The 134,045-nt window shown below is 47.4% G+C and overlaps 1 protein-coding gene across 6 annotated transcripts; it reads left to right on the plus strand.

Moving 5' to 3' along the window:
* Nucleotides 1–27,983: 27,983 nt before the first annotated feature.
* FAM110B (family with sequence similarity 110 member B) lies at nt 27,984–118,240 on the plus strand. Of its 6 annotated transcripts, none has more exons than XM_064170606.1 (5): nt 27,984–28,108; nt 43,135–43,268; nt 98,131–98,197; nt 99,844–100,029; nt 115,246–118,240. In XM_064170606.1, the coding sequence occupies exon 5, from the start codon at nt 115,551–115,553 to the stop codon at nt 116,661–116,663; it is 1,113 nt and encodes a 370-aa protein (XP_064026676.1). In that variant the 5' UTR covers nt 27,984–28,108; nt 43,135–43,268; nt 98,131–98,197; nt 99,844–100,029; nt 115,246–115,550; the 3' UTR covers nt 116,664–118,240. The 6 variants fall into 6 exon arrangements, with proteins under 6 accessions (XP_064026676.1, XP_064026674.1, XP_064026678.1 ...); XM_064170605.1 differs by lacking the exons at nt 27,984–28,108; nt 43,135–43,268 and adding exons at nt 60,352–60,556; nt 111,667–111,871; XM_064170604.1 differs by lacking the exon at nt 43,135–43,268.
* The last annotated feature ends 15,805 nt before the right edge of the window (nt 118,241–134,045 follow it).

Genomic DNA, 134,045 nt, shown 5'->3' on the forward strand with positions numbered 1-134,045 from the left:
AGGGGGGATAGAAAAGCAGAAGGATTAGTGATGCAGAAGCAGCCCAGGAAGACATCAACACACACAGTGTAACGCCGACTCTCCCCTTTGTCTTAGCAGTGCTTGTGTTCTTGGTTTTACGCATCTCAGCAAACCTGTGTGTGCAGCAGACATCACCATTGTTTCCTTTTCACAGCTTATCACTTAATTTCTCTCATTAAAATATTCCACTTAGCCTCAAATGAGCACAATCATAGACTGGTCTGGTTTGGGAAGAACCTCCAGAGGTCATCTAGTCCAAGCCCCTCTGCAGTAAGCAAAGGCATCCTCAACTAGATCAGGTTGCTCGGGGCCCTGTTGAGCTTCAGACTTGATTTGATTGTTGCTATAGCATCGAGGTCTGTCCACTTATGAGCTCTCCTGTAACTGGGCTTTGTGTGCCCACTCAAACTTCTGGAAGTGTTGAGCTGACTCTTCAAAAGGGAGAAGATTGGGTGTCATCTGTGTGAAGGGATCACTGGAAAAATAAGGTGCTTTGACAGTTCATCAAAGCAAGATCACTGTTGACATATTGCTCAGTGTCTGTTTTGACTTTATCAGGCAGATATCTTTCTTCCCTAGAAGTAACTCAGTTGCAAACTCCTTTCCAACGTAGTTTATTGAAAATCTGGAGTATTAAATTGTAGGTGTTTACTTTAAATGTATGTTTTTTCCTTTTAGAGAGGAGCTGTGTAATCAGCTCAGTGTCTCAGCATCCCCCATAGGAAATAGACTGGAAAAGATTGTGTTGAGCCATCAAAAGAATAATTTAACAATCCCAGGGAAAATTGAATTTATTGCCTTGGTAGCTTTTAGTATGTATTATTAGGCTGGTAGCTTATTGTGAGTTCTTATTTGCTCCTTTATATGATTGTTGGGTGTATCATTAAAAAAGATGAGGCTAAGGCTGTGCTTTGCATTTGTATAAGCAGCTTTCACTGGACAGCCTTCAAGTTCCAAATATTAATGGATCAGGTGGAAAAGTTTATTTCAGACTTACAACAGAGAGATTCAACCTAAATTCAAACAAGTATCTAGCAAATCAGGGAGCAGAACATTTGTTCTCCTGATGCTTTGCTGTGTTCTTCAGAAAGAAAATTGCTCAAATAATTTCCTGTTATGATTTGAGGTCTTGGAAAAGTCTGCATTAAGAAATGGGAGGAAATGTTTTAAGACTTTATTGGGCAGGGAAGATAACAGCAGCAGCCAGAATTGTCTGCAGCTGAAGCAAATGGAAAGGAACAGCCTTCTTGTTAATAAGGCAAGGAACTGTCTGTCTGTGGTGAGCATGGTCGGGCTGGGAAGCAGAGAAATGGACTGGAGCAAGGAGCTGGTGGTTAAAGAAATGGAGGCAGAACTTGAAACATGCACACCTAAAAGAGAAAATGTGACTGAGACAGTGAGAATTGTGCAGAGCCTGAATGAACAAACTGCTGAATGGGGAAATGAGGGAGAAATACTTGCATATTACACATGAACTCGGTGTGCACATTAACTGGTGCCCAAATTGGATTGGAAAGCTCATGTTTTATTCATGGCTGTGATGTAACTGTGGGATATCTATTAGCTCCTTGGGGTTGAACTGTTTAGAAAAGCACATTTTGCACAAAGAGAGGTTACAGCGGGGAAGGAACAAAGCAGAACCTCGCAGTAAACTGCAGGAGAACCTTTTAGATGTGAGCCTCTGTAAATTGCTTGGTGTCTTGGATAATTTCAAAACAAAGCAACAAGAAAAGAACTGTGCACAGGAGGAGGAAGAAAGAAAGGATGTTCTGTGCCTTTCCAGTGGTTTAACTTTCAGATTTGTGTGTTGTGCTAATGGGAGCTGAAGGAGTGTCCTTGTAGTGTGTAAGGACCTTTGGGAACAGTCTTCCTCTTTGTCCAGTACCTCTGCACAGTGTTAGGTCTGTTCTAAATAACTACCCAACTTCATGAGTGGACCCAGACCTTTGGATTTGTGATGACCTTTGTATGTTGTCTTTCTCTATTTGACAAGTTAATCTGTGCACGTTACCATTTGGGGGAGGTTTGGGAGCCACTAGCAACAGAGCAGTTTCTTGAGTCTATTTATGGGTCTATTAATCTTAAATGAGGATGGAGGAGAGTCAGCTAACAGTTGGGTGGAGCACCTTAAGAGATGGTGATGATAACATACATTTTATTTGTACCTTCTATATATAAAAAGCAATGTTGCTGTTGTCATCTCTTTGACAGACTTATTTCTCCTGTCCACCTCCAGTGTTTTTCTCTTTTAATATCTTAATTAAGAACATCCTGTTCTTTCCCAGGCATACATAGACTTCAAAACTGCAGTTAGAGGAAGTTCAAATCGAGTACTAAGCTTTGTAAATTAGTCATATAAGTAGCTAAAACATGATAGGTTTCACTTGCAGTTTGTTTTTAATTGCAAGATTGTTGTTATCTGGGGTGTTTTGCCTTTCTGAGCTGGGATATTACTGAAGTGTGTCACTGTTGAGTTCTGCCAGTGGGTCTGAGAAAGCTGGGGTTGTCCAGTCTGGAGGAAGCTGAAGGAAGACCTCATTGCTCTCTACAATTACCTGAAGGGAGGCTGCAGGTAGGGTGCAGCCTCTTCTCATTGGTGTCAGGCAACAGGATGAGAGGAAAAGGTTTCCAGCTGCCCCAGGGAAGGTTCCGGTTGGATATTTCTTCACTGAAAGGGTTCTCAAACATTGGAATGATCTGCTCAGGGAAGTGGTAGAGTCACCAGCCCTGGGGATGTTCAAGCAGCATGTGGACCTGGTGCCTAGGGACATGTTTTAGTGCTGATCCTTCAAAGTTTGGACTGGGTGATCTTTGAGGTCTCTTCCAGCCAGGTATATTCTGTGTGGTTCTGTGGGTTTGGATATGAATGAGAATTGCAGTGAGTGACAATCTGGAAAGGGTTTAAATGGTTGGCAGTGCAAGTGGGACTAGGATTGCTTTTGCTGTTTGGATTAGATGATTTGGGGCTATTGGACTTCTTCACATAATAAAAATCAATACAATATGCAGGGTCTTAGTGATAAATCAATTAACTCCATGAATTAATGTTGCTAATCTGACTAGAATCCCAGTTGTGCAACATGGGAGATGTCTGTGATGTTTTGCCAAGCAGTGCTACAGGCTGGGGGCAGAGAGACTGAGGGCAGCCAGGAGGAAAGAGACCTGAGGGTGCTGGTAGAGAGGAGCTGCAGAGGAGGCAGCAGTGTGCCCAGGTGGGCAGCAGAGCCAATGGCATCCTGGCCTGGGACAGAAACAGTGTGGCCAGCAGGACAAGGGCGGTTCTTCTGCCCCTGTACTCAGCACTGCTCAGGCCACACCTTGAGTGCTGTGTCCAGTTCTGGGCTCCTCAATTCAAGAGAGATGCTGAGGTGCTGGAAGGTGTCCAGAGCAGGGTGACAAGGCTGGGGAGGGGCCTGGAGCAGAGCCCTGTGAGGAGAGGCTGAGGGAGCTGGGGGTATGCAGCCTGCAGCAGAGGAGGCTCAGGGCAGAGCTCATTGCTGTCTACAACTACCTGAATGGAGGCTGTAGCCAGGTGAGGTTGGTCTCTCCTGCCAGGCAACCATCAACAGAACAAGGGGACACAGCCTCAAGCTGTGCCAGGGGAGGTCTAGGTTGGATGTTAGGAATAAGTTTTTGTCAGAGAGAGTGATTGGCATTGGAATGGGCTGCTCAGGGATGTGGTGGAGTCACCGTGCCTGGAGGTGTTGAAGCCAAGCCTGACTGGGGCACCTAGTGCCATGGTCTGGTTGATCGGCTAAGGTTGGGTGCTAGGTTGGCCTGGATGATCTTGGATGTCTCTTCCAACCTGGTTGATCCTATGATTCTAAGCTCAACATATGGGAGTGCGCAGTGTAAGCACTTCAGTTTGGAGAGAAAATGTTGCATTCCTCTACTCTTCACTGTAATAGTTTGAGGTGTTCACTTGGGTTTGTAATAAATCTCTTTATTTAGGAAAAGAAAATGTTTGTGGTGGTTTTCCTTTTTTTTTTTTGTTATCTGATGGCCTGCTCATTATAGCCAATTTGTGCTATCACAGTTGCTATTTTAGGAATGAGATCTCTCCTTTTTTCCTGTTTAATTGAAAGATGATCAGTGACATTTCTCTCTTCCTTCCCTCTCCATCCCCCCTTAAAACAAAACAAGACCTTCAGTCTTTAAACAAAGGTGTCTTTGTTTTTACATTTGTTTTATGGAATTGCTCAAATCCTTTGGGAAAAGCTTTCCTCTCACAGGAAGAGGGGGGGAAAAAAAAACCCTGACCAACAAAAAACTCACCCTTCTAAGACCAAAACCAGCAAGTCTGCTACCAGGCATCACAACGTTTTGCTATCTGAATAGTAGCAGATTGCATAAAAGAAGCAATTTCTCATCTTAATGAATGAAAAGTGCAGTTGCAGAAGTGACATATGGGAAATTGGGAAGCATTCAGAGTACAGATTTGCTACCTACCTTTCTTGGAGCTTCTTTGTACTCTTGCTGTTGGAAATGGAATTTTGAATGGGATGTTTCAAGGCTCTGAGAGATGGGAGGAAAACAACTGCTCTCTGCAGTTCTGATTTTTAATTCTGGAAACTTTTAATCCTGACATTCTCTTGGTTTTAAATCTCTGGGCTGTTCTGAGGCTGTGAGTTCAGTTGTGAAGCCTGGTGCACTTGTGAAGCCTGGTGCATTCACTAGGCAGATGTGTGAATTACCCTTTCCTAATCTGAGAACCTTTCTTCTGACAGCAAACATGGCTTAAGTGAGTGAATAAACCATGAAGACCAAGAACTGCTTGAAATACCTCACCCTGTTAATTTGTCTGCATAGGCTTTATGCAGAAAACCTATTAAAGAGCAGGAGTGCTGATGAGGTAGAACAAAATGATTCCAGCAGACCTTTCCCCAAATGTACTAAAGATGCAAAATTGAGTCAGTGACCTACTGTTCTCCATCATTTGTGTTATTATGTGGGCTGGGAGTGGTCAAGGATGAAGGAAAATTTCCCAAGTAAATGCTGAATGTGGATAAAAACACAAAGAGGATTCCCTTAATGCCAGGAGGTTAGGACTCATTTTCTGTAGTGTGGGAAAGCAGACACTGGACTGAAACAGGGGCATAAGACCATCTCAGAGGAAACCTTTTTAGGTGGAGAATTTGGAGCTGTGGCCTCCCTGGGATCCAGCAGTGCCTCACATAGCATCTGCTGACTCTTTGGGCAGCTCTGGGACTTTGCTTGCTCAACAATGCCTCCATCCCTTGCACCACTGCTGTCCCCAGACCCCTGAACATCTACAGCGAGCACTGGGCTTTGGTGTGTTCACAACCTGTGCAGTTGCTGTTACTTTGAACCATGAAACAGCTGTGTCCTCACAGCTGGCTTGTCCATAGCATGAGGGTGAACCCATTTATCTCTTTGTGGCTTTACTTTTATACCCTAACCTTGTAGGTACAGCTGCTTGCCCTTCTGGTGCCCAGGAGGGGAACCGTGTGCTCTGCCATGCCTTCTGGAGCAGTGTCCTTCCCACCCAGAGAGAGGTGTGCACAGAGATGATTACATGGAAGGTACACCTTATAGTTAAAACGTTTTTCAGTGCTCTTCATGAAGACTAGACCAGAGAATTATAGGCTTTGGAGAGATAGAAGCTGAATTAACTTGTGCTTTGCTGGCTAAGCGGTATTAAAGTTTTCATTACTTGGCCTAAAATGGAGTAGACAGAAGCTGTAGGGAGAGGCCCTGTCCTCCAGCTATGTTGGGTTTAATAAAAGAAAGGATTTCTCATTCTAAACTCTCATTATCTAAGAATTACTGTGAAGGTATCAAATGATGCTGTTTAGATTGTTGCAATCAACTAATTTGATTTCCATATTGCTTATGGATGGCTGCTACTGAAGAGATGTTTTTCTAAGGTGCTCTGTCTGCCCTAGTAGGAAATCAGAACCTTGCACTCCTCCTCCTCCAAATGCTTTACTGCATCATGTGGGTTGCATTTCACAGCCAGAGAGTGGAGAGGGATCTTTGCCTCCTGTGCTCTCCTTAGTGCTAATCTAATGCTGCTAATGACTGGGCTTGCTTTACTGCTGAATGATGGCATGATGTGTTTTGGTCAGAGGAGACTGAGCTGTAGAGTAGCAGAGCTGCCACCATACAGACTTATGTTTCCTCTCCCAGTACCTTTGGTTCTGGTTTTGCTGCAGCACCAAAACGTTTTCCTTGAAAACTCAGTCCCACCTCAGCTGTAACACTCGTAGGAAAAAGTGGGGACTGAAAGCACCAAGACCTATCAGAAAAGCCTTGGCAGTATTTGCACCTAATAGTCATGCTGTGGCTTAGGGGTGGACGTGGTTAGTATTGCAGTGCAATGTCACACATTGCTCTGGTTTAAGACTGAGGGAAGAGAGGTAGGTTTAGAAGGCAGAATTTTTTACAGTGAGGGTGGTAAAACCCTTGGCCCAGATTGCCCAGAGAGGTGGTAGATGCCCCATCCCTGGAGACATTCCAGGTCAGATTGGCTGGGGCTCTGAGCAACCTGCTCCAGCTAAAGATGCCTCTGCCTACTGCATGGGGGTTGGACTAGGTGAGATTTAAAGGTTACTTTCAAGCCAAACTATTGTAGGAATTGCAGTGTGAATCAGACAGGAAGGCAAGGAGACACTTTGTGTTCAGGCAGTTGTGATACAGACACTGTCTAATGCAAAGTTGGCTGCTGTGAGGTTCCAGTCTTTCTGCTAGGTCTTTCCCATGCCTAGAACTTCCACTAATTTGGAGCTGAATTTCTAATGAGAAACAAAACCTGTTCCTTAATCAGTGTGATTTGCTTTCATGGAACACTTCATTCAACTTAGTGCAAATTATGAAAGCTGCTTAATATTTGAAAATGAAGTCAGCTGTCCTTAATGCTGAACCAGACAGAAGAGTGCTAGTGATTTCTTTGAAGGAGAACTTCACAGGGGTGTAATTTAGTGCCATAATTTACTGAGCTGAAAGAAGCAATAAAATGGCTCTCCGCTTAGGCCTCTTTGCATTGTAGTCCTGGAGCTGCCACACTGGATTTACTTCTCTTTCCCTAATGCCCTTCTGTCCTTTTAGGCAATATATAGAAGGCTGAACTTTTAAAATCCACTTTAAGTGTCCTTAGAATAATTGATAATGTTGGAGTTGAGGGAAATACAGTTTTCTTCTCCCATGGAACAGTCCTGTGGGTGTAACGTTGTTCTCTATTTGAAGCTGGTTTGCAGAGTTAGAGCTGTGCAGACCTTCCTAAACAGGGATTTCTCTCAAGTCAGTGTCAGAGCTCACTTAAAAAGGTTGTGGTCTCTGACTGAGATATGCCTCACTTCAGTTCTGTTTATCTTGTTCATCAAGTCAAACTACTCTTGCAATTGTTATCTGTGATCAGCTACCTCATTGGCATGACAATTAATAAAAGTATAAGTGAGAGGGTAAGAAACTCTGTGGTTGCCACCCTATAAGCTTCACTGGCACCTCTAGGGAGCGTTCTTCCAAGGATAAGAGGCTGGCAGGATATGGAGAAGGGAATTACAGTGCCAGAGTATCATAGAATCAGCCAGGTTGGAAAAGACCTCCAAGCTCATCCAGTCCAACCTAGCACCCAGTCCTGTCCAGTCAGCTAGACCATGGTTGGGTTAGTCCTGCAGTGCTTTGTACCTCTGAAGGCTCCTGAGAAAGAAGGGAGTGTGCCACTGGGTTGCTGTCCAGTGTCTATGTGGTGTTAATATTGTGTCTTTCATCAGAGCTTCACAGCCTTTGGCAGCTTAAAAGTGTGGGAGAACTTTCCCTTACTGGGAAGCTGCAGAGCATACCTGCTGAATTGACCTCTGGTACATGGAGGCTTTGCTTTTAACCAGTTCTTTTCTGACTTGGGAAGAAAAAGGTTGTGTTCTTCGTGAGAAGGGGTAAATATTTCACGTGATGGAATGTACAATGGAAGTGTAAAATGCATTTTATTTCAGATGCTTTAAAAGCACATTTCAAACCCAATTAAAATTATCTTGGGCTGCATATCATAGGGCTTCAGCCTGAATGCCTGTGAAATGCAAAAGGATGTAAAATGCAGATGTCTGGTTTATTATGTTTGCTTATAAAATACTACCAACTAGTCACAAGGGGGAAAGATTGGCATGAAGTACTGCATTGCTGTATCTGTTCTTACTTTCCTGTTGTTCTAAGTGTTTCTTTTTCATTTAGAATGTCTGTTCCCTTCTAAGACTCTCTAGTACATGTATTTAAACAAGCCATTAAATGCTCCATTTCTGATGGCTGCAGCACTTTCACCTTTATGCTAATGTATGTAGATGAACAGGTCAAGACTTGACCTGTATAATAAAAGTGCCTTCCTTTGCTCCTGTGTATGTGCCAGGGTGTGGGTGTTTAAATAAGAGGGGAATAAAAGAGGTGAGCTAGTGCCTGGTGCAGTAGCTGGAGACTGGTGCCTGTAAAAGGAGTGCAGTTGTCCAGCAGCCACCATCTGATGCTGCTTTTCCTGTCCCTGCTCTAAAAAAAGCTCATGGAGACACATCTACAGCAAGGCAGAGGCAGTGCCCACCCAAGGCAGGCTTTTCATTTGGTCTTGGTAGCAGGACATGCATTGAGCTTGTCCTTGCAGCAATGTGCCCCTGGGATGTGCAGCAGCTCCTTGCTGCACCCCAAGTCCAGACCTCCCATGGTACCCCACAGGACATGGCCTGGCCTGCCTCTGCCCTTGGGCTGGGGCTCCTTTGGCTTGGAGTTAGACTATGGGGTCTGCCTACTCAGCCCTAGGGGAGGGAACAGACTCCGCTCACTTGCTCCCTGGGATAGGACAAGCAGCAGTAGATGGAAGCTGCAGCTCAGGAGGTGGAACCTCAATGCAAGGGGCAACTCCTTTACTGTGAGGGTCCCAGAGCACTGGCACAGGCTGCCCAGAGAGGCTGTGGAGTCTTCTTTGGAGCCATTCAAGGCCTGTCTGGATGTGTTCCTGTGTGACCTGAAGGAGACTCTGCGGTCCTGCCCTGGCAGGGGGATTGGGCTCAATGATCTCTTTGGGGAGCCTGTGCCAGTGCTCTGTGCAACCTGTGGTGTGTCTCACCACCCTCACTGGAAAGAACTTCTTCCCCTCTTCCAGTTGAAACCTATTCCCCCTCATCCTGTCATTACAAGACCCTGTCAATAGTCTCTCCCCAACCTTCCTGTAGCTCCCTTCAGATACTGGAAGGCTGTGTAGATAGAGTCATCCTGGAGATGAAGAACTGAGTCCTCCTCCCTTGACATTTTTGTCATAGCTTGGTGGTGTCCATGTGTACACATGCACAAATAACACTCCTTTAAAAGCCCAAAATACTCTGTGGGGATCTGAGCTAATCTTCTAGCTGAACTTTCCCTTTCTGCAGCTGCTTTGGCATGGGTCCGGGGAAGCAGTTACTGTACATGACCTGAGTCCAAAGGAGAAGTATTGCTCCTCTGAGGACTGTTAGCTATGGTAGGAACGTGGTCCTTAGTGATGGGGCTGGGCTCAAACTCATGTCCTACCCTGGGCTTTGGAGAGGTAATCTGTGAATCCTGAGCTATGGTGTTGCTCCTCTGTATGTTCTTAAAGGTGCTGACCTGACTGGTGACAGGGCAGTGTGGGGTGGGCACTCAGTGAAATGTGATGACAGGATACTAGGGGTTGGAAGGGACCCAAAGAGATCATCCAGTCCAACCCCCCTGTCAGAGCAGCACCACACAATCTAGCTCAGGTCACACAGGAACACATCCAGACAGGCCTTGAAAGGCTTCAGAGAAGAAGACTCCACAACCTCTCTGGGGAGCCTGTGCCAGTGCTCTGGGATCCTTCCAGTCAAGAAGTTCCCCCTTGTGTTGAGCTGGAACCTCCTGTGCTGCAGCTTCCATCCATTGTTCCTTGTGCTATCCCAGGGAGCAGTGAGCAGAGCCTGTCCCCCTGCTCCTTGCCCTTAGATATTTATAGCATTGATTAAATCCCCTCTCAGTCTTCTCTTTTCCAGACTAAAAAGTCCCTGGTTCCTCAGCCTCTCTTCATAAGGCACCTGAATCACATCAAATGCTTTTACTTTTCATTCGCTCTCTGTCCTCCAGGATGCTTTGTCTGGAAGTATTTACTTGTAGAAGTTCTCACTGGTGGTATGAGATAACTTGCCAACATCTATGAGAAACCAGATATATGGGGAAGAGGTTATTTTGAGCTGTTTGTCTTATCTGGAGAACTACCAAAAGCAGGGAAGTGCAAAATACATGTGGGATTTGTTCCCCCCACCCCCCAGATTTCACACCACCGTTCAAAATGAATTCTCCTGCCTTGAAAGTGGGGGAGTCCTTGCTCAAAAGCAGTGATTCCCAAATCAAATGTTCCTATTTGAGCCAAGAATAAAATCTCTCTTGCCTTTTTTTTTCAGTGCAATCACTTCAGAGCCTGCTCTGAGGGGGGAAAAAAAAATTTAGTCTTCTTTTAGAGACTTTATTTTCTTTCTAGACTGTAATGAGTTTGCTTTTCAAAGGCAAAACTGAGGATTGCAAGATGCTCTGTTGTGCTTCTGACTTGATTTTATGCAGGATAAAGCTGTTTAGCATTTAATACATTAAACTGTTTGAAAGGGCAAGTTGTATAATTAACCATGAACTTTTAAATAACCATTACTGTTAGCACTTGATTGTCAGTAACAGCACAGTGTAAGAACATCCAGAAGCTTGCAAGTAACTCTCTGGGCCTTTCCTCTCCCTAAGCTGAAAATCAAAGATGAGGCTTTGCAAGTAGGAAAATGCTTGCAGATGCAGTGAGATCTTTTGAAGATTTTGTTTGCTCTTTTTGTTACCACTATTTCCATATATCTCAGTTATGTAAAAGCCTTCAGTTGAGAAGCTGAAGTGCTGTTTTATATCTCCAAGTGTCTTTTAATATCAACTCAGTGCCAGTTTTTTAGGAGCTTGTCGTCTTGCCTGTGATGTTTCTTTCAGAGCTGAAACGTGGCAGTTGCAGTCTGATGGCTTTAAAATAGTAATGAACACCATAAAATTCTTTGTAGACTTAGTATCCTGTAGCTTCATTTCTAACAAACAAGTATGCGTAGGGTGGATGGAAACAAGTTCTCCCTTGCTCTGTAATACCTGTTGGTGGACTGCAGGTGACTTCAGGCAAGAGAGAAGCACCTAGTGGTAGAATATGCAGTGGTATTAAACAGTCCTGATGGCAATCAGCTTCTCATGTGTGCTTGAGGGGAAAGAAAACAGCCTGCAAACATATACAAATGCCAGGGGGAAATTGGGCTTTAATTATTGCTGTCAGTGGTGGCTACAAGTGGGACAGGAGTTGAACCCAGTTTATGGATAAGTCTTGCCAAGTGAAGTTCTCCACTGGAAGAGAAGCAGCACCGAAAAAAAACAGAAGGGAAATGTCACTTGATGCTTTGGGATTTAAACTTTTATGACAAAAGGACTTAGGACTGGAATTAGCAGCTTCTGTCTCAGTGGAGAATGGAGACTTCTCAAAGCTGCTGCACCAGAAGGTGTCTTAGAATCATAGGATCTAGCAGGTTGGAAGAGACCGTCAAGCTCATCCAGTCCAACCTAGCACTCAGCCCTAGCCAGTCAACCAGACCATGGCACTAAGTGCCCCAGACAGGCCTTGCTTGAACACCTCCAGGGATGGTGACTCCACCACCTCCCTGGGCAGCCCATTCCAATGCCAATCACTCTCTCTGCCAACAATTTCCTCCTAACATCCAGCCTAGACCTGCCCTGGCACAGCTTGAGACTGTATCCCCTTGTTCTGTTGCTGGTTGCCTGGCAGAAGAGGTCAACCCCACCTGGCTACAACCTCCCTTCAGGTAGTTGTAGAGAGCAATGAGCTCTGCCCTGTAGGCTGCACACCCTCAGCCTCTCGTCTTGTTCTTGGTGGTTCTGTTTTATTGCACTCTATTGGAATTAGAGACCTCTTCCCATGCACTTTTTAATAGCAATCCAGGCTTTCTCTGAAACAAAATGAGTCCATGGACTGCTGAATTGGTGATGTGCATTTAGCTCCCAGGTGCAGTGGTAGAGCTCCTGGTTAGATAGCAGGAATTCCTGAGCCCAGCTGACAGTTTCCTGCTGTAGCACCTAATGTGGCATGTTGCAGCGTGGAATTAGCAGAAATGGTATTTCAAAGTGAACTTTTACTACCCATTTAGCAGCAGCAGCTAAGTTGTGCTAGCATTTGAGATGACTTCATTATTAGGGGAATACCACTGCGCTTGAGGGATGTCTCCATGCTTTATGAAGACCTTTTCCAAGTGCACTCATCAGATAACCCAGGAATTTACAGCAAGGTGATGCAGAGTTCATGGAGCAGTGGTGTGCTGTGACTGTGTCAGTTTGAACTGGTTTTTGGATGTTTTCAACAAGAGGCTGGATTTTTTTGTTTTCCTGAGCCTTTTTTTTTCCCACACTGTCAAGTCCATTCCCAGGAATGATAGGTTGAGGGTACACCTGTCACATCCAGGTATCCTTCTGGTGAGTGACTGCTGTTTGTTTTTCAGGAGGGCAGATACTCCACTTCCTAAACCCAAAAGAAACATTGCTCAGCAGAACTTGATCTCTTTGGAAGCATTTTAAAATCCTGCCTGTGTGTTGCAGGTGCATGCCCAGACCTCATGCTGCATGGTTAGCACTGCTGCTGTGGGCAGAGGGATTAGAACAGTGTTTTCAGCCTTAGTGTCATAGAATCAACCAGGTTGGAAGAGATCTCCAAGATCATCCAGCCCAACCTAGCACCCAGCCCTATCCAACCAGACCATGGCACTAAGTGCCCCAGTCAGGCTTTGCTTGAACACCTCCAGGCATGTTGACTCCACCACCTCCCTGGGCAGCCCATTCCAATGTCAATCACTCTCTCTGCCAACAACTTCCTCCTCACATCTAGCCTAGACCTCCCCTTGCACAATTTGACTCTGTGTCCCCTTCTTCTGGTGCTGGGTGCCTGGCTGAAGAGACCAACCGCATCTGGCTACAGCCTCCCTTCAGGTAGTTGTAGAGAGCAATGAGCTCTGCCCTGAGCCTCCTCTGCTGCAGGCTGCACCCCCCCAGCTCCCTCAGCCTCTCCTCACAGGGCTGTGCTCCAGGCCCCTCCCCAGCCTTGCTGCCCTTCTCTCAACACCTTCCAGCACCTCAACATGTCTCTTGAATTGAGGAGCCCAGAACTGGACACAGCACTCAAGGTGTGACCTGAGCAGTACTGAGTACAGGGGCAGAAGAACCACCCTTGTCCTGCTGCCCACACTGCTCCTGAGCCAGCCCAGGATGCCATTGGCTCTGCTGCCCACCTGGGCACACTCCTGCCTCTGCTTCAGCTCCTCTCTGCCAGCACCCCCAGCTCCCTCTCTTCCTGGCTGCTCTTAGCCACTCTGGCCCCAGCCTGTAGCACTGCTTGGGGTTTTTGTGGCCAAAGTGTAGAACCCTGCCCTTGGCCTTGTTCAGTCTCATCCCCTTGGCCTCTGCCCACCCATGCAGCCTGTCCAGGTCCCTCTGCAGGGCTCTGCTACCCTCCAGCATCTCCACACCTGCTCCTAGCTTGGTGTCATCTGCAAACTTACTGATGATCCTTAATCCTGAGTCTTCTGTGCAGATTCACATTGCAGTCTTATTCCTATTTAGTTGCCTGTGTATTAAAGACCATGTTTTTATTTGTATTGTTCTCAAAACCCACAACAACCAACCCCAAACCCACTGACAGCATTTTGTTTTGTTTTTATTTTAATTGTATTGATGAACTATGGAAAAGATTTCTGCTTTTCCCTCCTCCCCTCTGCCTCTTCCCAGATCTGCTGTGCAAATTGTTGCAGTGAAAGCAATTGGTTGCCTGTTAATTAAAACTAAATGATTGAAACAACCTGAATGTAAAATTGCTAAGTATCTAAATTATTTAAGATCTGTAGTGCTTGGGTTTTTTTTTTTCAATGAATGCCTTAGTCTGCTTTGTTTGTTCCCATTAGATGCCACAGTGAATATGTTTGGTTTCTTAGGTGCAGAATGATACCCTACAACAAAAAACCTGCAGGTTTTGGCTGCCTTAGGGCTTGAAATGACCTTCAGAATTTGGTGAATTATGAAAAGCCATTTGCTTACCTTTTCTTTTTGTCTTAATGGCTTCACCTTATGCACTTTATATAATCTCTGCCATTTTAATTGTGGTTTGCACAAATTGAACTGCAGATAAAATTTAATGGTAGCCATAAAAATGAACTGATTTTGGTCAGCAATGTGTTTAGTTGATTTAAAAGTTGGTCAAAGACTGTTTTCTCCTTGCACACTTTCTCTTGTTTGTCCTCAGAACTGTTGTATTTAGGGAAGTATTTAAAATAGTATCATAGAATGGTTTGGGTTGGAAGGGACCAGCAAAGCTCATCCACTCCAACCCTCCTGCAGTCATCAGGGACATCCTCTGCTGGATCAGGTTGCTAAGAGCCTTGTTGAGCCTGACTTTGGATATCTTCAGGGATGGAGATACCTCCCTGGGCAACCTGTTGCAGTGTTCTGCACCCTCGTGGTGCAGAGCTTGTTCCTCACATCCCAGCTGAACCTGCTCTTCTCTAATTTCAAACCATTGCCCCTTATCATCTCTTTGCAAACAGTCCCTCTGTAATCTTCTTGTAGCCCCCTTCTGGTACTGAAAGGCTGCTTTAAGGTTTCCCTGGAGCCTTCTCTCCTCCAGGATGAACAACCCCAGCTTCCTCAGCCTGTCCTTGTGTGATGGTTTGGGAGTTAACCTGCTTAAGAAAGTCACCCAGTGGTGCTGGAAATTAGAATGGAGCTTTATATTTACAGCTTAGCACAAGATACAAGCAGAGATTTACAATGTCTACAGCTCTAGACAGAGATGTAAGAGTTAAAAAGGTAATACAGAAACACAACAGCCCTGCCGGAAACCAGAGTCCCCAGGAGGGGCTCCCAACCACTCTTCCACCTCCTTTCCACCTCTCTACCTTTTCCAAGACTTTGACTTACATTCAGGGTGAGTCTGGTGAATCAGCCAGAGGGGGTTAGAAAGCAAAGAGATTAGTTAGCAAGTTAAGGAGAGAAGGGAGGCAGACAGAGCCAGAGAGCAACTCTGTTGTCTATTGTGCTAGTTTGAGCCTAGCTGGGATATTTTGGTGAGGAGAAAAGAAAACAGTGGTGATGGCTGCTTCACTCATAGGCTTGCTGTGATGTGTCAAAACAAGAACACAAACACAGATAAGGGAGTTGCTCTCTGGCTTTGTCTGTAAGCACTTCTCTCCCTAACCTGCTGTCTGTATAACCAATCTGACTGCTTCCTAATCCCCCTGTCTGATCCTCCAAACTCACCTTGAACCTAAGGCAAAGTCTGGGATAAGGTAGAGGGGTGGAAAGGAGATGGAAGAGTGGTTGGGAGCCTCTCCTGGGGACTCTGGTTTCTGGGAGGGCTGTTGTGTTTCTGTATTACCTTTTTAACTTGTCTATTCCTGTCTATAGCTGTAGATACTGTAAACCTCTGCTTGTATATTGTGCTAAGCTCTAAATATAAAGCTCCATTCTTTAATTTCCTGCTCGGCTGAGTCTAGTCTGGATGATTTTCTTGAGTGTGTGTGTGGGGGTGGGTAACACCCAAACCATCACATCTATATTTATGTTCTTGTTTTTATCCATCTCAGCAAGCCTATGAGTGCAGCAGACATCACCACTGTTTCTTTTTCACAGCCTAGCATCTAATTCTTCTCACCAAAATATTCCAGCTAGCTTCAACCTGGCACAAGGTAGCACACCTGGCACAAGGTAGCACACGTGGCACAAGGTAGCCCACCTAGCACAAACTAGCACACCTTGCAGGAGCTGTGTCCCACACTGAGGCATCTGTGAGCTTCCCCCATACATGGGAGGGAAGGGAATTCTTCCATCTCAGATTGATCTATTTGTAATCTACTACTGCTCTTATTCAGAGGCCTAAAAATACTCTGTTTGAAAAAGAGGATGGAATATATTTTACTGTAGGAACAGCCTTTTGGGTTGTTTAGGCAAGAAAATAGCTGCTGTATAAAAATGCCTACGTAAAGTCTGCCGTCGGCACGCCTTGGAGACAATTCAGTTTGGGTTTCTATACAATTGTGTGTTATCCTTTCTTTTATTCTCATAGAAGCTCAGCAATAAGCCTTGAGCACAGAGTAAATTCTCTATCCTGTGTGTGGTTTGTGTTTGTCTTTTTAAATCTGTTTAACCAAGCAGTGCAACAAATGTGGGATTAGCGTCAGGGTTTGCTGAAGGAGGCTGAGGGAGGGAAAAAGAGGGAGATGCAAAAAAACCTGTATTAGGTATGATTGGGTGGCAGAAAGATTAGCTGCATCATGAGCTTCTCTTCAGTTTCTGACCTCGTGGGTGCTAGGAAGTTGTGATCCAGCTGGAGCAGCATAAATTTGGCGCAGAAAATAAGGACAGGTTTTGTGTATTGGAAGTTAAACAGTCTCAGCTCATGGACTGAGAAGTAAGAGGGAAGAAATGATAGGAATAATGTGGATTTAGTGCCAGGTGTCTGCTGTTACATGTGCCTGTTTGTATTTTAGTGTGGCTTAACTGCTTCTAGTGCCTGGGATATTTAGTCTGAGGAGGAAGAGGCTGAGGAGAGACCTCATTGCTGTCAACAGCTGCGTTGTGGAGAGGCTGCTGCTGGGCTCTTCTCACAGGTCATTGGAGACAGAACAAGGAGGGATGGCCTCAAACTGAGGCTGGGGAGGCTTAGATTGGACATTAGGAAAAAGCTTTTCACACAGAGTGGTGTGATGGTTTGGGTGTTACCTGCCCCCCCACACTTAAGAAAATCACTCAGACTTGACTCAGCTGAGCTGGAAATTAAGGAATGGAGCTTTATATTTACAGCTTAGCACAATATACAAGCAGAGATTTACAATATCTGCAGCTATAGACAGAAATAGACAAGTTAAAAGTGATACACAACAGCCCTCCCAGAAACCAGAGTCCCCAGGAGGGGCTCCCAAACACCTTTCCACCTTCTTCCACCCCTCTGCCTTATCCCAAACTTTGCCTGAGGTGCAAGGTGAGTTTGGAGAATTGGCCAGGGGAGTTAGGAAGCAGACAGATTGGTTACACAGGTGGCAGGTTAGGGAGAGAAGTGCTTGCAGCCAGAGCCAGAGAGCAGCTCCCTTATCTGTGTTTGTGTTCATGTTCTTATCCATCTCAGCAAGCCTATGAGTGCAGCAGACATCACCATTGTTCCCTTTTCACAATCTAGCATCTAATTCTTCTCACCAAAATATTCCAGCCAGCTTCAAACTAGCACAAGTGGTCAGGGACTGGAATGAGCTGCTCAGGGAAATGGTTGAGTTGCCCACCTTGGATGTGTTTAAGAGTCATTTGGCTGTGGTGCTTAGGGCTATGGTTTAAGGTGAACCTTGCAGAGTAGAGTTCTGGATTGGATTTGATAATCCCGAGGGGCTTTGCCAACCTGCATGTTGCTGTGATTCTGTGATGATCTGGATCCACCCTTGCCATGTGCAAGGTTGTTAATACCCCCTTAAATCAGCTGTTGCTCACCAAACTTTCTGATACCTAATGAAATCTGAATTTTCAATATATCAGTAGCATGGTGTCTGGATTATGAAACCCTGCTTTTAATCTTAGCTGATTTGGTTAGGCTGTGTTATGTTAAATCCATGCCTAAAAATGCCTCTTCCTTCTTTTTTTTCCTTGGTGGTGTTTTTTACTATTTTCATGTGGGCTCCAATCTCTTTTGAACCTTGCAGACAAGCACCTGTGCTCATTTTAATCCCTGTGTAGTTTTTTTTTCCATCAATTATCACAGCAGGTAAGAAGAAAATCAACTTGTAAAACGCTTTTGAAAAGTAAAGACATTCAGCCTGGAGTTCAGGTTTCTGTTTTAATCAAACATCATCTGTATTCAGTTGGGGCACAAAGCTGGGGGAAGAGAGGGGAGCAAAAAAAAAGGAGCTGGTTTTGGGGTTTTTTTTGGGGTGTTTTCCTTGTGAAGTACCTGGTTTTGAAGTGCTCTGGTGCAGGATGAGTGTAATATGTTAGTGTTTGTTGAGGAAGGCTGCCTTGTGTGCGTGTGTATGAATTAGGTTGTGTGTTTTGCTTTGGTGTTTGGTTGTTTGTTTTAAGCTGGAGGAAAACTAGGTCAAGAGATTTCATTCTTATTAATAACTTAAGGCTTTATTCCACAAAAAAAAAATATCCTCTATGGTTAGAAAGCTTCCTGATTTGGGAAGAGCTGGGGGGGGGGGAACCTCCTGCCCTCAGACACAGATGGGAGCATTTTTACACACCCTGCTGGAAAAGGGCAGGGAGGCTCAGGGCAGAGCTCATTGCTGACTGCAGCTACCTGAAGGGAGGCTGTAGCCAGATGGGGTTGGGCTCTGCTGCCAGGCACCCAGCACCAGAACAAGGGGACACAGTCTCAAGTTGTGCCAGGAGAGGTCTAGTCTGGATGTTAGGAGGAAGTTGTCAGGGAGAGTGATTGGCATTGGAATGGGCTGCCCAGGGAGGTGGTGGAGTCGCCATCCCTGGAGGTGTTGAAGCAAAGCCTGGATGGGGCACTTAGTGCCACAGTCTTGATTGGCCAGGCCTGGGTGCTAGGTTGGGCTGGATGAGCTTGGAGCTCTCTTCCAACCTGGCTGATTCTGTGATTCCCCCATGTGTTTTTGATGCCACCACATATGCTCAGTGGGGCATGCTTTTTGTGGAGCTATACCTGGCTCCAGGGCCCCTTAGTGTTCTCCATACCATGGCCTCAGCCTTCAGCACTGCCTCAACTACCTGACCATAGGTGATCACAGTGCACCCAGAGAAGGTCTGGGTGCTGTAACAAACTCTGTAGTGAATCTCTTTCTCATGAAAGCATCTCTGTCAGCAAAATGAGTACATATGGAAGGGTCTCAGTTCTTGGTTTAAATCACTGGGAGATACTAAGCATGGATTCTTTATCTCTTAGCCTCCTGTTCTTTTTCCTCCTCAGTCACTGCCCTGTGTTCAGTATGCACCTGATGTTAAATAGGTGAACTGGGAAAAGTGCTGTTCAGTGTGGAAACTGGATAAGTATGAGAAGTTTTGGCTCCTTCAGCTGAAGTAATGTGAGCACAGACTGAAAGAGTTGGGGCTGTGCAGGCTGGAGCAGAGGAGGCTCCCAGGTGACCTTCTTGTGGCCTTCCAGGATCTGAAGAGGACTACAAAAAAGCTGGGGAGGGACTTTTTAGGCTCTCAGGGAGTGCCAGGACAGGGGGGAATGGAGCAAAGCTGGAGGTGGGTAGGTTCAGACTGGCCATGAAGAGGAAGTTGTTGAGCATGAGAGTGGTGAGAGGCTGGAATGGGTTGCTCAGGGAGGTGGTTGAGGCCCCATGGCTGGAGGTGTTTAAGGCCAGGCTGAGGTAGTGTGAGGTGTCCCTGGGCACAGCAGGGGAGTTGGAACTGGCTGATCCTTGTGGTCCCTTCCAACCCTAACTGATTCTATAAATTCACAGTATTAAAGGTGTAAACAAATTTGAGTAAAACAGTTGTTATGATGCCTTTAATTTTCTCATCAGCTTCTGTGTCACCCTAGAACAAAGGCAAAGGTAGTTAAAATAGGGCAGAGTAATCATGGAACAACTTACACAGGGGATGCAATGACTTTTCCATCAATTTACAAGTTCTGTAAATCAGGGTAAGAGGCTTCTCTGAAATATGCTGTTTGTAAGCTATAGCTGCTGTACTTGACAAAAAAAATAGGTTAAGTTAGTTAGCTGCCATCTGTGTTGGCATCTTGAAGTTGTTTCTGAAGCAGCTCCCTCAAATGTGAAGATTTAAGGAATTTCTCTCTATTTCCATGTCTAACACTGTATCAAGGAGTGCAAACTTGAGGGAGAAAAGTTCATTTTAGGTTAAAAAGTTTGTTTTCAAAACTCTTGTATTGACACTTCCCCTTTTCATCTGTTCCTGCCCCTAATCCTATGCATGTAGGAGAGGTCAGGAATGCTGCCTGTCTGCTGCCTGTCTGCTGCTGTGGGACCTGCCCTGCAAGGCTTGGTTTTCATAGAATTATGATGCTGTGATTCTCTGCTGGTAGAATTCAAACTTTTTGTGCTGACAAAAGACAAGAAAATGGCATTTATTGCTTTCAGGGGGTGTCTTCTATTGTACCTCATGACAGTGAGCATGGCCAAATGTAAGGTCCTGCACCTGGGTGGGCACAATCCCAAGCACAACTCCAGGCTGGGTGGGGAATGGCTGAGAGCAGCCCTGAGGAACAGGACTTGGGGGTCTGGGCTGATGAAAAGCTCAACAGGAGCCTGCAGTGTGAGTGCAACCCAGACACAACCCTGTGCTGGGCTGCAGCAAGAGCTGTGTAGGCAGCAGGGCAAGGGAGGGGACTCTGCCCCTTGGCTCTGCTCTCCTCAGAGCCCATCTGCAGTGTTGGATGCAGTTCTGGAGCCCCCAGCACAAGGAGGACATGGAAGTGTTTGAGCCAGTGCAGAGGAGGCCACCAAGATGCTGAGAGGTTTGCAGCAGCTCTGCTCTGAGCACAGGCTGAGAGAGTTGGGGCTGTGCAGCCTGGAGAAGAGAAGGTTTTGAGGAGACCTTGGAGTGGCCTTCCACAATCTGAAGTGGGCTCCAGGAGGGCTGGGGAGGGACTGTTGACAAGGTATTATAATGACAGAACAAGGGATAATGAGTTTGAACTGGCAGAGGGGAGATTCAGACTGGATGTTAGGAGGAAGTTGTTTGCAGTGAGGGTGGTGAGACACTGGCACAGGTTGCCAAGGGAGGTTGTGGAGCACAAAATCACTGAAGATCACATTGGCTGATTCTGTGTTCCACAACCTTCCTGGAGGTGTTCAAGGCCAGATTGGATTAGTCCTTGAGCGACCTGTTCTAATGGGAGGTGTCCCTGCCTATGGCAGGGGTTGGAAGTGGCTGAGCTTTGAGGTCCCTTCCAACCTAAACCATTCTATAAAACTGCAGGTCCTAACATCCCAAGTTGAGATGTGGAGAAGCCTCAGACACTGCAGTCAGCCTCTGTGACTAATGTAATTGCATCTTCTTTTTGAGTAACGACTGTAGATGTGAAGCAGACTTTGAAGCAAGTTGACACCCACACAGGACTGAATTCTAGCATCCTGAATAAATTGCTTTGCAGAGCAAGTGCTGAAATGTTGTCAATACAAAAAAAGTTTGCTCCCAACAATTCTCCCCATGTTGAAAATCAACTTGAAGTGTGCTGGATTAAAAAGTTAACTGGTGGAGTTAGGCTATTTGCATGTGAAATATGCAAGGATTATCAAGAGCATTAAAAACCCTAAAGCTTGAGAGAGAAATGTCAAGTGTATTTGAAGTAGAGCCCCTAAATTCTCTTCACATCTCACATATTTTATTGTAACTTCTCTTGTTAGTGACCAAATGGTGACTTCCACTGTGTTGCTTTCTCTTTGAGTGCTAATGAAATAATCACTGCCTGGTTTGTGACGTGCAAAGGAACCTGTTCTGCTTAAACTGCCTTGCGTGGAGCCGTTCAGTAGGGTTTGAGGAGTGAGGAATGCTCCTGACAACTTGTTGCTGTCCCTGGAGGTGTTTAAGACTAGATGAGGCACTTAGTGCCATGGTCTGGTTGATTGGCCAGGGCTGGGTGCTAGGTTGGACTGGCTGAGCTTGGAGGTCTCTTCCAGCCTGGTTGATTCTGTGATTCAATTAGCACACGGAGTACCTGGAAGCTTTAATGTATTAGAATCATAGAATCAGTCAGAGGTTGGAAAGGACCACAAGGATCATCTAGTTCCAACCCCCTTGTTGTTTGCACAGTATGAAGATGCAGCAGCAGCAATGATAGCATTGCAGTAAAGATTAAGGTAAAAACCTCTTTAGATGTTTGGCTTCATTTTAAAGTTGGCTCCTTTCATCTGTAGTGCTTTTGATACTGATTTTCTATGTTACAAAGCACCTTCTCAGATGCCTCATACGTTTGAGCTTTCAATTCAGGGTGTTCACATTCCACGTCTGAGTTTTAATGCTTGTTTGGGTGCTTGTCTTTGTAGATAACTTGCAGAGCATTTTCTGGCAGGGGCATCAGCATATCCAAAGCAGCAAATGTTAGCAGCCTTTCCAAGGGAGAATGCTATATTGAGGGTGGTATTGGTCTGGTGGGATCATCAAAATGCACATCATGAGGGATATGTGAGTGCCTCCAGTGAAGGTTTTGTTGCATCTGGGTTTGGAGATCTTTTTACAAGCTAAATGACCAACCTGACTTTCTTAGCTTGTGGGATCATTTGAAATTCCAAGGGTTAACCAGTGCAAGTGTGAGTGGTCCATCCCTATGATTTGAATAAGAATTGCCAGGTAATTTCACAACGAGTGACAGGGTAGGATGAGCTCTCAATTACTCTTTGGCTCTTTGGCTTCAGGGTGGAAGAGAGACCTTGCTTTATGGTCTAATGGTGTGCAACTGACAAGCTGAAACCTCCATGCATCCCTTCTCTTCCTTTCTGACTGTTATTTCTCAACAGCAATCTACTTTATGAGTTCTGTTCATATTTTAAAAGCTTTTTAAAAAGTACTCTCTGCTTTCTCCTCCTTCCCTGACCTCACTGCTGTTAAATGAAGATAAGAGTTGTCAAAGTAAGATTTTTGCAGGTGGCAACCCACAGAAAAGCCCAGTTAGCTGTCTGGCTTTCTTCTCCTACATCTGGTGACACGATGCAGCTGCTTGATGTCCTGCTTGATGTTTTTACTTAAAAGCTGTAAGAAAAGTGTCAGAAACTTATGTTTGAGTTGTTAGTACAGTGTGAGAATGCAGTCTTGTAAGCTTCACTCCTAGTTTGACATCTGACAAAAAAAAGTGGCCCAAATCAAGGTCATACTGATGGAGGTGTTCTGCAACTGCTGCCACTTCCATGCCTTTCCATAGCAACTTGAGCCGAGGTTGATAAGTGTTTATTAAAGCAGCAGTAAGTGGTTAAGACCTCAGAAAGGAAGTGTAAAACCTTCTGGTTCAGGCTGTTGATTTATACTGCTCTTAGCCTTAGTAGTTGCTTTGGCTGCTTGCCCCTTGCCAGTGTTTGCCAGCTTCCCACTACTTGGAGCAGAGCAGCTGCCTGGATTCACTTCCTCTGGGGTATGGAAGTGCTGTAGCACTGCACTGAAATTCTGGGTAGTAACAATTTGTCTTTGCATTATCATCTTTTAACCAATAACCAGATGTCATAGTTAGCTTTAAACCAAGAAAAGGAAACAGTCACAAGACCTTAGTTTTTTTTCCTCCAAGTGGCCCAATTCTAAGCTACAGTTACATCACCACGTGAAGCTGTTTCCTTCTCTGCTTCTCAAACTTGTGATGTGCAGTGTGAGAATGTTGTTAATGCCTCTGATGAATCTACCTTCTCTTCAGAGCTGAAATCTTGTGTTTAATACCTGCTTTTGTTGACCTCTTCTGAGCTGTCCTAAGCATTGAGCCCATGTCCTAGCTGTGGGCTCTGCTTCTGGTGGTCCAGGGAGGAAGGAGTTTGGTGTGTCGCTGGGCATGATGCAAGGACTTCTCCTGCAGCCTCATTAAAAGTGAAGACATTTATGTCCTGTTCACAGAGTGCCAGGTTGGAAGGGGACCTCAAGGATCATCTGGTCCAGCCTTTCTAGGTGATAGTGTAGCTTGAATTCCCTTTCCTGCAAGTGTAATACTGTGTTACTGTTCCTATCAATGATAGTGAAGAGGCATTAAGCTGCTTGTAGTTTCTTGTAGTGCAAGTAGCTATCCTCAAGTGAATACAGATTAAATTCTTGCCACTTTGGGGTTTAAATAACTTGCTTATGGAAAAAAAGTTTTTAACCTGGAAACTTGCATGTAGAAGTGTGGGCTTGGAGGGTCTTTCAGGCCAGAGGAAAATTTGCCTGTACAGGCTGTAAGGTCCATCTGGGTTTCAGCCGTGCCTAATGAAACGATAAATTGGTGACTGTTTCCCTCAGCTGACTCCTCCTGCCACTTGTTTCTTATTTCTTCTGAAGTGCATTAACTCTTTTGTCCTCTGCATTTGCAAATGTCTTATTAATAATTCCTGTTTAATTTATCTCAAGCTTATATTGTAAATGGGGTTCTTATACCTTTTGGTGAGTGAGCAAGTGGAGGTCACCTGAAACTCTCCAAAACTCTTGGCTCAGTATTCTGTAACCATCTGGCCACTTCCATACTTCCCAGCCTTCTGTCTGATGAAAATGCTGTGCTACCTCAAATCATTCAGGTACTTTGGAGAGCCACTCTTGCAGTTCCTTGGCATTGTTCCCTGGCAAAATTGCTTGGGCAGGTTTTACCTCAGCATCTAACTGTGTCCTGCAAACCCAAGAGCTGTCTTCATCTGGCCATGTAATGGGGTTGGATGGCACTTTGATTGGTTTGAATGTGGGTCATTGTCCTGAGGGAGAACTAACACACCTCAGGTGGTGGTTTGGTACCAGGATAGAAGGCTTAGGACTCTCCTGGCTCTTGCACAGCTTGTTTTACCTGACCATGACAAGATTAGAGGCTACAGCAAATTTGTTTTATGATTTGAATAAAAATTCAACTTCTCTAACTGTGTGGCTGGATTTGCAATGAAAACAATCACAAATCCAAATCTCTTGGAGGCATTAAGTAACATTTGTCTAGCTTTGATGTTGCAAAGACTTTTGAGAGTGTCTATGCATTCCAGAGTATCTTTCTTAAAGTGATAATGATGTCATTACTAAGACCAGAGAGAGGCGTTCACTCTTGTCAGGTCTAAAATCTCTTTCATGCATAGTCCATGCTTTTAGGTCCATGCTTTGCTTAGTAGAGTTCCAGCTCTGCCCAGTCAGTGCTGCTGGCTTTTGGGAAGTTTATTGTGGGAGCACTGTGCTAGTTTGAGCCTAGCTGGGATATTCTGGTGAGAAGAATGAGATGCTAGGCTGTGAAAAGGAAACAATGGTGATGTCTACTGCACTCACAGGCTTGCTTAGGTGTGTAAGAACAAGAACATAAACATAGATAACAGAGTCTCTCTCTGGCTTTTTGGGCTGCACTTCTCTCTCTAACCTAACTTGTTGCCTGACTAATCCTTCTGCTTCCTAACCCCCCTGGCCAATTCTTCAAACTCACCTTGAACTTAAGGCAAAGTCTAGGGTAAGGTAGAGGGTTGGGAAGAAGGTGAAAGGGTGGTGAGAAGTGAGTGTCTCCTATGTATTTTGACTAGTTGTGTTCCTCAGCAGAAGCATGAGGGATATAGGGTACTGTTGGGCTTTCTTCCTTTCTGGTCACGGCTAAGGATTTAATTTCTCTCCAATTAGCCTCAAACCAGCACAATGTCTATTTGAGTAATTTGGAATCATAGAATCACTCAGGTTGGAAGAAAACTCCAAGATCATCCAGTCTAACCTAGCACGTAGCCTTAGCCAACCAACCAGACCATGACACTAAGTTGCCCCATCCAGGCTTTGCTTGAACACCTCCAGGGATAGGGACTTCACCACCTCCCTGGGCAGCCCATTCCAATGCCAATCACTCTCTCTGGCAAGAGCTTCCATGGTGATCCCAGTTGCAGTTTCTAGTTGGTACCTCTGAAGCTGTCTGCTTTTGCCTGGGGAGTCCATTGACTCATCTGCTGCTTCCTGGTGGAGCTGCTTTAAGGGATGGTTGCCTGTGACAGTTGTCTCCATGCTCTTCAATAACTACTTATCTCAGCTGTTTGCCTTAGCAAGACTTCAGTGTAACTGCCTTTCTGTTACTAATTTGCTTGACCTCTGACTGTTCTTCCTCAGGTACACAAAGAGCTGCAGGTTGGAATCCCATCAGATCCATCCATGCTCCTGCTTTGTTCAAGGACTGTAATTTTCCCTGCTTTCTCCTGCCCTCCACAATTTCTTCCTCAAGAGGCACATTATCTCTTTTTACTCATCTTTGGAGTCCTGTTTTGCTGGGTTGCTCACTGCTGCTTTAGAACTCTAATTATCTCCATCATGATATCACTTACTGTTTCACTTTACAAAACCCCCATCCTGCAGAACCAGGTAGCACACTGGCCAGAAAACTTGTTTTTCTGTGCTCCTTTTATATTCCCCCCCCCCATTATACTTTCCTGGATATGCTTCAATCCAGCAAGGTGCTGGACTTTGATTGGAAAGTTGCTAGAATAAATTGCATGTTTTATCATTTACCTTTATAAACTTAGAAGTAGCCCAGTGAAGAGGGTTAGAAGAACAGAAGCTGTGGTTTTGTAAGTAGTCATTGTGATTGCATTAAGGACTCTGGTTTGTTTTCCTGATAGGTGGTGCAGCAGTGCATGTGGATGGCAAAATGAGAGCTTGTCTGTACCTGCTGTGTGTATTTCCATGGGCACAGAGTGCTTAATCCATAACTAATACAAACCTTAAGTGAAACGCTCAGTCTCAAAGACTGGGAAAGAGAGAGAATGTGGGCAGGAAACTAATGAAGCTCAAATAAAGCTCTGCTCTTTGTCTCTTCTCTCAGATATATTTTCAAACATTGAATCCCCAGAAGGGGTTGGGTTGGAAGGGACCTCCAAAAATCATCTATTCCAACCTTGCTGCAGTCAGCAGAGACATTCTCCACTAGACCAGGTTGCTCAAAGCCTTGGCAAGCCTGACCATGAGTATCTCCAGGGATGGGGCAACCTCTTGCAGTGTTTACCATCTTCATGGTGCAGAACATGTACCTAACATGCAATCTAAATCTGTTCTGCTCTGGTCTCAAACCACTGCTCCCAGCCCTGTCCATGTAGGCCTTTGTAAACAGTCCCTCCGCAGCCTTCTTGTAGACCTTCTTCAGGTGCTGGGAGGGATCCTACTCCTATGCCTTTTCTGCTTTATTAAATAACTTCATTCTCTCTCAGGACTGGGCCTCAGAAAGCTTTCTGTCTCTTCTGGCACAAAAAGCAGATCTGATTTATTTGAGTAGATGGATTCCTCCAGCTGCCCAGTGTCAGTCTCCTGACTTCAGTGTGTGTGCAGTGACAGCGATTAAGGCAATGCTTTATCAAAGCATTGAGCCAGCAAATGCTCAATCACCTGCTGCAGGGTTTCCATATCAGCTGGTTGCTTTGTTGAGAAATCCTGAATTTTTAAAGACTTTAGTCCGGATTATGAAAATCTCAGGGTAGACTCTAGCAAGGTTTGAAGGTTTGGTGCCTTAGAATAAGAAACCCATTCATTCATGGGTCCTTCCCAGTTGGCTTTGGCTTCTCTTGCTTGAGCTGTGTATTTTTCTAAGTATTAAAACTTTGATTTCATACTTAGCAAGAGAGTGAAAGAGAGGAAGGACATAGGAACTGAGGATGAAAACTTCTTAGAAAGAATGCCCAAGGACTTGTTGGTACTGGACACTGAAGCAGGAAACGATGTGTGTGTTAAAAAAGACTCCAGCTGAAACCCAGGACATGGAACTGTTTGAGCCAGTCCAGAGGAGGGCTACAAAGGTGCTCAGAGGGCTGCAGCAGCTCTGCTATGAGGACAGGCTACAAGAGTTGGGGCTCTGCAGCCTGGAGAAGAAAAGGCTCTGAGGAGACCTTATAGTGGCCTTTCAGTATTGGAAGGGGGCTACAGGAAGGCTGGGGAGAGACTGTTGACAAGGTCTTGTAATGACAAGATGAGGAAGGACAGATTTAAACAGACAGAGGGGAGATTTGGACTGGATGTTAGGAAGCAGTTCTTTGCAGTGAGGGTGGTGAAGCTCAGAGTTGATACCTGCAGGTCTCCTATTAGACTTCAGAGTCAGGAGATTGTGCTGTTAGAACTAGCAGTGTGAAAACCAGAGAACAGCTACAGCTGGCTGAGTATCACTAACCAAACCCTTTGCAGCCTTTCAGTCCCCAAAAGAAGACATGTACTTCTGAGTTGTCAAAGTTATGTTGTTTAAGAGATTCAAGCCAAAAGGATGCTTATTGCCTGTTCTATAACTGTGGCTTTGATGGCACAGGATGTCGAAACTAAATTCCTTCCTTCTTGCTGTGTCTCCAGGCACCTCTGCGAGGAGCCTCTAAGAGTTCCTGATGAAGAGACCTGCCTCTGTCTAGAGAACTCTGTTGAAGGTGAAGACCTCCTAACAGGCCATGCAGCCTTAGCAGAAGCTCAGAAAACTTAAACTAAGGTAAAGAGATTAATTTTTCAAGTGAATTGAAGCAGCTGATAGAATTTTCTAAAGGTTTCTTAGTAATTGAACACTCAGATGCTTCTCTGAGCTTTCTCCTTCCTTTGTGAGTGTTGCTGCTTCCACTTGGTACAAATGTCATAGCAAATGCTGGGGGAGGGGGGAAAAACAACACAGTGCATGGGAGCTCAGAGCCAGAAGGAATTCCTTATAATATTAGTAGAGAGAGCAGCTGTTTGACAAGGGAGCAGGCTGCTTTGGAGCTCTGTTACAAACATATCCTACTCTACTGCCACACTTAGAGCTTGATTCTAGTGGTCACAAAAATAGCCAAAGACTTTCTGATGTCTTCAGCAATGGGAGGAGAATGAGGACTGCATATCACAGGGACCTCAAAAGACATCTAGTCCAACACCCTTGTCAGAGCAGGGTCACCTAGAGCAGGTCGCACAGGAACACATCCAGGTGGGTTTGGAATGTCTTCAGCAAAGAGGACTCAACAACCTCTCTGGGCAGTCTGTTCCTGTGCTCTGCCACCCTCACAGTGACAAAGTGTTTCCTTACATTCACATGGAACCTCCTCTGCTTCAGCTTGCACCCATTGCCCTTTGTCCTATCGTTGGACATCACTGAGCAGAGCCTGGTTCAGTCCTCCCCACACTATCCCTTCACATTTCTAAACATCAGTGCTGCATTTCTGTTTACCAGCACTATAGCGATTCCTTAGTGTGGTCGTCCAGAACTGATTCTTGCTTGTAAAGGACAAATGCTGATGAATAAAGAAGAAATGTGACCCCAGAGACTACTTTGAACCTATCAGCCCTACACTGCCAGGCACTTGGGGAGATTTGAGTGTACTGTGGCTTTGTTAGGCAGCCAGGATTTGGAATGGAGTGATGACAGCTGCAGAATCTTTGCTTCGTACCGACAAGATTAATTGAACTTTGTGTAGAAAATTGGCTGGAAAAAAAAGTGAGGAGTAGTAGTAGAAACATTTTCTACAGATTTCATCAAGATTCAAGTAGGGTCCTTGTGAAGGTCTGCCAACTTCTGCATTTTTGAAAATAACCTTTGCAAAGTGTTAACTTCAGTCTTGGAAGGTTCCTTAAATATTCCTTGATTCATCTGAGAAGAGTTGTGGATTTTTCTTGTTAATCCTTTATTGATCTTTCTAATTTAGACTGGAGTTAGAGCTCTGAACTAGATAACCTTCCCTCGTGATCTGCTGTACACACCTGGGAGTAAGGTCACCAAGCATGGTTAGGCTCCCTCATTGCTTTCTTATGCTATTCCCTTTCTCTCTGCTTCTCACTTGGAATTGATTCTCATCTGTGTTTCTCCAGACCACTAACAAGGTCACCTTGAACAAATGAGCGTGCTGTACTGAAACCTTAGCAGAGCAGAAATGGTTATACAGAGATTTCAAACTGAGGTAAAACCACACAATCCAGACATTTTATCTTCGTCACAGAATGTTAGGGGCTGGAAGTGACCTCAAGAGATCATCCAGTCCAACCTCCCTACCAGAGCAGAGTCACCTAGAGTAGGTCACACAGGAATGTTGCTGCTTCTGCTTGGTACAAGTGTTGTCATAGCAAATGCTGGGGGAGGGGGGAAGAACAACACAGTGCATGGGAGCTCAGAGCCAGAAGGAATTCCTTATAATATTAGTAGAGAGAGCAGCTGTTTGACAAGGGAGCAGGCTGTTTTGGAGCTCTGTGTTTACAAATGTATCCTACTCTACTGCCACACTTAGAGCTTGATTCTAGTGGTCACAAAAATACCCGAAGACTTTCTGATGTCTTCAGCAGTGGGAGGAGAATGAGGACTGCATATCACAGGGACCTCAAGAGATCATCCAGTCCCACCCTTCTACCAGAGCAGGGTCACCCAGAACAGGTCACACAGGAATGCATCCAGGTGAGTTTGGAATGTCTCCACCGGAGACTCCATAACCTCTCTGGGCTGCCTGTTCAGTGCTCTGCCACCCTCACACTTGCCTTATGTTCCCTTGGCACATCCTCTATTCCAGCTTGCACCCATTGCCCTTTATCCTATCATTGGGCATCCCTGAGCAGAGCCTGGCTACATCCTCCTGACACTGTCCTGCACATTTATAAACACGAATTGAGGTCACTCCTCAGGCTCCGCTTTTCCAAGCTAAAGAGACTCATCTCCCTCAGCCTTTCCTCATAGGGGAGATGTTTCTCTTTGTTTCATGTACTCCCAAGGCAAATGTAATAATGTGAGTTGAGATAACTATGCCCTGAAAAACAAACAGAAAAAAAGGACTATTTCTTCCTGAGTGTTACTTAAAAAGTGCAATTTTACATGAGAGAGAGTAAAGGCTTCACAGAAGGTATCTGCATAACCTCATGGGGGTTGTGGCTATGTGTAAGTGGTGTGGTGGTGGATGTATCTAAGTGGGTGATGTTTAGGATTCCTGCACAGCAGTGTAGGGTGCTGTCAGGTTTTGGTGATGCACAGTGTCCAGGACTGAACTGCAACCTTGAACGTCGTCACTGCTCCCAGCCAGTGTGTTCTGTGCCTTGTCTCTCTTGTTGTTAACCAGAAACACACGATAACAGCCAGCCAAATGTTCTGGTGAAAAGCAAGGGCATTTCATTGCTCTGAAGGGTTTTATATTTACCCTAGATTCTTACTGTTTTCCCCACTGTTGCAGCTGTAACTGTTGCTGTAACTGATGTGAATTATTGATCAAGGAGTTCTGGTTACCTCAAGTAATGTTATGCTCATTGCTTCACTGCTCTTTGTTGTACTACAGTGTTGCTCCTCTGCCGCTCTGCACGTGTGGTTTTTATTCCCTTAAAGTTTTCCTCTGCTCTCCCCCTCTTCCCCTTTCCCATGTTGTTTCTTCTCCAGTGTGTTCCATGATTTCACTGAAAAGTGGGATCTTTTCTAATCGACAGCAGCAGATTTGCAAAGCCCTCCCCAGCCCTGGGAACCGAGCAGAGCACACATCTGGTTTCACATAAGGATGAATTGCTGGCTTCACAGACGTGAGCCCTGTAGTCCTCGCCACAGAGCTAGCTAAAGCCTTCTGTAACTTGAGCCTGCATTTGAAAGACAAGCAAAATTGTACAGCTCCTTTACCATACTAATGGAAAACATTTAATTTACTTCTTCAAGCCAACCAAAAGAATGACACAGTGCTGCCCAGGCAGATTTACAGGGCCTTTTCTTCCCCTGGAAATCAGTGCAGCTTGGAGGTGCTGCTGTGGGAGCTGGCTGCTTGACTCTGATCCAGCTGCCTTCAGATCTAAACTTCTGGACCACAAACCAAAACTGATGATTCTGATTTATCCAGGCTTCACTGTATCTCTGAGATATTGTGGCACTGGGTTTTAGTCATGGCTTTTCTCTGCTTTATTGCCATTAATACTAGATCAGAATTTTAAAACAGCAAGCTCAGTCTGCACAGGATATTTCTTTCCCTTAAATTGTTTCTTTGCTCAAATTGTTCCTTCTTTTCCATGCTCAAATTGTTCCTCCTTTTTTTTTTCCTTCTCCTTTCTCAGATTCTTCTTTTTCCTTTTTTTTTCTCCTCCTTTCTCAAATTGTTCAGGTTTCTTTTGCTGGAGAGAAGGCTCCAAGAAGACCTTATTGTTGCCTTCCAGTATTTGAAAGGGTCTACAAGAAAGCTGGTGAGGGACTTTTTGGGATGTTAGGTAGTGATAGGACTCGGGGGTGTGGAGCAAAACTAGAGTGGATAGATTCAGATTGGATGCTAGGAAGAAGTTCTTTACCATGAGAGTGGTGAGACGCTGGAACAGGCTGCCCAGGGAGGTGGTGGAAGCCTGAACACCATCCAGCCAGGCTGGATGTGGCTGTGAGCAACCTGCTGTAGTGTGAGGTGTCCCTGCTTGTGTCAGGGTGGTTGAAGCTAGAGGATCCTTGTGTGTTCCCTTCGAGCCCTGACCATTCTGATTCTAAGCCATTCAGTTATTTTCTGCATTTCCTGACTCAGGATTTTTCTCTCAGTGCTCCCAAAGCAGCTCTGTGTACATGCCATGTGTGCCTTTCAGTGGAGAGTTATTTTTTCCCCTCACAAAAACAAATAAAAGGGTCAACCCCCCAAAAAACCCCAGGCCTTCATTTAATGGGAGCGTTAAGGGCTAGCAGAATAACTTTCCACTTGTGTAGGAGAAGCTCTGAACATGAGATGTTCTATTTTCTCCTGCTAGAGGAGGTAAAGTGCAGCAGTGTTGTTTTGACTCAGTCCAGAAAAGTCCTTAAAATACAGAACCATTTATTTGTTATTTTAAAGGCTGTGTCACTAAGTTTGCCTTTTGCCTTTTTCTCTCTGCTGTTAGCACTGACAATCCAGGCTGGAGGATGCCATAAAGACTTTTAAAGCTACACTTTGAATAAAGCTTACATTTCCTACAGCATATTTGCATTGCATGCTTGCAGCACTGGCACTGTAGTCCTGTGTAAATACTGTAATGAAGTTGCTAAGGAGAAATGCTTATAGCATTTAAATTGAGGTTCATGGAGCATGGGATAGCTGTCCTCAGGATGCTGTTACTTTGAAGGGATTAATAAAAATAGCTTCTCAGAAAGAAAGAAATATAAATAATGTTCTCAGACTGGCAAAACAGTGTGTAAGTGATGAGAAGAAAGGCACTAATTACAATGTAGAGGATAATCTGACTCAGAAATGCCTCAGTGGAAGCTACTTTAGGCTCTGATGTTCCTGTGCATGGATGTTCCTATGGATGTTCCTACTTTAGGATCTGATATTCCTGTGCATGGATGTTTCTATGGATGTTCCTACTTTAGGATCTGATGTTCTATGCATGTATGTTCCTACTTTAAGCTCTGATGTTCCTATGGATGGATGTTCCTATGGATGTATGTTCCTACTTTAGGCTCTGATGTTCCTGTGCATGGATGTTCCTATGGATGTTCCTACTTTAGGCTCTGATGTTCCTGTGCATGGATGTTCCTATGGATGTTCCTACTTTAGGATCTGATGTTCCTATGGATGTATGTTCCTACTTTAGGCTCTGATGTTCCTGTGCATTTATGTTCCTATGGATGGATGTTCCTACTTTAGGATCTGATGTTCCTATGGATGTATGTTCCTACTTTAGGATCTGATGTTCCTATGGATGTATGTTCCTACTTTAGGCTCTGATGTTCCTATGGATGTATGTTCCTACTTTAGGATCTGATGTTCCTATGTATGAATTGAAAAGCAGGAAAAACCACAGGGCATGACCTAAAAATGGTAGTCTGGAAGCTTCTTTACCTTATTTTGTCTGGTCTGTGCCTTATTTCTGTCCGGTCTGAAATTCAGTTTTTCCTCCAGAGCTAAACCTGAACAAACTGTTTTGGCAGTTTGTTGTCCCCATGGTTCCAGCTCTGCCAAACATAGCTATTGCTACTTTATTTTAAGAATGACTCTTACTTGGAGTTTGAGTCGTGCTGGAAGCAGAACCCTGTCAGGAGGCTGCAGTCTTGCTGTTAAGAAACTTAAATAAGATAAGGCTAATCCTATTGTATACTTCCACTCCAGGAGTCGGTGTGGAAGCTTCCCAGCGATGGCACAGCACCAGTGGCTACATGTTTTGTGGGATTTCTCCCCCAGATGATACTCAATCTGTTCCACACAGTTGTGGATCATGGCACTGTACTGTGCCAGTTTCCAGTCTGCCAGGAGAAAAAAAACCAAACCTGTTGTTTTTCTCTGGGTCAAAGGAGGTTAGCAAAAATAAGTGTACCTAGAGTCTCTCCGGTTATAGCAAGCTTAGCTTTCATTTGTGCAGGATGTTTTGTTCTGGTACTTCTTTTGTAACAGTTTTAGTTATTATTTTCATTGTTATTACTTTTTTTTTTTGGATGAGGCCTTGAGTGACCTGTTCTAGTGAGAGGTGTCCCTGCCTGTGGTGGGGGATTGGAACTGGCTGAGCTTTAAGGTCCCTTCCAACCTAAACCATTCTATGATTCTTTTCACACCAGTAGAAATGAAGTGAGAATTAGGGTACCAAATGCCTTTTCGAGGGTATGAGACATCTCTTTGAGAGGCTGAGGGTACCAAATATCTTTTTGAGGGGTCAGGGTACCAAATATCTTTTCTAGAGGCTGAGGGTACTGAGTACCTTTCTGGGGGGCTGAGGGTACTGAGTACCTTTCTGGGGGGCTGAGGGTACTGAGTACCTTTCTGGGGGGCTGAGGGTACTGAGTACCTCTCTGAGGGGCTGAGGGTACCAAATACCCTTCTGGGGGACTGAGGGTACTGAATGCCTTTCTGAGGGGCTGAGGGTACCAAGTACTCTTTTTGGGGGGCTGAGGGTACAAAGTACTCTTTCTGGGGGGCTGAGGGTACCAAGTACTCTTTCCGGGGAGCTCAGGGTACTGAATACCTTTCTGAGGGGCTCTTCCAACCCCATGCAACCTGCAAATACCTGTGAGCTTTTTCTGAGGTGATTTATAGTTTCAGAAGCAGAGACCCTGTGCACAGAATAAGATTATTTTGGGTCAGGGATAATATTGTCTGTTTCAAAATCCAAATGTAAGAATTCTCCTACGTGTGACAGGATAACCTACTCCCCAATAATTGTTTTTACCTTCATCTCTTTTCCATTTGCAGATTAAACTGCAAACCAACTTCAGAAGGAGGTTATCTTTCGAGTCATCTAAAGCACCCTTAGGTTTCTTTTAAGCTCACAGCATAATTAGAAGATTTGAGGAGAATTAGGGTATTAGGCTGTGTGTTGTTAAAATAAGTTTGTTTTGGAGGGCAGAGCAGAGCCTCCTCAAAGTGAGTAAGTTCTGTAAATAACTTAAATGTTAAGGAACAATTGCATGCAAGCAAGCAATTCATTGCTAATTGGTTTCTTTTCCTTGCTTCTAAAGAATCTCAAACTTTTCAAAGACCAGATAGGTATTAGTAGGTTTTGACTCACTGGGAAGAAGATCTAGATTAAGAGGAGAAGCTTTTTGTTCTTAACTTGCCATGTGGCTTTGGGCATGTCCCCTTGACTTCCTTGCACAGGTTTACCATTGTATCCACCACCATAAAATAAAGCTCTTGGTAAGCTTTGGGGATTTGTAGCTGAGAGAATGTGGGTTTAGACCAGATCTTAGAAAAAACTGCTTCAGTACAAGGGAGAGAATCTGGAACTGGTTCCCTGGGAAGGATGCTCCTTCCCTGGATGTGTTCAAGGTCAGGCTGGATGAGCAGCCAAATCTGTTTGAGAGGTTTCTAGAAGTCAGGGTCCTGCTCTAAATTATTCTACTGTGACAGTGATACTTGAGCTTATTTTAAATGTTGGATGCTGAGGTGTTTCATAGAATCAGCCAGGTTGGAAGAGACCTCCAAGCTCAGCAGTCCAACCTAGCACCCAGCTCCGGCCAATCAACCAGACCATGGCACTAAGTGCCCCAGCCAGGCTTTGTTGAACACCTCCAGGGAGAGCGACTTATCCACCTCCCTGGGCAGCCCATTCCAATGCCAATCACTCTCTCTGCCAACAACTTCCTCCTCACATCCAGCCTAGACCTCCCCTGGCACAACTTGAGACCATGTCCCATTGTTCAGTTGCCTGGCAGCAGAGCCCAACCCCACCTGGCTACAGCCTCCCTTCAGGTAGTTGTAGCCAGCAATGAGGTCTGCCCTGAGCATCCTCTTCTGCAGACTGCACACCCCCAGCCCCCTCAGCCTCTCTTCATAGGGTTTGTGTTCCAGGCCTCTCACCAGCTTCATCATCCTTCTCTGGACACCTTCCAGTATCTCAACATCTCTCTTTGAATTGAGTGGCCCAGAACTGGACACAGTCCTGGCCCATGGCAAGGAGGTGGGAGTAGATAGTCCCTAAGATCCCTTCCAACCTAAGCCATTCTATGCAATACAGTCAGAACTGTTTATTCTGAGTGGACTCCACTCAATTTGCTGTGTAGTTTCTCATGGGGGGATCTAAAGTGCTGTAGCAACAGGCAGGTTAGTCCATAAAGAACTCAACAGAATAAGTCACCCCTTTTCACGTGTCTTCAATGAATTTGGGTAAAACACACAGTTTTATTTTAGGGGTACCAGCCTGTATAAAGACTGTGAGGAAAACAAAGCTATTTGGTTAAAAAATGGAAATGCTTCAACAGTATTAGCTGAAACAAGAGGGAAGGAAAAAGATCTGTCCTGAAATGAACACGTGGCAGTCTTAGTTTGCCCAAGTCTTCAGCAGAAGATTTCCACTTGTGTTTTTCTGCCAAGTAAATTAAACTCCTGAAGAACAGCTTAGACTCCAAGTGTTGGACTGTGAGTATCTTGTAACAGGGTTAGTGTGGTGAAGCTGAAGACTGATAAAAGTGTGATGATGGTCAGCAGTAAGCCAGCTGAGAGATCTTTGTGGTGCTATGTAAGTGAAGATGGTGTCCCCTAAGCTTTATTTTGTGCTTGCTTTGGCTTGTGCCAGGACATGCTCTGGGAAAAGGCATAAACTTTTTCCTTTCTGGGTTTTTTTTCTTTCACAAATACATTTTATTTCCTGCCTGGAGTTGGAAAAGAGGCACAACAGGAGGGGGTTTGTTAAATACAGCAAAATCTAATTACAGCTTGATTTAAAGCCACATTTACACAATGACCGAGGGGTGAGTTCACTTCCACAAAAACAAACTCAGTTGGCTTCCTACTGTGCATCAGGGAATGCGAAGATGCATGTCCTGGAGAGCAGCTGCCTCCCTCTGCTGGCATCAGCTCCTCTTGCACTGTGCTGCAGCTCTGCTGCATGGGATAGAATCGGCCAGGTTGGAAGAGACATCCAAGCTCAGCCAGTCCAACCTAGCACCCAGCCTTAGCCGATCTACCAGACTATGGCACTAAGTGCCTCATTCAGGCCTTGCTTCAACGCCTCCAGGCACGGTGACTCCACCACCTCCCTGGGCAGCCCATTCCAATGCCAATCACTCTCTCTGACAACAACTTCCTAACAACATCCAGCCTAGACCTCCCCTACCACAACTTCAGACTGTGTCCCCTTCTTCTGTTGCTGGTTGCCTGGCAGAAGAGCTCAACCCCACCTGGCTACAGCCTCCCTTCAGGTAGTTGTAGACAGCAATGAGCTCTGCCCTGAGCAGAGTGATTGGCATTGGAATGGGCTGCCCGGTTGGGAGGTGGTGGAGTCCCTGTCCCTGGAAGTGTTTAAGAGGAGGCTGCATGAGGCACTTAGTGCCATGGTTTAGTTAATTAGGATTAGGTGATGGGTTGATCTGGATGATCTTAGAGGTCTTTTCTAACCTGGTTAATTCTGTGAATGTGAATTGCAGATGCACTGTTGGAGCTGCAGAAGTAGGCCTGGACAATGAGTGGGCACAGGGCAGTGGAGGGAGATGAGGCTCTCTGAGGTGTCTCATGTCAAACAATTTCTGCAGTCAGTTTCTGTAAACAAGAAGGCTTGAGAGACAGAGATGTGTGGATTGCCTCTGCTTTTTGTCTTGGTTGTTTTTCCTTTTAAAGTTAAACTCTTAACCAAAAACCACACAACAAAACAACCAGCAGCAGCTTGATAAGCTCCCATCTCTTTGTCAGTGTTGATATGCAGAAATGACTCAGGATCAGTTGCAAGCTTTGTTCCTTTGGAAGCTTTTCTTTCAGCTGTGACAATTGCAAAGTTGAGGAGATGCACAGATCTTCCACCCCCTCCTCCTCCTAATTAAACAAGCTAGGGGTTCCTCTTCTCTTCAGTGGATACATCTTCAGAGACAAGGACATTTTCAGCTGCCCTGCCAGATTACCAGCTATGTGGGTTTATTACTTCCCTGAGCGAGCCATAAATGCCACCAACAATCAAATTCTGAACTTAGTCTAATTTTCCAAAATATTACAAACTGGAAAAGGAAAAAAAGCAAATAATAAAGGAAGAGTAACTTAACTGTTATGAAGAAGGATGTTTCTAAAACATGTAATACAGTACAGAGACTTTCTCTGTTCTGATCACATCGAGTTGTCTCTCTATTGTAAGGAAATTTAACTCCTGCAGTGAATCTAATTTCTGACACGTTTTTGGGGAGTCCTCTCTGAGGAGGAAAGTTTGCAGAACTCAAGTGGAATAAACCCTCCTTTTGCATCTACCCAATGTGGTTGCATAAGGGACTGGAGGTATGGAATGGGGTCAGTAGGTCACATGAATCAATCGACTGCTAATTTGGATCATTAAATGCCTCCTGTGGATGTTCCACTGGTTAGTGCTCAGCAGCAGTAATGGGAGGCATTGAGCTGTTCAGCAGCTGTTCAGGGCTGTGTGTTTTCTGCACTGGAAAGACCTCTCAGTGGATGGAAGCAGCTCTCTTTACATGCAACGTGGTAAGCCCTCAGTGGATTTAAGTCTCCTTCTCTGGAGACATTCAGAACCCACCTGGATGTGTCCCTTTGTGGTTTATTCTAGGTGATCCTGCCTTGGCAGGGGGCTTGGGCTTAAATGCTCATTCAAGGTCCCTTCCAATCCCTAATGTTTGACTTCCTGTGGAGAATTTTAGTCTTACTGAAGCTCTTCCACTGTGGTTGCCAGTTCTGGGGCTGTCTTCTAGTTTACCAGAAGCTACATCATTCCCCTAAATGCAGCTTTCCAAGCTAACCCTTATCCTTCCAAAGGGTAGCTCATGCCATAGTGGTTGTCATGGTAGGTGATCCAAAATTACCTGCTTTGTGATGAAATTCTGCTCAGGCCTGTTTGTTGAATGAAAAGAATCCCTGATGAACTTTTCCCAAGGAACTATGTGTCTGGGCTTTCTGATTTATTGAGATCCCAAGGGTACAAAGAATTAAAAGGTAATTTTTCAGTGAACTCATTCATAGCTGCTTTTATTTTTTCACCATTGTCCTTGAGCCCTGCTGTGGCACCAGGGCATACAAAGAGCTCTTTACCCAACAGTCAAGAAGCTTCTTAATAATAGAGTTCTTCAGTATTTATACTTAAGTCTATTGTGGTAGATAAATGCACAACCTGTAACCTAAATCAACCTTCCCTGATTTGTCTGTGCCAAGACTTTTCAGCATGGTTTAGGCCAAGTGCAAGTTGCTACACCTGGATCAGGTCACTCTAAGCACAAATGTAGGCTGAGCAAGGAGTGGCTTGAGAGCACTCTGGAGGGGAAGGACTTGGGGGTGTCAGTTGATGGAAGAACTCAACATGAGCTGGAACTGGTCACTGGCAGCCCAGTGGGCAACTGTGTGCTGGCTGCACTAGAACAGTGAGAGCAGCAAGACAGGGAGAGGAGTCTGTCCCTCTGCTCTGCTGAGACCTCACCTGCAGCACTGCCTCCTGTTACGGTGTCCCCTGGCATAAGAGGGACATGGAGCTGCTGAGGTGGGTCCAGAGGAGGCCATAAGGATGATCAGAGAGCTGGAGAAGCTCTCTGATGGGAACATACTAAGAGAATTTGGGCTGTTCAGCCTGGAATAAGGCAAGGGAGACCTTGCCTCTAGAGAGACCTTAGAGCAGACTTCCAGCACCTGAAGGGGACCTACCAGAAAGCTGGGAAATGACTTTTTACAAGGGGTTGTAGTGGTAGGATGAGAGGGAATGGATTGAAGCTTGAGGAGAGCAGATTTAGACTGGAGATTAGGAAGAAATACTTTGCAGTGAGAATGGGAGGAAACTGGACCAGATTGCCCATGGAGGTTGTGGAGCACAGAATCACAGAATGTGATCTTCTTTATGGCAAGACACTGAAACAAGTGGCCCAGGAAGGTCATGGGTGTCCTCTCTCTGGAGGTGTTCAAGGCCAGGTTGGATGAGGCCTTGAGATTCTATGAATCTAAGTATTTTTGCAGAAAGAGACATATTTGCACACAGATCTGTTGAATATTGTCAAAACCCCCAAACAGCCCAGGGCTCACTTAGTCTTTTTGATTGCTGCTGCCCGCCGCAGGCACCATTTGTGCTTTCCATTAGGTTAGCTGCTGTAAGCTTGCAGAGCAGGGAAGAGTTTTCTCATGTGTCACATCAACAGTATTTGGTCAGGAGTGCTCTGTGGTGGACTGTGTAAGCAAAGCAAGACTGAGATACATGACCTCAGCTAGGAGTTAGTCAGTGGTTTCAGTATGATTTAAGTTATCTCCAGCCAGAATTGCTTGGCATTAAAATGTAATCATTCTGATACCCAAGCTGGATGCACTCACATGAATTCTAAATGAAGTTTTCTGTTACCTGCAGATATTTCAGTAGGGTTTTGCTTTCTGTAGAGCCTTCTCTTTGTCATCTGTCTTCTTCCTGTGTTCTACTAATAAGAACTGGTTCAAAGAGATGAATAAACCTATATACTCCACGCTTACTTGGTGCCTGTTTCAAGTTACATCTTGATAGCTTATTCCTACAAGAACATGTTCTTCTGCACTGCTCATTCACTTGAGTTCTTGCTGTTGATAGGCAGCCTGTAATGAAAATGTTGACTCACCTGAATGATATCTTTGTTTTCTTTGCTTTGCAAGTCAGATTGCAAGATAATTTTAAATTACAAGTATTAGATCACATTTTCTTGAACGATTGCTTATGGTTACTGCACTCCCTCACCTATTTTAGGCACAGCCAACGTTTTAAACTTCAGCACTGAGGGAAGCAGAAGTTGTTTATGTAGTCCTGACTGATGAGAGCTTCACTTCTCCTTAGCTTAATGTTTTTGAGTCTCTTTCAATTGATGGACCTGCTTTACATTAAAGATGGCTGTATAAAGAACAAAATGGATCCAGCTTGCAACAGAAAACACAGGCAGTCTGGGGAAAGGAGGGAAGGAAAAAGGATCCTTGGAGATGCAGCCTGGATGTGCATGTAATGGAGTCTTGCATTCTTTCATAAAGCAGCCTTTAATTTTCAAACACCTTAATTCTAGTGCAAGTACTCCAATGACTCACCAGTTATCTAAAGCATCAGGTAACTATACCTATATTTAGCTTTGTTCTATCTTCTTATCCTCCTTTCTATCTTCATTTTCTCTGCTGTAAGCTACAGTGAGTTTCATTAATGTTTGGGAAAACAAAAGCCCAAAACAATGTGGGATGTGTTCCCAAAAGTTCTCATGAGTACAGCCTCTGCAGGCCCTTCACAGGCTTTCTTCTGCTGGTTAGGGCATGTGGAGGGTAAGCCCTCTGTCTTCTTTCACAGTACCTTCAAACACAAAGCACTTAACCCCACCTGCCAACAGGATGGACTTTTCTCTTGGAGGTGATGCTGTTTGTAAGGGGAGGTGTCTGCTTGCTGTGGAGTCTGCTCTGGTGGAGGTGTGCCTGCTAGTGACCACCTCCAGTGGTGCCTTTATTTTGATGGCTGGTCTTTGCCAACACTCGACTCCAACCTCAACTGCTTCCCTCCTCCACTGGGGAAATGCTGTCTGCTGCAGCCTGCAGTATTTAACCACCGGTTCATCTCTCTGCTTTTTCAGCTCACTAGATTGAAGTGCTGAATTGCAGGGGGGTCAGACAAGAAATCAATGCTCTTTTTCCATCTGGCTGCCTTGAAGACTATGTAAATTAAATCTATTTATCTGTAAAGTTATGTCCACATGGCAAAGAATACAGTTGGCAAGTACGAGCTGCTGCTTGTGTGGCTGCTGGGAAGGATCTTGCCTGCATAATTTTGGTTTTAAAGTGGTTCCAGGTAAGTTCTCCTGAGATCTGTAACAATGAGATGCAAATGATCCATACAGCAGCAACAGTTTCACTGTTTTCCTCACAAGGTTTGGCTTTGGAGGCTGAGGTGAGTGAATAGCTACAAGCACCTGGAGGTGATCTTTTGTTTTCTGCAGTTCTCTACCTATTAATACCTGTTAGGTGTAGGTTTTGTTGCCCTTTCCTTTTGGACACCACTTGCTTCATTTCCTTTTGTCCTTTTGGGGGCTTGACCTTGGGAACTTGCTAAGTACCGGGCATGCATCTCTTTCACCAGCAGCAGCAGCTTCTACAGCCTTCAGGCTGTAATCTCCAGACCATCTCGAATACCCTTAGTTAGCTTAGCTTGGTGCTTTTTACCTCTTGTCTTTTTATGTGCTTGAGGAAGTTACCTTGAAGTTCTGTCAGATCCAGCTGCAGGGATCTGGTGAGCTAGGGGATATGAGATGTTCTGATAGCCTTCAACACTGGAAGGGCATGGACCTAATGGAGTGAGCCCACAGGAGGGTGATGAGAATGTCAAGGGTCTGGAGCAGCTCTGCTGTGAGAACAGGCTGAGGGAGCTGGGGTTCTTCAGCCTGCAAAGGAGAGGCTTGTAAGCTGTGCAGTGCTTTTTCACTTCTCTTGTAAGACATTGCATGCTGTGTGCAGTGAAGCCAGTGTCCAGCACTCTTGTAGCTCGGAAAGCTGCTGCTGCTTCTCTTCTCCAGCACCTCCTTTACTGTGGTTATGCTGCTCATGTTTTGACTACAGACTCTTGGAATTTGCTTTGAAAATATCAGTGGCTATTTTATTTACCAGTTACCTTTTGGAGTAGCTGCTGCTTTGGATCCTAGGGCAGAATTTTGGGGAGCATGGAGAAACTTTCTTGCTCAGATCTCTTAGAGGCACGTTTGAGACAGACTGAAAACTGGTTCTGGCTTCACTTAATTTTGAGTGCCTACCTTTTGACCTTAATTTCCCATGCTTGCATGTAATTTCTATAGGGACACAGAAGGATTGTTGTTAGGCTCTTAAGGTTATATTGTTATGGGATTACTGATTTCCCTTTCAACCTCTGACATGTTTGGGTCTTTGAGACTTGTCACTGAGGCATCTTCTGCTTAATGTGATGGGAAACCAATGAGGTCCAAAATGTGCTGACCTTCACAGGGTACAGGATTAGAAAAGAGGAGGCATACACCAAATATATTTGAGTTCACAGTCAAGACTAGGTGCAGACCTATAACCTGCTTTATTCCTAGCTTTATGCTGATAGAAAATATTGCCAGAATAATAAATGCCCTCTAAAATGGTGTGTGTCAGCAGTGTTTAATTACAGTGCCAGGGAGACACTGTGGTTGTAGTGTGCTTGTCTTTTTGTTTCGTCTACAAGTGAAGATCCTGATGCCTCTACTTTCAGAAACCTGTGCTGGGGATTTGCAGCTGGGACAGAGGGCTCCATCTAAATTGAGATTGATCCTCTGGGCAGTCAGCACTTCTTGAAGATAGCCACCTGAAGACATTCTGGTTATAGACAGCAGCAGTATTGAAGTGGTGACTTATGTGAGGCCAAGCAGACTTGTGCTGTGGAAAAACTGGGCAATGGGTTTTTTTATTCCAGGCCTAGGAAAGGAAGGTGAAGAAAATGCCTGCTGTGTTACCCAAGAAATGTTTGAGAAGGCAGAGCAGTAGGTGCTGTCCCCAGGAGCCAGATCCTGGACTGTAGCCAGAGAAGTGTGGATGGCAGGGCAAGGGAAGTGATCCTCTCCCTCTCCTCTGCACTGCTGAGACCCCACCTGGAGTACTGCATCCAGTTCTGGAGCCTCTATTGCAAGAGGACTATGGATGTGCTGGAAGGTGTCCAGAGAAGGGCCACGAGGATGAGCAGAGGGCTGCAGCTGCTCTGCTGTGAGGAGAGACTGAGGGAGTTGGGGCTGTTGAGTCTGGAGAGGAGAAGGCTCCCGGGTGACCTTCTTGTGACCTTCCATAATCTGGAGCAGGCTACAAGAAAGCTGGGGAGGGACTTTTTAGGCTGTCAGGTAGTGATAGGACCTGGGCAGGGATGGAACAAAGCTGGAAATGGGGAAATTCAGACTGGATATTAGGAAGAAGTTGTTGAGCATGAGGGTGGTGAGAGCCTGGAATGGGTTGCCCAGGGAGGTGGTGGAAGCTTCATCCCTGGAGGTGTTTAAGGCCAGGCTGGATGAGGCTGTGGGCAGCCTGATCTAGTGTGAGGTGTCCCTGCCTATGGCAAGTGGGTTGGAACTGGCTGATCCTTGTGGTCCCTTCCAACTCTGACTGAATCTATGATTCTATGATTCCCATCTTCTTCAGAGCACTCCCTAGCATCTCTGATAGTTTTGATCTCTCACCTTAGCTGGACTGCTGTGCAGAGAGAGTAGGTTCTGATCGAATAGAAGGAAGAGGATGGAGCAGTGAGGGGATATCTAGGCACAAATGGAGGGCAGTCATCTGCCCCCTTTTACACTGATTTTTTTTTTACAGCTCTGCTTACAGGATTTGTGTCCCCATTTGGCATTAGAGGGTTGGGTAAAAGCCACAAACAGTTCTGAGAGGAGGGTCTGGGATCTTATCAGCCTTGCAAACTTTTAACTGCTAGGTCTACAAGCTGCAAGTATGCTCTTCCTTGAGAGCATTATATGGAATGAGAGTCCTAAAGGTGCTCTCATAAAAAGGCTTTTGGCTTGCTCTATTAAATAATTAAGCCTCCCTTCCCGGGTCTGTGCCAGGAAATTGCTTCTGGTTTCTTGTAAGAAGCCCACGAGTCTGGGTTCTGGTATGGCGAGTTGCAGTTGCTGCTTTAATATGGACACAATTTCTAGTCATTAAACTTACAGTCTTTGGAAGATTAAAATCTATTGGACTAGAAAGGCTTGCAAGTTCAGTAGGCTGCCTTGAAATGGTCACCAGAGCTGCTGCATTCAGAGCTGGTTCGTTGTGCTGAATGTCTTCAATTCCTGTGTAAAGTAGTAAGGTCTGAGAGGTCACAGCTCACAGGATGGCAGGGGTTGGAAGGGACCCAAAGAGATCATCAAGTCCAGCCCCCCACCAGAGCAGGACCACACAATCTAGCTCAGGGCACACAGGAGCACATCCAGACAGGCCTTGAAAGGCTTCACAGAAGGAGACTCCACAACCTCTCTGGGCAGCCTGTGCCAGTGCTCTGGGACCCTTAGAGCAAGGAAGTTCACCTTTGTGCTGAGCTGGAACCTCCTGTGCTGCAGCTTCCATCCATTGCTCCTTGTCCTGTCACAGGCAGCAGTGAGCAGAGCCTGTCCCTCGACCTCCAGCCCTCAGGTATTGATAAACATTAAATCCCCTCTCAGTGTTCTCTTCTCCAGACTAAGCAGCCCCAGGTCCCTCAGCCTGTCCTCCTCAGGCAGTGCTCCAGTCCCCTCATCATCCTCATAGCCCTCTGCTGGACTCTCTCCAGCAAACCCCTGTCCCTCTTCAACTGGGGAGCCCAAAACCAAAGGCAGTACTCCGACTTGCTCTGAAGCTCTGAGTGATGGGTGTGGACTGGAGACTTGAAGTCCCGGAGGCTTGCAGTCTGAGCTCCCAGTGAGCTGGCTGGCAGCGGGGCAGGTCTGGAGCAAGTGCCTGGATGCATTAGCTCCTGTGAGGAACCGCTTCATGTTCCAACAGTTGCCTCTTGGCTGGCTTTCTAGTTGCATCTTGCAGCTCAACGTAAACACCTTCTGTAAGAGAGCAGAAAATAGTCTTTGAAGAGTAAAACAACAATGGCCCTTGATGGGTTTTCATTGTCATCACCCAAGATCAAAGAACACCCGAGAGCTGCGCTTGCTGCTCAGAACTGGAAATAACACTCTTAATTACAGAAGTGAGCAAGTCTGACAGAGTTTTTCCTTTAAAGGGAGGAATGTTGCACTTCATGCTTCAGCTTTTGTACAAGCTCTTTGCAGCATGGCATTGTTGAAAAATTACACCTGTCCTCTAGTGGAAGACTTGCAGGTAGAGTTTTCCCAGGCTGGTCTTGCAGATACCTGAGTTAGATATACACAGAGTCAGATTATTTCACCCAATTCTGTAAGGTGGTCATGGAGAAAATGAGACTGCATAGCAAAGGAGAAGGAAGTATTGGCAGTGGTGATGAAGATTAATAACATGCAGGTACTGGAAGTACAGTTGTTACATTGCCAGCTTCTCTTTCTCTTCCACAGAGGAAAATCTGTACTTGTCAGCTTTCTGACCTAAGTGATGCTCTCAAGATCCCTGTTTTGGACTCTCAGAGGTCTTTTCTGACCTGGTTAGTTCTGTGATCTTCCACCACGTTGAGTACCAAAATTGTAACTCCACTTATGGAGCCCTTTTGTGACTTGTTCCAGTGTAATTTTAATCTCCAGTGTCCTGGTGGGCAATTGACTTTTGCTACTCTTACACTTTCTCTTAGGACTTCAGCATCCTCCATCAGTTTTAATTACTCCCTCTCTTTAAACCTGGCCATTACCACTTGCTATTGTGTTTCTCACTTGGCTGTTTGGAAACTGGGGCTGCTTGTTCTGTAATATATTTTGCACTCTTTGACTCCTACCCACCACAAACCACTCCAACACATCTCTATCCCAAAGCCAACCTTCCATTTCTCCTCAGATGCCTTCACTGATCTGATGCAAGTCAGACAGGCACTGCATGGAGTCTATTGCTTTGGGTGCACTGTTCAAGACTGTTTCTTACTCTTGCTGTTGGTGACAAGCAGTGTGGTCCTGTTCTGTGCCCCACCAGCTTTGTGGCCATCTAGGTGGTCAACTACAGGTCAGGAAGTGGTGGTTAGAATCATAGAATCAACCCGTTTGGAAGAGACATGCAAGCTCATCCAGCCCAACCTAGCACCCAGCCCTGGCCAACCAACCAGACCATGGCACTAAGTGCCTCATCCAGTCTTGGCTTGAACACCTCCAGGGACAGCGACTCCAGCACCTCCCTGGGCAGCCCATTCCAGTGCCAATCACTCTCTCTGGGAAGAACTTCCTCCTAACATCCAGCCTATACCTCTCCTGGCACAACTTGAGACTGTGTCCCCTTGCTCTATTGCTGGTTAGGAGGTGCTGATTTTGGTCTTGCAAAGGTCTCAGTTGTGGTGACAGCTGTGCTGTTGCCTTCTGAAGGAGGCAATTCCATCCTGCAGCAGAGATGCAGTATGAGGGAAGGTAGTGAAAGGGAAAATGAGTAGGGTGGAAAGAGAAGAGAATGTGGAGGATATTTGTATGGTTTTGAGGTAGTTGCTGAAGGAAGTGAAAGAAATCATTGAACTGAAATGAAAAAAGGAAGAAACTTGAGGAGAAATGGAAGGTTGGAGTTGGGATGGAGATGTTTGGAGTAATATGTGGCAGGAAACATGTTTCAGAGTGATGCAAAGTCTTTAAAATGCTCACTGCTTGAATTTGGGATTTGTGTGCTCTTAAGGAACCAAAAGAATAATTCTGTGTCCTTCTACGTCTGATTGTGTGGCCAAAGTGCAAGTGCCCAAGGTAGTAAACTCCTGCAGGCTTCACTTTAGATTCTTCTTCACTGCATCTCTCAGTGGTAGGATGAAAGACACCTCCCTGACAGCTTACCTGTCAGATGCAACCTCCTCTGGTTCTCCAAGATGGCAGTGATGGACTGGAGCTTTCATTGCTGCCAAGTCTTCAGTGAAGCTACTGCCAAGGTGTAAGTTCTGTGGAGGTAACTGCTGTCTTCAAATTGAAAACAGGTTCAATGCAAGCAATGTCCCTGTGCTCCATAAAATGAGGATAGATGTTTCCAAGCCGAGTGCCAACCTTGGATCCTGTCTTTTCTGACTTCCTGAGTAAAATTTATATGCCAAATACTTGGCCTGCATTTTATTTTCCTCCATGAATGATGATGAGTCTTTGTGATGAGTTGCCCAGCAATGTGCACACTTAGCAAACTCCACCAAGTACTTCCTAGGGAAGGAAAGAGCCCAGCAAATAATTATCATGAAGTCAGAAGCAGATTTTGAAGGAACAATAAGATAATGCTGGATAGTTTCCTTTAGGAAGGAGAACTGAAAGGTGGAGGGGAAATGTGGCAGAGAAAATTGTCTCTTTGTCACTTCATGTGGGTAAATGTAAAAAGCATCATGCAGATTTTGTTGTTGTTCTATTTATGTATCCATGGGATGGTTTAGCTTACACCTAGAAGTCTAATGAATCCAACATTCATTGGAGTAATTGGTTTGGTTCAACCTCTCAAGGCTACAGCTTGGAAATATCCACGCTGCTGCCTTTGGAAATTGAGCATGTTGAGTCACCAGCTCTTCTTTTTGCTCATTCCATATGTTTACTGTACTTTGCAAAAGCTAATTAAATAACTGAGCTAGCAGTTCCCAAGCAATGTTTGGTTAATTTTTTAAGTCAAAGTTTAAGTGGTACCCAGAGTGAAACCTGTTTAAGGTGTGAGACGCACCAGAAACTCTTCGTCGTAGCTATTTTTGTGCTGCAATCCTGGCTGTAGCAGTACCTACACAAGTGATCAGAACGTAGTGAAAAGTTACTACTCGACCCCAAAGTAGTCATCTGTCAGTTAATTCACTTAGATGTGCCTAAATGAAGTGTAAAAAATCATTAATGTGCTGGCTAGGCAGCTCTCACTGTAAGATGCTGGCTTCAGTGTCATAGGATGAATTCATCATACCCCCGTAGGCTTTCCTCTCTCCTCCCCTCTGTGATGGGCACCTGCCTCAGACCATATGGTTTTGATTGAAAGTGTTCTCTCAGGGAACAGCTCTGGAGAAAACCTAGCAGGCTTTTGGTGTCTAAAAACATTGCAGAGACCTCCTGTTTCCATGTGGAGGAGCAGGAACATACAGCCTAGCACAGGCAGGTGACTTGTGCCAGGGACAGGATTTTGCTTTCGACGAAATTCTGCCCAGCATTGGCCAACTTGCCTCCCTTTTACAGTTTGTTCCCTTCCAACTGAGACTTGCTGGAGCTGAGGAGCCTCTTGTGGCTGTGTCCTTATGAAACCTCTCCTGGCCTCTCTTGCTGGCAAGCCTGTACGTGGCCGTATCCTGTCTCAGGTCTGCAAGATCCAAGTTCTTGCGTGCGGCCAGCACGGGCGGTGGGGCAGGCTGGTGGAATTCTGCTCCTCTCAGCTGCAGTTTTAGCCACCTGCCTTTGCCAAAGGTGAGCCCTCACAAACCACCACTGGCTCCAGACAGCAGTGCTGCTCTCCATGTCATGGCAGAGGGGAGCTTTAAACTGGATGTTAGGAAGAAGTTCTTTGCAGTGAGGGTGGTGAGACACTGGCACAGGTTGCCCAGGGAGGTTGTGGAGCACAGAATCGCCCAACGTGATCAAAGATCACATTGGGCGATTCTGTGCTCCACAACCTCCCTGGAGGTGTTCAAGGCTGGGTTGGATGAGGCCTTCAGTGACCTGTTCTAGTGGCAGGTGTCTCTGCCTATGGCAGGAGGCTGGAACTAGATGATCTTTGAGGTCCCTTCCAACCTAAACCATTCTATGATTCTATGTCTTTGCTTCCCTACACATTGTCATGATGGTTAGAAGTGAAGGTTATACATTGGGACCAAACTGTGTTAAGTTTTGGGGCCCGAGAGTCCTGTGCCATCTGAAGTCTGCTTAAGGGCTTGTTCAGGGATTCTTGGTCCTGTTGTCACCTGTCATAGGCATCTTGGCAGTCCATGAGTGTGGACTAGAGTAAAAGGATGACTTAAGTCTCTTTAATTTTCTTTATTTTGGGTGTGCCTCTGTCTCTTCCTTTGCTTTCCAAACATGAATATTCCCAACAGATGGATTAGAGGACTAGGGCCCAAGACTGTTGGTTTTGTTCCCTCTCAGTTACCTTTGGCAAAATGCTGTTAGAAAACAAATTGTGGATCTGATCATCAAATAATTGCACACCTCTTCTTCACATGTCCCTTGAACTTCACTTAAAATTCACTTTGCTAACTGCCCCTCCTGCCTTTATCCATGAAATAGATAGTTTTCTGGCTTCAGGCAGTGCTGCTGAGAAACTTGAAATACTGGATGGGATTTACAGAAGCACAATTGATAAAAGCTGATCAGCACATTGGTTGATGCAATCTGAAAAGAAAAAAAGGGAGACTTCATCTGAAAAGAAAAAAAGGGAAAGGGAGGCCAGTGACAAGCAGAGTCCCTCAGGGACCGGTCCTGGCACCAGCCTTGTTCAACATCTTTGTGGGTGCCATGAACAGGCACTGAGTGCATCCTCAGCAAGTTTGCTGATGACACCAAGCTGTGTGATGCAGCAGACAGGCTGGAGGGAAGGATCCATCTAGAGGGACCTGGACAGGCTGCAGGGATGGGCACAAGCCAACATCATGAGGTTCAACAAGACTGAGTGCAAGGTACTGCAGCTGGGGTGAGGCAATGCCAAGGACAAATTCAGGCTGGGCAGTGAGTGGCTGGAGAGCAGCTCTGAGGAGAGGGACTTGGGGGTACTGGTGGAGGAGAAGCTCAACATGAGCCAGCAGTGTGCACTTGAAGCCCATAAAGCCAACCAGAGCCTGAGCTGCATCAGGAGCAGTGTGACCAGCAGGTCGAGGGAGGTGATTCTCCCCCTCTACTCCTCTCTGGTGAGACCTCACCTAGAGTACTGCATCCAGTTCTGCAGCCCCCATTGCAAGAGGGCTGTGGAGATGCTGGAGAGTGTCCAGAGAAGGACCACGAGGATGCTCAGAGGGTTGCAGCAGCTCTGCTGTGAGCACAGACTGAAAGAGTTAGGGCTGTGCAGGCTGCAGAAGAGGAGGCTCCCAGGTGACCTTCTTGTGGCCTTCCAGGATCTGAAGGGGGCTACAAAAAAAGCTGGGGAGGGACTTTGTATGCTATTAGGGTGTGCCAGGACTGGGGGGAATGGAGCAGAGTTGGAGGTGGGGAGATTGAGACTGGAGGTGAGAAAGAAGTTGTTGAGCATGAGAGTGGTGAGAACCTGGAATGGGTTGCTCAGGGAGGTGGTTGAGGCCCCATGGCTGGAGGTATTTAAGGCCAGGCTGGCTGAGGCTGTGGGCAGCCTGCTCTAGGGTAGGGTGACCCTGCCCACGGCAGGGAGGAGGTTGGAACTGGCTGATCCTTGTGGTCCCTTCCAATCCTGACTGATTCTATGATTCCTAAAACAGTCTCCTTTATTGTTTATTGCATCACAAACCTTAAATGTTGACTGAACATAGAATCAAGGAGCCAAATGCCACTATTCCTGTGTTTCATTTTTATTTCTGGCCATATATAGCTTTAAGAATATTTCTCTTAGAGAGATGGAAGTCTGCTCCCAGCACAGACTGCCTCTTTATGGGCCATTTTCTCTGGCAGATGAAGAAAGCTGTGATGCAGCTATTTACATATTGACAATAAATATTGTCTTGTGCTGTTACCACATGGAAGTCCTGTTCCATTAGGAGCATTTTATGTGGTAGCAAATGGAATTTTTGTACTGAAGCAAGTATGGGAGATAAAAATGTTTATAAACAACTTTTAATGTCATGTGCTTGGGCTGTGCCTGGTGCTGTGTGGTGTTGGTGATAAGAGTGAGGAATTAGGGAAAATGCCATCCTGGGCACTGTGCTAGTTTGAAGCAAGCTGGAATGTTTTGGTAGAAGAACTAGATAACAGGCAGTGAAATGAAAAACAATTGTGTCTACTTCTCTCACAGTCACGCTGAGAACTCTGGGAAGAAGAAAGACTTTTTCTCCATTTTGTTTCTCACTTTTGCTTTTGCCTTGGACCTGGTCACATCTCATTAACCCTGCTCCCACTAACCTTGCTCCCTAACCTCTTGGCTGCACCTCTCTTCTTCCTGAGAACTGGGGTAAGGTTGAGAGGGCCGGGGGGAGGTGTTGGGGTGGTTTGAGAGCCCCTCCTGGGGACTCAGGTTTCTGGGAGGGGAGTTGTGCTTTCATATTGTTTATCCTTTGTATATTTCTGTATATAATTGTATATAACTGTATATATTGTAAATAGCTGCTTGTAAATTCTGCTAGCTGTAAATAAATTGCTTCATCTATATTCCCAGGGTCCGTCTGAGTTAGCTGGGGCAAATACAAAAGTGGGGGGGGGCGGGGTAACCCCCAAACCATCACATTTTTTAATTGGCGCCCAACGTGGGGCTAGAGATTTCAGTGAGTGGAAATTAGCTCTGGGAATTAAGATGAAGCTAATCAAGCAGCTATTGTACTTGGTGGGGATTGCTGTGTGGCCTGTTTTCTGGTTTTTTGTGTACAACTGGATCAAAGATCAAATTGGTTATTTCTTGCTTCATGTAGTTTTTAAGAAGGCTAAAGTTAAGCTTTCAAACATGTTCTGGAGCTGGGGTGATTTCATTCTTGGTTATGCTGGTTTTAGTGTCACTGAGAATATTACTAGTGATATTACAAGAGTTTTTGTCAGTAATGTTACAATCAATCGAGAGTCTGCTTTATCTACTGCTCTCATGAGGGTCATCCAGCCCCAAACTGAAATGCCAAGTCCATGCAAGGATTTTTACAGAAAAGAGATTGTGGCGGGGTTGGTGTGCAGTAATCTGGCTCTTATGATTTTAATTTTCATATTAATTTTGGTATTATTTGTGAAAAATTCAAAACCAGCTTCTATAAGAGCTAGGAAAATTTCTGTGTCTCAGAAGCAGTCTCTTTCACAGCAAAACAAGGGAACACAGTTATCGGCTTCCCCCATGCCAGCCTCTCCACCCTCCTCTGTAGGTTCTGGGAACACAGCCAGTGTTCCCGCCACTAACGTAAACAATGATAAGGATAACCAAAACAAGCCACAGAGTTCAGCAGGAGCCTCAGGAGCACAGGCAAATACCCAAAATCAGAATGTTCCTAGCAAAAATGAAAACAAGTCAGGGTTGGCAGGCATCCCAGGAGGACAGGCAAATAATCCCACTAATGTTAATAATACTACTAGTGCTGGTAACGCTAGCCCAGTCAGTCCAAATCCTAATGACACCAGCTCAGCCAATTCGAACCCCCAGCCAGCAGACCAGAACCAAAATCCTCCTGTTAAAAGCAAGGCAGATCTGAACTCACAGGCTCCAAATCAGACCTCCAATAATTCAAATGCTCCAGGTCAGACCCCTAAGGATTCAAACCCTCCAAGTCAGACCCCTAATGATTCAAATCCTCCAGCAGACACATCCAAGTCTGTTGCTTCTCAGGCCTTTCTGGCACCTGCTAAGGCAAAAGCTAAGACAAAGAGTGGTTCGCAGGAGGATGTAAGAGATGGAACCTCTGGTGATCAGCAGCAAGAGGAGGAGGATGAGATAGTTAGTCTGCGAGACCTTGTAGATGTTCTGAGACAACAATACTCAAGTGAGAGGAGTGCTGTGAGGTTAGCTGCCAGGAGAGAGGATGGTTCCCATGAGTTTAGGAATGCTATGAGGAAGATTGTGTTAGGCCCGGCACCACCAGAACAACAGGAAGAAGAGGAGGAAGATGACATCCAAGGCTCCAAGGATCCACTCAGAGAGGTCAGGGAAGTTAGGAAGGAATACACAAGAGAATCAGGTGAGCCAATCCTAAGCTGGCTAGTGAGATGCCGTGGCATTGGTGCTAATGCTCTGCAGGTAGGAGACAAGTCTGCCAAGCAGCTGGGACCACTCACTAAGGAGAGTGGAGTGGACAAACACCTAGCAAGTCCTCTTGGTAGGGTTAGCTTGTGGACACGCCTTCTGTTGGCTGTGGCTATGAGATATCCTTCCCGAGATGATTTGCCATGGGCTGCCAAGAAGTGGAACACTGTTGAGCAGGGAATTAAGCTTCTGAAGGAGTTTGCTGTGAAGGAAGTGCTTTATGGAGATCATGGCACACATGAGCCTGATGATATTCCTTTGGGAACAGGTCTCATGAAGAAGCTTATTAAGCTTGCTCCTTCATCCTATGCTAACATCTTGGCCAGTAAGTTTCTAGCAAGGAGTGATAATGGAAGATCTTTCACTGTTGGTGAATTCACTGATCAGCTCAGGCAGATTGAGGACAGCTTGTCACATTCTGGTTTAGTCTCTGCCATACAAACTATGACCACAGAGATTAAGAATACCATGAAAGAACTGAAGGAGGATCTCAAAAACATTACTAATCTGGTAAAGGATACCGTTCCTGCATCATCTGAATGGGTGAATGTTTCTGCAGTCAGGAACAGACGCCCACCTCCTGCAAGGCAATTCCAGCCTAGGAGGAGACAAATTCCACCCAGACAGCAGCAATCACGTGCGTCACTGTGGATACTTCTGCGTGACACATACGGTGAGAACATGAACAAATGGGATGGTAAACCCACTTCAGCTCTTTCAAAGAGGGTCAGGGATCTGCAGAGTGGCAGAAACAGAGGCAGCAATGCCCGAAAAGTAGCTGTCACTTCTTCAGCTCCCGAGAGCAACTGCAATTGTTCCAACAGTTGCAGTTCCTCTCACAACAACACCAATCACTGTGTACACCCCACATGCCATGTTCAGCATTAGGGGTGCCCTGCCTCCAGCCAGGAGGAGGAAAGGGATAGTGGAGAGAACCGAATCTATTGGAATGTATTCATTAGGTGGCCTGGCAGTTCAAGAGTTCGGAAATACAGGGCTTTAGTTGACACAGGTGCTCAGTGTACTTTATTGCCATCTAATTGTAAAGGGACAGAGTCCATTTCTATCTTTGGAATCACTGGTGGATCTCAAGAGTTAACTAAGATACAGGCTGAGATCAGTTTAACTGGTAAAGAGTGGAAGACACATACTATTGTAACTGGTCCTGATGCGCCTTGCATTTTGGGAATTGACTTTTTGAGACAAGGTTGTTTCAAAGATCCTAAGGGTCATAAATGGGCTTTTGGTATAGCATCTGTAGAGATTGAGGATGATAAATTGAAATTGTCCATTAGACCTGAACTTTCTGATGAATCTGCAGTTGTGGGACATCATGACATAGAGGACCTGGAAGTGCCAATTGCAACTCAAACTGTTCATCATAGGCAGTACAGAACTAACCGTGACTCTTTGTTGCCCATTCATCAGCTGATTCGTCAATTGGAGAGTCAGGCTGTCATCGAGAAAGCTCATTCACCTTTCAACAGTCCCATCTGGCCTGTGCGCAAACCTACGGGCGACTGGAGACTGACAGTTGACTTTCGTGCCCTCAACGAGGTGACGCCACCCATGAGTGCAGCTGTGCCGGACATGCTGGAACTCCAGTACGAGCTGGAATCGAAGGAGGCTAAATGGTATGCAACCATAGACATTGCTAATGCTTTCTTCTCTATTCCCATAGCAAAGGAGTGCAGGCCTCAGTTTGCATTCACCTGGAGAGGAATCCAGTACCAGTTCAATCGTTTGCCTCAGGGGTGGAAACACAGCTCAACCATCTGTCACTCAGTCATCCACAATGCACTGGAGAAAGGTAAAGCTCCAGAGCACATCCAGTACATCGACGACATCATTGTGTGGGGCCAAACTGCTGAGGAAGTCTTTGAGAAAGGTAACAAAATCATTGACATTCTGTTGCAAGCAGGTTTTGCCATTAAGAGAGACAAGGTCAAAGGACCTGCCAAAGAAATTCAGTTTCTGGGAGTGCGGTGGCAGGATGGTCGCCGTTACATTCCTCAGGATGTGATCAACAAAGTCTCTACTATGGCAGTTCCCACCAGTAAGAAGGACACACTTTCTTTTCTTGGTGTGGTGGGATTTTGGAGACTACACATTCCTGGTTTCAGTCAGATTGTCAAACCTCTGCATGATGTGACTCGTAAGAGAAACAATTTCGAGTGGGGACCTGAACAACAAGCAGCCTTTGATCAAATTAAGCGAGAAGTAGTCCATGCAGTGGGCTTGGGTCCTGTGAGATCTGGTCCAGACATTAAAAACATTCTGTACACGGCTGCCAGTGACAATGGTCCAACTTGGAGTCTTTGGCAGAGAGCTCCAAATGAGACACGTGGTCGTCCACTTGGTTTCTGGGGACGTTGTTACAGAGGTTCAGAGACAAATTACACTGCAACTGAGAAAGAGATTCTAGCAGCCTATGAGGGAGTGAAAGCAGCTTCTGAAGTGATTGGAACTGAGTCACAATTGCTTTTAGCTCCTAGACTGCCAGTTCTTAACTGGATGTTCAAGGGCAAAGGTTCATCACCACATCATGCCACAGATGCAACCTGGTCTAAATGGATGGCTTTGATAACCCAACGAGCGCGAATGGGTAATCTTGACCGACCTGGTCTGGTGGAAGTGATCACCAACTGGCCAGAAGGCACAGACTGTTCCAAACCTCCAGAGGAGAAAATAACTCGTGCTGAGGAAGCTCCTCCCTATGGTGATCTCTCTGATCAGGAAAAGAACTATGCTTTGTTCACAGACGGTTCCTGTCGTCTTGTTGGGAACAAGCGAATATGGAAGTCAGCAGTTTGGAGTCCAACCAGGAGAGTTACCGAAACGAAAGATGGCGAAGGAGAATCCAGTCAGTTCGCTGAGGTAAAAGCTGTTCAACTTGCTCTTGATGTGGCTGAACGTGAGAATTGGCCTATCCTTTACCTCTACACCGACTCGTGGATGGTAGCCAATGCTCTATGGGGTTGGCTGAAGGACTGGAAGAAGAATGGTTGGCAGAGGAAAGGAAAGCCTATTTGGTGTGCTGATCTATGGCAGGACATTGATGCACGGCTGGAGAGAACTCCAGTGAAGGTGCGGCACGTAGATGCACACATGCCTAAGAGCAGAGCCACTGAGGAACATCAACATAACCAGAAGGCAGACCAAGCTGCTAAGATTGCTCAAGTTGATACCAACTCTGATCTTGACATTGACCTTGACTGGAAACACCGAGGTGAGCTGTTCTTAGCTCGGTGGGCCCATGACTCATCTGGACATCAAGGCAGAGATGGAACATACCGATGGGCTCGCGATAGGTCAATTGACTTGTCCATGGACGCTATCACCCAAGTCATCTATGACTGCGACATTTGTGCTGCTATTAAGCAGGCTAAGCGAATCAAGCCCTTATGGTATGGTGAGAGATGGTCAAAGTACAAGTATGGAGAAGCCTGGCAGATTGACTACATCACTTTACCTCGATCTCGTTCTGGCAAGCAGTATGTGCTAACGATGGTAGAAGCCAGCACTGGATGGTTGGAAACCTATCCAGTTCCACATGCTACTGCACGTAACACCATTGTTGGTTTGGAGAGACAGATCTTGTGGAGACATGGAACTCCAGAGAGAATAGAGTCAGACAATGGTACTCATTTCAAGAACAATCTTGTGAAAAACTGGGCCAAAGAGCATGGTATTGAATGGATCTATCACATACCCTACTATGCACCAGCTTCAGGGAAGATTGAGCGCTACAACGGTTTGCTGAAGACCACCCTAAAAGCCATGGGGGGTGGAACTCTGAAAAACTGGGACAAACATTTAGCAGAAGCTACCTGGTTGGTAAATAGTAGAGGTTCAGTAAACAGAGCAGGACCTGCACAATCAGATTTGGTCCAAACAGTAGACGGTGATAAAGTTCCTGTTGTACGTGAAAAGAATCTGTTAGGGAAAACTGTTTGGGTATTTTCTCCTTCGGGCGAAGGGAAACCTGTCCGAGGGGTGGTTTCTGCTGAAGGTCCTGGTCATACATACTGGGTAATGCAGGAGAATGGTGAAATCCAGTGTATTCCACAGAGAAATTTAACCTTAGCTGAGAGAGTTTAAATTCAAGTTGTTAGGAGTTTTCTGTTCTAGGTAACATCGGCGCCCAACACTGAGAGAATCTACGATAGAATCTACAGTATGTGAGCACGAACCCAACATCACCTGGGAGTCCCTGTTCTGAGCTTTTGAATCACCTACATCTGATTGAAGTGTGAACTGAACTTGTATATATTATTTTAGTGTAAATATTGGTTTAGGTTAGATTGGATAATTCTCAGCGATACTCTGAGCGAAGTAGACAGGGGTGGATTGTGCTAGTTTGAAGCAAGCTGGAATGTTTTGGTAGAAGAACTAGATAACAGGCAGTGAAATGAAAAACAATTGTGTCTACTTCTCTCACAGTCACGCTGAGAACTCTGGGAAGAAGAAAGACTTTTTCTCCATTTTGTTTCTCACTTTTGCTTTTGCCTTGGACCTGGTCACATCTCATTAACCCTGCTCCCACTAACCTTGCTCCCTAACCTCTTGGCTGCACCTCTCTTCTTCCTGAGAACTGGGGTAAGGTTGAGAGGGCCGGGGGGAGGTGTTGGGGTGGTTTGAGAGCCCCTCCTGGGGACTCAGGTTTCTGGGAGGGGAGTTGTGCTTTCATATTGTTTATCCTTTGTATATTTCTGTATATAATTGTATATAACTGTATATATTGTAAATAGCTGCTTGTAAATTCTGCTAGCTGTAAATAAATTGCTTCATCTATATTCCCAGGGTCCGTCTGAGTTAGCTGGGGCAAATACAAAAGTGGGGGGGGGCGGGGTAACCCCCAAACCATCACAGGCACGTAGGAGCTCATTACTGCAGTGGGATTCAGGGGTTTGTAGTGTTTATAGGTGTAACTTAGTGGCACATCTTCAAATGTGTTGTAAAGTTTGTGCAGGCACAATGCTGTGGCAGCAGCGATCGTGAAAGGTGCATCTCGTGAGACGCAGCTGGCACTGGCACCTCTGAGAAACAGGCTCTGTGCTCCTGTCTTGCCACTGCTCTTTGAAAACCTGCTGGGCTGTGGAGAGCTCAGGGGATTCTAGGAAGCACCTGGAGGGTGATGGAGCACTGCAACAGGCTGCCCGGAGAGGTGGTGGAGTCTCCACCTCTGGAGACATTCCAAACCTGTGTGGACTTGTTCCTGTGTGACCTTCTCTAGGTGAACTTGCTGTGGTTGGACTTCCAAAGCTCCCTTCCAACCCCTACCACTCTTGATTCCTTTTTCACAGAAAGAGCAGAAGATTGTGTTCCAACTTGTGCTAATCAGAGCAGAGATTAGTCTTCCTTGGTAACACATTTCAGGTAAAGTATAGGTGCCTGTTTTTCCCCCCCCATGATTATTGTAGAAGCTCTCAGCATCTTTCAGATACACAATGGTCTCTTACACCATAAGATTCCTTAGTTGTGTGGATTTGTGTATTTAAAAGATGTCTGTAAGGCTTACTTGGGTTAGTTCCCCACGATTCTAAAGAGCACTTGCTCATGCTAAGTGTTTTCTAAATGAACTGAGTTGTTTTGCATAACAACAAAAATTTCCTTGGCATTTCCACCACAGCCTCATGAAAGCTCAGTTAGGACTCTAAGTGCCAATGCACACAGAATCCCTTGGGTTGTCTGCCCACGTATAGAAGTAAAGGACAGAAGGGGTCCTGTTGGCTTGTGTAGGGCTACTGTGTGCTGAAAGGAAGGTTGTGGGGCCTTGGTGCTCTGAGGGCTGTGTTGTGGTGCTGTGCATAAACCAGTCTGAGACCTGCTCTGTGTGTGTGCTTGGTGGTGTGTGCATGCAAAGCAATTCCTGCTGGCAGGATAAACTGCTGCGCTTCCTTGTCTCCTAGTAGACCTGGCAAAACACAAGTGGTCAGTTTATTGCAGAATCATAGAATGGGCTGGGTTGGAAGGGACCTTCAAGATCATCTGTGCCATGGGCAGGGGCACCTCCCACCACCTCAGTTTGCTCCAGGTCTCATCCATCCTGGCTGTAAACCCCTCCAGTAGGAGGGCATCGACAGCCTCTCTGGGCAGCCTGTTCCAGTGTCTCACCACCCTCACTGGAAAGAATATCTTCCTAATACTCAGTCTAAATCTCTCTTTCTGAACCTTCTCCAGGCTGAACAGCCCCAACTCTCTCAGCCTGTTCCCACAGGGAGGTGCTGCAGCCCTCTGATCGTCTTCACGGCCCTCCTATGGAGCTGCTTCAGCAGTTAGATGCCCTTCTTGTGCTGGAGGCACCGTAACTGAACACAGTATTAAGGTTAAGGAGCACTCCTTAATTACAGAGTGGTAAGGGTTGGAAGGGGCCTCTGAAGATTGAATCCAATCCCCCAGCCAGAGCAGGATCCCCTAAAGCAGATCACATGGAACACCTCCAGGTGAGCCGTGAGAGTCTCCAGAGATGGAGACACTACTGCCTCTATGGGCAGCCTGCTCCAGTGCTCTGCCACCCTCCAAGTTGTTCCTTCTTGTGCTTAGGTGGAACTTCCTTTGTTTGGGTCTGTGCCCGTTACCTCCTGTCACTGGGAGCCACGGCGAACAGTCTGGTCCCATCTTCCAGACCCCCACCCCTCAGCCACTGGCGAGCATCAGTAACAACCATCCTTGCGGTCCCTTCCAACCTGACAATCCCCTCCTTTCCCTGGAGAGACGCAGGCAAACCCCTTCGTGGGTGACTCAGAGGGCAGCAGCACCACCACCACAACAAAGAAAAACCCCAAGCGAGCGTTTTTCCCTCTTTGTTCACCCCCGGAGCAGCGCGGAGGGTGGCTGCTTGGGGCTGGCAGGTGTAATCCCTCCAGCCGAGCGCCGGTGCGGTGGCAAAGGGCTATAATTAGCCGCGCAGCTAAGCAGCGCTGACAGCCGGCGAGCCCCAGCGAGCATGTGCTGCATTCCGCATGTGCCTGCCGCTTATTGGCGGCCGCCGTTGCTGCCTGCCGGTTTGATAGGTTTGCCCAGGAACCTTTATGCTGCATTACAGACATAGAGACAGAGGTACCCTGTGTGTGCCTGCCGCGGGAGAGAGGTGCTCAGCAGCTCCCAGCCGAAGGGAGAAGCCCGCTGGATGAAAGGCGCTGGGGCGTTGTTGCAAAACATCAGCACTTGAGGGACTGCTGGCTGGGAGCGGAGAGGTCAGGAAGGAGTTTGGACTTGGTGGTAATTACTTTCAGGTCTTTATCTCTCCGGTAAGACAGTCATGCATGAAATGAATACTGTTAATCATGTCATCTGTTTAATTTGATCTTGCTTTCATTAATATCGTGTGCTCTCCGGTGGGAGAGCCATCAGATTGCAAAACATTATTAGAGTGGATTTAGTTCAAAAATGCAGCCTATTTATAGAGCAACACTGTGCCATTAAAGAAAAAGAAAGGAGCCTGTGCATGTGAGTGATTTTTCCTGGCTGCCTTTTGTTATGCTAATGGAAAAGATTTCTTTTATTGGGATGTTTTCTGCAGGCAGATTGAATCGGAGCACTTATAACTGTTGGCAGATGAGGATGGATCTCTATAAATAGTGATTAGCTGAAAGAATAATTCTGTGCAGCATGCTTTAATTTGATCATGGCAATAACTATCCTGGTAGCTCTCTTGCAAGAAGATAGAGGGATGAGGAGTAATATGCTATTGTTCTTGCAACAAAGATGCTGGAGCCTTCGTGTTTGGGTGGATTCTTTGTTTCATCCACTGGGTTTTATTTTGAGTGGCTTTCAAAATGAAACTGAAGCCACCCAGCCTGGTAGATTGCAGTGTGTCCTTTGCTTGCACATGCCTCTGTTTTATGTCTAAAATGCATTGTTGTCAAAGGCTGAATTTTGGCCCAAAGCCCTTTTTATTGTCGGCAGTAAAACCAGGCAAGGTCTCTATGCCAGTCTTTTCCTCCCTGATTGAGGCTATCAGAGCATCATACCCATTAAAGTTCTTCTCATACTTGACCTACACATCAATTGATCACAACTTTCCCCATGCATATTTTATGAGCACGATTTCACAGTTGAAAGCTGTTCAGGGCACGAGGAAGCAAGCACCAAAGTATATATGTAAAAAAACCAGTCTGTTCCTGTAGTCATGCTCCATTTGATGACTTTTGGATATTGGAGCTGACTGTTGAGGCTTCAAAGTTAATGTCCTTGTCTGTGTCGGACTCCAGAGCCCACATGAACTTGGCTATTAAGTCACCAGTCATCTGGCTGGCCGGCTGCCACCATGCGTCTGAGGTACGAGTGGATTGTCTCAGCCAGGATCAGAAAGGTGTTAGGAACCAGAGCTATTTTTGTAGCAGTCTTCACCTTTCCCTTTGTATCTACCCAGGAAGATGGTTTTTTTTTTCCTTGCTGTACAATGCAAAACCTGAGTTTATTCACTCTTAAGCTGTACTGTATGAAACTCTGCTACCTCCTGAGTGGAACCCTTTAAAAGTAGCCATTTCTTCAGCTGCTAACTTTGTGTGGCTGTGGGTGCAGCAGATGCACAGGCTTTAGGTATTTCTGCTAACGTACTCAAAAGGGAGAGTATTTGGGAGGCTGAATCACAGCTGGTGCCAGTGTCTTTGTTTTTGTGGTCGGTCGGTGGTTGGGTTTGTTTTGTTTGTCTGTTTGGGGTTTATTGGGGTATTTTGCTGTTTGTTTTTCATTTTCTGTTGACTAAAATAGTTACTTTGGTGTTTGCATTCACCTGGGGTTTATGTCCAAAGTTGTTTTTCTCCGTGCAGACTTGGAAGATGGCATGTTTTGCATAGTAACAGTGAAAGAGGACAAGGGAGGGCTGGAGCTGTGAAGGTGTGTTGTTTTCATATTCATAGAATCAACCAGCTTGGAAGAGACTTCCAAGCTCAGCCAGTCCAACCTAGCACCCAGCTCTAGCCAGTCACCTAGACCTAAGTGCCCCATCCAGGCTTTGCTTGAACACCTCCAGGGATGGTGACTCTACCACCTCCCTGGGCAGCCCATTTCAGTGCCAAACACTCTCTCTGCCAACAACTTCCTCCTAACATCCATCCTAGACCTGCCTCTGCACAACTTGAGACTGTGTCCACTTGTTCTTTTTCTGGGTGCCTGGGAGAAGAGCCCAACCCCACCTGGCTACAGCCTCCTTTCAGGTAGTTGCAGACAGCAATGAGGTCACCCCTGAGCCTCCTCTTCTTCAGGCTAAACAACCCCAGCTCCTTCAGCCTCTCCTCATAGGGTTTGTGTTCCAGGCCCTTTGGTTGCTCCCAAATTACCAAGCAAAAAGTATCTTCAAGAGCTTTGAAGTTCTTCTCTACCTTTTGCCTTTTTGTTTCTAACAGAAGCTTGTCTAAAGTAATCTATTTACATCTTTATGACCTTGCTACAACATTGCATGGAGTGGGAAACAAAAGTGATGTCAGTAATAAAGAAATGTAGAAAATAATATCCCCAGCTGGGTGATGTATTTGCCACATCCAGACAGGTTATTTTCAGGATATGAGAGGCTGATGTTTTCTGTCTCATATAGTGGGCTGTCATTATGGGCAAGCAACATAAAGCTCAGTTGGAAAAATGCTGTAAGTGGTCATGGAAGAGGGGAGATTGAAAGTGGATGTTAGGAAATGGTTCTTTGCAGGGAAGGTGGTGAGACACTGGCACAGGTTGCCCAGGGAGGTTGTGGAGCACAGAATCGCCCAATGTGATCTTTGATCACATTGGGTGATTCTCTGCTCCACAACCTCCCTGGAGGTGTTCAAGGTTGGGTTGTATGAGGCCTTGAGTGACCTGTTCTAGTGGGAGGTGTCCAACTAGACGATTGAAACTGGATGATCTTTGAGGTCCCTTCCAACCTAAACCATTCTATGTATTCTAGTGGTGGCCACAGGTTAAAACCATCCCCCCCCACACTGGAACTGAAAGGCTGCCCCAGCAGATATTTCAGTGTGGGTATCTCTGCCTCCAGAGAGAGCTGTGATGATCTATGCAAACATCACCAGAAAAAAATGACAGATGTGAGGCTAGAACTGGTGACACTGTAGTTTAAACTTGCAATGCCCTAACAGCAAGGGATATGCCACTTTGTTATTGCTTCTCTTTTGTTCCAACCTCCGTTTTTTCTTCAGGATAAACAAAGAAAACAAATGGAAGCAACAGTTTGGGTGGATTACTCACTGAAAAAGTTCCCAGCTTTGTTGCTATCAGCATATTTTAATGCCAACCAGCCTATTGCTGTGGGAAATGGAGCATGCTGCAGTGAGGTTCTTGATGTATAAGTTTTTGTTGCTCTTAGGAGCTGCACACGTAGCCTGTTTGCTTTGCTTCTCTGTGAACTCTAATTTCTCATGTTGTCCTGCAGATAAATCTCCAGATCCTTTGTTATGTGAAAGGGAACCTTTCCAACCAGGAATGCAGTGTATGTGCGTGTAAGGGCACGAAAGGATGTTACAGAAATCAAGGCTTGAAGTGATTTTTATCTAAGGTCTTTTATGACAGGACAAGGGGCAATGGATTTAAACTGGCAGAGGGGGGATTCAAACTATATGTTGGGAAAGGGTTCTTTGCAGTGAGGGTGGTGAGACACTGGCACAGGTTGCCCAGGGAGGTTGTGGAGCACAGAATCGCCCAATGTGATCTTTGATCACATTGGGCGATTCTGTGCTCCACAACCTCCCTGGAGGTGTTCAAGGCTGGGTTGGATGGGGCCTTGAGTGACCTGTTCTAGTGGGAGATATCCCTGCCCATGGTGTGGGGTTGGAACTAGATGGTCCTTGAGGTCCCTTCCAACCTAAACCATTCTATATATAGGCAGGGGAGAGTCACTTAGACAGTTTAACACCAATATATGTTTGTGTGGAGGTGAATGTGGTGTTAACACTTTCAGTGCCACTTCAGCACTCATTAAAATCCAATAGAAATTGAAACACTCACTGAAGATTGATGGTTTTGAGAAGCTGCAACTAGTTTGGTTGCTAGCTAGAGGTGGATATATGCAGTAAATTGAGTGCCTGGAATAAACACTGCTCTGCTTTATCAAGATTTTAAGTCTTCTTACTGCTACGTGGATTTTGCAGTACTTAAACCCACCCCAAGTTTAAAGGGGGAAGATGATACTTAAGGTTAATGCTTTATGTTTTGCTTTTGCCTTTTCTTTTGTAGTCTGTTAGCAGTGAAACAGATACTCCTGAAAAGCAGTCACAGGGATTTAAAGTATTACCACAGTGTTTATTTTGCAGGATTTGTACTTCTATGCCTTCCAGTTTTTAAGTCTAGTCTCAGTAAGTGATATATGTGTAGAGGTTTACATCAGAATGAGGGAAGTAGCATTGTGCCCAAAAGCTGCTTTTCCATTTTTTCCTCTTTCTGAAACCAGCTCCAGTTAGGGCTTTGCTGATGAAATGTGTGTTCACATGGTTGAGACATTCAGTAGCTCATCTATAAATGCTTATTACCAGGCTCTGAGAGCTCATGGGAAATCAATAGCCTGTTTGCTGTATTTTGTTGGGTGAAGGTCTTTTTATTCTTTTAAATCTGGTAACCTGGGGGCTGGGGAGTTGCAGGATGAGCCCTCTTGGTGGAAGTTCCTGCGGGGTTAAGTTGGGCAGGCTGTGTTACCATGATACTCTTTGCACACTGATGCAGCAGCACTGACAGTGGGGTCAGAACTGCGACTCTGTTCTCTGGATGCAGCCAGCTGCTGCCTCACTTTGGTGCTTCCATGCTTGGGCACTGGGCACAGGCAGGGATTTGTGGTGGAAAAGGTCTTGTCTCTCCATCTCCTGCAGGGTTCAGTTCATGGGAAATCAATAGCCTGTTTGCTGTATTTTGTTGGGTGAAGGTCTTTTTATTCTTTTAAATCTGGTAACCTGGGGGCTGGGGAGTTGCAGGATGAGCCCTCTTGGTGGAAGTTCCTGCGGGGTTAAGTTGGGCAGGCTGTGTTACCATGATGCTCTTTGCACACTGATGCAGCAGCACTGATAGTGGGGTCAGAACTGCAACTGTTCTCTGGATGCAGCCAGCTGCTGCCTCACTTTGGTGCTTCTGTGCATGGGGACTGGGGACAGACAGGGATTTGTGGTGTCGAAGGTCTGGTCTGCCCATCTCCTGCAGGGCTCACCCTCGTCTGGCACAAGTTATTCTGGGAGCTGTGTGGAATCATGAACTTGAGGAATGGCTGAAATCAGCCTGGCTGTAGGCATTTGCGTGCCGAGCGCTTGCAGTGTTCAGGGTAAGGTCGTGTTTTGTAGAGAGGTGAAAGCAGCAGTGTCCCTTCCTTGCACTTCTCACAGCTGCAGTGGTGTGGGGAATTGAAAACAAAATGGATATGATTAATTTGATTAAGTTTGAGCCCCCCCCCTCCTTCACTTAATCTCCTGTTATGATTAATTTTAATTGTTCCTAAGTTTATTACCTGCAGTATTCAGTGTGGCTTGATAGGTTTAATCCAGAATTCAACCAGAAAACAGTAATCCTGCCTGCTATTCTCTTCATAATCCTGGTAAAGGGATTCCTGTCTCGCTTTCATGTTGTCTTTCATAGCTGTGCTTCAGCCACCTGTAGGCACATCTGTTCTGCTGTGCTCTTTCTGGGAAGCACCTGAAGCTTCCAGCCCAGATCCTTTCTTGTAAACATGTCCCTTTAAAACATGAATTGTCCATTCCCTTTCCTAACAGTCATAACTTGATTTTATGCCCTGTCCTGCAGTTGTCTCATACATCTGTGATGCATTGGTTTATTAATTGATACATTATATTATACTGCTGGGGATTATATGTCCAACTCCTTTTTTGGCTGCATGGCTGTTGAGTCTTGTAGAATGAGTTGGCTGTGTCCATTCTTACCTTCCTAATATGAATGCACATACTACAAAATCCCAATTAATGGCAAAAAAAAAAAAGAGGATATTAAGTTCTTGCTGTTCTTTTAAGGGAGCTTAGTATTTTGGAAGCTGATGGACTAGCCCAAGGATTAATCTGTTCTGCTCCCTGATTAGGAGGTTTGTAGCAATACAGTCTGTAGCAAAGTTGTGCCAGGCATAATGCAACTTGTATGAGTTAGTTATGGATTCACAGATTCACAGGAGGTTGGAAGGGACCCTCAAAGGTCATCTTGTCCGAACACCCTGCCATGAGCAGGGACACCTCCAACTAGATCAGGCTGCCCAGGGACACATCAAGTGTGACCTTCAATGTCTCCAGCAACAAGACCTCAACTACATCCCAGGGCAACCTCTTCCAGTGTTTCACCGCCCTCGTTGTGCAGAACTTCTTCCTGATGTCCAAACTAAATCTGCCCTGCCCCAGTTTCATGCCATTGCCCTTTGTCCTATCACTACAAGCTCTTCCCAGCCTTCCTGCAGGTCATCAGATACTGAAATGTCTCTCTGGAGCCTTCTCTCCTCCAGGCTGAACAGCTCCAACTCACAGAAATGTCCTGATAGAAGTGCTGCAGCCCTCCAGTCATCTTGATTGCTCTCCTCTGGACCCACTCCAGCAGGTCCATGTCTCTCTTGTGTTGGAGAGCCCCTTAGCTGGACATAGTACTCCAGGTGAGGTCTCACTAGGGCAAAGTGGCAGAATCCCCTCTCTCAACCTGCTGGGCCACACTGCTTTTAATGCAGCCCAACTTGATGTTGGCCTTTGGGCTGCAAGTGCCCACTGCTGGCTCACGTCCAGCTTCTCATCCACCAGCACCCCCAAGTCCTTCTCTGCAGGTCTGCTCTCCACCTCATCAACCCCCAGCCTGTATTGATTGTCCCAACATGGGTGCAGGACCTTGCACCTTACCTTATTGACCCTCATTTGTGCCACCTGACTGGAGAGCAATCCAGAGTTGCTGTAGTATACATATTTTCATTAATTGGGGAATATTTGCCTCTTGCATCTCTTTTTGATGCATGGTTATAGTTTGTCCTTTAAGGTCTAGATACTGGTTTTGTAGGTAATGATGCTGAAGGAGAGATATTGATGTAATGAGGTGTGTTGGCCTATGGTGCAAATGCATGATATCATACAGTTCCTCTTCCCAAGTGTTTCCTGCCTGCATAGTCTGGGCAGAAAAAGGCTAGACAGCAAGGGACAAAGACAGACAATAACACTGGAGCATCTTTTATGTGACCACAAACTGTGGGTTTGCAAAGGAGTCTGAACAGTCTGTCCTTTAGGATTACAAAACACCACAGCAAATGTCTTTAAAAAGAGGGAGAAATATTCTAGGATCAGTGTAACTATTCCTGTCTGTATGAGCACTCAGAGCACAAACTTCCCAGGGTGAGGATGATTTCCTTCAGTCTCAGAGTCTTAATTGGCATTGGATATTTTGGGCATTGCAGTCATCTGGAAATGAGCAGGCAGCTTTGTGTTTCTGCCCTGACCTCACAACAGCAGCCTGGTCAGAAGATGTGTCAGGCAGATGGGAAATTACAGCTCCTCTTCTTCCATCACTGCTGCATCAACCCTATTGCAGTCCATGCTCTTCTCTTATCCACCCTCCTCCCATTTTCCTTTAGCTTACTGTGGGGTGCAGAGATTGCTCTTTTAGCTCCTGCCTCCCGAGGGACTGGCTGAACCTGGGCAAAGTCAGTGCAGCTGCTGTTCACCGGATGGCAGGGGTTGGAAGGGACCCAAAGAGATCATCCAGTCCAGCCCCCCTGCCACAGCAGGACCATACAATCTAGCTCAGGGCACACAGCAACACATCAAGACAGATCTTGAAAGGCTCCGGGGAAGGAGACTCCACAACTGCTCTGGGGAGCTTGTTCCAGTGCTCTGGGACCCTTCCAGCCAAGAAGTTCCCCTTTGTGCTGAGCTGGAGCCTCCTGTGCTGCAGCTTCCATCCACTGCTCCTTGTCCTATCCCAGGGAGCAGGGAGCAGAGCCTGTCCCCCTGCTCCTGACCCCCAGCCCTCAGGTATTTATAAACATTGATTCAAGCCCCTCTCAGTCTTCTCCAGACTAAGCAGCCCCAGGTCCCTCAGCCTCTCTTCCTCAGGCAGTGCTCCAGTCCTCTCATCATCCTTGTAGCCTTTTACTGGACCTTCTCCAGCAGATCCCTGCCCCTCTTAAACTGGGGACAGGGCTGGGTGCTGGGTTGGACTGGATGATCCTGGAGGTCTCTTCCAGCCTGGTTGATTGTATGATTCTAAGATGAGGTCTCACCAGGGGTCTCACCCTGTTAGTTTGACATAGAAATGGAAGGCAGGTACCATGATGAGTGCAGCAGAGCAGGACTCCAGCATAGATGGTGACCTTTTCCTTCAGTGTTTTGGTGCCTTTCGTTTCTCCCTTCCCTTCAGTTCTCTTCTCATTACCTTGCTGCCACCTCCTGTCTAAATCTGTCTGCCCCATTTTCCCCTTCACATCTACTCTTCCCTCCCCTCACTCTTCCCAGTCTCTCAGCTCCTATCTGCCGTTCAGCCATGTGCTCTGATACGTTCACAGCCACTGCTCCCTTCTTGGAGGCTTGGGTATCTAAAGATACCTTGTAGGCAGAGGTGCCCAAGGATGGTGTGCAGGTGATGGAGAATTGAAGTTCTCTTCCCAAAGGTGCTTGGTATGTTTGAGGTTATTATTTACTCCTTTGGAGGAGCAAGGTGTCCTTGGCTGCTGCTTGGAAAGCTCTTTCTGACAGACACAAATCTTACCCTTGACCTTTCCCAGTCCAACAGAGCTGCTGGCTTTCTCTCAGCTTGTTACCTCTTTACTGAAAGCAAGCATCTCCCTTCATCTTCCTGTCATCTCTAGATCAGGCTGTTCTGAAGTGATTAATGTGCTTTGCTGGCTCTCTGCAAGCAGAGCTCCTGTCCATCGTGCCTCTGTGCAGGTACACCACACCAGCCATGCTTCTGGAGGAGCCTGACCTGGGGAGCTGCCTGTTTCCTTCCTTCATGCTCTTCCTAGGTCTTTCAGGCAGTGTTGGCACATTACTGACCTGAATCTTGACAGCTTCACTGCTGCCTGCAGGGTTCTGAGCTGTGTGGGTGCTGACTGCCTTAAAGTCACGTTGACCTTGCTCTTTTTCGGCGGTGTGAGGTGCCTGAAGGATCCTATGAGAGGTTCTACACTGGGAAGAGGCTTTGCAGAGTGCTCAAATCCTCTCTGAGTGACAGCCCAGGAGATTGTGTCCCCATCCTGTGCTCAAGCATACAGGACTTGGGTTCATCAGGAGCTGCCTGGCAGAAAGGGATCTGGGGGCTGTAATAGATAGGAGCTGACTGTGAGCCAGCAGTGTGCCCAGGCGGGCAAGAAGGCCAGTGGCATCCTGGCTTCTACTTAAAATGCTGTGGCCAGCAGGAGCAGGGAGGTGATTGTCCCCTGGTACTCAGGGTGAGGCTGCACCTCAAATGTTGTGTTCAGTCTTGGGCACCACAGTACAGGAGAGATGTGGAGGTGCTGGAGCAGGTCCAGAGGAGGGCAACAAAACTGTGGAAGGGCCTGGAAAATAAAGCTTATGAGAAGTGACTGAGGGAGCTGGGGATGGGTAGCATGAAAAGGAGGCTGAGGGCAGACCTCATTGCTGTCTACAGCTACCTAAAGGGATGTTGTGGACAGGCTGCTGCTGGGCTCTGCTCACAAATAACTGAAGGCAGAGCCAGGGGCAATGGCCTCAAACTGAGACTGGAGAGGTTTATATTGGACATTAGGAATAAATTTTTTGTGGAGAGAGTGGTCAGGGACTGGAATGAGCTGCCCAGGGAGGTGGTGGAGTCACCCAGCCTGGCTGTGTTTAAGGGTGGTTTGGCTGTGGTGCTTAGGGCTATGTTTTAAGGTGACTCTTGCAGAGTAAGGTTGTAGGTTGGAGTTGGTGATGCTGAGGGGCTTTGCCAGCCTGCATGGTGCTGTGATTCATCTGTCCTGTGGCTTGCTGAGCTTTTCCTATGGTGCAGAGAATCTGGGATGCTGCCTTGCTGCCGAGTGTGACTTTCAGCTGCCTAAAGAGACAGAGCTTTTGCAAGTAGTTTCTTTTTGCTTATGCCACAAAGCATCTCACACTTTCTTATTTTACTTCAGCACGATTCCAAACCCTCTATTTGCATCAAAAACATGTCTGTAACTAACTCCTAAAACACATCCATTCTTAGAAGACATCTACAAACACTAAACCCATCTGGTGTTGGATTACCATTGATTTTTAGGTTGTTTTATTTTGCAAGCTTGCTGAAACTGGATTGCTGCTTCCCTCATCTCCAAGAAATAAGTACATTTGCCATTTATAGTGGTTCTTACTTCTGGATTCTCCAAAACATAGTACTGGATGAATTAACATTCTACAGAGAGGTGTTTTTTTTCCTCTTCTGCTCACTATGGAGTGATCAGTGCATATACAAACCTGATGAAGAGGAGTAGAGAAGATGGAGCTAGACTTTTCTCAGAGTTATCCCATGAGAGGTCAAGAGGCAACAGACACAAAGTACTGGAATTCCATTTAAATACAAGAAAACACTTCTTTTACTTTGGGGATGCCCAAACACTGGTACAGGTTGCCTAAAGAGGTTGTGGAGTCTCCATGCTAGGAGCTATTCAAACCCCAGCTGGGCAGTAGGCTGTCGCCAGTGTGACTTAGAATCATAGAACCAGCCAGGCTGGAAGAGAGCTCCAAGCTCATCCAGCCCAACCTAGCACCCAGCCCTGGCCAACCAACCAGACCATGGCACTAAGTGCCCCATCCAGGCTTTGCTTCAACACCTCCAGGGATGGGGACTCCACCACCTCCCTGGGCAGCCCATTCCAATGCCAATCACTCTCTCTGACAACAACTTCCTAACAACATCCAGCCTGAGCCTGCCCTGGCACAGCTTGAGACTGTGTCCCCTTGTTCTGTTGCTGCTTGCCTGACAGAAGAGCCCAACCCCACCTGGCTACAGCCTCCCTTCAGGTAGTTGTAGAGAGCAATGAGCTCTGCCCTGAACCTCCTCTTCTGCAGGCTGCACACCCCCAGCTCCCTCAGCCTCTCCTCACAGGACTGTGCTCCAGGCCCCTCCCCAGCCTTGCTGGCCTTCTCTCAACACCTTCCAGTAACTTCTTGCTTTCTTCCATGGTCTTGCCCTTCCAAACTCCACAGGGAAGAAGTGATGGCAGAGGAGTTCCTCTTCAGCTACTTGGGGGTTCTGCATGGTGTTCCTCAGGGAAGAGTTTGCCAGTTTCAGGGACTTGATACCTGATCTCCATAAGGGTTACAGAGACAGACAGCTTCTGGAAGCAGTGTGTGCTGCTACAGACTTTCCAGCTTTCCCTCACAGCTGTAAAGGAGTTTTCATTCAGAATGAAGGTGTTGGATGAGCAGCTTTTGTAGGACGTTCTCTTCCTGAAGCCTGCTGGTTGGAGAGTTCTGTAACGTGGAGCCTGGTGGTGTTGGAACAGCAATTCTGCATTGCACAAGGGCAGATCTGCAGCAGGAGCTTCTGTGCAGGTGGGGAGAGAGGGATGTGACCTCTTGAGATTGCTAAAACAGCTTGGCATCATCCAGTGTCTGGTTTCTTTCAGCTGGAAGAGTACCAACCAGGGCACAATCCTCTGCCTTCTGCCACTCCAACACTTGTGCTGTGCTTGGGAAAATGTGGGAGCTCTGCCTGTGTTTATAGAGGGCAGAAACTTCACTCCAGTGATGCTTACAGGGAGCCTGTTTGTGTTTTGTCTCCAGAAGGGACTTAGCACGTTTAGAGAAGAAGTTGCTAACACTGATGAGGTTAATCTTTACTACTGGTTCATTACCATTTCTTTGCACTTGTGGGAGAAGTCAAGTGGCCCAGTTCCCAGTGCAGAACTGATCCAGCCTCACAAAAATAATTGCATTTTTCCTTTTGGAAGAGCAAAACCATACTCAGAGTAATTCTTTTTCAGTCCCAGTTGGATCTAACATGATTGTAGCATAGTTTTGGCATCCAGGAGGATTTCCTTATTTCACTTGAGCTGTCACCTGAGGTGATTTGTAGTTCTTTAAATGTACTTTCCCTGGAAACTGAGTCCTTAAATAGTCTGCATAAGTTTTGAATGCTTGTGTTGCCACTGATGCTGTTGGAGTGCAACCCTGACTTCTGGCTGGATGTGATTTCTGTTTGCTTAATGAAGCTCTCACAACCAGGGTTAACACTGGCCTCTCTTCTAAGTCATAGAATCAACCAGGTTGGAAGAGACCTCCAAGTTCATCCATCCCAACCTAGCACCCAGCCCTGTCCAATCAACCAGACCATGGCACTAAATGCCCCAGCCAGGCTTGACTTCAACACCTCCAGGAATGGGGACTCCACCATCTCCCTGGGCAGCCCATTCCAATGCCAACCACTCTCTCTGACAACAACTTCCTCCTAACATCCAGCCTAGACCTCCCCCAGCACAACTTGAGGCTGTGTCCCCTTCCGTTGCTGGTTACCTGGCAGCAGAGACCAACCTCACCTGGCTACAGCCTCCCTTCAGGTAGCTGTAGACAGCAATGAGCTCCGCCCTGAGCCTCCTCTGCTGCAGGCTGCACACCCCCAGCTCCCTCAGCCTCTCCTCACAGGGCTCTGCTCCAGGCCCCTCTGCTTGTCTGGAATCCTGAATTTGCATTCAGGTCTTCTAAGCCTCTGAAGTGTGCCAATATCTCTTATCAATAAAGGTCACTATTTTGTGTGGGTAATGCAGCTGCTCTTAACTTGGAGCCTACTGAGAGCCTTGTGTCTTAAGGAGCCTTTATGATGATCTTTCCAGACAAAGCAACACTTAAACCAGTTTCATCATTTCTCTCTAAGGTAAAATTTCGATCAGAAAACCTCTCTCTTCTTGCCTTAAACTTGTTACTTTTAAAACAGTAATGAAAACTGGGTGGCTAAAAAAAAGAAATCATCAAATACACTCTCAGTGGAATAAACACTGACCAGTTCTTCTTCCCCCTGCTTTGTTTCTCACAAGCAGAGGAAGCCCATAATAGCTTGAGGATAGGCTGTCTAAGATGCAGCCTTCCCTATCTGCCTGTGCTGTGAAATCTCCCATCTGTGTCTCTCACTCTGCTGCTCAAGTACTGTGCCATCACTTTTCCAGCCTGGATGAAAGCAGCCTTGTCCTACTTACATCAGTTCTGAATATTGCTTGAAAGAGCAGTTCCCAAGCCTGTGCCTTTGATCATATCATCCCTCTTCACATCTTCCTGTTGGTTGTTCCTTCTCTGTTGTCCTCAGTGCTGAAACTGTTGGTAAGACATCTGAACGTTATCTATCATCTCTCATGTACTACCAAAACGTTGGTTTCCTGTCCCCATAATGCCAACCTAAGTCACCTTGTCATTACACTTGGCTTGTTGCTTTGTTTGACATCCTTTCCACCTGGGAAGTACTAATACTATTAAATCAATCCAGTGTGCTCCACTGTCTTATGGGCAGTGACACCTTGTGTCACCAGGCACTCTCAGTAACTTAGTCATTTACTAACTTTTCAATTAAGACCTAGAAAAAAAGTCTTTTCAGAAGCAGCTGCATCTTGTAACAGTGCATCTGGAAAATCTTACCTGCTGGGAAGACTTTCCTGTGCAGATGGGAGGCAAAAGCTTGTAGCACCACAGAAACTAGCTGAGGTGTCTTCACTGATTGCTGAGAGCAAGCCCAGTCCAGTGGCATTTCTGGATGAATGGATTTGTGTGCAGTGAGGATTAGCATCAGTTAGAAAAGCAAGTTCTGCTGGGGAGGTGGGTAAAGAACAGGGTTAATATGAGGTAAAGGACAGATCATGGGATCCTTTTGGTTGGAAGAGTGCTTTCAGATCATCAAGTCCAACCATAAACACAGCACTGCCAGGTCTCTCAGCACCACATCTACACAGCTTTTAAACCCCTCCATGGATGATGACTCTTTCATTTCCCTGTGCAGCCTGGTCTAGAGCTTGACAGCCCTCAAGGGGAAAAAATTGTTCCTCATGTCCAGCCTAAACCTCCTATGGTGCAACTTGGCTGTTTCCACTTAATACTCGGGAGAAGAGGTCAATCCTCATCTCATTTCAGCCTCCTTCCAAGTAGTTGTAGAGAATGGAAAGGTTTACCCTCAGCCTTCTTTTCTTCAGGCTGAAAGAATCTCTTCGACTGGGCAATGCTGATCCCATTGCCAAGAAACAAGCAGGTGTGGGTGCAGCTTTTCTGACCATCTTGGGTGGTAGAGGTGGCCCCTCTCTGCCAGCTGTGGTAGGCATGAGAGATGGCTCAGGTGTGCCTGCACTTGGAAAGCTGTTCTGAACCTAACTGCTGTAGTGGCTAAAACAGTATCATGTCCAGCACCAATGTTTACTTAGCACAATATTTTATAGTGATCATGGCATACCTCTTGCATTGCAGTGGGCTGTGGGTTTTTTCCTTCCATGTGTGCTCTTCAGTGGACTGAAGCATCTGTAAACCAGAAAAGACTTTTTTAAGCATAGCTTCCTTGTGTCATCTCTTCAAGTTTGTATAAAACACATGGACCTAATAGCAGTTTACAGAAGAGTGGTGGAAGGCTCTTTGTTCCTCATTGGGATCTGCACATACACATCAGGCTGCGCCAGGGGAAATTTCGGCTCGAGGTGAGGAGAAAGTTCTTCACTGAGAGAGTCATTGGGCACTGGAACGGGCTGCCTGGGGAGGTGGTGGAGTCATCGTCCCTGGGGCAGTTCAAGGCAAGGTTGGATGTGGCACTTGGTGCCATGGTCTAGCCTTGGGCACTGTGGTAAAGGGTTGGTCTTGATGATCTGTGAGGTCTCTTCCAACCTTGGTGATACTGTGTGATACTGTGATACTGTGATTTGTAGATCAGGTTTGAAATCTGAACCCGCTTGGCATGATGATGGTGATACAGTCACGGAGACCAGAAGGTTTGTGCAATTTGACCATCGCTCTCCACTGAAAGTGGCAAGAGGCATGGGAATTGCTGGTGAGGGTCACTGCCTCCCTGTTGCATGGTCTTTGCCACAGGAGGGCATTTCAGTCCTGGTTGGTTTTTAAAGCAGTGGTGGTTTGTAGGGATGTGGTAACCAAGGGAATGATGAAGATAGCCTCTTGGCAGTGGTAACTGATCTCCTTCCCGGCACACTTTGTGCCTCTCTGCTTGGGGATGGATGAGTAAGAAGAGGGTGGAATCAGCCTGGAAAGGTGAGGAGGCACCTGCTGGTGTTGGGGCTGGGGGCAAAAAAAGGGCTGAGATGTCTAACAGCATGGTGGCACTCCTCATGCCACCATCAACACGTCTGGAGGTGTATGTGCCAGTTCATTGACTGAAATCTCTTGGGCTCTTGCAGCAGTTGCTAAGCAACTGCAAACCACTTCAGAATTGTGTTTCTCTTCTTTACCCTGACATTGTTCTTGAAGCAGGGTGAGGAGCACAGTGGGATGGTGTGCTGGGGTGGCTGCCCAACAGCTGCTGCCCACCCTCCCACGTGTCACTGCCAGGGTGATGGAGAAGTGCCCAGCCGCTGCTGCACTCCCCTGGCCAACTCACAGCTCTCGCAGGCTGTGCCAGCCATGCTCATTTGTATTGTCTCTGTGTAAATATTTCCCTCTCCAAGAGCAGCTGCTGTATTTCAAACGGTCCTCTGACCAGCAGTGAATCCCTCCAGTAAAAGTTGGGTGCTTTAAAGCAGGCAGATGTGCAGCAAACAGCCTGGAATCAGTGGATCCTCATCAGTGGGATCCTGGAATCACCGGGATCCCACTGTTTAATGTCTTCATTGATAATCTGGATGAGGGGACTGAATCCAGCATCAGTGAGTTTGCAGACAACACCAAGTTGGGAGCAAGTGTGGCTCTGTTAGAGGGCAGGAGGACTCTGCAGAGGAACCTGGACAGACAGCACAGATGGGCACAGTCCAGTGCCAGCAGTTTTAACGAGTCCAAGTGCCAGGTTCTGCACTTTAGCCAAAACAACCCCATGCAGTGCTGCAGGCTGGGGACAGAGTGGCTGGAGAGCAGCCAGGCAGAGAGGGACCTCGGGGTACTGTTTGACAGCTGAACATGAGGCAGCAGTGTGCCCAGGTGGGCAGCAGAGCCAATGGCATCCTGGGCTGGCTCAGGAGTAGTGTGGCCAGCAGGCACAGGGCAGTCCTTCTGCCCCTGTGCTCAGCACTGCTCAGGACACACCTTGAGTGCTGTGTCCAGCTCTGGGCTCCTCAGTTCAAGAGAGATGTTGCAGTACTGGAAGGTGTCCACAGGAGGGCGACAAAGCTGCTGAGGGGCCTGGAGCAGAGCCCTGTGAGGAGAGGCTGAGGGAGCTGGGGGGGTGCAGCCTGCAGCAGAGGAGGCTCAGGGCAGAGCTCATTGCTGTCTGCGGCTGCCTGCAGGGAGGCTGTAGCCAGGTGGGGTTGGGCTCTTCTGCCAGGCAACCAGCAACAGAAGAAGGGGACACAGCCTCAAGTTGTGGCAGGGCAGGTCTAGGCTGGATGTTGTTAGGAAGTTGTTGTCAGAGAGAGTGATTGGCATTGGAATGGGCTGCCCAGGGAGGTGGTGGAGTTGCTGTCCCTGGAGGTGTTGAAGCAAAGCCTGGATGAGGCACTTAGTGCCATGGTCTGGTTGATTGTCTAGGGCTGGGTGCTAGGTTGGACTGGATGATCTTGGAGCTCTCTTCCAACCTGGTTGATTCTGTGGTTCTCTGAACTGCCCCCCCTGAAGCTGGAGTCCTCCTCCCTTCACCCTCAGAGGGCATCAGTGAAGATACCTCTCGGTGTTGCAGCTCCCCAGCAGTTCACAGTGTAAAAGCAGCCAAGTGTCTGAACCTTTTTAGCCAGCTATGACTGTCTAAATTCTGCACTCAGGAAGTCAAATTCTTTCCCAGAAATGATGACTTTCCACGTGGAGATCATTTTCAAACGAGTGCAGCTTGGAAGTGGCTGCTGCTGAGTGCACTTTTTGCTGCTCTGACACAGCCTCCTCCTCGGTAGTCGTTTAGCTTTGGTGTCTGTGATTTATTTTCAAGCACCTTAGTTTTACAACTTCTGTGGTTTCATTTGGCAGCTGCTTGGGATCCAGAGCCACCAGTTTGCAGTAACAACTGTTGGTTCTTGTCCTTAACCAGTTTTTCTATCCAATTAAGATGCAGCTGTTAGAGATTCTGCAGTGTGCCTAAAGACATAAATGGGATAATGTCCTTTGAAACATCTGGGAAAAGACCAGGTTGTGAGACCTTAAAGTTTAGTGAGAAGTACCCCGGGCTGTGATTTTGGTGACAAGCCACATAAAAAGAACCAACGTTTCTTTTCTCATGTAAATGAAGGAGAATTAATGACTTCCAGAAGATTATCCTAAAGGATTTTTCACACTGCATCTTTTGTAACATAATAGAGGAGTGTACATTTGCTAATGCCTTTGAACTCAGGCTTCCTGTGACATTTGGAGCACTCACAGATACAGAACTTAGTGAATAGAGAAGTTTATGGAGTTTTACAGGATCTCAGGATGGCAGGGGTTGGAAGGGACCCAAAGAGATCATCCAGTCCAATCCCCCTGCCACAGCAGGACCATACAATCTAGCTCAGGGCACACAGGAACACATCCAGACAGGCCTGGAAAGGCTCCGGGGAAGGAGATTCCACAGCCTCTCTGGGCAGCTTATGCCAGGGCTCTGGGACCCTTACAGTCAAGAAGTTCCCCCTTGTGTTGAGCTGGAACCTCCTGTGCTGCAGCTTCCATCCATTGCTCCTTGTGCTATCCCAGGGAGCAGTGAGCAGAGCCTGTGCCCCCCTTCCTGACCCCAGCCCTCAGGTGTTTATAGACATTGATTAAATCCCCTCTCAGTCTTCTCTTCTCCAGACTAAGCAGCCCCAGGTGCCTCAGCCTCTCTTCATCAGGCAGTGCTCCAGTCTCCTCATAGCCCTCTGCTGGGCTCTCTCCAGCAGATCCCTGTCCCTATTCAGCTGGGGAGCCCAAAACTTCAACATCTCCAGGGACGGCAACTCCACCACCTCCCTGGGCAGCCCATTCCAATGCCAATCACTCTCTCTGCCAGGAACTTGCTCCTAACATCCAGCCTAGACCTGCCCTGGCACAACTTGAGACTCTGTCCCCTTCTTCTGTTGCTGGTTGCCTGGCAGCAGAGCCCAACCCCACCTGGCTACAGCCTCCCTGCAGGCAGCTGCAGACAGCAATGAGCTCTGCCCTGAGCCTCCTCTGCTGCAGGCTGCACACCCCCAGCTCCCTCAGCCTCTCCTCACAGGGCTGTGCTCCAGGCCCCTCCTCAGCCTTGCTGCCCTTCTCTGGACACCTTCCAGCACCTCAACATCTCTCTTGAATTGAGGAGCCCAGAACTGGACACAGCACTCAAGGTGTGTCCTGAGCAGTGCTGAGCACAGGGGCAGAAGAACCTCCCTTGTCCTTCTGGCCACAGTTCCTGATGGCAGCAAATGTTTATATGCAGCAAGAGATCCAAATAGAGGGCATCAAGAGCTGAACTCATGTTTTTCTCAGACTCCTGTGAATGTAGGACAGATCCTCTGCTCTCTGTGGATGTGATGACCATGAAGATGATGCCTTTTGAACATTGAACTTTATATGAGAGTGTTTTTAACTTGAGTGTCCTCAGTTTGAAGATTGTCTGATCGAGGCTGGCAGGTTGACTTTTAGGGCACCCAGTGCCATTTAACATCCCCCAGGGTGTCTGAGACAGCGTGGTGAGCAGGATCCCATCCTTCTGTGGAAGGAGCTCTGTGACTGAGGTGTCACTGTGCTTTTAACTAGTTTTGTGACAAGGAAAGAGTCTTCTGCTTGGGAGCAGTCTGCAGCAGTAAAACCAGCCAGAGATGAGTGTTAAAACTCTGCATGCAGGGAAATGCAGCCACAGAGACTCTTAACACATCCTAAAACCTGCCTTCTTCCATTGCTGCTGAGGGTGATTTTGTTGCTGCTTACAGATGGTCAATTCAGTGTGCACCATAATAATAGTAATTGTTTCAAAGCTGTGGCAGTAGTTTTAAGGAAACAGGCATAAAGCAACAACAACCAAAGAAAATCCCACCCCAAACCAAACCCCTCCCTAAACTGAAAAAACAACCCCAACACCCAGAGTTTGTGGAACTGCCATGGTCACTAACTTGATTATAGTGGATGTCTAAGAAGTGGTCCAGTTTGGCAGTGCATTATGTTACCATGGTAACATTGACTTACTGATTTAGAAACCCTTCAGGCTAGTTTGATGAACACTGACATTGCACCAGTACACCAAACCATGGGAAGGGAGCTGCTGAGTGGTGAGGATGGGACCTTGGAGATACACATGGACCCCTTCCCACCCAATTTCTATTAGGATTGATATTGTTTCCTGCTACAAAAAAGATCATGGCCACAGAAACAGAGAAATGTTAATTGATTTGAATAGTTTTGTTGGTTCTCTTTTAATTAGTTCTGTTTCTGAGAGTCAGACCTTTGGGGTTCCATGGTGGAAACTGTGGTAGGTGGAACTGGTAGGGGCAGGGACGTGGAGCTGCTGGAGTGGGTTCAGAAGAGGGTTTGTGAAGATGCCTTGTGAGGAGAAGCTGAGGGACCTGGGGCTGTTTAGTCTGGAGAAGAGAAGACTGAGAGGGGCTTTAATAAATGTTTATAATATCTGAGTTGGGGACAGGCTCTGCTCACTGCTGCCTGGGATAGGACAAGGAGCAGAGGATGGAAGCTGCAGCACAGGAGGTTCCAGCTCAACACAGAGGGGAACTTCTTGCCTGTAAGGGTCCCAGAGCACTGGTACAGGCTCCCCAGAAAGGTTGTGGAGTCTCCTTCTCTGGAGCCTTTCCAGGCCTGTCTGGATGTGCTCCTGTGTGCCCTGAGCTAGATTGTATGGTCCTGCTGTGGCAGGGTGATTGGACTGGATGATCTCTTTGGGTTCCTTCCAACCCCTGATATCCTGTGGTCCTGTGTGATCTTGTGATCAGAAGGCTAGGGCAGCCTCTCTGTGGGGCCAGTCTGAGAGAGTTGGGGCTGTTCAGCCTGGAGAAGAGAAGGCTGCTCACTAGGGCAGAGTAGAGGGGAAGAGAACCTCCCTTCACCTGCTGGTGATACTCTTCTTAGTGTACCCCAGGATACCATCAGTCATCGTAGCCAGGAGGACACACTGCTGGCTTGTGGTGATCTTGTCCTCCAGCTCTCCAGGTTCTTCTCCACAGAGCTGCTTTCCAGCACAGCAGCCCCTCACACGTGCTGGTGCAGGAGGTTATTTCTCTCTATGCTTGCCCTTGTTGATCTTCACGAGGTTCCCTTCCCCCCAATTCTCCACCTGTCCAGATCTCACTGAATGGCAGTGAAAACCTTGCACCTGTCCTGATAACCCCCTCTAAGGCTTCTGTGAGCCCTTCTTTGTGGCTGAGGTTGGCAAAAGCTGTGTTTGTGGGGGACTAGCAATGCTTGTGGGGTGCTGGTGAGTTACGGCATTGTTCCTAGATCTCATCACAGGGGACTTTGGGCAACGATTCTTCATTGACCACAGCAAATCCCACAGGCTTCGTGGTTGCATCTCACTGTGTGTGCACACAACTGGATTTGTCACTTCTTCCTCTCCCTCTCTGTTATGTTAAGCAAAGCCAATCTTAGCATGAGAAATAAGCAGTATTTATTAGATCTCAGTTGCATTGCTTCTGCAGCCTAACTAAAGAAGACTTCTGCCAGAAAGGAAGTGACAAGAAGATTGGGATATCAAGGAATCCAGTTAAAGCAGAGTTGACTGAGCAGTAACCTCCTTTGCAGAAGTATGTTTATCCAAATCTGCTTTCTAGTGGCTTCTCATGCTTCTTGTTTCTGGAGGATTTCTTAAATCCTTTTTTGGGGGGCAGAGGTAGATTTTAATCTGATTTTTTTAAGTGATACTAAATTGACAGTTTTGCACATCGACAGCTAGGATTAGATCAGAACAGCAGCTTGGCCAAAATCTAAGGAGGGGAAGAAATAAAAGGAGAGAGCTCTTCTGGCCAGGAGGATTTCTGCTCAATCTGTGAGCAGAATGCAGCTGAAGCAGTCATACTCTCATGTGTCTCTCTACTACCCAGAGGCAGAGATGTTTCATCTCCTATCCCAGCTTTAGAGAGTGTTGACTCTGAAGCAGGACAACTGCAGCCCCTGACTGAAGGCTGCTCCATCTGAGTGTGCAGTGACTCTGCCTGCATTCAGTGCTCCCCTGCAGGTTGACTGGGGAGGGAAAACTCCAGCCTCCAAAGCAAACCAATGGTTCATGCCAGGCTTTCAGCTCCTCCATTGCTGGATGGGGATGCATGCTGCAGAGCCGGCCCAGCCCTCTTCCAGCTGCCCACTGCTTCCTTCTCCCTGCAAAAGTAAGGTAGTACTTGGAGTTTGAGTGGCATTGGCCAGCAGGAACAATTTCCTATTGCCATGTGCTGCACTCCTTCTAACCCAGTAACAGCAGCTCTGGTATCTGGGAATTGGGTAGAGCCAGAAAGGAACTGTGGGTCTAGTGGGATTTACCTGCCCAAAACATGCAGTGATGTAGGCGAAGAACTTGTGTCCTGCCTGAGCACCTTGCTTAGTTTTCCCAGTGCCACCTCCCTTTGCTCTGTTTTTGGGATGCCTGAGAGGCTTTCCTCATCTGTGCTTGCTAAAGGACCAGTATCCCAAGGTTTTCCAGGCTTGTAATAGCATTAGGGTAATTCTGGGAGCCAGGTAGCCATCTCAGAGGATTTGGGGGGTGGAATTGGTGCCCTTTTTTTCTCGGCAGTGTGTTAATTCTGCTTGTTTGGGGCTTTTGTTTGTTTTCTTTAAGCATGGTATTTGCCTGCACCAGCCAGGCAGACTGCTGCATAAACAAAAGCCACCCCCATGCCATGCTGGGGGGCAGAATGTGAGAGCAGAGGCTGGGTTCTTTCTTTCCTCACCCCAAATCCGAACGCCTGCTTGAAGCCTCCTGGGGCAGGCTGCTTGTGAACTGCCGGCTCAGCCTTGTCCTCTTCCCATCCTTTCATCATCCCCAGTGCATCACCAGCAGGGTGTTGGGGTTGTCCCTTCCCACAGAGCTGGGGTGCTGCTACCCATAGCCCCTGTGCCAGTTTGGCATTGCAGGTTTGGCTTTGTGAGCCAGTGCAGCACAGACTGGTTGGATTTAGAGAAGAATGACTCTGGCTCCTTTCCCTAGCAGATCTGGGTGAGTTTGGGTTGTGTGTTGTTCTGCAAAGGCAGCAAGCATCCTCCGTGCTCCAGGGTGGATTTGTGTCTGCTTTATCCTGGCTTTCCTAGCTTCCCTGAATATCTAAGAAGTTACAGTGGTACTTTATCCACCCAGCAATGGATTTGCAGGGCTGCACGTTCACTATTTTTGTTCCCAGTGTCCCAAGCTTTTATTTGCCTACAGATGAATATTAACCATGCCTGCTGAGTCTGGGCTTTGCCGTTGGTGTCGGTGACACAAGTTAGATGTTTTCTCACAGTCTAGCGAAGGAATAGGTGGAGAAGAGAGCTGTAGTCATGACTAGAATTAACATACCATATGGTGCCTACATCACCTTTGTCTTGTGCCTTCATCTGCTGCAGAAAAAATACTGGAAACTGTCTTTTTTGTTTCCTAACTCAGCTCTTCAGAGCAAAACATTTCTGTTTCCTTCCCCAGGTTCCTGCATGTTGCATGCAGAGGCAGGGTTCTTAGACTAGCAGCTAACTCCTCATGTGCTAAAAATAACCCAACTGTAACTCTATAAAGAACCCTCTTCTACCATTTCTGACTTTTTAAGCAACGTAGTTATTTAGTGTTCCCTGTAGGTTGCTATCTCAGATCCGTGGCTCTGTTAGTGATGTTTTCTCCTCGCTTTGCTGCTTTATTATAGTCACTCTACGCTTATATAACTTTAATTTTGGACTCTTGGAGTGGGTTCTTTCTGTTCTGAACAACAGGAAAAGTTCTGTTTCATTTGAACCAGTATTTTAGGACTGCAAAACTGATTCAGTCAAAGCAATCTGCTAGGTAGAGTGATAAACCAGGGTTTAACTGTGGCAGCTTCCTTCAAATGCTCCATCCTGCTTTGTCTCTCCAAAAGACTTCACTTTTGCCCTCTCTAAACTAAACTGATGTTGTGAAGGGAATTCAGGTGCTGTATGAACCACATTCTTATTAGAAAGAGCTGAAAACTACAAGTCAGGACAAGTATTTCAAGTTCAAAAGGATCTAAAGAGGTCAGGAACATAAAACAAAATGCAAAACCGTAATTAGCTTTACCAACGTTAATCCCCAAATAGAACCACTGCATGTTGTGGAGAGGCTTCAAAAAGGGTAGTGCCATAAAAAAAAGGAGAATAAATAATGCTAGCAAGGGCCTCAAATAGGATAGAAGAGAACCTCACAGGTATTGGCTGTAAAGATGCCCAAATGAGCATGTTTCAAGGGGAGACAGCAGCTCTGACCCCGCTGGAGTTGGTGGAGGATCCCTGCTGGTGTCTGTTGGCTGAGAGCGAGCTCTGTGTTTCTCCTCACTGGGTGATCAGTTGCTGGTAGCCTTTGGAGGTGAAGGACATTTGAAGGATTTCAGGGAAGAAAAGCATAAATGCAAGGATTAAATTGAAGGCAAAATAGATTGGAAGGGTAGAAGAAATTGTCAGCATGGATGAGGCAGCAAGAATAAAAGATGAACAGAGAAAAGTATGAACAAGATCTCTTCAGTGCTTGTTTTGGAGATACCTGGGAAATGGTCTGCTAGAGATCCTGGGAAAAGGCTGTAGCACTTGAGGTCTCCAGTGTTGGATCTATCAAGCCATTAGCTAAGAGAATCATCTTCAGTTGCTGGGGTAATGGACTGGAGAAGAGAATCAGCTCTTTTTTCCTGGCGTCTGTGATTCCTAATTGCTTATTAGCCTTTTATAAGTGTGAAAGTTATAATAGGACTGCCTGTCTCTCTGATTCTCCTGCAGATCTCTCATCAGAGAAAAGAAACTGCCCCCCCATGAGTGAACTTTGCTGTTAAAGAAACCTATTAAACTAAATTTGACAATATGAACTCTGCTTCCGATGACAGGTCTAGTTTCTGTTGTCATGATACAGAGATGATACTGGCTTTTCTTCCAGTTATAATTAACATCAAAGAAATGAGTGAACCTCTCTCCCCAAGCTGGATCTGCTCTGATCCATCTCCTTTCTTTCTTTTCTGAAATTGAAAATCACAGAGCCATAAAGTTATTTAGATTGGAAGCAGCCTTTAATATCACAGCGTCCAACCGTTAACGCAGCACTGCCAAGTCCACCACTAAACCATGCCCCTCAGCACCACATCTCCACAGCTTTTAAACCCCTCTAGAGATGCTGACACCACCACCTCCTTGGGCAGCCTATTCCTGGGCTTGACAACCCTTTTGGTGAAGAATTTTTCCCTAATATCCAACCTAAAGCTCTCCTGGCACAACTTGAGGCAGCTCCTCCCCAGCATTTGTCAGTGCTGAGCCAAGGTGCCAGCACGGCAGCGAGCAGCCTCCAGCAGAGATAACTCTTATCATGCATGCTGCTGGCTCAGCTCCACTTTCCCTCACATGGTGACAATTTCTGCCTGCCATCAGTCCCCCTCTGTGTCCTGGTTGTGCAGGCAGCAAACGCAGCTGAGGGATGCACATTCATGCAGCTTTAGCGTTTGCAGCTTCACCCTCCAGCGGCAAACTTTGGGAAGTTAATTCTTCTTCCCAATCACTTTGGCCCTTTTCCTGCCATATTTAGCATGAAAAAAAATCCCCTGTTCTGACTTTGTTTAAATTGCAGAGGGGCTGTCTTCTCGTTTAAGATGCAGGTCAGCAGGAAACAGCCAAGTGTAGAACAGGCTGCCTGGGATCGGAGCAGCACGGCTGACCTAAATCTGAAATGCTCCGTCCTCCGTGGCTCAGCCAACGTCCTCGGGCTGCAGCCTGTCTGTCTGCTGCAGCTGCAGACCAAGAAGTGCTTCTGCTGAGGAGCAAGATCTCTTGCCAGCTTAATCTACTGAAATTGGGAGGTCAGAAATCTGGGGCAAAATGGAGGGAAATAGAGAAAGCGAGAGAAAGAAATGCAGGAAAAGAGAAGTTGCACTTGAGAAGCTCGACTGAGACACAGGAGGTTATGTTTTGGTCTTGCACTGGGCTGTGTTTGATGGCTTCCTTTGTTCATCTTTCAGAACAGGCATGAAATTGCTGTATTGGTGTATATGGAAAATAAGAATAGGCTACAGAAGCAACACACTACCTTTTTTTTGGATGGGAGGAGAAACCAAGAGCAGCCTGAAGGCAAAACATTTCAAAATCAGTTGTAATTCCTCCTTCCTCTTTCCTCCTTCTTCCAGCTCCTTTTTCTTAGTGCATGCTTTGCTGTTGCCCACACTGATGCTGGAGACCATCTCTGCAGTCTGCATAAATGGCTTCAGCAGGTGCCCAGCTGTGCTGGGTGCTCCTCCAGGTCACGGCTGCCACGGTTTGTCGCCGTCTTTCCTCTGAGCAGGGGCACACACCTCCAAGGAGCAGGAGTGTGAGTTTAGATGCACTTGGCAGCAGCCTCCACACATGCTGGTCACAGAAGATAGAGAGCAGCAAAAGCCAGGGAGGTTTGTTTTCCTGAGGAATAATAAGGTGCAGCTTGTAGAAGCATGCCTGGTTTGGCTTTTGCTGTTAAAAGCAGACATGTTTTGGTTTACTTCCAGGCCACAAAATATTCCTGACTGCTTTCCTGACCCCCCCTGATGGCAGCAGAGCAGGACCCCAGGGAAGGGATCATGGCTTTCAGCTTGGACAAACCTTGCATCAGCAGCCATGACCCAGGAATATTTTTTGTGAGGTCCAACCAATATCAAAAATGGGTTTGATTTTGAGCAGAGGAGAAGTGAGGATTTGGGGGTGGATTCCCTCCCCTTTTCCTTGATGGTGAGAAGTTTCTGGGTGGTTGTGCTGGTTGTACAGTCCAGATACAAACAGCAGCATTCCTGCAGGGGCTTGTAAGAGTTTCTCCTGGGTTTTGCTGACACCTCTTTTTATATCAGAGATGGCAAAAACACAACTGACATATCTTGTCTGTCTGCCTGGGAGCAGGAGCTCTCATTTCCATATGCATCCAGTAGGTTTAATAACTTGGGTTTCTTGTTTTAGCTCATCTCTGCTTCTCCCATCCCCTGGACCTGATCTGGAAAGGGGTTTGGGGAGGAGGAAAGGAGATTTGGTTTGCATTAGAAGGGAAAAATGTCAAAGCATCACAAAATTTGGTAGCTGCATTTGGCATCCTGTAGTTTTAGTTAGTCTGGAAGTGTTTTGTTTGTGGTGATGTGTGGAGATGCTGATCCTCTGTTGTTTTTATTCCTTGCTATCTTAATCTGGGAACTAAAAAAAAGACCTTTACTAAATGGGTTGACTCCATTTCTGTCACTGTTTCTGACATTTGTCACTTTCTCTTCTCTCCCCCTGTCATAAGGTAAATTCAGTTCACCCTTCCTAAGATTTCCTGCATTATAAACGCTGACATTTTACTTAGGATCTTCATCCTGCTTCGCAGGAGTTGGGATGTGTGTTGGGGAGGACAGCAGTGATTTTGCTGGATTTCAGGGTAAAACATATAAATAAATACTGTGGACATACACACACACTTTTGTGTTGCATCCAATTGTGGTGCTCCCAGCATAAGATGGATGTGGAACTGCTGGAGTGGGTCCAGAAGAGGCCACAAAGATGATCAGAGGGCTGGAGAACCTCTGCTATGGGGACAGGCTAAGGGAGTTGGGGCTGTTCTGCCTGGAGAAAAGAAGGCTTCAGAAAGACCTTAGAGCAGCCTTCTAGTATCTGAAGGGCACTGCAGGAAAGCCAGGGAGGGACTTTTTACAAGGTCTGGGAGTGATAAGTCAAGAGGGAATGATTTGAAGCTCCAGGAGGGCAGATTTAGACTGGAGATTAGGAAAGAAACTCTTTGCAGTGAGGGTGGTGAGACACTGGCACAGGTTGCCCAGGGAGGTTGTGGAGCAGAGAATCACCCAATGTGATCTTTGATCTGCTCCACAACCTCCCTGGAGGTGTTCAGCGCCAGGTTGGATGAGGCTGTGAGCAACGTGGGCTGGTTAGAGTTGTCCCTGCCTATGGCAGGGAGTTTGGAACTGAATGATCTTTAGGGTCCCTTCCAACCCATTCTATGTCTATGGAATGTATAAAAGGAAAGTTTGTATTTCCAATGACCTCTTCTCAGGTTTGAAGTTTTCTCACTCAATGCTGACATTAATGCCCAAACCTGTGATTTTGACCAATTGTTCTTATTCTCTTTAGCCTCCCATCCAAAGTTAGAAACCTTCTTTTTTTTATGTACCTGTTTGTTACTCTTTTATCTTCCTCTTTCTGCTTTTATCTGCATATTTTAACCTAATGATACTCAAGCTTTAAAAGAAACATTTCACAGAATCAATGATTTAATGCTTGGCTTCTTGCTTTTTAATTTCCTAACAGCTGTAAGACAACTAAACAAAACAATAAACTCTTTATAGCACAAGGGCAGGTTTTCAGATAAAAAATAGAGCAGTGCTGAGTTTCATAACTCACTGAAGTTTGACACTTTTAAAGTTTGCATTGTAACAGCACTTCATAGGCTGAGGCTGTTTCCAGCTCTGTTGTAAATCTGACTTTACAAGGCTTTAATGCTCTGTAGGCTACTGCAAATCACTCTAGGATTGAATGTGGGAAATAAAAAACGTGGTGGTTTTAATATAGTTTAATGCTCAGGATATTTAAACATCTTTGATTACTTTTTTTTTCCCCTCCACCAAAATTTCATTGTTCTTGATTTTTTTGGAATAAATCTTAAAGGTTAACTTCATATCTGAAGGAAGAGAGGAGAGGGAAAGAAGTAAAGACAGCCCAGAGATGCAAAACTTGCATCTGCACAGTGAAGTTTGAAGTAGCAGTGTGACCTTTTGGCACTGGAGAAAAGGGCATTGGTGTTTAGCATCAAGAGGTATGATATTAAAGTGGTAATATTTGTGTTGATCTGTTGGAGGGTAGCAGAGCCCTGCAGAGGGACCTGGCCAGGCTGGATGGGTGGGCAGAGGTCAAGGGGATGAGATTGAACAAGGCCAAGTGAAGGGTTCTACACTTTGGCCACAACAACCCCAAGCAGCACTACAGGCTGGGGCCAGAGTGGCTGAGAGCAGCCAGGCAGAGAGGGAGCTGGGGGTGCTGGGAGAGAGGAGCTGAAGCTGAGGCAGCAGTGCCCAGGTGGGCAGCAGAGCCAATGGCATCCTGGGCTGGCTCAGGAGCAGTGTGGGCAGCAGGGCAAGGGAGGTTCTTCTGCCCCTGTGCTCAGCACTGCTCAGGCCACCCCTTGAGTGCTGTGTCCAGTTCTGGGCTCCTCAATTCCAGAAAGATGTTGAGGTGCCAAGGCTGGTGAGGGGCCTGGAGTTGAAGCAGAGCCTGGATGAGGCATTTAGTGCCATGGTCTAGTTGACTGGCTAGGGCTGGGTGCTGGATTGGACTGGATGATCTTTGAGGTCTCTTCTAACCTGCTTGATTCTGTGATTCTATTTTGCTCTGGTTAGAGCACAAATCTTCCCTGAGGTACAAAGGGTAGGGGACATGTCCCAGAAAATTAGGGGGTTTTGGGAGGGTGGCAGGAAAAATCTGCTCCTAATGCTGATCCCTGGTTGCTTGTTAGCAGCATTAGACATAGGAGGGTTTGTTTTAGGCCTGTGCCTTCAGGCAGCTGTGCAGCTTCGGTGTGAGGAAGGCTGGGGAGGATGGTTTTGTCAAGGCTTGGGCTGGCCACCAGAGATGCTCATTTCACCCCTGTGCACCTTCTGCAGCTCCAGTTCCAAGCACAGAAGCTGAGCTTCACGCAGTTTCTGTTCCTAGTGACAGTTTAGTTAAGGGGTGGGGACACAGACGAGTTTGAAGCCAGAGCAGTTGTTTGCTTTGGATTTGAGGTGAGTTGGTATCAGCAGTGCCCAGTGAGCTGGCAGCACAGCAAGTCCTGGGTAAGAGTGAATGTCTGAGCAGTGGAGTCTCCCCATGCTCCACCTTGAAACCTCCTGCAGATGTCCTGCTCCGAGTGGGACTGAATGAACTGAGGAGTGTGTTAGTGCACACAGAGAGAAAACGTGAAGGATTTTTTTCTTCTTGAGAGCTGCCTTTGAGATGCGAAGGTGGAGGGGTGGAACTTGACACTTCTCTGAGTAAGGTCTTTTCTTCTTTAGGTCGGATATTAGGAAACATTTCTTCGCTGAAAGCATTGTGAGGCTCTGGACCAGGCTGCACAGGGCAGGGGTGGAGGGATTGAAAAGCTGTGTAGATGTGGTGCTGAAGGACAGGAGTTAGAGGTGACCTGGCAGTGCTGGCTTCGTGGTTGGACTCCCTCTGCAAGGTCTCTTCCAGCCTAAAGGATCCTGCGATGCTGAGTTCGTGCTTTCAGGTGCCCTCTCCACTTGTGCCGGGGAGGTCACCAGATAAAGCCAGGTGTAGCACATAGACGTTCAATGACAAAACCATTTGGGAGTGGCTTTGTGCACTTTGCTGCCACATCAGGAGTAGCCTTACTGAGCCCTTTGCCGCATGTTTGTTGAGGCTGCAGGAGCACAGCAGCGAGGGCTGCTTTTCCATTGTGTGAAAGTGAGTTCTTCCTCGGGGATCTGCTTGTTTTCCCTCGTGTGTGTGTACTTAGCTGCCGAACATGCGTTCACACCGTGGTGCCGGTGGAAGGAGCGTGGGGTGACTCAGTGTGCTCACTCTGCCACGGAACACCGGATTGTCTGCAGCATTAGGCAGCGCTGGCCTTTCACCAGGCGAGGTTCCCTTCCCAGAGCTGCCAAGTGAGTAACAGATTTGCCATCGTCAGCCAGGGGAGCAGGAGCTGCCCTGCAGCCCTCTGCATAGGCTGGGCTGCGCTGCCTCTGCCCGCTCCTGCTTTGCCAGGGCTGCTGCGGGTTTGTCACAGCTGCAGGCGCCTCTGCGCAGCCAGCACCCAGGAGCTGCTGGAGCACAGCCCCTGCCCAGGCTGGTCCCACCCGCAGCCGCTTCCCTCTGACAGGTGAGCTATCCCTCCAGCATCCTGGGCGGCTGAAACACAGGGAGGGGACAGACTACTTCTGATCACCCCTTGGCTGTGGCACCGGAGCTGCAGTTTGCTGAAGGGCAGCTCTGTGCGGGGTCAGTGCTTTGCAGTGAGCAGGGTGTGGGTGCCCTGGGTGCGTTCCTGTGACTTGCAGAACAGCCTCTCGGAGGTGAAGCATTTTGCATCACTCATTCTTTCCTTTGCCATGAGCTTTGGTGCAGGGTTGTAGTGTAAAGGCAGTGTGGCTGCAGTGACTAGAGGAGGGCAGCTGTGCTGGCTTCAGCTGGGGTATGGCTTAAGAATGCAAACGAGTTGTGCTGGGGGAGGTCTAGGCTGGATGTTAGGAGAGAGTGATTGGCATTGGAAGGCAGAGGAGTTGCCGTCCCTGGAGGTGTTGAAGCCAAGCCTGGCTGGGGCACTTAGTGCCATGGTCTGGTTGGTTGGCCAGGGCTGGGTGCTAGGTTGGCCTGGTTGAGCTTGGAGCTCTCTTCCAACCTGGTTGATTCTATGGTTCTAATTAACATTATGTTTATGTTACTAACTGTTAGCATCACCTCTTGTTGTCTAAACAATAACAGCTTCCTTATGAAGGAAGAAATGCTTTATGGTGAGGGTGGTGAGACACTGGAACAGGTTGCCCAGGGAGATCGTGGGTGCCCCCTCCCTGGGGAGGTGTCCAAGGCCAGGTTGGATGAGATCTTGAGCGACCTGTTCTAGTGAAAGATGTTCCTGCCCATGGCACAGGGGTTGGAGCTGGATGAACTTTAGGATCCCTTCCAACCCAAACCATTGTGTGACTCTGTGATCAAAAGATAATAGTTAGAGCCTGAAGGCAAAGAGTCAGTGACAGGAGCCACATCCATGTTTATCCTTTCATAGGAAATGCTAAAAGTAAAGCAGTTCTGCCTCATCAGGACTCCCTTTTTTGATGGGTTCCTGTTGTATTGCTGTAATGATCCCATTGGATAATGACAGCACAGGCAACATGACAAGAAAATTAACTAGAGAGATTGCTGGCAGTGCCGAAGCACTGACTGAAAACCTCACAAACCTTAAATGACCTTTGCAGTGCCATGGCTTCCATACAGCGTGGCCATCTGCAGCATAAAGCCATGTGGAGGTTCACTGGTGAGCACACTTCTAGTAAAGGTCACTTCATTTGTGTCAGTGATGAGCAGGTAAGAGCTGTGAGCCCACACCCTGAGATCTTGCACTGAGCATCCTGGAGATGTGCAGTGATAGAGCAGGACTTGCCTCTTGGCTCCCTTCTCCCAGCAGGAGCTGTGGGATAAAGCACCAGAGGGCTGAGCTTGGACTTCAGTAGCTTCATTGTTAAACTGTGCTCATCTCTGAGGTGGATGGTTTTAAGATGTGGTATGTGTTTGACTGAGGCAAAAGAGCTGATTAAAGGGAAATGGCATGGGGGAAGACAGTTGCATGGTTTACAGTCTTGAGATTCCAGGCATCCTTGCTGTGAGAGAGGGGAGCTTATTTAATGAGCCACTTTCTGTGTGGGTTTGCTGAGTTGCTTTAGTTTGTTTATTCTCTGTCACTTTCTAATAAGGCCATTGTTTATTTCCACAACACAGAAAAAAACGAGTTTGGTGATGTCTGGTGCTGGCTGTCAGCTAGGAATGCTGCCTCTGAGTGGCATCACCAGAGATGTTTGTGTGTGCCTGCCTGCACTGTGTGCAGAGGCACTGGTGGAGCCAAACACCTTAGAAAACAACAAGCAAGCTTGATTTCTTTTCCTTTGGCCTAATCATTGCACAATTCTGCTGAAGGTGATCCTCTGTGAGCTGCCAGGAGCAGGTCATGTCTCTGGGTTCTGTCCATGTCATGCTCAGCACAGAGCTTTGTGGGGGACCCTTGGTGAGTTCTCTGGCTGTGTTTCATGGCATCAAAAACCTCCTCTTTAATTCGACAGTTTAGAGTCCAACCATCAGCCCAACACCACCATGGCCACTAAACCATCCCAGAGTGCCACGTCCACACGTTCTTCTGAACACCTCCAGGGATGATGACTCCACCACCTCCCTGGACAGCCTGTTCCAATGTCTGACCACTCCTTCAGTAAAGAAATCTTTGCTGATGTCTAACCTAGACCTCTCCTGGCACAATTTGAGGCCATTTCACAGTATCATCAAGGTTGGAAGAGACCTCATAGATCATCAAGTCCAACCCTTTACCACAGGGCTCAAGGTTAGACCATGGCACCAAGTGCCACTCTCCTTCCGTCACCTGATACCAGGGAAAAAAGACCAATCCTCACCTTACTACAACCTCCTGTCAGAAGGGGACTTGAACAAGGGGACACAGTCTCAAGTTGTGCCAGGGGAGGTCTAGGCTGGATGTTAGGAGGAAGTTGTTGGCAGAGAGAGTGATTGGCATTGGAATGGGCTGCCCAGGGAGGTGGTGGAGTTGCTGTGCCTGGAGGTGTTGAAGCCAAGCCTGGCTGGGGCACTTAGTGCCATGGTCTGGTTGGTTGGCCAGGGCTGGGTGCTAGGCTGGACTGGATGAGTTTGGAGGTCTCTTCCAACCTGCTTGATTCTATGATACTACAGTATGGGAGAGAGGTCTCCCCTCAGCCTGTTTCTCTGGGCTGCATGCCCCCAGCTCCCTCAGCTGCTCCTCCCCAGCCCTGCTCTCCAGACCCCTCCCCAGCTTTGTTGCCCTTCTCTGGACATGCTCCAGCACTTCAGTGTTTTTTTGGTAGTGAGATAAATATTCTGCAGTCAAGTGCAAACATCCAACCCCAAAGGTGGATGCTGCTGCAGATCCAGGATGTGGGTCTGAAGCATATTCTTAGTGACTGAAGTGCAAAACTGGTGCCTAAGCAGTGACTGCTGCTGCTTCCCTAATTATTTCTTTTTAATTAGATTGCCCCTGGTATTTGGAGAGCTCGTGCACAGCTCCTGCATGATCTCCTAGCAAATCCACCACGCTTTAGCAGGGCAAAGCACAGTTGGAGGCTGGCTGAGTGCCCAGAGTTTGCTTTTGACCTCTGCAAAGGCCTTTCCCTTTCCCAACAGAGCTGAGTGAGGTGTCTGTAGCCAACGTTTCCTAACCAGGGAGGGAAAAGAGGAACCTTTCAAGACAGAATTTCTGAGTCTTGGTGAATCACATGTTACAAGTAGTGGCCTGGAAGAAGGCACCAGTTGGTAAAGATCTGAACAAGCAGGGTCTGTCAGGTTTTGTGCACCATCTCTTGCAGTCAGCTATTCCATGAGTGTGCTGGGAAGGGACAGCAGCAATGTCCTTCCCTCCCAAGTTCACCTGTCGGGAGAAAGCCTTGGGAACTCACTGCCACAAGAGACAACCAAATGAAAACACCCCTGAGTGATGATTTTCCAGTGAAAGAGTCAGGTTCAGACTGAATAGAAGAGGTTTTTTACACTGAGGAAGGTCCGGGTTGCCCTGAGAGGTAGTAGATGCCCAGTACTTGGAAACATCTCAGGTCAGGTTGTTTGAGGCTCTGAACAAGCTACTCTAGTTGCAGTGGGCTTGGACTATAGAATTAAATTAGAATAGAATCAACCAGGTTGGAGGAAACCTCCAAGCTCATCCAGTCCAACCAGCAGTTTAAAAGCTGCTCACGAGCTCCATCTTTAAGGAGAGCTTTTGGCCAAGTAGGGCAGCAAAGCTGGTGAGGGGTCCAGAGCATAAGTCCTGCTAGGAGCAGCTGAGGGAACTGGGGTTGGTCTGGAGAAGAGGAGGCTGGGGGGAGGCCTTCTGGCTGTTTACAACTCCCTAGAAGGAAGATGGAGCCAGGTGGGGATCAATCTCTTCTCCCAAGTACCAAGCCAATAGGACATCATAGAATCAAGCAGGTTGGAAGAGACCCCCAAGCTCAGCCAGCCCAACCTAGCACCCAGCTCTGGCCAATCAACCAGACCATGGCACTAAGTGCCTCATCCAGGCTTGGCTTCAACACCTCCAGGGACGGTGACTCCACCACCTCCCTGGGCAGCCCATTCCAGTGCCAATCACTCTCTCTGACAACAACTTCCTCCTAACATCCAGCCTAGACCTGCCCTGACACAACTCGAGACTGTGTCCCCTTGTTCTGTTGCTGGGTTCCTGGCAGAAGAGACCAACTTCACCTGGCTACAGCCTCCCTTCAGGAGATGACCTTTAAAGGTCCCTTCCAGCCTAGCCCATTCCGTGGTTCTGAATACCTCCTGCCTGCTGTGCTGAGAGCTACCTGAGGTTGTTTTTTAAGATCATCATTGCCTCCCAGCTGGAAATTCACACACAGATGTTCTGTGTATAGAAGAGACTGATGGGGTTCAGAGATTGTAGCTACCGTGATGATCCCAGTTTGACTTGAGGATGCTGAGTACCTCTTGGAAGTATGCACAAAGTCTCTGAATTTGGCTTAACCATTAATTAAAGCATTCTGGTTTTCTGAGTACCAGACATGAACCAGTAGATTTTAACACTTGGGTATTTTTGGCTTTGCTGACCATTCAGTGTTGTCTGATCTCTGTGTGAATTCCACGTGGCTGGTTCAGACCTTGGACACAACATTTTCCTCTTGCAGGTATTCTCAAGAATTCCTCTCAATCATCCACAGACTCATCAAGGAGCTATTGACTGTAGGGTGAAACAAATCATATGTCAGGAGATGGATGACTCGATTTTGTGTTGCTGTTTCTCACTGACTAAAGAAATTGGATCTGTCTCTCCCTCCCTAAAATAGAATAATTCCAACTCAGTATTGATCCATCCTTGAGGAGCTTCGTGCTCCTAGCATGATGCTCCATTTGGAGCTTGACACTGTCTGCATCCTTTTTACAAGGTGCATGAATAAAAGATTGGAAAGGTAGAGATTGTGGCCTAGTTAAGGGCTCTGTGCATGAGCTTGGTTGAGCTGAGGATAAAGTGGAGCAGAGGATAGCTTTACATATGACAAGCCCTGCCTTAATCTTTTATTTGGTTTCCTTTATTTATGAGTGTGTGGCCTTGGGATTTTTGGGCTCCACATAAGACAGCTAAATGTCAAAAGAAAAAGCCTTAATATGCACAAGGAAATTTAATTAGCTGCTTAAAAATAACTTTACTAGAGAGGAAGCAAGAACCCCCTTTTGGTACTAGAGGCACATGTGTAGCCAAGCCCTCTTCACCTCCTCCTCTTCATCAAGAGGTGTTAGTAATGGATGTGGATGGTCTGCTGCCAAGGGTGATGGGCCAGGGATGTTAGGACTATACTCCTGACATCTTGCATGGTGCCTTCTTCGTGTAGCAAATTGTAGAGGCAGCCAGGTTGGAAGAGAGCTCCAAGCTCAGCCAGGCCAACCCAGCACCCAGCCCTGGCCAAGCAACCAGACCATGGCACTAAGTGCCCCAGCCAGGCTTGGCTTCAGCACCTCCAGGCACAAAGACTCTAGCACCTCCCTGGGCAGCCCATTCCAATGCCAATCACTCTCTCTGCCAACAACTTCCTAACAACATCCAGCCTAGACCTCCCCTGCCACAACTTGAGACTGTGTCCCCTTGTTCTGTTGCTGTTTGCCTGGCAGAAGAGCCCAACCCCACCTGGCTACAGCCTCCCTGAAGGTAGTTGTAGACAGCAATGAGCTCTGCCCTGAGCCTCCTCTGCTGCAGGCTGCACCCCCCCAGCTCCCTCAGCCTCTCCTCACAGGGCTGTGCTCCAGGCTCCTCCCCAGCCTTGCTGCCCTGCTCTGGACACCTTCCAGTACTGCAACATCTCTCTTGGATTGAGGAGCCCAGAGCTGGACACAGCACTCAAGGTGTGGCCTGAGCAGTGCTGAGCACAGGGGCAGAAGAGCCTCCCTTGGTTATTCTTCAGAATAAGAAGCACACAGAGCAAAGGTGCTGCAAGATCTGATTTTTTTAAGAGATAGCCTTTAACTTCCTTTAACTTTGTACATTCCAGGTTCAGTTATGACATGGTGGCTGAACCCTGCTTCTGCAAAGCTTTGCATCAAGAGGGAATGGATTGGAGCTTGAGGAGGGGAGATTTAGACTGAAAATGAGGAAGAAATTCTTTATAGTGAGGGTGGGGAGACACTGGCACACTTTGCCCAGGGAAGTTGTGGATGCTTCCTCCTTTTTGATGCTCAAGGCCAGATTGGATGAAGTCTTGAGCAACCTGGGCTAGTGGAAGGGTATCCCTGCCTGTGGCAGGGGGGGGCTGGAACTGGATGATCTTTAAGATCCTTTTCAACCCAAAACACTCTATAAATCTACACCTGGGCCTCAGAGACTGTAGGTACTTTGGTGATCAGTTTGACTTGAAGATGGTAAGTACCTGTTGGAAGTATGCACCAAGTCTCTGAATTTAGGCTTAATTAACCATTTCCTTGAATAATGTGGGCCTGTGTTTCTCATTGCCTGCATTTTGTGTTTGTGAAAGCAATGCCAAAGTGCATCTGTCTAGAAAAATGCTTTTATAGCCATACCTTAGATGCTAACTGCTGGGAAAGAGGCTTCAGATCAGCTCCAATTACACTGCTCCAACTGGAGGTATTAGTTTCAAAATTGGTTTTCTTTTGTGGTAGATTAGGCAAAGCTGAGCCCAATTAGATGTGCTGCAACATCTGTGCAAAGTGAACTCTCCAAGTGAGAGGTTTGTTGCCATTTTGGGGCTGTCATAATTGCATTTGGGGTTTTGTGGTTTAGCAAAAGCACCACCATGCAGGTAGAGAAATGGAGCATTCCATCATGGAAAACAGCAGGGACACATTTTGAGTGAGATAAGGAAGTGGCACATCCAGAGGTGAGCATAAACCATCAAAGCTTTGAAGTGGCCTTTTGCTGGCAGCTCCAAAGCCAGCGAAGGTTGTTCATGATTCATGCAGGCAAAGGTCAGTGGTGACTTGTTCCTCTGGACTATAAACCTGCAGCATAGCAGCTGGGCAGCAATCTTCTGTTCTCTGCATGTGGCATGTTTGGAAGCCCTCTTGGAATCATAGAATCAGTCAGAGTTAGAGGAAACCACAAGCATCATCTATTTCCAATCCCCCTGTCTAGAGCCTCATCAAGCCTGGCCTTAAACACCTGCAGGAATGAGGCTTCCACCACCTCCCTGGGCAACCTATAGGCATGGGGTTGGAGCAGGCCCAGAGGATCACAAAGGTGATCAGAGGGCTGGAGCATCTCTCCAGTGAAGGCAGGCAGGGAGAGTTTGGGCTGTTCAGCCTGAAGACGGGAAGGCTCCAAGGAGAGCTTGCAGCAGCCATCCAGTATTTGAAGTGGTTATAAGGAGAACTGAAGAGGGACTTTTGGCCAAGGCATGGAGTGACAGGAGGAGCAGTGGCTTCAAACCAGGAGAAGCTGGGTTTAGAGGAGACATTAGGAAGAAGTTTTTCCCCATGAGGTTGCTGATTCCATCCCCTGCCAAAGCTGTATCATGGGAATAAGTTGGTTGGGTTTTGAACACTGTTGTCTCTTCATCTGGAAGTAGCCAAAACCAAACCATAAGGAATTGTTTCTCTGTAGCAGGAACTTAAAATGCCTGAGTTTTGGTTGTCCTTCAACACTGAATTACAAATATCACTTGGAATTTGGCCCTGTTGGCACTGATCCACAGCATAGCTGCATCTCCTCTCCTGCCTAGGACACTGGTGTATGGGAGCTTGTGTTCTGAGGCTTCACTAATGACTTCTTAATTAGTCACTATTACACAGCTGACAGCTTTCCCACTGCACAGCCGTGGTGATTTCATCACTTACTTCCTCTTCCATGTGACATAGGCCTGGTTGTGGCTACCTTGTGTGTCTTTCCCTCCCCTCTTTAGCTGTGGACTAGCTTTGGTTGGGTTTCCACAAGCTCCAACATGAGAACAGCACCGATGTGCACACACCTGATGTGTCACTGCTCTGAGTTTGGGGGTTTTAAGGCCTCTTTTCATGTTTTCTCTTGTATTTCTTTTCAGAATCCCCTGGAACATCACATTCCCCTGGTCAGAGCGTGGAGAAGACTTTGGCATTGTGCTTTTACAGGTACCTTTTGAATTAAAATACCTTTTTTTTCCCCTGTGTTTGCATAAAAGGAGGGCAGTTCCAGAAGGACTTTACCACATCCTCTTCCCCTGTCCTGGGAGTTGTGCTTTGGTAATAAATTTCCCTTCATTGACCTTTACTAATCAATTGGGTTGGCAGATTCATTAGTTGCAAATACATAAGTTCAGCACTGGTTAAGAAGGGGACCTGCAGAAGGGCTGTGGAGGGACTATTGACAAGGTCTTGGAATGACAGGGTGGGGAGAAATGGGTTTGAACTCGCAGAGAGGAGATTTAGACTGGAGATTAGGAAGATATTCTTTGCAGTGAGGGTGGTGAGACACTGGCACAGGTTGCCCAGGGAGGTGTTCAGGACCAGGCTGGATGAGCCCTTGAGCAACCTGTTATAGTGGGAGGTGTTCCTACCTATGGCAGGTAGTTGGAACTGGATGATCCTTGAGGTCCCTTCCAACCCAACCCCTTCTGTGATTCTGTGATTGAGGCTGCCTTTTGCTGGCCTCAGTCACACATCAGTGTTTGTGTCAACGTGGCAGAGGAGTCCAGTAGTTCCAGGCTTTTCCCTATCCTTTATTCCCAACCTGTACCTTGCTTCAGTAGACTGTGTTAGCTATTTATAGCTGAGCCCTTCAGTGCAAGCTTCTAGCTCTGGTCCTCCTGAGCTTCCTGGTGTTTTGCTAACCTGCTCCAGTCTAGAAGAAAGCTTCAACATCTCTGAGTCTATCCACAACACTGAGCTTGATTTCAAGGTCTGAGCAGGGAATGAACATTGAAGGTTTAAAAATCTCCTATTCATCACTCAAACTCTTCAACAAAAGGGAGAAATCCAGTGTCAAGAGTAATGGAAAGAATGCCCTGTCTTAGGTGGCTTCATGCTGGGGGAGCACAAGGAAACCAGGGCAAAGGAGCTGTACATGTACCAATGGTAGTACAGTTCTTGCAAGAGCAGCAGGGCACCTGTGGTGGTTCACTGCAGCAGAGGAAAAAAGTCACTTAGCCACTGCCTGTTGTGTCATGTATCAGACAGCAACATGGAATCACAGAATGGCTCGGGTTGGAAGGGACCTCAGAGCTCATCTATTCCAACCTCCCTGCCATGGCAGAGCTGCCTCTAAACTAGACTCAGCTGCTCAAGGCCTCATCCCCAGGGAGGAGGTATCCGCAGCCTATTCCAGAGTCACACCATCTTCATACTGAAGAACTTCTAAGCTCCAGTCTAACCCTGCTCTTCCTCAGCTTCAAACCATTCCTCTTTTTCCTGTCTTTAGAACACCCTCAGGAAAAGTCTCTCTGCAGCCTTGCCGTAGGATCCCTTCAGATACTGGAAGGCAGCTCTGAGGTCTCCCCTGGAGTCTTCCCTTCTCCAGGCAGAGCTACCTCAGCTCCCTCAACCTATCCTCAGCTAGTTCACTTGGTTTGGTGCTGAGTTTTATACTTGGTTTTAACACCCCTGAGTGGAAGGTGTTTCATGTTCATCTGTTTCCAGTAACCATACTTGGCTCCAGAATGTTAAATTTGCATGGTGTGGGGTCTTAAAGTAACAATTACTGCTGCTGGTTTATTTCAGGACAAAAAATGGTACTCTTGAGAGCACACATGGCTAATTTAAGGCTAAACATCTATTCCCAGAATGTAGAAATCATCTCAGAAGCCATTTCTGTCAGCTGAGGATATTGAGAGCTTGACATTCCAGATCAGAGGATTACAGGATGTTAGGGGTTGGAAGGGACCTCTGAAGATCTTCAAGTCCAAATTCAAGGCAGCAAAACTGTCTTGGCTGTGCCAACGGCTGACACCAGGAGCATTCAGAGCCTTGTAAGTGATCTATGTTAGCTTTTTGTGGTCACAAGTTAACCTACCCTGATTTCACAGTCCACATTTCATCTTTTTAACTTCCTGCTGTCACACTGTGTGGGATTTATTTCTGCCTCCTTAGAAAGGGAATTGAGTGTTTGATGTTGGTGCAGATGTTCCAGGAGGTCTCTGCACTTCTGATGCAGATGTATTGCTCGTTTTACAAATGGAGAAGCTGGGATCTGTGGTAGATGATGAAAGCAGTGCTCTGCTCTGGCTGCAGTGGCACAGGCAGCCCTCCCTCCTTATTAGCTCCAGCAATCCCAAGCACAGCTCCAGGCTGGGTGGGGAATGGTTGAGAGCAGCCCTCAGGAAAAGGACCTTGGAGTCTGGGGTGATGAAAAGCTCAACAGGAGCCTGCAGTGTGAGTGCAGCCCAGGTACAACCCTGTGCTGGGCTGCAGCAAGAGCAGTGTGGGCAGCAGGGCAAGGGAGGGGATTCTGCCCCTTGGCTCTGCTCTCCTCACACCCCACCTGCAGTCCTGGGGGCAGTTCTGGAGCCTCTAACACAAGAAGGACATGGAAGTGTTGGAGCCAATGCAGAGGAGGCCACCAAGTTGCTGAGAGGGCTGCAGCAGCTCTGCTCTGAGCACAGGCTGAGAGAGTTGGGGCTGTGCAGCCTGGAGAAGAGAAGGCTTGGAGGGGAACTTGGAGTGGCCTTCCAGGATCTGAAGGGGGCTCCAGGAGGGCTGGGGAGGGACTATTGACAGGACAAGGGGTAATAGATTTGAACTGGCAGAGGTGAGATTGAAACTGGATGTTATTACAGGGTTCTTTGCAGTGGGGTTGGTGAGACACTGGCACAGGTTGCCCAGGGAGGCTGTGCCTGCTCCCTCCCTGAAGGTGTTCAAGGCCAGGTTGGATGAGGCCTTGAGCAACCTGTTCTAGTGGGAGGTGTCCCTGCCTATGGCAGGGGTTAGAACTGGCTGAGCTGTGAGGTCCCTTCCAATCTAAGCCATTCTGTGATTCTTCTAGATCCATCTAATGAAAAGTTTGCTGTGGCAGTTTATTGGGGTGAAAGCCTTAGCTACCAGCTTGGGATATCCGTATCCAGTTCTGGGTCTGGAAGTTTCCTTTGTAAATTTGGGCTATCATACTCAATCACAGCTATTCCAGGTTTGGAAATGTTGTTTTGTTGACAGGAGAAAGGAATCTTTTATAGTAGTGGAATGCTTGTGTTGGAAGGGACCTTTAAAGGTCATCTACTCCTATCCCTGTGCACAGAGTGGGGACAACTGCAACTAAAGCAGGTGGCTCAGAGCCTTATCCAACCTGACCTGTAATGTTTCCAGGAAGGGGATTTTTGCCACCTCTCTGGGCAACCTGGGCCAGTGTTTCACCACCCTCAGTGTAAAATATGTCTTCCTTATATCCAGTCTGAGTGTCTGCTCCTCCAGTTTACAACCACCCCCCCTTGTCCTGTCACACTTGTGGCTGCGTAGCTCAGGACAGAGAGGAGGAGGAGGATGTGTAGCAGTGGTGAGGTGGATAGTGGGGGGCAGGGGTGGAAAATGTTTTAAACAGTCTTTCTGAGCAGTAGTCTAAGGCAATTGTGAGGACAAGGTCAAGAGCATCCTCAGGTCAGGGCTCCCCGAGGACAAGCCTGTAACATGTCTCAGCGTGCAGGCAGCACATGAAAGGAAGCTGCAGCAATGCCAGAAGGGAGAAGTGAGGTTGCTGAGGAGTCTGCAGCGAGCCCTGGCACTTGCTCAGCTCCCTGGTTGGTGTTTCTGGTTGACTGGGTTTCCTCCACTCTTGAAAACGTGTGGGGCTCCAAGGCTGGTAGCTGCCTGTGATCTGCTGCCAGCCACCCAGGGGCCAGCTCCTGTGCCACCAGCCTGCTGGGCTCGGTGTACAGCCTGCCCCAGGCATGGAGCCTGCAGCAGAGGGGAGAGGACTTATCTTTTAGCTGCAACCCAAAAGTGACCTGGGTTGGAGGGAGCTTTGCTTCATGAGGAGCTTTGCTGGGTGATACCCTTCTCCACTGCACCCCTAATGCCAGCTCAGTTCCCATTATGGGACATAGGAGTTCTGGAGAGGTGGTGAGGGAGAGCACTGTACTCTGGGGCCAGAACTGGCATTTTGAACTTGAGCTTGAAGAACTCCTAAGCATAGGGAGAGGTCTTCGAGGCACAGTGTTATGCTTTCCTTCCATTTTCTTTCCTGACTTCTCCCACCCTGTATCTTTAGACTTGGCTGGAGAAAAGGGGAATGGAGTATCTTGTGGAATGGGAAAACATCCTCTTATCTAGAGAAAAACATAGCTGTGCCAGTCAGAATTAAAGGATATCATTCACAGAGCTGCTCTGAAGGTTGCAGTGCCCTGGAACACTGCTGTAAATCATGGCAGGTTTGTTTTGATTGGGCTTTAGTATTATTACTGCTATTATTTTTAGAAGACCTGATTTGGTTTTACCCAGTCAAAACCTTTCTAGTGTGTTTATTTAAGAAAGAATAAATGGGCAATATTTCATGTGTCTGAAGGTTCAGTGCTTAGAAATGGTTAACTCAAGGCTGCTGTGGTGTAGAAATTCAACAGCCACTCTTACAGCCACAGCAGTAAGGCACAAAGAGTTTTGACCAAGAGGACCCCAAAGAGGAGAGGCTCAGAGTCAGCAGTTGTCAGGATTAGGCTGCTCTGTTGTAATCCACTGGCTGAAGCTGATCATCCTCCTAATGGTACTGGGTTTAGCATGCTCAGTTTTCAGTTGTGCCTTCTGTACTGCCTATGAGAGGTGCTCTGGTAGCTGCTTCTTAGCAGTAAAAGGTTTTCATCTCACAGAATGTTAGGGCTTGGAAGGGACCACTGGAGAGCATCAAGTTCACCCCCCTGTCAGAGCAGGATCACCTACAGCAAGTCACACAGGAATGCATCCAGGTGGGTTTTGAGTGTCTCCAGAGAAGGAGACTCCACAGCCTCTTCTGGCAGCCTGTCCCAGGGCTCTGTCACCCCTACAGTGAGAAAGCTTTTCCTTGTTTTTACTACATTACAGTGTTTGTTTCTAAAACTTAAATGGTTCTGTAGAGTGTTGTGGAAAGAATTGCCCAGATAGCAAGGGAGGAGTAAGCTGATAGAATGGTTAAGACCTCTGAGGTTGTCAAGTCCAACTGTCAGCCCAGTGCCACCATGCACTAGATCCTGTCCCAAAGTGCCATGCCTACAAGTGTTTTGAACACCTACAGGGATAGAGACTCCACCACTGCCCTTGGCAGCCTATTTCAGGGCTTGGCCACTCTTTCAGTAAAGAAAGAGTGCTGGTGAAGAAGAAGCTCAACATGAACTAGCAGTGTGCACTTGCAGCACAGGCTCTGGTTCACTTTCTGGGCTGCAGCAGAAGTGTGGCCAGCAGGGCCAGGGAGGTGATTCTCCCCCTCTACTCCACTCTGCTGAGATCCCACTTGGAGTACTGCAGCCAGCTCTGGAGCGTCTATGACAAGAGAGACATGGAGATGCTGGAGTGTGTCCAGAGCAGGGCCAGGAGGATGCTCAGAGGGCTGCAGCAGCTCTGCTGTGAGCACAGACTGAAAGAGTTGGGGCTGTGCAGGCTGGAGAAAAGGAGGCTCTGAGGTGACCTTCCTGTGGCCTTCCAGGATCTGAAGAGGGCTACAAAAAAGCTGGGGAGGGACTATTTAGGCTGTCAGGGAGTGACAGGACTGGGGGGAATGGAGCAAAGCTGGAGGTGGGGAGATTCAGTGTGGATGTGAGGAGGAAGTTGTTGAGCATGAGAGTGGTGAGAGGCTGGAATGGGTTGCCCAGGGAGGTGTTTAAGGCCAGGCTGGCTGAGGCTGTGGGCAGACTGCTCTAGGGTAGGGTATCCCTGGGCATAGCAGGGAGGGGGTTGGAATTGGTTGATCCTTGTGGTGCCTTCCAACCCTGACTGATTGTATGAAATTGTTCTCCATGTCCAACCTGAACCTCTCTTGGTGCACCTTGAGGCTATGTCCTCTTGTTCTAACTCTTCTCAGCTAGGAGAAAATTCCAACCTCCTTTCAGGCTGTTGTAGAGAGTGAGAAGCTTTCCCTTCAGCCTCCCTTTCCCCAGGCCAAGCAACCCCAGTTCCCTCAGCCATAAGACAGGATAGAAAACATTTAAAGGTCTATAAACTGTGTGACTTTCTGGCCTCTTACATGGAAACATTTCCTAAGCATTACAAGAAACATTCCATTGCCTTGGGCACTTAATTTCCACACCAGGTAGCAAACCTCAGAAAGATGCTGCTAAGCTTTGGGCTGAAACTTCTGAAAAGAAGCCTTTAGGAAAATTTCTTTAGCTAATGAAACCTCTGACAGAAGGAAGGGGAACTTTAAGCATGATTTATTTTTTCCAGCTACAAGAGTTTGTTATGGTTTCTGGTTTCTTTCCCCCATGTTATTTCTCTTTCCTGGGCTGTCTTTGTTTAGTTTGGGTCTTTGGGTGTTCTGGAGGGTTGGCAACTGCAAGGGAATGTCCAACTGCAGCTGCTTAAATTGTGGGTTTGTTGCTCTTTCGTCTCAGATCAAATCTGGCTGTAGCTGTGTTGTGTTGTTTAACACATCTCTCACTGCAAACAGGTTTGAAAACCCTTTCTCAATAAATAGGAGTGTGAACATGAAGGGTGACTTAAACATACGTGAACATAGAAGGGTGACAAAGCTGGGGAGGGGCCTGGAGCACAGCCCTGTGAGGAGAGGCTGAGGGAGCTGGGGGTGTGCAGCCTGCAGCAGAGGAGGCTCAGGGCAGAGCTCATTGCTGCCTGCAGCTGCCTGCAGGGAGGCTGTAGTCAGGTGGGGTTGGGCTCTTCTCACAGGCAAGCAGCAACAGAACAAGGGGACGCAGCCTCAAGTTGTGCCAGGGCAGGTCTAGGCTGGATGTTGTTAGGAAGTTGTTGTCAGAGAGAGTGATTGGCATTGGAATGGGCTGCCCAGGGAGGTGGTGGAGTCTTTGTGCCTGGAGGTGTTGAAGCCAATCCTGGCTGGGGCACTTAGTGCCATGGTCTGGTTGATTAGCCAGGGCTGGGTGCTAGGTTGGCCTGGCTGAGCTTGGAGGTCTTTTCCAACCTGCTTGATTCTATGATTCTGTGACTAGTGGAGCTCTCAGGCTGTGTGGCCTCCTACCACAGGTTTTTTCCCTTTCTCACAAAACCAAAGTGTCAGCAGCAGCAGGGATCCATTTGTGTCCACCATATCACAGGATCACACAGGTTCACAGCATGTCAGGGGTTGGAAGGGACCCAAAGAGATCACTGAGTCCAGCCCCTCTGCCAGAGCAGGACCCACAACCTAGCTCAGGTCACACAGGAACACATCCAGACAGGCCTTGAGAGGCTCCAGGGAAGGAGACTCCACAGCCTCTCTGGGGAGACCAGAGATTGCTGCCCCCCTCCAAGACGTGGAAGATGGGATGAAATCCCCACTCCATGAGTTGGAGCACTTTCCATGTGCTGAGGAAGACTGTGGGTGGCAGAAGATTAGGTGTGTCTTCCTACTTGAGCTGAAGTGTCCTGCTGGCTGGAGATGGCTTACTGGCGCTGGGGCAGGCTCAGTACCCCACTTGCCCTGCCGGGTACCCTACGTGGCCCTCTTTACTCTTTCCTTACTTTAAAGGAAGCTCACTAACAGTTTTTTCCCCAGTGTTTAAGAGACTTAGGCCTCTGTTTCCTTCATCTCAGTGCATCAAATGGCCCAGAGTTGGCATCTGGACAACACTGCTCTCGAAATGGAGAGTTGAAGATCAGCTTTTTGCTGGGGGACACTGCAGAAGGGGCTGAGCTGTTTCCCAGCTGCCTAATTGCTGATGCCACTCCAGCTTCTGTTGCTCTCTACAGGGCAGAGGATCAGGCTTTGCTGCGTGGTGGGGGCCAGATGGGTGACTGGAGCCTGCCAGTCCTGCTCAGGAGGCAGCATATCCCTGTGGTGGTACTGGGAGGAGGCAGCTTTGCAAGTGCTGCTCTGCATTTCTGCAGACAGGAGACTTTGATTTCCTTCTTCACCAACTGATGTGCTTTCTACTGAGCCTACTGCTTGGGGTAGCTTCAAATATGCCTTTCTTAAAGCAGCCTTGGTAAGAGTTATCACAGATTTAAGATGTGAACTCAAATCAAGTCTTCAGTTTAAAACTTTTTTGCTGTGCTTCATAATTGAAACAGTTTTGTGGTTCAGCCTCCCTTTGTTTTCTCCCAGAGTGCAGCAGCGACACATAAAGGTGCCAAATTAATCATTGTGTTTAATGTTTTACACACTGGAAATGATACTATCAGAAGAAAGGAAAATAAAAGTAGTCCTTCAGGTTGCTGAATCCAGGCATGACTGTGATGGGTGACTGCTAGGAATAAGGTGAGTTGCAGACTGTTTCTGTCAGTGGAGTAGAGGAAAGGAAAAGCATAGCCCAGAGAGCAACTGCTGGAGCAGGGCAGCAGTTACTGTGTCTTGCAAAAATGGGGAAACAGTCTGAAAAGGAAATGGTGAAGGAGCAGAGCAAAAAGATTCCCAGAGGAGAGAGACAAGCAGCAGGGACCTGACTCAGGGTCTCACAGAATCAACCAGGTCTGGAAGGGACCACAAGGAGCAGCCAGTTCCAGCCCCCACCACCATGCCCAGGGACACCCTACCCTAGAGCAGGCTGCCCACAGCCTCAGCCAGCCTGGCCTTAAACACCTCCAGCCATGGGGCCTCAACCACCTCCCTGGGCAACCCATTCCAGCCTCTCACCACTCTCATACTCAACAACTTCCTCCTCACCTCCAGCCTGAATCTCCCCACCTGCAGCTTTACTCCATTCCCCCCAGTCCTGTCACTCCCTGAGAGCCTCGAAAGTCCCTCCCCAGCTTTTCTGTAGGCCTGCTCTGAGGGGACTTGTGGTTGTTGTCCTGCATGGAAGGACCTGTGGTTGTTGTCCTGCATGGAAGGACCTGTGGTTGTTGTCCTGCATGGAAGGACCTGTGGTTGTTGTCCTGCAAGGAAGGGCCTGTGGTTGTTGTCCTGCATGGAAGGACCTGCGGTTGTTGGCCTGCATGGAAGGACCTGTGGTTGTTGTCCTGCAAGGAAGGGCCTGTGGTTGTTGTCCTGCAAGGAAGGGCCTGTGGTTGTTGTCCTGCAAGGAAGGGCCTGTGGTTGTTGTCCTGCAAGGAAGGGCCTGTGGTTGTTGTCCTGCAAGGAAGGGCCTGTGGTTGTTGTCCTGCATGGAAGGACCTGTGGTTGTTGTCCTGCATGGAAGGACCTGTGGTTGTTGTCCTGCATGGAAGGACCTGTGGTTATTTCCTTGGGAAGCTGTGTAGGCCCAGGAGAGCACAATTGAAACTGGGAACTGTGAGCGTTGTGTGGGGAGGAGGCCATAAATTTCCATGTGGTAATTGTGGAGAGATGCAGAATTAAAAGGCTAGAAGAAGTTTGAACTTGGGGCCATTGGCACTGGCTGATGAATGAGCAGTAAAGCAGCTTCCTAAAGCACTGAGGAGTGTTTAGAGAGTGGTTCTCATCCAACGCATGCTGTAATAGAAGCAGCCACATAAAGCTGGAGCTACAGCTCTAATAAAAAGTTACATTCCTTAGTATACTTTTTTAGGCACTTTGCTGATTTGTTTGGTTTTGTTTTGTTTAAGTGAGAGGCTGAAATGACTCCAAAGAGTGCAATATGGTGTGAGCAGCACAGGGCTCCCAAGAAAACAGAATTGATTTCCATTACGGCTTGTACAAACACAGCATGCAGTATCACTCCAGCTAGTAAGACAACTTACATATAGATATGATCTTTTCTACTGTCTAGTTAAAAGAAAGGTTTCATTTCTGAGCTTTCTTGTGCATTTGTGCTGCTGCCTGTGCCTTTTGAAAGAGCTTAGAGCTTTCAGGCTTGGGAGCCATCCGTAGGGCAACGTTTACCCAGAAGCAAATGTCTCTGAGAGCAGATGGCTGCTGCTGGGTAGGAAATGTAACAGTGCTGAGGTTCAGAGCTAAAAAGCAGCAAAATACTTCCTAAAGATTTTTCTTTCAAAGCAGCATCTCTACCCAGCTCCCAGCGAGCACTCAGTGTACATTACAGGGGCAGTGTAGCTGCTAAGTGGCTTTCCTGCTCTCCAGGCATTTGTACATCCATGGATTTTCCAGAAGCCATATCCCCATAACAGTGTTTGTGGGTCTGGTCATGGCAGCATCCTGCTTTGCACCTCATCATTGAGCTGCACAGTGAAACAGAGAGGGTGAAGTGGTGGCACAAAATCCCAGCATGGTGGAGGTTGGAAGGGACCTCTGGAGATCATCTAGTCCAAACCTCCTTGCTAAAGCAGGGGCACCCTCAGCAGGATTCCCAGGATCACAATGTGCAGTTGGGTTTGGAATCTCTCTAGAGAAGGAGACTCCACAGCCTCTCTGGGCAGCCTGCTCCAGGGCTCTGGCACCCTCACAGCACAACAGTTTTTTGCCCTGTGTTCAAGTTTGTGCTGGTTGTTCCTTGTCCCATCAGTGGTCACCACTGGAAAGAGTCTGGCCCCATCCTCTTGACCTCTGCCTTGAGACATGAATGAGCACTGAGAAGATCCCCTCTCAGTTGTCTTTCTTCCAGGCTAAACAGCCTCAGATCTTCCAGCATTCCCTCCTCACAGAGATGCTCCAGACCCCTCAGCACTTTTTTGTAGCCTCCACTGGACTCTCTCCAGTAGTTCCTTGTCTCTGCTGAACTGGGCCCAGTATTCCAAATGTGGCCTTGCAGAGGGCAGAGTAGGGCAGAGTAGAAGGGAGAGGAAAACCTCCCTCAATGTGCAGACCACACTTTCATTAATGCAGCCCTGAAGACCCTTGACCTTCTTGGCCACAAGAGCACATTGCTGGCTTGTGGTTGACCAACCCTTGGTTGTGGAGAGTTTATCTGAAAAGCCTTTGGGTGTGATGTAGGAGCAAAGCAGGATTAGCATTAGCACATCAGCCTGTGGTACATGCAGCCATGCAAGTCATTGCAGAGTTAACACCAGTTGCAAGCTGGGGGGCTTTGGGGGTGGAAGTAAACACCTGAGCAATGAAGAGTGGCTGCCTTTGCCAAAGGTGGTGCCTTCCACTTGGAGAATTCCCATGTGTACATAATTCTGCCATTCTCAGGTCTAGGTCCCTGCAGTTCACACTCTGATGACCTTTTGAAGGCTTGATCCGCTGTTACCCCTCACTTAGTGATTCACATTCCAAGGAGAGCTGGAACTCAGCACTTCCATTAGTATTTTGAGTCACAGCAGATCAGAAATTGTTCCATCTCCCCGTGCTTTATCTTGACAGTTAATATTACGTGAGGCTGAGTCTGTACCCATGCACATGATTATCTGAAATTGCTTTCAGAAATGAAATGCAGCTGCTGGGCTGGATCTGGGTTAGCTTACGTCAGTGTGAGCACAGTTTGCTTAGGCTTAGGCTGTGCTTCTCAACTTAGTGACTTTAATAGGTGAGGTTTGCAAGGACAATTATCTGCCGTGACAATTAGAATCATAGAATCAACCAGACTGGAAGAGACCTCCAAGATCATCCAGGCCAACCTAGCACCCAGCCTTAGCCAGTCAAGCAGACCATGGCACTAAGTGTCCCAGCCAGGCTTTGCTTGAACACCTCCAAGGATGGGGACTCCACCACCTCCCTGGGCAGCCCATTCCAATGCCAATCACTCTTTCCATGAAGAATTTCTTCCTAACATCCAGCCTGAACCTTCCCTGGCACAGCTTGAGGCTGTCCCCCCATGTTCTGTCCCTGGGTGGCTGGCATAAGAGCCCAACCCCACCTGGCTACAGCCTCCCTTCCAGTAGTTGTAGACAGCAATGAGCCTCCTCTTCAAGCTGTACACTCCCAGCTCCCCCAACCTCTCCTCGCAGGACTACCTCACACTAGATCAGGTTGCTCAGAATTCTCTCCAGTCTGGCCTTAAAGACCTCCAGGGATGAGGCTTCCATCACCTCTCTGATGACCTTTGAGGGTCCCTTGCAACCCAGTGCAGTCTGTGACTGAGTCCTGTCCGAGCTCACTTGTTGCTTGCTTCTGTTGGAATTTGTGATGTGTATGGTGCATCTTCAGGCCGTGGCAGTTACATTTTATCAGCTGGAAAACAGAACTGACACAGGCCTTTAACTATCCAGGAAAGCAAAGTAAAAGCTGTCAGCCTTTGTTAGATTTATTCCCTGTGCTTCATCCAGCCTCCTGTACAGTCCCTTCATCTGCTGTCCCAGGGGGATGAATTAAGAGCGTGAGCCTCGCCGCAGCTTTGTGGGGCAATGCTGTGTCCTCGCCAAAGTCAGCAGCAGATTCCACTGATTTCCCTTGGACCACTCTTGGGGTTTGCTGCTGTGTTGCAGCTCAGATGTTGTTAAAATGTGTGGTGGTGCTCTTCTGTGGGCACTTCTAGGCAGAGACTGGCTGAAACTCGGCTATGGTGTAGGAAATGGGGAGGGAAATTGTGGTGTTTGCTGTCAGTTAGGATCACTCAAGCTCTGTTTAGAACAAAGTTTTAGGTATGAGAGAAAAAAAAATCAACTTGAGGATTGTAGAGTAACACTGCATTAGTAACAGCACTAGAAATAAATACTTGCCAGGATGGAGCCACTTCAAAAAATCCTTTTAAATGGTAAAAAAGAGCCTGCATAATTTATAGGATCATAGAATGGTTTGGGTTGGAAGGGGCCTTGGGGATCATCTGGTTCCAACACTCCTGCTATAGGCAGGGGAACCTTCCACTAAATCAAGCTGCTCAAAGCCACATCCAGCCTGCCCTTAAACACTTGGAGGGATGAGGCATCCACAACCACTCTGGGCAACTTCTTCTAGTATCTCACCATCCTCACAGTAAAGAACTTCTTACTGCCTCATCTATATCTACCCTGCTCTAGTTTAAACTGGACTTTAGAATATATGAAACTGTAAAAGGAAATGTTGAGAGTATAAAAATTTAGACTACATAGAACTGCAGTTCCAAAGTTTTTGCATAGTTCATCTTCTCCAACTGCCTTGGCTTTAAATCAAGGGGAGAATATTTCTTAGAGGATTTATCTGTAGTTCATGTTAGCTCCTGCTGCTCTAGGCTGCATTGTCTTCCCCTAAATCATGCAGATAGTGCTTCTGTTGTTTAAATGTGGCTATCTGACAAACAGGTTACAGACCTAAGAGTGATTAGATCACAATGCCCAGAATGAGAAAGTGCTTTGGACCTCTGCCTCTGTTGTGAAGGAATCCTAAATCCAAGTGTCTGGCTGAAAATGCAGCTTGAAAACACCCCAAAGACTTTACCCTTGGGTTGGTGTGGATCCTGCTCAGCAGGTCTGCAACAGTTGCTGCGTGTTAGAGGTGCTCAGTTAGCCAAGAACCTTAAGCAGGACTTTATTAGTGCATGCACAGTATTCAAATGAGCTGTGTTTGAATGGGCACAGGAGTGTTCAGCTTTGATTTTCCTTCAGCAGTCTCTTCAGTCTAGCACCTGTTGTAAGAAAGAGCAATAATGGAAAGCCAGAGGGATTCCTGAAAAACACAGTTCAGTCCATAGAGGAATTGCTCCTACAGAGTAGGCACTTGGCTGTAATCAGAGTAAAAGGATCATTTCTTAGGTCCCTGAGTGTGTTTCACACATTTCCTGGAGGTGAGTGAGGAAAACCTGTTTGCCTTTCAGTTTCTGGCACCAGAGCTATACACAACAGGAACCTCACCTACAGAGTGAGCTCTTGTGGAATTTAAGCCAGAAGAAAGCCATTCCTGTACTCCTGTTGGTCCAATGATGATTTTCACAACTGGAAACTAAATGGCACAGTTTTGTCTTCCTGAGACTACCCTGAACTGCTGCTGCTGCATGGCCTCTTCCATTGCTGTTTAAATGAGTAAGTAGCAAAGCTCTCTGGTGCCACTGCTGTGTTTCAGGTGCCTGTGGACAGCAGAGGGCCTGGTAGGAATTGCTCTGGCTTTCCCAGCCAGCAGCAGAATTAGCTGCAGCCATCACCAGTGCAGGCAGGAGAAGTTGTTTCATTAGCACTTTACATTTGTCCCCCTCTTTCATCCCACTTGCTTTTCCTGCAGGGGATGGTTAATAAATTTGAGTTCTCTGGAGTGAGAGCACTGAATGAACTTTCTGGTGGTGTTTAAATGCAGCACCTCAGTGAATTGGAGAGACAGAAACAGCACACAGATAGAGCTGATCCATCTCCATAACTGCGTGTGCCCTCCTGCCTGCCAGCAGCCCCACCACTCCAAAGTCTCCATGTCTAGCCACCTGGCCTTTGCTCCCCTGGCTCCCAGTGCTGGCTCAGGTGGACTTTTTGTTCTGGCTCCTCACCAGGTCTTTGGTTTTCTTTCTAGGCATGCCTGAAACTCCTTGCCAGTGACAGCCTGTTTCCACTGCCTGCAGGGGACTTGACCCCGTATATGCTTGCAAATAAGTGCTCTTGTTCTCTCGGGTGAACTTGCATGCACAGTGCCATTCTTTGCTGCTTTTTTCCCTTCTAAGTGTGGTGTTGAAGCCAGCCAAAGGCTTAGCCTCAGCCTCCTGCACAATGCTGGCATTGACCAAGGCTGTCCCAATGGCTCATCAATTCAAGAGAGATGTTGCAGTACTGGAAGGTGTCCACAGGAGGGCGACAAAGCTGGAGAGGGGCCTGGAGCACAGCCCTGTGAGGAGAGGCTGAGGGAGCTGGGGGTGTGCAGCCTGCAGCAGAGGAGGCTCAGGGCAGAGCTCATTGCTGTCTGCAGCTGCCTGCAGGGAGGCTGTAGCCAGGTGGGGTTGGGCTCTTCTCCCAGGGAACCAGTAACAGAATGAGGGGACACAGCCTCAACCTGTGCCAGGAGATGTCTAAGCTGGATGTTGTTAGGAAGTTGTTGTCAGAGAGAGTGATTGGCATTGGAATGGGCTGCCCAGGGAGGTGGTGGAGTGGCTGTGGCTGGAGGTGTTGAAGCCAAGCCTGGCTGGGGCACTTAGTGCCATGGTCTGGTTGATTGGTCAGGGCTGGGTGCTAGCTTGGACTGGATGATCTTGGAGGTCTCTTCCAACCTGCTTGATTCTATGAATGAATACAAATGTGGAACTGAAGAAATTCCACGTGAACACGAGGGAAATCTTTGCTGTAAGAGTGATAGAGCCCTGGAGCAGGCTGCCCAGAGGGGTTGTGGAGTCTCCTTCTCAAGAGACTTTCAAGACCCATCTGGATGTGTTCCTGTGTGATCCTGCTTTGGCAGGGGGGGGATGGACTTGATGATCTCCAGAGGTTTCTTCCAATCCTAACATCCAGTGATTCTATGAACTACTTGAGGTTGTTGCCTTTTTGCTGTTAATGTCTCTTTCTCTAGAATTTAAATTGTGAGGGTTGTTTTTGATCTCAAGAATGCTCTGATGGCACTACCCCTGTGAGTAAGTTGGATGTTGATGGCTTGCACCCACAAGAAGGCAAGTCATCCTTGGGATGGAGGCTGCTCTGCCTTCTTTAGGATGACTAAAGATGCAGCAGCTGCCTGCCTTGCTCTCCCCGAAGAACAGAGTGATAACAGAAATGGGATATTAAATAGGGCAGCGTAGATTAATGGGGCAGTAATAAAATAAATGAGACCCATTAGCAAAATCACAGCTTCAAAAGTAGATTCTCTGATAAGTGCCCTTCAGTGCCTCATGTGGGAAAAAGGGTTGCAGCACTTGTAAAATCATCCACGGAGCTGTGTTTTAGGCTGTTGTGACAATCCTAAGTGATAAGATCTTAAAATAATTCAGATGAAGGTAAACTTCACTTGCACTTGGTGATGGGTGGAAAAACATGAATGAGCCTAGCTAAAAGTGAAGACAAGTTCTGTTCTCTCAAACCCAGGCACAGAGTGCATCCAAAATCTTTCATCAGAAGGCAAAGCCTTTTGTTGTTGTTCTGTGAAGCCTGGAGGGTGATCAGGAGATCCTGATGAGCCTTATTTTACTGCTGGAGCATCCATGCTTTGGGGACTCATGTTGAAACAGGCTTTGAACAGGAACTGGTGGCTTTAGGGAGATCTCCTGCTTTTTGATTGTTGGTTTTATATCGGAGAAGTGATAAAAGGTGTGGAGACCTGATTGCAGCCTTTCAGTATCTAAAGAGGACTTGTGAGAAGGATGGGGACAGGCTTTTGAGCAGGGCCTGTTGTGATGGGACCAGGGGTTTAAACTGGAAGAGGGAGATTAAGACCAGATAGAAGGTAGAATTTTTTTATGGCTGAGGATGCAAGACCCTGGCCCAGGTTGCCCAGAGGGCTGAGAGATGTCCCACCCCTGGTCGTTTAGGGCTCTGAGCACCCTGCTGTAGTTGCAGATGTCCCTGCTGACTGCATGGGGATTGGGTTAGATGACTCTTAAAGTCTCTTCCAACCCAAACTATTTCATGACTCAGTGGTTCTGTGATCGTGCTTAAGACATTGCTTGTCTCTGTTTGCTTTCTGGACCAGATTGTTTTCCTGGAGTATCATAGAATGCTTTGGGTTGGAAGGGACCTTAAAGCTCATCCAGTTCCAATGCCTCTGCTATGGGCAGGGACCCCTTCTGCTAGACCACATTGCTCAAGGCCTGATCCCACCTGGTCTTGAGCACCCCCCAGAAAGGAGCATCCACAGCTTCTCTGGGCAACCTGTTCGTGTCTCCCCACCCTCACTGGAAAGGATTTCTTCCTAATATCCTGTCTAAATCTCTCCTCTTAACATAGATAGAAAAGGAAATGATGCTTTACTTCTCAGGTGTGCAGCATCCCTTGCCTGTAACAAGAGAAACATTTGGGGTTTAGATAAGATGTGCACAAATCAGCACATCAAAGCCCAAGTTCCAGGGACTTGGTCATTGTCTCCTTGATGTCCAGCAGGTGGGTGGGTCCCAGTGGCAGAACTGGCAGCTTTTCCTTCTCTTTCTCCCTCCGGAAATCCACAGCCGGATCACGGTGGGATTTAATTTTGTTAACTTTTATTTTCTTTCCCAGTGTAATTGTGTTAAATCCCAGCTCAGGCTGGAAGCGACAAGCAGCACCTCCCCTGTAAGACGCAGAGGGGTGCAGGGCGATAAGAGGGCCGCGGGCGCTCCGAGCGCTGCCTCCCCCGCGCTGCCGGCTGCGTCCCGGGCTGCATCCCGGCCGCATCCCGGCCGCATCCCGGCCGGCTGGGAGTGGGAGAGGAGCGGAGAGGAGGGCCGGGAGGCAGCTGTTGCTATCGCTCTGATGTCAGGCGCTCTCGCTAACGTGTGGTTGGTTCTGCTGCGTTTCAGATCGCTGCCGGCAGCAGCGGAGCACAAAGGGATCTGCCAGGCTCCCGCATCGCTCAGCGAGAAGAAAGGAGTCAGCGGAGCAGACTAACAGGGACTTGTGTCGGGTGGCCTTGCCCTACAAAGGCTGCCTTTGAAAGAGACAGGCAGTGCTATTTAATGAGCTGTGAGATGAGGCGCTGCTGCTAACGCTCAGATCCCGGCATTCACCGGCTATTCATTGTGCTTAATGTACATGTTTCTGCACCGTGCATTTAGGAGATCCCAGAGAAGAATCCAAAACGGCTGCGGGGGAAAGACCACCAAACATGCCTACAGAAACACTACCGACAGGTAGCATGGTGAAGCCGGTCAGCCCTGCCGTCACCTTCACCTCCGCCGTGCCCCTCCGCATCCTGAACAAAGGACCTGACTATTTTCGCAGGCAGGCGGAGCCTAATCCCAAGAGACTGAGCGCGGTGGAGAGGCTGGAGGCCGACAAGGCCAAGTACGTCAAGAGCCAGGAGGTCATCAACGCCAAGCAGGAGCCCGTGAAGCCGGCGGTGCTGGCCAAGCCGCCCGTCTGCCCCGCGGCCAAGCGGGCGCTGGGGAGCCCCACCCTGAAGGTCTTCAGCAACAACGCCAAGACCGAGAGCGGCGTCCAGAGGGAGAACCTGAAACTCGAGATTTTGAAGAACATCATCAACAGCTCCGAAGGCTCCAGCTCGGGTTCAGGGCACAAGCACGGTCCCCGCAACTGGCCGCCCCACAGAGCCGATTCCACGGAGCTGAACCGGCACTCGTTCGCCGAGTCTCTGAAGGTCTACCCCACGCAGGGCCGCAGCAGCCCGCAGGAGAGCAGCTCCAACGTCAGCAGGAGGCTCCTGGAGCAGTCGGCAGAGACTTTCTTGCACGTCTCTCACAGCTCCTCAGACATTAGGAAAGTAACTAGCGCAAAGCCCTTAAAAGCAATACCCTGCAGCAGCTCGGCCCCGCCTCTGCCTCCCAAGCCCAAAATCGCTGCCATCACCACCCTCAAGTCCCCGGAGATCGAGGCGGTGGAGTCTGGCTGTGGAGTTAGCAGAAGGCCCTCCCTACAGCGCTCCAAATCAGACTTGAGCGACAGATACTTCCGCGTGGACGCCGACGTGGAGCGGTTCTTTAACTACTGCGGACTGGATCCCGAAGAGCTCGAAAACCTCGGGATGGAGAACTTTGCAAGGGCTAACTCTGACATTATATCCCTCAACTTTCGCAGCGCAAGCATGATCAGCTCGGACTGTGAACAGTCTCAGGACAGCAACAGTGACCTTAGAAACGACGACAGTGCCAATGACCGCGTGCCATACGGCATTTCCGCCATCGAGAGGAATGCCAGGATCATCAAGTGGTTGTACAGCATCAAGCAAGCCAGAGAGTCACAGAAGGTGTCCCACGTGTGAGAGGAAACGAATCCACCCTGGAGGGAAAAAAACAAACAAACCCAAACAATCAAAAAACCCACAAAAAAAAAAAAAAAAAGCAAGGACTGTATCTTTGTCTGTGAATATTCAGTTGTGAAGGGTTGTGAAGTCTACTTGAAGTCTTGTACACTTCTCCGATCTCTTTTGTGTTGCTTGTTGTGCAATGTTTCCAAGTTGCATGCCTGTCAACATGTGAGCTGACCTGGCTTCCACTTGAACAGTAACTAACTACAGAGCCTGGCTGAGCGTGCCCATCATCTGCCAAAAGTTTAAGAGGAGAATCTAATTAGGGCTTCAGTGTAATCAAAAAAAGTGTTTACATGGAAAAGGTTCTTTGACTTCTTTGGTATTTATGTGGTTTCCTTGTGGATTTTATAAATGTCACTTTTTGTCTTAAATACAGATATGGTCAACTGGCAGTACCGGTTTCTGAGCTGAAACAGAAGCCCCTTGAGGGGTGGAAAAGGAAAATTGGCCAAAATGAGAGGTTTAGGCATCTGATGGTAGGCAAAGCAGCCTTATCTCTTGTGGAAAGTGCTTTATTGGCCGTGGAAACTGTTCCCAAAAGGCACAGAATGCTACGTTCTGCAGTCGCGTGTCGCTGTTAAACTCTCTCTCCCTACTTGTAGTAAGGGACTGGTCAGTAAAGGTTTCTTTTGTATTGGGTGAGCTCCCTCAGGTTACCAGCAGAACCAGTCTAGTGCATCTGCTTGACCTCTCCTCAACAAAACAAGTCTTAGCATCTGGATTGGTGTAAGCATTTAGATGATTTTTGTGTCCTCCCCGTTGGAAGGGATTCGATGAGGTTTGCAGTCAAGAGCGGCGTAGGCGCAGGGTTCTGTGGGGTTGATTTGACACCCAAAGGTTCCTGGTCTTAAACTTTTGACAGGAATGATTCAATCCTGTAGCTGGTATCGAATGCCTTTCGTTAGTCAGACACATCGTGATGAGCTTTTGAATTCCTTTTGGGTTGTTTCTTTTGTAGCCCTGTTTGAGCAGCTAACAGCACTGGAAGCACACAGCCATATCTAAGGAACGCCTCCTCTTCAGCAGCAGATACACTCAGTAGCTGAACTAGGTCTGAACAACGGTGATTATGTTGTCTTGCATATGTTATATCTAAGGCTGTGAAAGTTTGTTCCAGCTCTAGGAAAGTGTAGAAACATGACAGTATGTAGCTTTTTTTTTTTTTCCCCTTTCCTTTCTTTGTTTTGTTTTGTTGGGATTGTTTCCCCCCCCCCCCCTCCCTTATGATGGTTAGTGCTGCAGCTCGACAAATCTCTGGACAATCTGTGTCTTCCCAGTGGGTTTCATGAACTGTCATTTCAACTGACAGCGGTGGTGTGGTGGGGGAGAAGCTGAGAGTACAGTGATCTGCTTCATTCTTCCTGTGTACATTGCTTCGGAGTCAATTGCAGCACTACCTTCTGCTTCATCAGCTAATAGGAAACTTTTCTTATTGTGTAAATGCTGTAAGACTTTGTACATACTTCAGTTGTTACCAAATCTTTAAAAGGAAGAGTGTTAATGCTAATAAATAGCTCCTGGTGCAGGTATGGTAGGTTTATTGTTCTTTCTTTTGTTGCTGTCGTTGTTGTTGTCCCTCTCCCGGTCTTAAAACTCTATCAGGAACTCACTTGCAGTCTGGTTTAGTGCTGTAGAAGGTCTTGGTTCAATAATAGTCCCAGTAAAAGGTTTCTTTTACTCAAGTGCTTTTCAGAGTAGGCTTTTTTATGAGGTAACTCTAGCAGCATGATCTGTCTGAAGAACCAGGAGAGAATTTCAAGACTCCTAAAATAGCTTGCTTCTTCCTTACCTAGCAATGTTACTGTTCCCATTTATAGCATCTGTTCATAATGAATCACCACAGTCCTCTGAATTGTTCTTCAGTGGTGCTTATTTATATATTGGGATATTAAAAGATGTTTCATGAAGCTGGGTTCTAGCTTTTCTCTTAGAAGGCTGTAGCCCAGCTTCTCACCCACAGCCGCAGTTAATGCAGGCAGGCTGGGAGCAGAGCCATGCAGCCCACTCGCTGCCTACATCAGGTTTGAGGCCTTGAGTAACCTGGGCTAGTGGAAGGTGTCCCTGCCCATGGCAGGGGGGTTGGGACTGGATAATCTTGAAGGTCCCTTCCAACCCAAACCATTCCATGCAGTGTTACAGACTTGGTTTGCAAATGATGGTTCACAGCGGAAGGGGCGGGGAGGGGGAGCACACGTCCAGTGCTGGGAGGCTACTCCGTGGCTTTTGCAGTTGGTTTCACAACCCTAAGACTTAGGACCTTCCTGCTTTGGTCAGGCAGAGGAGGAGCTGTGTTATATCTAGGGGCAGGGTTGTGACATCTTCAGCTTGGTGAGCTTCAGCTGGCATTGACCTCACGCTGGGGATCCAAGCATATTTTTCCCAATAGTAAGTTCTACTCAGTTCAGTGACTCTTTTGCCAAGGCAAATAATGCCTAAGGGATTAAAGCCAAGTGTAATGCAGCTGTACAGCAGTGAAATAAAGAAGTCAAAACCCAAATAAAAACACACACACATTGTTCTCTCTCGAGTGTTTTAAGCATGGTGATGATGATAAAGGTGCTATCTCATCTGATGTCAGCCAAGAGCAGGAATAAAGGAACCTTTGTGAGGAGAAAATGCATCGGAGCACATGCTCTGAACTTGTTTCCCAAGCTCCCTTAGGAAGCTGTAGGCTCTTGAGAAATCAAACTCATTTCCTTTCAGTGCTCCAAGGGGTGTGAGCTTGTGAACTATCTGTAAGAGAGCATTTCCTCACCCAAGGTCTTGAGCAGCACCTTTGACATGGCACAGGCTCTGACTGCTGTCGCAGCTCCCCACAGTGTGCCCCTGAAGGAGCCTTTCCAGGACCTTCCCAGTCAGCTGAACCTGCAGCTCTGGTGAGCTTGCACCTACACACATCACAAGGCTGCAAAATGCCCACGAGGCTTTGAAGAAGCAGGTAAGAGCTGCCCTCCCTTGTCACTTCATTACAGCTTATGCAGCTAGGATTTAGTTATTGATACCCAAATTGTTGTGTGTGATGTGTGTTTGTTTTCAGACAGGAGTAACCATTTGCCTTTGCAGACAGCTAGTCCATGCTGCTGAGAGGAGAGTTCTTGTCTGCTTCAGGAGACTGCTGAACATCAAGTCTGCAGGGAGCTCTGACTTCTGCGCCCCAAGGTGTGGCACAAGCTGTGGCAGTGCCCTTGGTCTGCACCGGAGCAAGTTTCAGGTAGCTTAGCCCTTAGCAAGAACTGTCCCCATCAGCTTCTTCCTGCTAAAAGCAGCCCCTGGATGAGCAAAGCTGCAGAACTTCAGAAAGTGCCTCAGTGAGTAGAGAAGTGAAGCACTGAACAGAATCAGTTCTCTTCTAGCTCACGCCGGGACTGAAAGCCAGCACTGAGCCCAGCACTGACAGCCCTGGCCCTGGAAGTGAAACAAAACTAGGTATGTTTTCTGGAACCCACTTGAATTCACATGCACGGGGAAGAAACCAGCACAGAGGCTTATGGTGGTTCTGTTGTTCCTTGCCAGGGAGGGAAGGAAGAGGAAAGCCATGGCACAAAGCACACTTGGAAAGCTCTGAGCAGCTTTGCGCAGAAAAGCCGTTTCTGTGAGCGCGAGGGTCGGGCGGCAAAGTTAAAGCTGCTCTGTTAATCACTTCATATTGTGTAGTAACAATGTGGTGGAAGATGAGATACAGGATCTGAGCCACAAATTTCCATTCAGTGACTGAGAAACAGTGAGATTTTCTTGTTGATGGATTCAGTTTCTGCAAGGCAGAGTGCTGAGCTGCGAGCGTCTGCAGCGAGCGAGTGACCGCAGGCTTTTGAAGGGTAAACAGAGGGATGATGCTCTTGGCAGAAGTTCAGCAATCAAAAGGCAGCACTCAGACAAGAGAGCCAATCAGGATTGCTGACTTACCTCTTTCTGCAGCAGTTTAGCCAGCCATGGAGGCCATCCACGTTTGATTCCAGTCATTCAATGAAAAACAAAGTGCTTAATGGAGCTCTGCCGAGCAGAGCTGAGCACTTTCAGTCTGCAGGGGAACAGGGAAGGAGCTAAACCTTCCAGAAAGCCTTCCTGGTATCTATTGATTGTGAGATGCTAATCTCTAGTGCCTTATAGCCAGAGCTCACTTGTCCATAAGAAATGTTTTTATCAAGCAGAGTAGTCAAACCAATAACTGGGAAGTGCCAGGTTTTGGGGGCTACAAAGCTCATGTTTTATGTGATTAATGGTGTCACACCACGCCAAGCACATTGGGCTTGCAATGTTAGAACATCTGGAGCCTTGTTCCCAGGAACAGTAAGGGTCCACTGTGTATTTTGGCAATGAATGTAAATGCAGATATGGTGGAAGGTCCCTTTGTGCTGTACAAGAGAGTAAATTGGTCAAGGTGGTTGGTCCTAATTGTAATGTAACTCTATTAAAAGCCCTGTCACTGAGGCTTAGATGTTCGCTGCCACCCAGCTGATGTTCCTTGCTGGCAGCAGAAAGACTCCAGTAATCTGCCCTTGGAAATATATCACACATAGCTTGATGCAAAAGGCCATTAAAAATCATCTGAAAAAGGACTTTCCTCTCTTGGTGATAGCATTTGTTAAGTGAACCTCTAAACAAGCAAATTTCAGTCAGAAGCATTAAGCTATCAACTCTTTTTTTCTCCTGCAAGCCCAAGAGGTGTCAGCAGCTGTGCCCTGCTGTTTGTTACTTCTAGTATATTGCTGCTGAAATACTCAGATGTTGTCTTGTTTGGGGGTTGGTCCAACCTGAGGTGGAGATACCTACCCCACACCATTTGTCTTGCCCTGGGAGGTAGGAAGAACCCTCGAGCAGATTTTGTATTTGATCACTTAAGACTTTGGTTGTGGCTGCCCATCAGAACCTGGTAATAGTAAATGGTGACTTTATTTTAGTTCTCATGGAAAACAATCATTTATGTAACAAAAACTGGAGTCTCTTAAATGTCATTCTCCTAAATTTAAAGGCATTTTCACCATGATCTTATGACAGCAGTAAGAGAGTGCTGGTATCTGTGCTATTATTGTTTCATGCTTTTGGCACCACAAGTGTTCTCCATCCTCTTGGTTCTTGCCTTTTCTGAGCTTTCCCAGCTTCCATTCTTCTTCTCTGCATGGCCCTTCCTTGTCTCATCTGGCTCTTTCATCTTCTCTCCTCTGAAATGCATGACCAAGGTTGTCACCTTTGCTTCACTTAGCCTCTTTTCTTAAGTAGCCTCATCCCTTAGTTATGTTAATGCTGCTGAATCCCAAACCGCCTTCCCCACAACTTGTCCTATATTTTACAGGTGGGGAGATTCAGACTGGACTTGAGGAGGAAGTTCTTGAGCATGAGAGTGGTGAGAGCCTGGAATGGGTTGCCCAGGGAGGTGGTTGTGGCCCTATCCCTGGAGATGTTTAAGGCCAGGCTGGCTGAGGCTGTGGGCAGCCTGCTCTAGAGTAGGGTGTCCCTGGGCATGGCAGGGGGGTTGGAACTGGCTGATCCTTGTGGTCCCTTCCAACCTTGGCTGATTCTATGATACATTTGTGGCTTCCAGACCACCTGCACTGCCTGCCCAGCTCCTAAGCAGCTGACCAAAAGCCTGCCTACAACTGTCACAAAACAATTAGACAGTGGAAGATCCAGGAGAGACAAAGTCTGTCCTCACCCAACTATTGCAGAAGAACTTCAGCTGTGGTAAGTCAAGAGCAGGTTTGGAGGCTAAAATCAGCAGCCCTGGGGACACCTCAACCCTGTGTAGGGGAAAAAGCTCTCTGTGTCCATATGAGAGAGAGGAGAAACCCAAGTCTGGAATCAGAAGGCTCTTGGTGAGGGCTGTTCACTGTTCCAGTAAACACCTGCAATCCATAGCAGGGAACAAAAATGAATAGGAGAGAAAATAAATGAACAGGGTTGACATTTGGAGAAGAGCTGTGTGTGCAGATGCTTTCAGACAGGATGTGCAGGTGGGGAGACAGTTCTGCTTTTTAAGAAATGAGGCTTTTAAAAGATCTTTTAATAAATGACCTGCTTGGCAGCCACATACAGCCCTTAGGAAGGCACTTGTGCCATTCTGAACTATGAAAGCTCTGCTCCACTCAGCACAGAGATGTACTGGCACTAGAGTGGGGGAAAGAGCAGGATAAAAGGGACTTAGCTGGACGTGGCCTTTATTTTACTGAAGTTTTAGAGTGGCCTTCCAGTATCTGAAGGGGACCTACAGGAAGGCTGGAGAGGGACTATTGTCAAGGTCTTGTATTAACAGGATGAGGAGGAATGGATTTAAACTGGCAGAGGGGAGCTTTAAACTGGAAGAAATTCTTTGCAGTGAAGGTGGTGAGACACTGGAACAGGTTGCCCAGGAAGGTTGTGGAGCACAGAATGTGATCACATTCCATGATTCTGTGCTCCACAACATCCCTGGAATTATTCAGGTCCAGGTTGGATGAGGCCTTGAGTGACCTGTTCTTGTGGGAGGTGCCCCTGCCTATGGCAGAGGGTTGGAACTGGATGAGCTTTGAGGTCTCTTCCAACCTAAACCATTCTATTCTGTGATTCTGAGATGGTTGCCTGGCAGCAGAGCCCAACCCCACCTGGCTACAACCTCCTTTCAGGCAGCTGCAGACAGCAATGAGCTCTGCCCTGAGCCTCCTCTGCTGCAGGCTGCACACCCCCAGCTCCCTCAGCCTCTCCTCACAGGGCTGTGCTCCAGGCCCCTCACCAGGCTTGCTGCCCTGCTCTCGACACCTTCCAGCACCTCAACATCTCTCTTGAACTGAGGAGCCCAGAACTGGACACAGCACTCAAGGTGTGTCCTGAGCAGTGCTGAGCACAGGGGCAGAAGAACCTCCCCTGTCCTGCTGCCCACACTGCTCCTGACCCAGGCCAGGAAGCACTCTGGAGCAGTTCCAGTCTACCTGAGCACTGCAGATGCAGCGCAGGCTGCCTACATTTGCAATGCATAGGAGACAGAGAAAGATCAGCATATTCTGCTCAGTGAATGGGATGTGTACTGTGCTCCCAGCAGACCATTTTCCCATAAGAAAAAAAAGCAGCAACTCGTTTTGAGCCTTGTTTGTTTTTCAGGAGAGCAGAAGAGAACTGGCCTAGAGAAATGTGCTGCGGAACAGGGGAAATAAAAAAGCTACCTTCAAGTTAGAGGAAGTGAAAAATCAAATAACTCTGTTGAAATGCTTCTAGCAAAGCATCTGATTGACAAGGGAGTGGTGAGAGAGCAGTTCAGCTCTGCTGCCAGGGCTTGGAAAAGACCTTAAGATAATTGAGTCCAACCACAACCTAACATCTCCCTGTATACAACTGTTAGGAGCAGTTGTGGAGCTGTTGGAGGGTAGCACAGCCCTGCAGAGGGACCTGGCCCAGCTGCATGGGTGGGCAGAGGCAATGGGATGAGATTGAACAAGGCCAAGGGCAGGGTTCTACACTTTGGCCACAACAACCCCAAGCAGCACTACAGGCTGGGCACAGAGTGGCTGAGAGCAGCCAGGCAGAGGGGGAGCTGGGGGTGCTGGGAGAGAGGAGCTGAAGCTGAGGCAGCAGTGCCCAGGTGGGCAGCAGAGCCAATGGCATCCTGGGCTGGGTCAGGAGCAGTGTGGGCAGCAGGACAAGGGAGGTTCTTCTGCCCCTGTGCTCAGCACTGCTCAGGCCACCCCTGGAGTACTGTGTCCAGTTGTGGGCTCCTGAATTGCAGAGAGATGTTGAGGTGCTGGAAGGTGTTTGGAGAAGGGCAGCAAGGCTGGGGAGGGTCCTGGAGCACAGCCCTGTGAGGAGAGGCTGAGGGAGCTGGGGGTGTGCAGCCTGCAGCAGAGGAGGCTCAAGGCAGAGCTCATTGCTGTCTACAACTACCTGAAGGGAGGCTGTAGCCAGGTGGGGTTGGGCTCTTCTGCCAGGCACCCAGGGATAGAACAAGAGGACACAGTCTCAAGCTGTGCCACGGCAGGTTCAGGCTGGATGTTAGGAAGAAATTCTTCCCAGAGAGAGTGATTGGCATTGGAATGGGCTGCTCAGGGAGGTGGTGGAGTCCCCATCCCTGGAGGTGTTGAAGCCAAGCCTGGCTGGGGCACTTAGTGCCATGGTCTGGTTGATTGGCCAGGGCTGGGTGCTAGGTTGGGCTGGCTGAGCTTGGACCTCTCTTCCAACCTGGTTGATTCTGTGATTCTATGTTAGTTCTTGTTCCTGAGCAGCTCATTTAAAGGTCTTTTAAACACCTCCAGGGATGGTGACTCCTCCACTTCTTTGGGCAGCCTTTCCAGTGCCTCATGGCCCTTTCGGGGAAGAAACTGTGCCCAGTATCTAATCTAAACCTCCTCTGGTGCAACTTGAGACCATTTCCTTTCATTCTATCACTTGGCACCTGGGAGATGAGGCTGGTCCCCCCCTCACTGTGACCTCCTTTCAGGGGCTGTAGAGAGCAGTGAGGCTTCCGAGGATCTCAGTGCGGAAGGGACCTGCTGCCACCTGCAGCCCAGCCCACCACCACTCCCGGCTTGCTGCTCACAAGCTCCATCTTCAAAGGAGAGCTTTTGTCCAAGTAGGGCAGCAAAGCTGGCGAGGGGTCCAGAGCACAAGTCTTAGGAGGAGAGGCTGAGGGAACATTGCAGGTCTTGCTCCTCCCCTGAGCAGCAGCATGAGGAGGAAGTACCCTTGCGCAGTTGTTGGTGTCCTTGTGTTGGATCCTGCCTGCTTCAGCCTCCTCACCAGCATCCTGCTCCTTCCCGCGGAGCACAGTTGCCTGGCAGGGCAGTGCTGTGTCCTGAGAGCCAGAGCAGGGTGCTGGGCTCTGTGACAGCTTTTGCAGGAAGAAGCACAACTCTGCTTGGAGAGCTTTATGGTGGCAGCCTGGCCTTGTTTTACAGCAGCCTGGTAGGTTTGGTAGAATTATGGGATGTTGGGGTTGGAAGAGACCTTAAAGGTCATCCAGCTCCAACCCCACTGCCATGGGTAGGGAACACCCTACCCATGACCTCTGCAAGTCACCCTCCCAGGAGGTGCTCAAGGCCAGGTTGCATGAGGCCTTGAGCAACCTGTTGTAGTGGGAGGTGTCCCTGCCTACAGAGGGGGGTTGGAACTGGCTGAGTTTTCAGGCCCCTTCCAACCTCATCCATTCTATTCTGTGATTCTAAGGTGGAGCCCATGCTGGTTTCAGTTGGCACTGATGGGGGCCATAGCCACTTGGATATTGTTTGTCTGGGAATAAGCTAATTGTATAATAATCTGCACTAATCTTCTGTGTCTGCCTCTCTCAAATATCCTTTTGGGATAGAAGGATTCATCTCCCCGAGCTGCCACTGCTGCTTTTCAGCTGCAGTGACCTGCATGTCCCTAATTTCTGGTGTCAGCAGACAGTTTTCTCAGTGTGCTTCCTTCAGCTCTTTTCCTTCCCAAGGCAGCTTAGGAGTTTAGTTTGGGACAGGTTAGGAGTGGGAAGCAGGTAAGGGAAATGGAAGAGGACGGAGCTGCATTGCTGTTGCCTTGGGGCAGAGCACCACAACCTGCCAGCCCATCTTGTAGCCTGCTGCCTTCACAGCAGGTTTGGGAAACTACTGCAGAAGGTCAGAAAGGTTCTGCAGGAAAAAGGAATGAAAAGAGGGAGAAATTTTGCTTCAGTCAGATGCACTTTTCCTCCTCTCTGCCTTCTCCTTTCTTAGCAGAATCTGTTGCCTAAACATTTCTGTGCTTTTGTCTCCAGCTCTGTTCTGCTCTTACTTGGAGGCAGCAATTTTACTCAAGAGATTTTTACCAATAGAAAATAGAAGACAAAAGCCTCCTTGACGATTTCAGACAACAATGGAAGAACCTGAACAAGAAGGTAATTAAAGTAAAATGCTGAAAGCTCTTCCTTCTACAAGGTAAAAAAGAAACAACCCAACTGTCTCCAAATCCCAGTTTAATTTTTCTTGTCATGTTGACTCTCCAGCTCCAATGAATAGACAAAATGTTCTGCTGTGTCTCCCTTTGTGTACACACTTCCAGTTCTTTTGCCTCTGCTTACACTGCAAAACACTGAGAGGCTGGGAGCAGTTTTGTGCACAAAGGAGGGATATTTACACTGCAGCCTGATGCCTATTAGCTTTTAAGCCTGTTGGTCATAATTAAGTGCAAGCTATTGTAATTAAAAATAAAGCATTAATTAGCTGAGTGTTGTTTAACCAAGCAAAGTTTCTGTTTCCTCCTACAGAGCCTGCCCTGCATAGGAGGAGGCTGTTTGCTAACCCTTAAAGGCTCCCTGGCTGTCACAGAAGACAGTTTTCAGTTGCAGATGTGAGAATTGCTTTGCTTCAGGCCATGTAGTACTTTGTTATTGGACATGTAGAATGATGGTTCCAGCAACCCCCATCTTCTCTTCAGTGTAGACATTCTTCTGCACAGCAGTTCCAGCAGAGCAATGCAGATGAGCAGCAGAACAGACAGAAAATGCATCACTTGGCAGTCTGGGTCTGAAAAGCCACACCAGAGAGGATCATCCTGAGCACTCTGGCACTGAGAAAATCCTTTCTGACAGTGAGATTTTTGCCCAAGCGGGAGTTTATTCAATGTTGCTGAGATTTTCTTTCTTCCCAGGTGGTCGTTTCTGTCCCACATGGTACTTTGAAGGGCAGCTTGACAGTTCCTTGCAAACTCAGGAACTGTTGGGCTTTTGAATGGAGAAGACTGTGAGGGAGAAGTCTCTTCTTCTAGGCTCTGAGGGCAGGGAGGGCAAACAACATCTCTGCTGTAAGGGCAGGTTCACCCAGCAGCATCCCAGTGCCAGGACTGCACCAGCAAGGCAAATATTTTCTGCACCTTGTGTCAAGCCAGAGAGGAATTTGGTAAAGTAGATGTTTTTAGTGGGACAGACAAGAGCACAGCCTGCAGGAGCAGGCAGCCCTGTGCCCTCCACCTCGCTCAGAGAGCAGCAGCAGTGCCCTGCTAAGCCGTGTGCAGAATGAGCTCCTTTAGTCCCTCCTGCAGAGAGATTTTGCAGGCTTTCCTCCCTGTGCTACAAGCAGGAATGAAGCTGAAGCTCAGCAATCCTTTTAGCCTATCACCTCCCAATTTCTCTTCTGTCAGTCCAAGATGTATGGGCTCAGGTCTCCCTCCCCTCCTCAGTGGAGGAGAATATTTGCCTGGGTTTTGCGTGGCTGTGCTTAACCAAATCCCAGTCTTCAGCCTGGTCAATGCTCATAACTTCTTTCTGCACACATAATCCACACAGCCACCTTGCCCAAGGGTTTGCTTCCCCAACAGCTGCTTTTCCCAAGACTTTGCTATCTTTTATAACCCCTGTGAGGTCTGTTCCAGACAGGTTGCAGGGGCGGTGGTGGCTACTTGGTTGCAGACTCACAGAATAGATTCATGGATCCATAGAATCAACCAGGTTGGAAAGGACCTTGAAGATCACTCAGTTCCAACCCCCCTGCCATAGGCAGGGACACCTCCCACTAGACCACTTTGGTCCCACTTGGCCTTGAACACCTCCAGGGAGGGGGCATCCACAACCTCCCTGGGCAGCCTGTTCCAGTGTCTCCCCACCCTCACTGTGAAGACTTTCTAGGCACAAAGACAAGCTTTAGTGGGCACAGTGGCATTGGGCTTGATGGTTTTTAGAGGTCTTTTCCAACCTTAATCATTCTATGAGGTTTTTCAGGCTGCATGTGGTTGTTTCAGGGAGGTGGTAAAACCCACAGCAAATCAGGCTCTTTGCTCTCTAATTTCCCAAAGATCAAAGTTTCGTTATCATTAGAATGTAAATGTCACAATATTATGGAACTGCTGCATCAGGACCTCTCATATCTTCCTCTCAAAGTGTTTCTATGTGATGTGACATTTTGGTAACATTTGAGAGAGGACTTTTTTTTTTCCTCTTTAATGATCTTTCTCAGCTTTTCCCAACCCCCCCCCTTTCCTTTTGGCTGGTGTAAGTGTGCTGCTCCTACCTGCTGCAGGAACATCTGAATTAAAGTCTTCCCAAAAGACTTGCAAGTTTGGTCCAGCAGCCACTGTGTGATCACAGAATCATAGAATCAGACAGGTTGGAAGAGACCTCCAAGATCATCCAGTCCAACCTAGCCAACCAAGTCCAGCCCTGTCCAATTAATCAGACCATGGCACTAAGTCTTTTCTTGAACACCTCCAGGGATGGTGTCGTGGAACTCCACCACCTCCCTGGGCAGCCCATTCCAATGATAACAGAGCCTTCCAAGGCCTGTCTGGATGTGTTCCTGTGTGACCTGAGCTAGATTGTGTGGTCCTGCTCTGGCAGGGGGGTTGGACTGGATGATCTCCTTGGGTCCCTTCCAACCCCTGACATCTGTGATCTGTGACAGTAGGAAAGCACAGCTCCTGCTCTTGGTGTAAGTAGTCTCAGGTTACCAATAGACCACAGCAGGATGTGCGTTAGACTTAGAAACAGGCAACAAGAAAAGGCAAGAAAGAGGCTTTTCTTCATTGCCTGCGTTGGTTGGTTGATTGTGTGGTTTGGGCCTTTAGTTCCTCCTTGTTTTGTTTCTCTTTTTCATTTTGTTTTCTTTCTTTTTCTCTCCTTTTCTGTCTTTTTTTACCTCTTTTTTTTCACCTCTCTTTTTTTCCTCTCCCTTTTTTCCTCTCCTTTTCCCCCCTCTTTTTTCCTCTCCTTTTTTTCCTCTTTTTTTTCTCTCTCCTTTTTTTCCTCTCTTTCTTCCTCTTATTTTTTTTCTCTCTCTTGCTTCCTCTCCTTTTTTTCTCTCTCTTGCTTCCTCTCCTTTTTTCTCTCTCTTCTTTCCTCTCCTTTTTTTCTCTCTCTTCTTTCCTCTCCTTTTCTCTCTCTTGTTTCCTCTCCTTTTTTCCTCTCTCTCGTTTCCTCTCTTTATTTCCCCCTCTTTTTGTTAAACTCTCCTTTTTTTTCCTCTCTTTTTCTCTCATTTTTTTTCTCTCTCCCCTCCCCCTCTCCCCCCCTTTTTTGGCCTTTTTGGGCCATTTTTCCATGGTTAGCTGTGGCAATTTCACCTTTTTTTGCCTGTTTTGCCTCTTGTTTTGTTTTTGGCCTCTTTATTTGATTTGTTGTGGTGTTATTTATTTGATTTGCTCTGGTACTTTTTACCTTTTTTTGCCTCTTTTATAGCCTTCTCCCCCTTCTTTTTTAGCCTCTGTTTCATTCTTAGCTTTTTTCCCCCCTTTTCATCATTTGAGGGTGTGTAGTTTTTGTTTGGCTGTGGACATTTTGCCTTTCATATTTACCTTTTCTGCCTTATCTTTTTTAACCTTTTTCTGCCATTTTTCTGTCACCTCCCCCCCCTTTTTTTTTTTCCATTTTCCTGCCCTTGTAGTGTGTTTTTTTCCTCTCACCATTTTTGGGGCCATTTTATAAAACCATTTTCCAGATTCTGCTCACACTTCTGATTATTTTTCCCCTCTGTAGCCAAACACTCTCAACTGACACCATCCTATCACTGCAGCAAGCAGCTGAAGTAAATTCTGCTTTTCAGCCTTGGTGACTATCAACCAAATTCTCTTTTAATAGGAGTAAATTGGTGGGGCTAGGTAGGAGCATTGCTTGTTACTGCAGTGCTGTTGCACACTGTCTGTGGAAAACCTTCAGTGACAAAGAGCTTAATTAGCTGTGATTTATATTGATCTCTATGATCGTAAAATCAGCAGAGTTTGGAGCAGCCTAATTGGCTTTTAATAAGCGTTGCCTGACTGACTGCTAATTACAGGCATAGTCCAATTACTGAGTTAAAGCAGAGGAAGTATCAAAACAACAAGTCACCAAATGCTGCACTAGGAAGCCCCCCCAAGCCAGGCCAAAGGCTCTTTTCTGTTTGCACAGCTCTGACACCGCAGCAGGACCTGTGACAGGTCAATTTCCAAGTCTTCTCTCACTCTGAGCTCACATCCTGGAGGTTTCTAGCAATGTTTCTGCTTTGGCTTGCAAGCAGGGTCCCAAAGCTGTCTTCTTGGTTTGTGGGGACAAAGTTAATGTTGTTTCTGTGCTCTGTGGGGGTGAGAAATCCTGAGCAGACTCAGAAGTTGGAAGGTTGCGGTGAGGCCACAGCTGAAGGGCTCTGGGGAGCAAGTTTGTTAACAGAGGAAGAGTTGCTCATGGCAAAGCCAGCAGTTGTTGGCTGATACAGGAGCTAGATAGGTAAGAGGCAAAAAAACCCCAATAATTTGACTCTTTCAAGCCAAATGAAGTCCAACAGGAAAAAGCTGAGATGCAGAGGTGTGGCTGTCTGAGAGATGATGGCATCCTCAGTAACCAGCCACTTGTGCACATCTAATAGCAGGTTTGGTCGCTTGTGCTGAAAATAGCTTTTATTTCTTGACATCTGGGCTCTTCTCACAGGTCATTTGAGGCAGACCAAGGGGGAATGGCCTCAAGCTGAGGCTGGGGAAGTTTAGGTTGGACATTAGGAAAAAGTTTTTCCTGGAGAGAGTGGTCAGGGACTGGAATGAACTGCCCAGGGAGGTGGTGGAGTCACCCAGCCTGGTTGTGTTTCAGGGTGGTTTGGCTGTGGTGCTTGGGGCTATGGATTAAGGTGACTCTTGTAGAGTAAGATTCTAGATTGGAGTTGGTGATCTTAAGGGGCTTTGCCAGCCTGCATGGTGCTGTGATTCTGTGACTCACAGCCCTTTGCTGGACACTCTCCCAGTAGATCCTTGTCTCTCTTGCTGGGGAGCCCAGACCTGGACACAGCACTCATAACACCTTCTCATTTTGACTATGCTAACCAGTTCTACAAAGATTCCTTGGAGCAGGTGGGCTGAACAATTGTTCATCTGAGGGCTGTTTAAGCATGCCCAAGAAAAGCTAAGGGCAGACACAATCACAATGGCTGCACCTACACAGTGGGCAAAACTGTGGTAAAAGGTTCTTCAGCCTCACCAGCTCAAGTCCAGCAGTACCTCAGGGCTGCTGCTTGGAGCTGGCCCAATTCAGACTGGAAAGGAGATTAAAATTTGTCTAAGCAGGGGGTTATTAAGCACTGAAATGATTTAGTAAATGCTGTTGTGGGTTCTCCATCACTGCCTTTGTTCACATCAAAATAGGATTTCTTGACTGAAATAAGAGTCTGTAATTTGAAGGGGAATTAATTTCTGCCTGGTTATAATTGATGTTATGGAGTAAGTCAGACAAAACAATTGCAGTGATCTCATCTGGCCTAAAAATCGATGAGTCTATTTCAAAAGGGAGGGGGGGAGGGGAAGGAAATTTATATGCCCAGCATAAAACTCAGTAGGTATTAGTTTCTGAGGTGCCTTTCACAACAGCAGATCACTTTCCACCAATGCAAATGTGTACCTGGGCTGGCAGGGCTCAAAACCATTGTTTAAGGAGGCAAACAGCTCCTTAAAGGAAGCAGTGCTTGGGAGTCTTGGGTGGGAGGTCTCTTCCAACCTGGTTGATTCCATGAAATCAAAGCCTTGCTGGTAGCAATGGCAGGAGTTTCACTTCTGCAGGGATGGGGGTGAGAGCTTTCATCTGCTTTTCCCTTCTTTCACAGCCATAAGCAGAGCTCATTCTGCAGGCTTTCGCAGGAGGATGGAGGGGATTTTCTGCTCTGCCAGGTGTGATATTTCCTTTGGAAATGACAACAAGTAATTTATAGTTTAACAAAAATAATCCAGCATCCACTGGCTGAGCACCTGGCTTTGATATGATGATTTCTCCAACGTCAGGGATTAGATGAACAGAGAATAGGCACTGATATTTGTCGGTGGCAGAGGGTTGCAGTTAACAGCAGTGTGGCATCCTCAGCAGTAAGGAGGATTCTTCTCATAGCCTCTCACTGAGGAAGACTCAAAATAGAAGTGAAAATGCAGAGGAAGGCAATGAAGCTGGGCAAGGGCCTGGAGAATAAATCTCATGAGGAGTGACTGAGGGAGCTGGGGATGGGTAGTGTGAGGAGGAGGAGGCTGAGGGGAGAGCTCATTGCTGTCTGCAGCTACCTGAAGGGACATTGTGGAGAGGCTGCTGCTGGGCTCTGCTCACAGGTTACTGGAGACAGAACAAGGGGGAATGGCCTCAAGCTGAGGCTGGGCAGGTTTAGATTGGACATTAGGAAAAAGTTTTTCCTGGAGAGAGTGGTCAGGGACTGGAATGAGCTGCCCAGGGAGGTGCTGGAGTCATCCAGCCTGGCTGTGTTTCAGGGTGGTTTGGCTGTGGTGCTTGGGGCTGTGGTGTAAGGTGAATCTTGCAGAGTAGGGTTCTAAGTTGGAGTTGGTAATCCTGAGGGGCTTTGCAGCCTGCATGGTGCTGTGATCCTGTGAACACCTCCATGCTTTGTCTTAGCAATCCTGTGAGAGCCTAGAGCCTGCAGCTGGCAGGGAGACACTGCTGAGCCTGCAGGGCATGAGCACAGGCTGTGACACCAGGCGGGACCCCTGCTTGTGTCTTCCGACGGAGAGGTGTCTGGAAAGCAGGGCAGGGAGAACTCGGTGTCCTGGAACCCTGGACACCCCGAAATTCCTCTCCCGCGGTGGTTTGAACGCGAGAGGAGAGGCGGCAAAGACCTGCCCTGCGCTGCCCTGCGCTGCCCTGCGCTGCCCTGCGCTGCCCTGCGCTGCCCTGCGCTGCCCTGCGCTGCCCTGCGCTGCCCTGCGCTGCCCTGCGCTGCCCTGCGCTGCCCTGCGCTGCGGCGTGGGTCGGGGGAGCAGAAGGCCTTCCCGCCGCGGGGGTGCCCGCGCCGATGCCTGCGTGGACTCGGGCTGTGCGCCGTGCCGAGGGAGCGGTGCCTCGGCTCTGTGTGGGGCAGGGATGAACGCTGGGGTGCTGCCCGCCTCAGAGCGCTCTCCTGCATGGGAGCTCCCGCACAGAGTCCCCTGGCGCTGCGCAGGACGAGCTGCTGAGGGCCTGGCCCTGCCCAGGAGGGCTCCCCACAGCGAGCCCCCTCTGCTCCCGTCTGCAGACGTCTCTGTGATGAGTTTTGACCCTCAGTGCCTGCCGGAAACTCTGGTGAGAAGCTGTCCGACATGAAGAGAGAGGAGCAGTCACGGCTGGGCCCTGCGCAGCTCAGCCGGCCTGGGACTGTGCCCGGAGCCCCACAGGCCCGCCCGGGGACCGCCTGGCCGTGGGGGTGCTCTCACCACCGCTCGCTTCCCTTCCTCCGTGCAAGGCAACAGCTGAAGCGTGACAGAAAGGGGAGCAAGCCCCGAGTCAAAGCCAGTGGGCTGCACTCCTGTGAGCTGCTGTGCCGCTGCTGGAGGTTCGTACCTGAAAGGTGGCTGCTTGCCTCCTGCCTCCGTGTTGCTGTGCTGCCGGCAAGGAGCAGCAACCCCTCCTGCAGCAACATCGGAGCCACAAGAGTGTCATCTGGAGAACAACTGGGATTTAAGCTTTCTTGTGTGTCCTACCAGATCTTACTTGTGAACATGAGG

This window comes from Pogoniulus pusillus, chromosome 34 (genome assembly GCF_015220805.1).
Source record: "Pogoniulus pusillus isolate bPogPus1 chromosome 34, bPogPus1.pri, whole genome shotgun sequence".
In the NCBI taxonomy this organism is placed as follows: Eukaryota; Metazoa; Chordata; class Aves; order Piciformes; family Lybiidae; genus Pogoniulus; species Pogoniulus pusillus.

Excerpts from the sequence above, each read along its gene's own strand:
- FAM110B (XM_064170606.1), top strand. The coding sequence starts at position 115,551 with ATGCCTACAGAAACACTACCGACAGGTAGCATGGTGAAGCCGGTCAGC.